Source organism: Camarhynchus parvulus, chromosome 1 (assembly GCF_901933205.1).
Source record: "Camarhynchus parvulus chromosome 1, STF_HiC, whole genome shotgun sequence".
NCBI lineage: Eukaryota > Metazoa > Chordata > Aves > Passeriformes > Thraupidae > Camarhynchus > Camarhynchus parvulus.
In genome coordinates this window covers 1,282,374-1,420,905 of record NC_044571.1, presented here as the reverse complement: position 1 = coordinate 1,420,905, position 138,532 = coordinate 1,282,374, and the positions used below count along the sequence as shown (strand labels likewise).

At 49.1% G+C, this 138,532-nt stretch overlaps 2 protein-coding genes across 2 annotated transcripts; both read left to right on the top strand.

Annotated features, from left to right (window-relative positions):
* Positions 1 to 56,120: 56,120 nt before the first annotated feature.
* Positions 56,121 to 102,714, top strand: MRPS6 (mitochondrial ribosomal protein S6). Its single transcript, XM_030950894.1, has 3 exons — positions 56,121 to 56,332; positions 87,742 to 87,881; positions 102,095 to 102,714. Exons 1-3 carry the CDS (start codon positions 56,288 to 56,290, stop codon positions 102,276 to 102,278), a joined length of 369 nt encoding a protein of 122 aa, XP_030806754.1. The 5' UTR covers positions 56,121 to 56,287; the 3' UTR covers positions 102,279 to 102,714.
* On the top strand, positions 56,198 to 77,944 carry SLC5A3 (solute carrier family 5 member 3). Its single transcript, XM_030950882.1, has 2 exons — positions 56,198 to 56,332; positions 69,508 to 77,944. The coding sequence occupies exon 2, from the start codon at positions 69,802 to 69,804 to the stop codon at positions 71,947 to 71,949; it is 2,148 nt and encodes a 715-aa protein (XP_030806742.1). The 5' UTR covers positions 56,198 to 56,332; positions 69,508 to 69,801; the 3' UTR covers positions 71,950 to 77,944.
* Positions 102,715 to 138,532: the final 35,818 nt, after the last annotated feature.

The window sequence follows — 138,532 nt, the reverse complement described above, 5'->3', positions numbered from 1 at the left end:
AGGGACAGCACCCAGGGAATGGCTGCCCGTGCCAGAGGGCAGGGCTGGATGGGATCTTGGCAATGAGGAATTGTTCCCTGGCAGGGTGGGCAGGGCTGGGATGGAATTCCATCCCTGGATCCCTGGCAGTGCCCAAGGCCAGGCTGGACACTGGGGACAGTGGGAGGTGTCCCTGCCATGGCAGGGGTGGCACTGGGTGGGATTTGAGGTCCCTCCCAACCCAAACCCTGCTGGGATTCCATGAACATCTCCCCCAAGGGCAGGCAGGCAGAATTCAGGGATCTGGTGGAATGATGATGACCATTTTAAGGCTGATCAACCCCAAGGAGCTCTGGATGAGCTGCATTCCAGGCTGCCTCTTGCTTGACAGGGATCTCAGTGACAGATGCTGGGAATTGGTTTGGATAGAGGATAAAGGGCAAAAAATGGCAGAACCATTGAATTATTGAATGATGGAATGGTTTGGGTTGGAACAGACCTTAAAGTCCATCCCATCCCAGCCCTGCCATGGCAGGGACACCTTCCACTGTCCCAGGCTGCTCCATCCTGGCCTTGAACCCTTCCACAGAACCTGGCTGTGCTCACACCACAGTGGGACAACGACCTGTGGAGTTTCCCCCTGGGATGTTTTCCTTCTCCACGGTCAATTTTTCTAAACCAGGGATTTACTTCAGGGCTTCAAGGGGCTGAACTTAAGGTCATTCCCTGAATCTGTGCTCAGACTTTGCTGATATTCACGGGAGAATGGTAGAGGGAACAACAAAACAAAAATCTGGAGCCTTTTGAGAAGCGCTCCTATTTTCCTCACAAACCTGCGCGTTCCCAGACCCCAAATCCTGCTTCTGACCTCACGGGCACCATCATTTTTTTCCTCTAGGGGATATTTGCCTCGCAGGCTGGGTGTTGGGGCTTGATGGACACGCTGCCTCATCCGTTGTGGCAGGGCCAGAATCTTCTCCCAGAAATATTCCCCACATCCAGCGTGGCCAAGCCAGCGGAGCTGCGTCAAGGAGGTGACGCGGGGAGAGACGCACGCAGCGCCCCTGGCTGAGGATGCCTCAGTCACAGCTCCCAAATGCACAGCCACGCACCCAGGACGCATTTGGAGGTCTGTTATCTAAGCCTGCCATGAATAAAGATTTGTTTCCCCTCGCTGAGCATCGTCCTTCCCGTCGGAGGGCAGAGCTTTGGGGCAGTGGAAATTTTTTGGCGGCGCAGTGGAAATTTTCTTCCTCTTTTTCTTAGGCTGCTTCAAACAAATCTGCACTTTGGTCTTTCCACACAGATTACTTCAGCAGTCGCCCTCAGGAACCTTCTTTAAGCAGCAACTTATGTCGTGCTCGTGGTTTTTGCAAATTCCAAGGACTTGTGCTGGTTCTCAGCAGGTCAAGGGAGGTGATTCCACCCTGGTGCCCCCACAGGTGATTTCCCACCTGCAGAGCTGCCCCAGCCCTGGGCCCAGCCCAGGGAGGAGCTGGAGCTGCTGCAGAGAGCCCAGAGGAGGCTCCAGGATGAGCAGAGGGATGGAGCAGCTCTGCTGGCAGGAAAGGCTGGCACAGCTGGCATTGTTCACCTGCACAGGAGAAGCTTTGGCCTGAGCTCAGGGTGGCCTTGCAGGGCCTGCAGGAGCCCCAGGAAAGCTGGAGAGAGACAATTTCCAGGGGATGCAGGGACAGCACACAGGGAATGGCTTCAAACTGAAAAATTACAGGTTTAGATCAGATATTAGGAACAATTTCCTCCCTGGGAGGATGGGGAGACCCTGGAAAAGAATTCCCAGAGCAGCTGGGGCTGCCCCTGGATCCCTGGCAGTGCCCAAGGCCAGGCGGACACTGGGGACAGTGGGAGGTGTCCCTGCCATGGCAGGGGTGGCACTGGGTGATCTATAATGTCCCTCCCATCCCAAACCACTCTGGCATTCCATGATTCCCCACCAAAATCAGGGAAGGAGGGAATGACTTTGTTTTCGTGCCTTTCCCAGAGAACGCCAGGCATTTGTTGGTCCCAGTCTCTGGAATTCCCTCACTTTAATTTGCAGGAATGATAATTTGCAGTGCTCGAATTTCGGTGCAGAACACCATAAAAAGCAGCTGGAGATGGAGGATTTTGGGTGCTTCACCCAGGAGTGAGGATCAAAAATCCCAAGGGAGAGGCTGGGGCAGAGAGAGGAGCCCGTGGAGAGGTTTGGTTGTTGTCCCATGTCCCCAGCACAGGGAGGATTGATGGCTCTCGCTGAGGACGAGTTGCTGTGCCAGTTAATTTCTAACAGGAATGAATGAAGGGGCGAAAGAACAACGCACACAAACGTAAAGAAAGCAATATGGAAGAAATGAAATGTTCCACTTTGTGACTCCCCAAGAGAACCTGGGGGAACTGCAGAAAAGCAGGATTGAAAGGGAAAGGGAGTTTGTAGCAGAGCAAATACAAATTAACATTAAACTACTGTGAAATTCCCAAGGAATTCTATTTTGCATCCACATGAAAACCGTGGTAATTCATCACCTTTAATGATGTTACAAGGAATCCTGGCATGGCTTGAAACACTTCCCTGTTCTAAGAGTGGGAGAAAAATGTTTACCATGAGCACTAAATATGGACATTAATCATTATGTCTTCAATGCCAGGGCAAAGCCACTTTCATGCTGTGAATGTTCAGCTCAGTATTGTAATGTTCAGAGCGAATAGACTGACTGAGACAGGTCGAAAATTCCTAAGGAGCTCGTGCAGCTGAAGGCAGGGAAAACCTCAGTTTGGGCAGTGGCTGCTGCTGCTCAGCTTTCCAATGGTTGGAGGAGCAAGAAATGGAACATGAGGTGAGCTGAGAGTGACTCCCCAAAATCTTTTGGGGCTGAGACAAGGAGTGACAATCCCAGAGTCACATTTGCTCTGTCTGGGAAGGACAACACAGCCTCTGGGTCAATGGATGCAATTTTCCCAGCTGGGAGAGAGCTCAGAGCCCCTGGCAGGGCCTGAAGGGGCTCCAGGAGAGCTGCAGAGGGACTGGGGACAAGGCCTGCAGGGACAGCACCCAGGGAATGGCTGCCAGTGCCAGAGGGCAGGGCTGGATGGGATCTTGGCAATGAGGAATTGTTCCCTGGCAGGGTGGGCAGGGGCTGGAATGGAATTCCATCCCTGGATCACTGGCAGTGCCCAAGGCCAGGCTGGACACTGGGGACATGTCACAGACATTTCTTTCATGAAAAATCCTCTTTCAGGATTTTTCCTGCTGAAGCTGAGAAGTTCAGCAACAAGACATAAACAATAAGTTTGCTGCTGCTGTGGAATGCAACAGGTCCATCTGGATTGGCCCAGCTTGGATGTTTATAATTAATGGCCAATCCAGAACTGAGCTCGCTCGGACACAGTCCTAGAGAGCAGGGTTTGTTATTCATTCTTTACTTTTCTTAGCTCAGCTTAGCAGCTTCTGCAAACTCTCCTTTCTTTTTCCTTTTTAGTATAGTATAGTAGATGTATACATCATAAAATAATAAATCAAGCCTTCTGGAGTGGAGTCAAGGATCTCGTCTCTTCCTTCACCCAAACACCCTTGTGACACCGTCGCAGGGACAGTGGGAGGTGTCCCTGCCATGGCAGGATGAGCTTCAGGCTGCCTCCCAAGGCAGGAATTCCCTGATCCTGAGGTGCCTGTGATCCCCCTGTCCCAGCACGTGGCTGCTCCTCCTGAGCTCAGCTCCCCCCGGGGCTGTTGGAGAGGCTCCTCTCCTGCTGGGGTGGTTTTGCTGCTGAGGGGGAATTGCCCTGCCAGGCACATGCCCAGATCTGCCTGTTTACATTCTGAAGCTTCTGGGGCTGTGTCCGAAGTCCACTGAAATCACTGGGAGCCTTCCCGTTTATTCCAATGAACTCGGATCGAGCTGAGCATCAACAAAAATTGAGATTTACCCAGGCCCTTCCTCCTCCTCCTCCTCCTCCTTCCCTGGCTTCTCCTCTCCCTCCTCCTCCCCTCCTTGTGACACCACATAAACCAGCAAGGCTTAACCAAGATTTGGGATATCAGTGACATTGAAACCTCCAGAAATCAGGAGCCTCTGCTAATGACAGGCTCTGTAATCCCCCTGATTATCCAGGTAATGAGGGGCTGGAGCCAAAGTCATCTCAGCCTGCTCAGGGTGTTCATCCAGGGACTAGAAAATTAACGATCCCTTCACATCAGCACGTTTTCCTGGCTGGAATATCTCAGGGGCTGGAATATTGTGTGTTCTTCCCTGGATTTAGCAGTTTTATTCTGTTTGAGGGGTTTTCTTTTTTTTGGTTGGTTTTTGGTTGGTTGGTTGGTTGGTTGGTTGGTTGGGGTTTTTTTGTTGTTGTTTTGTTTTGGTTTTGTTTTTTTTTGTTTGTTTGTTTTTGTTGTTGTTGTTGTTTGGGGTTTTTTGATTTTTTTTTTGTTTTGGGGTTTTTTTGAGGTTTTTTTGTGGTTTTTTTTGTTTGGTTGGTTGGTTGGTTGGGTTTTTTTTTGTTTTTTTGTTGTTGTTTGGGTTTTTTTGAGTTTTTTGGTTTTGGGGGTTTTTTTTGGTTGTTTTTTTGTGGTGGTTTTTTTTTTTTGTTTGGTTGGGGGTTTTTTTTTTTTTGTTGTTGTTGTTTGGGGTTTTTTGAGTTTTTTGTTTTTGTTTTTGGGGGGGTTTGAGGTTTTTTTTGTTTTTTTTTTTTTTTGGTTGGTTGGGGTTTTTTGTTGTTGTTGTTGTTGTTATTGTTTGGGTTTTTTGAGTTTTTTTGTTTTGGGGGGTTTTTTTGAGGTTTTTTGGTGATTTTTTGTTTGTTGGTGGTTGGTTGGTTTTGTTTTCTGGATTTTTTTTAATGTAAAATTGGTGACTTTTCGCAGCATAATTGGCTGGAGTAAAAATTACCAGGCAAATAAATAGAAGTAGGAAAAGGGCAGGGAGATGAAGCTGCATTTCAACTTTTTTGGATGTTTCAGGTTCCAGGCTCTGAGTTTAACCCAGGCTATAGAAACGTGGAATGGTTTTGGTCAGAAAGGACTTTAAAGACGATGGGCAGGAACACCTTCCACCATCCCAGGCTGCTCCAACCTGGCCTTGGAAACCTCCAGGGATCCAGGGGCAGCCACAACTTCCCTGGGAAATGTGCAGGGGATTTAGGAACCACGGAGAGGCTTTGGAGAAGGGGAACAACGAGGCTGGCAGTGCTTCTCTTGCCTCAGCCTGGGGATTTCTCCCTTTTTCAGCCCTGGGGATCATTTGGAGATCCCATGTGTCCTGTTTGTCCTGGCTGCTGAGGGCTGGGCATGCTTTATGTGCTGGAACAGGAGTTTTATCTGCCCCAAGGGGGGCAGAGCAGCAGAAATGGCCCTGGCACAGGGTGTGACGCACAGCCATGGCTTGGGGCCACCTTTGTCCCTGCCCTGGTGGCCCCTCTGCTGAGCCCAGGGATTTGGGATGGAAGCTGTGAGCGGCCAGGAACCCCTGGAGAAAGGGAGACATTGGGGCAGTGATGGTTCTGATCAGAGCTGGGTGGGTTTGATCAAACCCTGGTGCTGGTCAGAGCTGGGTGGGTTTAAGCCAAGCCTGGTTCTGGTCAGAGCTGGGTGGGTTTAATAAATCCTGGTTCTGATCAGAGCTCTGTGGGTTTGATCCAATCCTGGTTCTGATCAGAGCTGTGTGAGTTTAACCAAACCCTGGTTCTGATCAGAGCTGGGTGGGTTTAACCCAATCCTGGCTCTGATCAGAGCTGGGTTTATCAAATCCTCCTTACAAGGCCTTGCAGGGACCAGTGGCCTGCGTGGTGTGATCCTGGGCAGAGGATTTTGTTTAGCTCAGTGGGGATGCTCGGGGAGCAGGGCTTTGGGAAGTGGATAAAATTCAGCAGATGTGGAGCAGCTCTGTTTATGTGTGTGTGCAAATCCTGGAGCTTGGCCCGAGCCAGCTGAGGGCTGCAAAGGCCTCACAAACTGTAGATTATCCTGACCTTGTTCCAGCACTTTTTATCCTAGCAGTGGCTTATTTCTGAGTCATTTCTAAACATGTGTATTGGTTTGGAAAGACAGGTGCCTGCTAAGGAAGGCAGGAGCCTCCCCTGAAATGGAGAATGTAAACCCTCCTCACCCCTCCGAATTGCTATGATTTTAAATTCAGGGGCTCTCAGGCAAAAATATGGGAGCAGGAAATAACAGTTCTTTAATAGGGAGAAAAAAAAAGGAAAAAAAAATAAACAATGCAGTCCCCTAGAACAACACTGACAGAGTCAGAACCCAACCTGACACCCTGTGGGTCAGGGTGTTGGTGGCAGTCCCATTGAAAATGTGGGTGCAGCCCTCTGAAGTACCAGGTGTGGTTCTGTTGGAGCAAGGAGGATCTGTAGAGAAGGATGTGTTCTTCCTCTGGAGATCCAGGGGAGGAAGAGGCAGCTGCTGTTCCTCTGGGGAATCCCGTGCAGAAAAGCCGTGCTGGAGTTCCAGAATCTCAGAGTGTATCGGGGCAGCAATGCTTGGCTCCTCCCTCTGGGCGGAGCATCTCACAATGGGATGTTACAGTTCTTATCAGCCATGCAGGGACATTCAATAGTCTGTTATCAGCAATGTCCCCTCCCGAGGGAGGTGTGAATGTGGTCACTCAAAGAGAGAGATAAGGCAAACTGCTCACTTGGCAAGGTAATCTGCCATACAGATGGGAATGGAAAACATCTTGCATGCAATCTTCAACAGCATGATCCAAAATGTTGGTACAAATGTATCCAAACGGATTTACTTATTTACAATAATCTTCACCCCATGGTTTCAGGCCTGGCTTTCTGGAATTAGGAACCTGAGCCAAGGCAATGCTCCTGTGCCACCTTTACCTGCTCACATAAAGCTAAGCCGGTTTGCAGGAACAGGCTGGCAGGGCCCATGGGAAGGGTTAATTACATCCTCCCTATCACCAGGATGTACAAACTTGATAACCAGGCTTGAGGATGGAAAAGGGGAGAGGTTTTTCCTAATTTAAAACAAGAACTTGTGATTTAGCACAGTTTATTCCCTAAAAAAGCCTTGGGAAAGGGGGTTTCACTGACAGGGCGCTCCCCCCGGGGCACAGCACCACCTCAAAGGAGCATTTCTGTTTTTCATAAGCAGCTGCCTTCAATTTTTAATCAACCTTTGGCAGCCGCTTTCATGTTGCCAAGCGTTTCATCAATGTTTCAGCAGCGTCACATTTCCCAGGCACTGCTTGGCCACAGGTGGGGCAGCCAGAGCCAGGAGCGGGCCAGGGATGCAGGGAGGGGGCAGGGATGCAGGGAATGCAGGGATTGAGGGATGGGGCAGGGATGGAGTGATGCAGGGATTGAGGGGTGCAGGGATGCAGGGATGGAGTGATGCAGGGGGCAGGGATGCAGGGATGGAGTGATGCAGGGATACAGGGATGCAGGGATGCAGGGATGCAGGGGTGCAGGAATTCAGGCATTCAGGCATGCAGGGATGCAGGGATGCAGGGAGGGGGAGGGATGCAGGGATTATGGGATTATGGGATTAGGGGATGCAAGGATTATGGGATTATGGGATGTAGGGATGCAGGGATACAGGATGCAGGGATTGTGGGATGCAGGGACGTAGGGATTACGGGATGCAGGGATTATGGGATTAGGGGTTTCAGGGATTATGGCATGTAGAGATGCAGGGATACAGGATACAGGGATTATGGGTTGCAGGAATGCAGGGATGTAGGGATTATGGGATGCAGGGATTATGGAATTATGGGATGCAGGGATACAGGATGCAGGAATTTAGGGATGCAGGGATGGGGGAGGGTGGCAGGGATGCAGGGATTGAGGGGTGCAGGGATTATGGGATTGCGGTTGCAGGGATTATGGGATGTAGGGATGCAGGGATACAGGATACAGGATACGGGGTGCAGGGATGCAGAGATGCAGGGATCCAGGCATGCAGGGATGCAGGGATGGGCGAGGGATGCAGGGATTATGGAATTGTGGGATTATGGGATTAGGGGTTTGCAGGGATTATGGGATTATGGGATTATGGGATGTAGGGATGCAGGGATTATGGGTTGCAGGGATGCAGGGATGCAGGGATGTAGGGATGCAGGGATTCAGGGATTATGGGATGCAGGGATTATGGGATTGGGGTTGCAGGGATTATGGGATCATGGAATGTAGGGATGTAGGGATGCAGGGATACAGGATGCGGGAATTTAGGGATGCAGGGATGCAGGGATTGAGGGGTGCAGGAATGCAGGATGCAGGAATGTAGGGATGCAGGGATGCAGGGAAAGCCACCCTGGGGCAGCCTGCTGGAGGAAAAGCCCCTGAGAGCTGCTGCAGTGGGAATTGAGGAGTTTTCCCTGCTGGAGGGTTATAGGAATGTGCTTCTTGTTGATGGAGGGACAAAACTATCTTTTGTCCCTTTAAAAATGAAATAAACCCAGAAGTTGTTTTTTTTCAATGAGGTGAAAAGGCATCTCATAGGCCTGGGGGACTTCACCTCAAACTTAAGGATGGCCAATTGGACAAAGAGCCAAAAAGTCCTGCCTGGGCAATTCACTAGAAAAAGAAGAGAACAAAGAAACCAATTGCTTTTGTGAGGTGTTTTACCAGGGGCAAGAACCTCTTGCACCTGGATCGGTTTTTCTCTGTAAAGAGTTTTGTTATTTTGCCTTTTATAAAAACTTTTTGTTTCCAACAGTGCCACAGAAGCCATCCTGCTGATTTTATGCCTTCTAAGGTAGCTGAGCTGTCTTGAGTGTGATATAAACCTCCAAGAGCTTGTGAGACCTGGCTGGAGGAGCCCCTTATTTCAGAGGGTGACAGTGGCAGGGATTTTGCAGGAGCACAGGTGATGCCCGTGAGGAGCACAAAAAGCACAGATGAGACAACAGCAGGGACTGGAGCAGGATGTCCTGGATGTGCTGGGAGGTGGAGGAGCAGCAGGGCTGCAGTGCAGGCACAGAACATCCCCAAAAACCCCCCAGGGAATGGGGGATCAGCTGCGGGCAGAGGGCAGAGCAGCTCCCGCAGGGCTGCGAGGATGAGGTGGGAGTGAGTGATGAAGGATTGTGCTCGGCAGGAGGGAAGCAGTTTGCTTCCCTCATTGCTCATTCCCAAGCACTCGAGTGTTTGGGTGGTATTTCAGTGGCAGGGTTTTTGTAAGGGAAGTGTGATGTTGTTTTATGGGGTGCCAGCCAGATCCCACTGAGCCGCGCTTTCAATCCTCAGCCTTCTTAGTCACAGCTTTTTCCAACTGGGAATTCAGCTGCTCAGAAAGTTGCCAGTGTTTCAACATTATCACTGCTGAGGACAGGCCTGCATTTCCATTTTTTGTGCCAAAAGGGCTGTCTCAGTCAGAAATGTGGGGTTTTATGGGTTGCTATTGCCGTGATAAAGGAACAGCCCTTCGTGCTGCCCCAAAGCTTTTGTGTTTTACCAGAAGGCACAAATTTTCCAAGCAGTCCGCACATTTCATCTGCACTCATTGCTGAGCACTTCAGGCCAGCCCAGAGAGGCATTTAGAGCACTTTTCCTCCGCTGCACACAAACAGCAGTGCAGGGAGTGGAATTTGAAAGGAACTCTTCATTTCCCCCTCTCCTTGCTGTCCCTCCCCCAGCTCGAGGGAGCAGGAGATTGTTGAGCACCATGTCAGCAAGGTCTTCTGGTGTAAGAGCTGAAATGAGGGATGTGGGACTCCAGGGGCTCTCCAAAATGCAGTTTATTCCATCCAAGAGGTTACAGCAGCCCAGGGTGGTGGGTGACAGAGCTGTGCCTACAGCTGTCAGCTCCAGCTGCAGGCAGGCCTGGACACCCTTTGGTTCTGGTTACAAGGCATTATAGACTTTTCTTTTTGTTACAATGCATGATATACTTTTCTTTTGGTTACAATGCATTATATACTTTTGGTTGCAATGCATTCTATACTTTTCTTTGCTGAGCATCTCAATATAGTAGAACCAATCTATATCTTAACTATTATCTGTAGCCTATCATAACTACTGTAATTACCATATTCATGTTACTGTTCTCCAATCACTAAAAGTCAGTACATTACAGTTTCAGCTAGAAGTTGTTTTTCAGTTTTCTTGCAGTGGAAAAGTCTGAGACCTTTTTTCTACTTGCAACTTTGCTGACTTTTTTGCCTGTGCTCTCTTTCTGCTTGGTAAAAACATCTTCTTGTTTGGGGTGGGTTTATCCTTTGCTCTAAGCCATAAAACCCCTTCTAACCAACACACCCTTTGCCTCCTGGGTTATCCAGTGAGACTGGCTCAGCAATTCTTTTCTTCTGTATCAAAACTTGCTTCCATCTCTATTCCTTCATCAGACTCTACATTCAAAAATCTTTCTGCCAATCGCACACATCTGTGAGACTTTCTTGTCAAACTTTCATCCGTCCCAACATTCTGGTTATTGCTTCCCCATGAGGGAAAAAAAATAGTTCTGAATCCTCAGAAACAGCTTTTCCTCCATGGCCCAGCTTTAAACCATGATTTTGCGCTCCAGTGATCGGCCTGAGCCACAATAAACCACACTTGGAACCACAATAAACCACACTTGGAACCATAATAAACCACACTTGGAACCAGGTGGCTCCAGGTGGAGGTGCCGAAATTGAACCTGTGTGATTTAAAGCCAAAATACTCGCCCAGGACAGAGGCTTTGAGAGCAGCAATAACGACCTGAGAGAGGGAAGGAGCTGAAGGCCAAGGAGGTGCCAGCTCCGGGGCAGGATGGGGTTCCATCCCCTCTCAGGTTGTGGGATGTGCTCTGCACCCCAGTCCTGGCTGCAGAGCACACTCAGGAGTGGTGTTTTCGCCGGGAACATCCCTGCCCAAGGAGTTCTTTTGCATCCACTGCTATTTCTGGCTGCTGGAAAGGAGCAGGTTGGATTTTAGACCCGATTCTGTCCGAGCAGACTTCAGGGCTCTGGAGCAATTGGAATGTGCAGCTCTCCTGTGTGGACACCGTGGCCCTGCCCAGCTGCCCTGCAGCAGCTGCACTCACACTCTGCGCTGGCAAGGTCCAAAATCAGGTCACATTTCAGAGTCTTAATTGTCATTAAATTCTCAGAGGGCCCCATGTGCCAGGGGTCACCTTCCCCAGGCTGCCAGGGATGCCCAGGGAGGGAATGCTGGGGGGTCTGGGCAGAAACAGGGGATGGAATTTCATGGAATTTCATAGAATTTCATGGAATTTCATAGAATTTCATGAAATTTCATTGAATTTAATTTCCTTGTGGGTCCCTTCCAGCTCTGTGATTCCATGAGCAGTCAGATTCTGAGCATGAGGGGGATGAGTTGGGAGAACTGGGAAAGAGCTTTGCAGCATTCTGGAGGCTCTGATCCCTCTGATTCGCTCTGTAGGTAAATTTTAAGGCCAAGATTTTGACAGTTTCTCTGATTTTGCAAGAAATACAGTTTCCAGAAATTCCAGAAATTAAAAAAATGCAAAAATCCAGTTTCTTTGATTTTGCAAGAAATTCAAGAAATTCAGAAATCCAGTTCCTCTGATTTTGCAAGAAATTCAAGAAATTCAAGAAATTCAGAAATCCAGTTTCTCTGATTTTGCAAGAAATTCAGTTTCCAGAAATTCAAGCAATTCAAGAAATTCAAGCAATTCAAGCAATTCAAGCAATTCAAGCAATTCAAGCAATTCAAGAAATTCAGAAATCCAGTTTCTCTGGTTTTGCAAGAAATTCAGTTTCCAGAAATTCAAGAAATTCAAGCAATTCCAGAAATTCAGAAATCCAGTTTCTCTGGTTTTGCAAGAAATTCAGTTTCCAGAAATTCAAGCAATTCAAGCAATTCAAGAAATTCAAGCAATTCAAGCAATTCAAGAAATTCAAGAAATTCAAAAATCCAGTTTCTGTGATTTTGCAAGAAATTAAAGAAATTAAAGAAAGCCTACAACTCCCCTTGGGGAGAGGGGCAAGGCTGAGGTGGGATAGTGCAAGAAATCCAATTTCTCTGATTTTGCAAGAAATTCAGTTTCCAGAAATTCAAGAAATTCAAGAAATTCAGAAATCCAGTTTCTCTGATTTTGCAAGAAATCCAGTATACAGAAATTCAAGAAATTCAGAAATCCAGTTTCTGTGATTTTACAAGAAATTAAAGAAATTAAAGAAAGCCTACAACTCCCCTTTGGGCGAGAGGCAAGGCTGAGGTGGGATAGTGCAAGAAATCCAGGGAGTCCCTGGCAGGAGAGAGGGAACCAGGGTCCCAAAATTATTTAATGCCCACTTTAAATACAGGAGCAAAATATAAAACCAGCAAAAATCCCCAATTCCCTGGGGGATGTGGTGAGCTGGAAACCTGGGCTCTGTACCCTGTGGTAGTCTGGACCCGTGTTACACAGTGAAATAAAAATGATTCAGTGCCAGAATTTATTTTAGAAATGCCATTAAAATGCTCTTTAAAAGCAAAATAAAACCAAGAGACACATGATCAGCATGGAGCAGTTATTAGGGAAACAACAGCAATCCAGCATAAAATACTTTATTAAAGACAAAGCAAATCAATCTTCCTTGTGAGTAAGAATTCAGTCACCAAATGAATTCCAGCTCTAGAAGGCAGAATAGGAAGTTTTGCTCTAAATTTCACCGACATGATTGTAGGTGAGTATTTAAGGATTGGGAACTGCTGGATGTTTAATTCCTGGTTCAAAGGGTTGTTTTGGGTACCCCTTGGCTTTGGCGAAAATTCTGTTTTTCAAATCTGTCATGGTTGTACAGGGGTCAAACAAATGGCTCTGCCTTTCATTCTGTACTTTAAAAACTGAGAAAGATTGGGTTGCCAACACAACAACAGGGTAAAACAAAAGGTCATAGAACCCTGGAATGGTTTGGGTTGCAAGGGATCTTAAAGATAATTCAATTCCAACCCTCCACCATGGCAGGGACACCTCCCACTGTCGCAGTGTCCAGCCTGGCCTTGGGCACTGCCAGGGATCCAGGGGCAGCCCCAGCTCCCTCTTTGCCGGACCAAGGTGAGAGGAGGAGGAGAAGAAGAAGAAGGAGAAGGAGAAGGAGAAGGAGAAGGAGAAGGAGAAGGAGAAGGAGAAGGAGAAGGAGAAGGAGGAGGAGAAGGAGGAGGAGGAGGAGGAGGAGGAGGAGGAGGAGGAGGAGGAGGAGAAGGAGAAGGAGAAGGAGAAGGAGAAGGAGAAGGAGAAGGAGGAGGAGGAGAAGAAGGAGAAGGAGAAGGAGAAGGAGAAGGAGAAGGAGAAGGAGAAGGAGAAGGAGAAGGAGAAGGAGAAGGAGAAGAAGGAGAAGAAGAAGAAGAAGAAGAAGAAGAAGAAGAAGAAGAAGAAGAAGAAGAAGAAGAAGAAGAAGAAGAAGAAGAAGAAGAAGAAGAAGAAGAAGAAAAGAAGAAAAAGAAGAGGGGGGGAGAGAGAGGGAAGGGAAGGAGAGGAGAGGAGAAGGAGAGGAGAGAGAGGAGAAGGAGAGGGGAGAAGAAGGAGAAGGAGAAGGAGGGAGGAGGGAAGGGGGAGAAGGAGAGGAAGGAGAAGGAGAAGGAGAAGGGAAGAGGAAGGGGGGAAGGGAAGGAGAAGGAGAAGGAGGGAGAAGGAGGGAAGGGAGGGAAGGAGGGAGAAGGGAGGGGAGAAGGAGAGGGGAGGGGGGGGGGGGGAGGGGGGGGGGGAAGGGGGGGGAGGGGGAAGAAGGGAAGGGAAGGAGAAGGAGAAGGAGAAGGAGAAGGAGAAGGAGAAGGAGAAGGAGAAGGAGAAGAAGGAGAAGAAGAAGAAGAAGAAGAAGAAGGAGAAGAAGAAGAAAAGAAGAAAAAGAAGAAGGAGGAGGAGGAGGAGGAGAAGAAGAAGAAGAAGAAGAAGAAAGAGGAGGAGGAGAAGAAGAAGAAGAAGAAGAAGAAGAAGAAGAAGAAGAAGAAGGAGAAGAAGAAGAAGAAGAAGAAGAAGAAGAAGAAGGAGAAGAAGAAGAAGAAGAAGGAGAAGAAGAAGGAGAAGAAGAAGGAGAAGAAGGAGGAGAAGAAGGAGGAGAAGGAGGAGAAGAAGGAAGAAGGAAGAGATGAAGGAGGAGAAGAAGGAGGAGAAGGAGAAGAAGGAGAAGCAGCAGCTTTGCTCCCTGTGAGGTTTTACCCCCTTTTTCCCAACCACTGCTTTTCCTCTCTCATTTGCACCCACCTGGCCCTGGGTGTCCCTGGGGATTCTGGATTCTCCTCCCTGCTCCTGTGGGATCACTGGCCCCACAGCTCTCCCTTTTTATTGGAACCCAGGACATCCCTCTGGCTGCCCTGGGTGACTCCAGACCCTGGCAAGGGGCTCAGAGACCTTGGCATGGAGTCACAGACACCTGTGCCTTCAATTTTAGCCCATGGAAAAAATGACCAGCTTTGTGTGAGGAGTTACAAGCCACAAGGGTTTGAGTAGAATGACAGTGAATTTGTCACAGGGTGAAAAAGTAGAATTTTGGGGATTTAGAATGGGGGTTCAAGAGGCAAGATGGAGGAATCTGGGCGTGTCCTGTCCTTCTTCTTCTTGTCCTCCATCTTCTGCTGTGATGGTGACACTTCTGGATTGGTTCAGAGTAGAGACAGACTGTCTAACACAGGTGATAGGTATTGGAAAATGATTGTAAATAAAGTACAGGTAGTTTTTAGTATAAAAAGCCAACACCACGCCAAGGGCAGGGACTGTGCCATGAACCGACCTGCTGGACAGACCTCAGCAGGTCAGAGAAAGAATGGAACAGATAACAGAAAATAAACAACCTTGAAAAGCAGAGCCAAGGAATCCTGACTTCTTCTTCAGTCTTGGGGCTGGGAAAAAGAGACTTTCCGATACCTCGGGGTCATCTGGACACCAGAGACCTCATCACCTGGCCACCAGAAGGAAGCCACAGAAACCTCAACTCTCACCCTTTGAACTTCCCTCCCTGGCCCAGTTCGAGCAGAGCTGGAGCACAGCCTGGCCAGATTTGTGTGGGGCTCACCAGAGCTGGAGCACAGCCTGGCCAGATTTGTGTGGGGATCACTGGAGCACAACCTGGCCAGATTTTTGGGGGATCACCAGAGCTGGAGCACAGCCTGGCCAGATTTGTGTGGGGATCACCAGAACTGGAGCACAGCTTGGCCAGAGTTTTTGGGATCACCAGAACTGGAGCACAGCTTGGCCAGATGTGTGTGGGGATCACTGGAGCACAGCTTGGCAATATTTTTGTGGGGATCACCAGAACTGGAGCACAACTTGGCCAGAGTTTTTGGGGCTCACCAGAACTGGAGCACAGCCTGGCCAGATTTTTGTGGGGATCAGAAGAGCTGAAGCACAGCTTGGCCAGAGTTTTTGGGATCACCAGAATTAGAGCACAGCCTGGCCAGATTTGTGTGGGGATCACCAGAAATGGAGCACAGCCTGGTCAGATTTTTGTGAGGATCACTGGAGCACAGCCTGGCAATATTTTTGTGGGGATCACCACAACTGGAGCACAGCCTGGCCAGATTTTTTGGGGCTCACCAGAGCTTGGTGCTCTCAGGAAAGCAGAGTCAGGAAGAGAAAAAGGACCCTGAAAACGTGATGGGAGTGCAAACACTTCAGTGCTCAGTGCCTTCCCTTCGCCCCTGGAGCAGGGCTGGATCTGCAGAGCACATGGGGCTGTTTTCCTGGCGCTGCTTCCCAGAGTTTTCAGCCCGGAGAAGCAGGTGATGGATTGCTCAGCTACTGAGGCAGCTGTGGCTGCAGCAAGCTGCTCTTCCCCGAGCAGCCCTGGGATCCCAGAGGAGCAGGGTTCCCTCGGGGTGTTTGCTGACCCAAAAGCCTTCCCTGCCTCACCCTTAAATTCGGGGGCTGCTTGGCTCTGTCTCCCTCAGGGCCAGGCATCTTTGGCTTGAATTAGGTCACTCTCAACCAGTGTCAACTTGGAGGAGCCTTGCTGAAGCTGGCAGTCTGAAAAAAACAACATTAAAAAAAAAAAATTGGAAATATTTTCCATGCCACAGAGACTATTGGTCTGTGACCCACCAAAATATCCAAAATCCAGATGCATCAGACCAATTCTGATGAAGTTGGCATGGGCTTATCTGGGTCAATTGTCTTAACAAGACATTATGTCACCCGTTAGGGGAAAATACAATCTAAACCCCCTAAAAATAACTAATGGGAAAAGCCTTGCACAACAAAGCCAGTGGCACATCAGAAAAATAAAAATAAATTCAGACTCATGATATATTTAATCATCTGTATTTATTCCTCTGCTAATCTAAATACAGGCAAATGTTCTTTCTCTTCTTGGAAACGAGGCAATTCTGGAAAATTTCATATTTTAGGCAGCTCTTTGAACAGTTTTCTCCCCAAACTTCAATTTTGCTATTTGTTAGGAGGAAAGCCATTGGAATGAAAGACATTTGCATTGTATATAAGTTATTTTACCATAGCAGCTCTGTCCTCTGGGCTCTCAGAACAGGCACCAGAGGAATCTCATTTTCGTGTTTTGCCACAGAATGAGAATGTGGATTTTAAGCCAATCCCTCTGAAGAAGATGGGAGCAAAGACCAGGAAAGCCCAGGAAGAAGGGAAAGGCAGAGGGATCTCCAGGAGTGTTGTGTCCCTGCAGAGCATCCTGCACGTGGAAATATTTTGCAGTGGTGATGGATGAAGCCTTCAAAACTGGGGAGTTCCCCAGCCTCCAGCTCCCAGGGGTTTTGTGTGAAAAATCCAGTGGTGGAAAAACCTGAGGGGGGAAAGCTCCAAAGCAGCATCCTGCAGGTTCCTCCTGAGGGACAATCTCTGCTCTGGGACAGGGACAGCATCCTGGCTGGGGCTGGGCCAGGAGGGGTTTAGGTTGGATTTGAGGGCAAGGTTCTTGCCCAGAGGGTGCTGGCACTGCCCAGGCTGCCCAGGGAATGGGCACGGCCCCGAGGCTGCCACAGCTCCAGGAGCCTTTGGCCAGTGCTGCCAGGGATGCCCAGGCTGGGCTTGGGGGGGTCTGGGACCGGGGGATCTCCGTGGGTTTATTCCCATCAGGATATTCCATCCTTCCATGAACTAGGTGTTGAATCCAACCATGTGGGGAGTTTTTCCAGCCCAGCCTGAATTTGAGAGTAAAAAAGGCAAAGCAGTGAGAGCTGCACAGAGGGTTCTGTGTCTGGGACACCCCAGAGACCAAAGGGAGCCTGTGGTCCTTCATCCCAGCAGAACTCATAAAAGCCAGGGAGTTTTCCTTGAGGAGATACCTTGGAGCACAGAGATGATGGAATCATGGCATGGGTTGGGTTGGAAGGGACCTTAAATCCCACCCAGAGCCACCCCTGCCATGGCAGGGACACCTCCCAGTGTCCCCAGTGTCCAGCCTGGCCTTGGGCACTGCCAGGGATCCAGGGATGGAATTCCATCCCAGCCCCTGCCCACCCTGCCAGGGAACAATTCCTGCCCCAAATCCCATCTAAAGCTCCCATCAGCTCAAGGCCATTCCCTGTGTCCTATCACTGCAAAGATAAAACATTTCAGTTGTCTTGGACTCCTTGAGACTCTTGAAAATGGTTGTTTGAAGCTTTTTTGTTTTGCTAAATGGATTTGAGATTTAGTTGGATTAGAGCCTTAATAAATACCTGCAGTGTTTGTCTTTCATCTGGGAAATGTTTGCCTGCTTTTAAATAGGCTGCTCTTGTTTGCTCCAGTGTTGTCATGTTGATGGGAGCCTTTGGAAACAGGAATTCTGCCCTTGATTCAATGAAAGGATTTGGAAACCTGAGGCTCCAGCTCGCCTCAAATATAACTGGGAGAAATCCAGAGTAGCAGGACTTTATTTCATTGCTGGGGAAGCAGCAGGGGAGCAGCTCCTTGACAATTTCTGATGTCTGGATGACTTTTTTATGTGCCTCAGGACAGTTTGTGGTAGTGTAGCTATTATTTTTAAAGCTCAGCCCTGGCCAGAGGGCAGCTGTGCTGTTCCACGTGGTGGGAAAACCCAGCAGAGCTTCCCTGGGAGATGGTTCCTCCTGGTGCCCCTCTGCTCCATCCTCCTGGGATCCACCTGGAGAGCAGCTCCCAAACCTGGAACAGCCCAGGGAGGAGCTGGAGCTGCTGCAGAGAGCCCAGAGGAGGCTCCAGGATGAGCAGAGGGATGGAGCAGCTCTGCTGGCAGGAAAGGCTGGCACAGCTGGCATTGTTCACCTGCACAGGAGAAGCTTTGGCCTGAGCTCAGGGTGGCCTTGCAGGGCCTGAAGGAGCTGCAGGAAAGATGGAGAGAGACAATTTCCAGGGGATGCAGGGACAGCACCCAGGGAATGGCCTCAAAGTGAAAAATTACAGGTTTAGATCAGATAGTAGGAACAATTTCCTGCCTGGCAGGGTGGGCAGGGGCAGGGATGGAATTCCACCCCTGGATCCCTGGCAGTGCCCAAGGCCAGGTTGGACACTGGGGCTGGAGCAGCCTGGGACAGTGGGAGGTGTCCCTGCCATGGCAGGGGTGGCTCTGGGTGGGATTTAAGGCATTTCCAACCCAACCCAACCCATTCTCAAGTCCCCACGTGGGTTTGTGGCCTGGCTGTCATGGGGAGGGTTCCTCACAACAAAGCCAAGGTGGAAGCTGCTGGTGGGAATGTCAGGACCTACAGCTGGGAATGCCAAAACTTGCTGGTGGCAATGTCAGGATCTCCTGCTGGGAATGTCAGGAGCTGCTGGTGGCACTGTCAGGAGCTGCTGGTGGCAATGTCAGGATCTCCTGCTGGGAATGTCAGGAGCTGCTGGTGGCAATGTCAGGAGCTGCTGGTGCATGGTGGGCTGGAAGTTGCCCAAGGATGAGCAGAGCTGGGACACTCCAGGCTGGGGAAGGGCCGGGGCTGTGCCAGCCCTGCAGGGAGGTGCCTCTGGCAGGGCCAGTGTTGGCTGTGCCTTGGCAGGGCAGGTGAGCCCAGCGATGAACTCCTGGGGATAAATCCGTGCTGGGAAAGCTCCTGGGCCTGGGATTTTCCATGCTGGGCAGCTCCCAGCTGGTCAGCAGCAGGACACAGGGACACAGGGACAGCAGGATGTCCTTCCTCTCCGCCTTGGAAAATCCTCATGGAGCCAGTTTGGCTCTGCTTCAGTCCAGGGACATTTGGGCAGGTTTTCAGTGTCCTCCAGGCTGGTGGTTGTGCTCCAAGGAGCTGTGAAGGTCACAGGGCAGCTCAGGTGCCACCAGCCTCCCCTCAGCGCTCCTGCCTCCGTCACCTGATCCCTCGGGACGGCGGGATGGGGCTGGCTTGCATCAGGCCCGATGAAAACAGCTGGGAGAGCAGGGCTTGTTTCTGCTCTCAGCGTCTCATCAAAGGCTGTATTGAGCTGTAAAAAAGAGAATCAGTGGGTTGTGACACGATTTTCACGCTGAACTGGGGTGGCTGCAGCAGTTCTGGAGAGGTCAGTGCTGGGAATGAAGGTGAATTTTTGATGCGGAGCGTGCAAACCTCACGGGATAATTAATAGAAATGAATAAGATTTATTGCTTGCTTTTGGAGAACCCCCTCTCTCTGGCTACAAAATAAAAAGAATCCCCTTTGCCCAGCCCTTATCTACTCACATGAGCAAAAACCAGATGGAGAAAGCAAGGACAAAAGAGGGAAACGAACGACATGAAAGGATCTGATCACCCAGCAATCCCTGGTGTTGATGTATTGTCCACCTGCTCCTTCTCAGGTGCTTTGCAGGCACAAGCAATAGTTCAGCTCCTGTTTTTCCACAAAAATCCCTCTGGTTCCAGCCTTCAGTTGCCTTTTTTCCCTCCATTTCCCCCCTAGAGCAGGACAGGTCGGTATCAGACACCCGGAGAAGGATCCAGAAGCTGCATGCCAGAGTGGGAAGCGAGCAGGGATCTGTTCTGTGATCCTGGGAGCTGCCAGGTGCCAGGCTGAGCACTTTGGGCAAAGGGAGGTGTTGTTCTCCGTGTCACTTTAACAGCTGATGATTAAATCAGGAGGAAAAGAGGGCAGGCAAGAGGATTTTATTATTAAAAGGGGCGAGAAGGAAAAAATTGTGTGATCTCCTAGGACAGATCACACACCCAGGGCTAAACTTGTCACAACAGAATCAGGTTGATTCATGAGGCCGTGTGCTGGGTGTAATTAGACCTTAGTTAAAAATGAAACAATAAAAATAAAAAAGAGAGAGAGAATGGTTTTCAGGTTGAGCCACACCAGAGCTCAATCCTGCCCAAATTAGGGAGGAAGGAGCTCAGCTGAAGGGCCCTGAGTCTCGTGGCCAAAGCCAGATTCCTCAGGATGCTCCAGGCAGAACGTTCTGGAAATAAAACACACCCAGAGGCAGCTGTGCTGCTCATGGGGCCCCCAGAGCAGCCACCCACAGCCCCACACCCCCGGGGGCTCTGCAGTGTCCCCGTGAGAGGCAGGGATTGCCCAGGAGCTGGGCAGCGCTGGAAAGGAGGCCCCTGCACCTGCTGAGCAGCGCCGGGCAGGGTGGAGCCCAGGGATGACTTCTCTGCTGTGAAAATAACCCCAGATCTCCCCGAGTGCCTGAGCATCCCCTGGGAGCAGGGCAGGGGAGATGCCCAGGGACCATCCAGGGCTGGGCTCTTCCCTCTGCTCGGGAGCTGCTCAACCTTATTCCCAATCCTGGTAAAATCCTGATCCTGCTCTTCCCTGCGCTCAGGAGCTGCCCTGGGCTGCCAGGTCCTGCTCAGCTTCATTCCCAATCCTGGTAAAATCCTGATCCTGCTCTTCCCTGCGCTCAGGAGCTGCTCAGTTTCATTCCCCATCCCTGCAAAATCCTGATCCTGCTCTTCCCTGCGCTCAGGAGCTGCCATGAGGCTGCCAGGAGCTGCGGAACTTCATTCCCAATCCCTGCAAAATCCATGCTCAGGAGCTGAGAAGAGCTGCTAGGTCCTGCTCAACTTCATTCCCCATCCCCATCCCTGCAAAATCCATGCTCAGGAGGTGCGAATTGTTGCAGGAGCTGCTCAATTTCATTCTCCATCCCTGTAAAATCCTGATCCTGCTCTTCCCTGCACTCAGGAGCTGGGAAGGGCTGCCAGGACCTGCTGAACTTCATTCCCAATCCCTGCAAAATCCTGCTCTTCCCTGTGCTCAGGAAGAGCTTCCAGGCCCTGCTCAACTTCATTCCCCATCCCCATCCCAGCAAAATCCATGCTCAGGAGCTGCCCTGGGCTGCCAGGTCCTGCTCAGCTTCATTCCCAATCCCTGCAAAATCCTGATCCTCCTCTTCCCTGTGCTCAGGAGCTGCCCTGGGCTGCCAGGTCCTGCCCAATTTCATTCCCCATTCCTGCAAAATCCTGATCCTGCTCTTCCCTTTGCTCAGGCAGAGCTGCCCTGGGAAGGGCTGCCAAGTCCTGCTTAGCCTCACTCTCCATCCCTATCCTTGCAAAATCCCTGCTCTTCCCGGTGCTCAGGAGCTGGAAAAGGCTGCCAGGTCCTGCTCAACTTCAGCTCCCCATCCCCATCCCTGAAAGGATCCATCCAAACCCTTCCTGCAGCCCAGGAGCTCCAGCCTGAGCAGAGGATTGATCCCAAATGTAGGGATGGGGATAAAGGGATGGAAACACAGGACTTTGTGAGCTGGGCTCAGGAGGGGGTGGCAAATCCAGCTGGGGGTGCCTCTGTCCCACATCTGGGCATGGAATTCCCGAGTTTTCTCCATGGAACAGCAGAAGTTCAGGCCCTTCCACGCTGCTGAATCCATGGATTTGTCCCCCTGTCTCCTGTCCTGGGTTAAGTGGTGATTACTGATAACGTTCATCCTCCTGTGAGAAATGCTTCTCACTTCCAAATATTTGAAATGCATATTAAAACCTCATCAAAACACAACAGAAGACTGAATAAAATATTATGGGGCAGGGAGCAAAGGATTTTTCCCAACAGGTGCTCACCCACACAATGGAGGTTTCACCTTTTAACCCTTTAATCCCCTCCCAAAGCTCTGCCCACTGACTCCTTCCCTGTCCAGTGGTGGAGATCATTTCCTTAAATCTGGTTTGGAGGGCAGCTCTTGCCATAGCAACAATGCCACCCTCCCGAATGTCCCAAATCCAGGCCACCCCTGATAACAATGCAAGGGGGGTAAAACATAACTATAAATCTATAAAAACATAACTATAAATCTATAAAAACATAACTATAAATCTATGAAAACATAACTATAAATCTATGAAAACATAAGTATAAATCTGTAAAACTTCTCCTAACAAATACACACGATATTTGCATTGGAATGGTGAGAGCCAGCCACGGCATTCCTCATTTATCCCACCCCTCTGCCAGCTCCAGCCACCCCTCTGAGGGAGAATTCCAGCTGGGTCACTCCTGCAAAGCTTCTGCTGTTCCCAATCCCATCTGGGAATGCAGGGAGGGAAGGGACACAGACAGCCCTGGCTGCCAGGAGTGTTGGGAAACATCCTGATCCCTTTCCATGCTCACAGATGCCTGGCACAGCCTGTAAAAATAATAAACTAATTAAAAATTTTAAGTTCTATTTCTTTACATTATCAAGAAACGAACAAACAATTCTAGAGAAGAAAAATATTCTAAGTGTTGTATTCTAATTCTTGTCACTCTTTCTTTTAATTGCTGTTAATAAATTTTTCTTTATACCCTTTGAAAGTTTTAAACCTACTTTACCTTTCTCCTGCCTCAGAACAAAAAATAAACACACTAATGGTTCACCAAAAAAAAAAAAATCTAAAAATTAACAAAAACTCAAATTAACCAAACAAACTGTGTCTTGCTGATGGCACCATTGAGTGTCTGCAATTCTGGAAGTTAGAAATGTGCAAATCAGAGGTGTTTTCTGTGCCCAAATCCCTGGGGCTGGCAAAGCCCTGCCAGCCCATGGAGTGCCAGCTCCACCTGAGCAACCTCCAACTCCACTGTGGGAGAGGGGCAAGGCTGAGGGGGGAGAGTGCAAGAAATCCAGTTTCTCTGCTTTTGCAAGAAATTCAAGAAATGCAGAAATCCAGTTTGTCAGATTTTGCAAGAAATCCAGTTTCCAGAAATTCAGAGAAATTCAAGAAATTCAAGAAATTTAAGAAATTCAAGAAATTCATGAAATTCGAAATCCAGTTTTTCTGATTTTGCAAGAAATTCAAGAAATTCAGAAATCTAGTTTGTCAGACTTTTGCAAGAAATCCAGTTTCCAGAAATTCAAGAAATTCAAGAAATTCAAGAAATTCAAGAAATTCAAGAAATTCAAGAAATTCAAGAAATTCAGAAATCCAGTTTCTCTGATTTTGCAAGAAATTCAAGAAATTCAGAAATCTAGTTTGTCAGATTTTGCAAGAAATCCAGTTTCCAGAAATTCAAGAAATTCAGAAATCCAGTTTCTCTGATTTTGCAAGAAATCAGTTAAATTAAGCAATTCAAGAAATTCAAAAAGAAATTCAAGAAAGGCGAGAAATTCAGAAATCCAGCTTGTCAGATTTTCTCACAAAACAAGAAAAATCATAAATTCCAGTTTCCATTTGCCTTGGCTCAAACGCTTGCCTGTTTGTCTTTGCTGGTGTCACTGTCACAGCCCTGCCTGGGACGCGTTTTTTGCACGAGCGTTGCTGTCCCTCAGCCTGGTGACTTCCCGGGGCTGCTGGGCAGCAGAGCCCTGCTCTGAACAGAAATTGCTGCTAATTCATGCTCTGGTTGTGCCAGTGCCAGCTGATTCTGTACAGCCAGGATGGATAAAGCAGGAAAAACCTGGTGGTTGTGAGCCTGGATGGGATGGAAGGGGAAAGGGGGCTCAGGAGGGGACCTCAGTGCTCTGCACAGCTCCTGACAGGAGGGGCAGGGGAAAGGAGGAGAAGAAATGGCCTCAAATGGCACCAGGGCAGGCTCAGGTTGGAGATTGGCACAGAAAATTTCCCTGGCAGAGTGGTCAGGCCTTGGGCTGAGCTGCCCAGGGAGGTTTGGAGTCCCTGGGATTGTCCCAGAGCAGTCTGGATGTGGCCTTGGGGACAGGGATTGGGGTGATGCTGTGAGGCTGGGGTGGCACTGGGTGATCCTGAAGGGTTTTCCCAGCCTTGATTCTGGGATTCTGGGAAGATCCAGCACTTTTTAAACTCCAGCTTCAGGGAGGTTGGATCAGTCACAGCTCAGTGATGCTGCCCTGGGCCAGGTTTTGCTGCTCTCAGCCCATCAAACTCTCCCTCCACGACCATTGCCTGCTGATGTCCTGCTCTGCCTGGATGTCCTGGTGGTCACACCAGTGACCCTGAGGCCACCCAAGCGCAGGAAAGGTCACCAGGATGTCAGGGTGGAGGGGAACATCAATGGGAATGGCTGTGGGGGGGAAGAGGAGGAGTCAGGAATGTTCACCAGGGGAAAAGCCTGGTGGCAATGTGGCGATCACCGAGCCCCTCACAGGCAGCTGGAGTGGCTGGTGGCATCTTGGAATCCCCAAATCCACGGGACCTGGGCCCAGCCAACTCTGCCTCGTGCCACACCATGGTTTGTGAGGGCAGTAAAGATGTCCTGGGGGTTTGGTGTCAGGGACAGATGAATGTGAATGTGACAGGGATTTCAGCAGAGGGATGGAGCAGCTCTGCTGGCAGGAAAGGCTGGCACAGCTGGCATTGTTCACCTGCACAGGAGAAGCTGCAGGGAGAGCTCAGAGCCCCTGGCAGGGCCTGAAGGGATCCAGGAGAGCTGCAGAGGGACTGGGGACAAGGCCTGCAGGGACAGCACCCAGGGAATGGCTGCCAGTGCCAGAGGGCAGGGCTGGATGGGATCTTGGCAATGAGGAATTGTTCCCTGGCAGGGTGGGCAGGCCCTGGCACAGGGTGCCCAGAGCAGCTGGGGCTGCCCCTGGATCCCTGGCAGTGCCCAAGGCCAGGCTGGACACTGGGGACACTGGGAGGTGTCCCTGCCATGGCACAGGTGGCACTGGGTGGGCTTTGAGGTCCCTTCCCAACCCAAACCAGTCTGGGATTCTGGGATTCCATCATTATGGGGTAGGGGCTGGTTTGGGAGTTTGTGCTCAGCCTTTTTTCCAAGCTTTTCTGGTGCAGTTTTTGCCACAATTCAACTGCTTATGACTGCCAGAGGCCTCGAAGTGGGGGAAACCTTTGGAAGACTCCAGGATGGCTTAAAGCCCTGCATTTGTAGGGTGTCCCATGGATCACCAAATCCATGCAGGGTGTTCCATGGGATCGAGAGCCGTGGGCTTATCAAGCCAAATTTGTTTGTTCCCCTGTGGGGAGGAGCACAGGCTGCACTCTGTCTGTCAGCTGGGCACTGAGGAGCTGTTCTTCCTGCTGGAATTCCCACCACATCCCTGTTCCCTGCATCCCTGGCAGTGCCCAAGGCCAGGCTGGGCACTGGGCACAATGGGAGGTGTCCCTGCCATGGCAGGGGTGGCACTGGGTGGATTTGGGGTCCCTCCCAACCCAGGCCATGCTGTGGCTCCAGGGTCCCTCTGGGGGATTTTCAGTCTTTTTAACCCCATAAATGCAGGGCTGATGCCGAGCTCTGTGTCCCTGCCCAGAGCTGGCTCTTTGGAAAATCGATGTTTACGCTCCACCAGCAGCACGGAACTGAATCCTGCTTTCTCCTCAGCATTGATCCTTAAATAGGAAAAGCACAAACCAGCAGCTCCATATCCATGGAAACATGGTGCTTCAGCTCCTACGAGTCAACAAACACACCAGGAATGATTTTGCTGTCATTCTTACAACTTCATCACTTAATGGTGTTAAGAGACCCTTGGCTGCTCTGGCTGATTGTTATCTGTCATTTCTGGTTAAATCATTCTGTCAGGAGGAGATCACTGCCTCAAATTTCATGTTCTCATTTCCCAAGTAACACCTACCACACGCTGCTGGATTAAGTGTTATTTGAGGTTTAAAATTAGATGGATAGACAGATAAATAGATGGATATTTGGTCTCTTTGTTCCCTCTCAGATATTTTGTCTCTTTTTTTTCCCCCCCTCTCTGTCATTTTTTTAACTGGAGATACAAACGAGTTGTGTGGCTTTATTGTAACCCTGATAAAGCTTTTCACTCTTTTTTTTTGTCAGGTTGGTGCTTCACTCTGAGGTGGAAGCAGCTTTTTGGAAATTACAAACAAAACCGCTTTCCAGAACGGAAAAGGCAGCCAGAATCTGGGTCTGGCAGGGCTGATTTATGCACAAACATGCTTTTTTTACTGGTGGAACTGGTTTGAACAGAGAGCAGAACTGCTCCTGGGAATGGTGGCTCTTCTGGTTATCTCAGACCTTTGGGGGACAAATTTGGAAAGGGGCTTTGGGCAAGGGCATGGGATAGGACCAGGAGAATGGGTTTAAGGTGGGAGAGGGCAGGGTTGGATGGGATTTTGGGGGTAAATTCTTCCCTGGGAGGGTGGGGAGGCCCTGGCAGAGAGAAGCTGTGGCTGCCCCATCCCTGGCAGTGCCCAAGAGCAGCTTGGATGGGGCTGGGAGCAGCCTGGGACAGTGGGAGGTGTCCCTGCCATGGCAGGGGTGGCACTGGCTGGGATTTGAGGTCCCTCCAGCCCAAACCCTTCTGGGATTCCCCCTACGGAACAAACTCGGTTTATCCATCAGCTGATGGCAGCCAGAGAAGTGTTGGAAAACCCAAATCCCAGGGAGAAGGAATGAGACAGTCTGATCTCCTTAGCAGAGAGATTCCTGAGAGCCCCGAGTGGTCCCACAAGTGCCACACAAAGGGCTCATAAACAAGGGAACCTTTATTGCAGAAAAGTTTCCACTGCAGCGAGTCCTCCCCTGGTCCATAAAAGGGCATAAATTGGCTCTTTCATTCCAGAAAAATAAAATGCCTTCCCACTTGATAGCACCAAGGGCATGAGCCAGCTCTGCTTTAAGGTGTTTACAGGATCAGGCACCCGGGGAAGGCAGGGGAGGAGGAGGAGCCCAGGCTGCACTGGGTGCTGCCTCACCTGCCTGGCCCCACATAATCCATTGTTTTTATTTCCAAAGAGCCCAAACAAAACCACCTTCGTGCTTTAAAAACCACTGGCAAAAGAGCCACGCTGAGGAAATGCACTGGGCTTGCAGCAGCCTGACAAGAGGAGAGAAGGTCCTTAATTTTAAGGGTTGTTCTTTTTTTTTTCTCCTCCTTTTTGGTTTTTCGCATGAGAAAATAACTCGGCATTCCAACGGCATCCCTTGGCAGAGGGGGAATGGGAGTGCTCCAGTTGGAGGTTCAATAAATCAGGACAAGAATTGGCTCTGTCACTCCATAAACTCTTGGGCATTTGCTTTTCCTACCCTTTGGAAGTGGCTGGCTGCTCTCTCAGGCACGCCGCCGGTGACGCAGCCACGGTTTCATCACGACCCAGGGAAGAGCAGCAGCACATTCTGTGCCACAGACACCCTGCATTCTGCACAGGTTTCCTCACAGCCTAATGAAAATGGGAGAGTTTGTTTTCCCATTTCCAGGATTCCCCTCGCTTCTCCTTCGGTTTGGTTTTTAATTATTTGGAAAAAGCCGGCGGCAATCTGACACCTCGCTGCTGCGAACATGATCTCCCTGTGCTGGTGTGTGTGGAAAGAATGCACAACAAAGGAGCTGCAAAAGCTTTGTAAATATACATTGCCTGCCCTGGCAGAGAATATTCTGTCTGACCAGCTCCCTGCTCCTGCTGGAAATGATATTCTCCTTTTATTGAACAGTTCAAGCCCTCCTGAACCCAATTAAAAGCTTCTCAGGTGTGCCCGGCGAGCAACATTTGGATGCATGGGTGCATCAGGAATTTCTGTCATTACAGCTCTTAAACCTGAGCATAATTTTGTGTCCACGGAGGGCCTGTGTGTTCTCCCAGGCTCGGAGGCTCTCGCTATATGAAAGCATCATTGTTTCTCCAAATGTTATGGCAAAAGCACGACTGGAATTGCAGCGTTTCTAAATATTTTGCCTAATTAGTCTGTTGGGAAGAATTTGAACTCCACTTGTCCTGGATGTGAATGTGGAGTGTTGACTAAACCCCAAACATGTTTGCTGGCCAGCAGGGTCACTATCCCCAGAGAGCTGCAAATCCCAAGGGATGCTTTTCAGGGATCCTTCCTTCCCAGCCTTTACATCTCGGGGTTTTTGGACTCTGAACCAGGAGTGGCTCCAATCCCAGGCCCAGGTCTTCCCCTCTTGGCTAAGAAACGAAACTGAAGGCATTTCCACAGCCACTAACCCAGGGAAGGGTTATATCCTGAAAATTCAGCTCTTCCCCTCTGCTGGGCCTGTCAGAGGAGCATCCCCTGATGTGTAATTCCTCACCTTACCCAACCCAAAATTTACTTTTTGTGCTAGAAAAAGCAGCTGCTTTCCCATGGAAGGGAAGGGCTTGGAGCAAGGGGCTCTCCCTGCCCTTCCACAGGAATTACTGGGAGGGCTGTGGAGCAAGAGGGGATCAAAGGGGTTTTTGTGGTGGTCTTTAAGGTCCCCTCCAACCCAAGGCATTGCCCCTCTGCCCAGCATTGTCCTGGTCAGCTGAGACAGGGGCTGTGAGACACCCACAGAGCTCTGGACACCAAAACCTTTCCCAGGTGCCCCATCTGGGTGGCCTTGGCTGCACACCTGGATCGTGGGCACCTGCAGGGGAATCTCTGTCAGCTGGGGCAGCTGATCCAGGCACTGATCCCTTCCAGGGGAGGCCCAGAATTCCCCACAATTTCCAGTCCATGGGTTAAATCCCTGTGCAAGCCCAAAGTCCCAGGGCTGAGGTGTGTGGGTGTGCAAGGCTGCAGTGAGCACAGGGTCATGGAATCATGGAGTGCTTTGGGTGGGAAGGGACCCCAAATCCCACCCACTGCCACCCCTGCCATGGCAGGGACACCTCCCAGTGTCCCCAGTGTCCAGCCTGGCCTTGGGCACTGCCAGGGATCCAGGGATGGAATTCCATCCCAGCCCTGCCCACCCTGCCAGGGAACAATTCCCAATTCCCAATATCCCATCCAGCCCTGCCCTCTTTCGGTTTTAAACCATTCCCTGTGTCCTGTCCCTCCATGCCAAACCCATGGTGAATGAATTAACAAATTCCCAATAAATCGAATTCCTGTCAGATTCACTCCTGCCTCCCACTGCTGTTCCCTCCTCCTGTTGCTCCCAGCCTGCCTGACCCCCCTTTGCCCCTCTCTGTTTTAACCCTTTCCCAGCTGAGGAGCAGAAAATGCCCCCCCTCCACCTCCTGCTTCCCATTTTCCTCTCATCCCTCTCCACGAGGATCCCACTGTGCAGAGACAGGGCTGGCTGTGGAAAAGGAGGACAGGGCAGTGTTATCTCACTGATAGTGGGGCCAAGGTCACCTGGAAATCTCAGCTCCAGTGTGCACAGGAAGCCAAAGGACCTCACTGGGCCCACAGGAAGATTTCCAGCTCCAGGGTTGTTTTCTGTTCCCATTCTCACACCTGGACATGGATGGACTTGCAGGGCAGCGGTGATTCAGAGTCACAGACCCACAGAATGACAGGATCACAGAGTCACAGAATCATAGTGACAGAATCACAGAGTCACAGAATCACAAAGTCACGGAGTCACAGAATTCACAGAATCACAGTCACAGAATCACAGAATTCAGAGTCACAGAATTCACTAAATCACAGTGACAGAGCCACATAATCACAGAATTCACCAAATCAGAGTCACAGAATCACAGAATTCATAGAATCACAGAATTGACAGTCACAGAATTCTCTGAATCACAGTCACAGAATCACACAATCACAGAATTCACAGTCACAGAATTCACTAAATCACAGTCACAGAGTCACAGAATCACAGAATTCTCTGAATTCGCTGAATTCACTGAATTCACTGAATTCACCAAATCAGAGTCACAGAATCACAGAATCACATAATCACAGAGTCACGGACTCACAGAGTCACAGAATCACAGAATTCACTGAATTCACCAAATCAGACCGACAGAATCACAGAATTCATAGAATCACAGAAATCACAGTCACAGAATTCACTGAATCACAGTCACAGAATCACAAGATCACAGAGTCACAGAATCACAGAATCATAGAGTCACAGAATTCCCAGAATCCCAGAATGCCCAGGCTGGGAGAGACCTTCAAGCCCATCGAGTCCAGCCCAGCCCCAGCAGCTCAACTGAGCCCTGGCCCCCAGTGCCACATCCAGGCTTTGTTAAACACACCCAGGGATGGGGACTGCACCACCTCCCCGGGCAGCCATTCCAGAACTTTCTCACCCTTGCTGGAAAAACCTTTTCCCTGCTATCCAACCTGTATTTCCCTTGGTGCAGCTTAAGATTGGGTCCCTGGGTGTGTTTAACAAAGCCTGGATGTGGCACTGGGGGCCAGGGTTGAGCTGTTGGGGCTGGGCTGGACTCGATGGGCTTGAAGGTCTCTTCCAACCTGGTCATTCTGGGAATTCTGGAATTCTGTGAAGAATCCTGGGAGGGTCGGGCTGGAAGGGCCCACAGCGCTCACCTGGAGCCACCTCTGGGTCACCCAGAGCAGAGGGCACAGGGTGGGCCCAGGTGGCTCTGGAATGCCCCAGGAGGAGACTCCAGCCCCTCTCTGGGCTCTGCTCCAGCTCGGGCCCTGCCCAGGGCACAAGTTGTGCCTCCTGTGCAGGGGAATTGCTGGGCTCAGGCCCTGCCCGTGGCTCTGGGGCCATTGCTGGGCCTGGAGCAGAGCCTGGGCCTGCTCTGACCTCTGCACACAGGGACAGACACAGGGACAGACACAGGGACAGACACAGGGACAGACACAGGGACAGGCAGGGCTGAGGCCCCTCTCTCTCCCTGGGGCTCCTCTCCAGGCTGAGCAGCCCCAGCTCCCTCAGCCTCTCCTGGGCGTTCCAAGAGCCAAAACTCCTGTAATCCACGCTGGGGGTGTTGAGAATCCTGTGCACTGTGGCAATGGATTGGTCACACACAAATGAATAAATACCTCGGGGATGAGTGTGTGGACAATCCAGCAAAATGAGCGCCAGGCATCAAAATTAGCAAGGAACTAAAACTGGGGGCAATTCTTCCTTAAGGGGAAAAACCAGCCAAGAAATCCTGCATTAGTGCAGCTTGTTAAATCAGCAACCTGTTGTGTCTGATCTTGCAGGGCTGGAGCAGCTCTCCCATTTCCCTGGGGTCCTCTGGGCTCGTTAACACAAGCTCTGCCATTCCCTCAGCAAGGAATTTTAATGCATGGATTTCTTCTTCATTTCCCTGTGGTCAGGGTTAATTCTCTGCAATGAGGGTGCTGCAGGCAAAGCATCCTTTAGCCCCAGCCTCCAGGGAATTTTATCCATCAGACATCCCTGAGCTTTCTGCTTGGAGCAGGGAAAAATCCTGAGATCTCTGGGAGGTGCTGCTTAACAAATGCAGGAGAATTTCTGCCTCCAGAAGCTCTTCTCCCCTGTCACTAAAGCACTGAGCAGTGTTATTCCTGCACGTAACTCACGTTTGTGGTCAATTATTCCTTGGTTATGTTCTCCTGTGCCCCAAGGCTCCTACCCAGGAGCTGCAATGTGCTCTTTTATTTCAGGAAGTTTGCAGGGAGGGCTGCAGCCAATGGCCCATGGCAAACCCTCCTGCTAATCTTTCACACGCTCCAGAACTGCGGGTTCAAGGCAGGACAAATCCCTTCCTCGTGGAATTGATGAGTTCCTCCTTTCACTTCTCCAAATTTGATTCATAAAAAACCAGAATCTGGCCATTCTTTGTGGCAGCTGCTGGTGGCCCTGTCATGGTCTGTGCCACTAGGTGTGTGTGAGTGTCATCCTTCAGGACAGCACTCACCAGCTTCTGTTCCTCGTGTTCCCCAGCCTTCCCCAGCCTGGGATTGCCTTCCCAAGACTGACCTGGGGTTTAGGATGTCTCATTTCTGAGGGGTCCTGTTCAGATAGAGGAAGGAATGGACGGAGGATGGCAAATGGGCAATGTGATGGTGTAGCCATGATATTTTCTGAAAAATCCTTTCCTTAGGATTTTTTCTCCTGAGAAGCTGAGAGGCCTCAGGAACAAAATGTAACCAATGGTTATCTGCTGCTGTGGGATGCAACAGGTGCATCTGTGATTGGTCTCATGTGGTTGTTTCTAATTAATGGCCAATCACAGCCCAGCTGGCTCGGACACAGAATCCAAGCCACAAACCTTTGTTATCGTTCTTTCGGATTCTATTCTTAGCTGGACTTCTGATGAAATCCTTTCTTCTATTCCTTTAGTATAGTTTTAATATAATATCTATCACAAAATAATAAATCAGCCTTCTGAAACATGGAGTCAGATCCTCGTCTCTTCCCTCATCCTGGGACCCCTGTGAACACCACCACATGATGGGAACAATTCATCCATGGATTCCTGAGCAGCTCAAACTCCACCACAAATCCTGAAAGGGACAGCACCCAGGGAATGGCTGCCAGTGCCAGAGGGCAGGGCTGGGTGGGATCTTGGCAATGAGGAATTGTTCCCTGGCAGGGTGGGCAGGGGCTGGGATGGAATTCCATCCCTGGATCCCTGGCAGTGCCCAAGGCCAGGCTGGAGCAGCCTGGGACAGTGGGAGGTGTCCCTGCCATGGCAGGGGTGGCCCTGGGTGGGATTTAAGGCCCCTCCCAGCCCAAACCATTCCATGGCTCTCTGAGATACCTGGGATTTCAATTTTGGAGCAAAGGAGTCCTCAGAGTGTCACCCAGCCAGCAGAAAGCCAGGCTGCAGGGAGCCCTGCTTGAAGGGCTGCAGAGTGGCTGCTGCTCCTGGAACTTCTCCCTTTTCTTCTTGGAAATCACTGCAAATATCAGAAACCCTCATCAGGGAAGTGGCACTTCGGGACAGGCTTTGGGGTGATGCTGGTGGTGCTGGGGTGGGACTGGCTGAGCCTCAAGGGCTCTTCCCACCCTGCTTATTCTGGGGTTGTGTCAGAACATTTGGCTGATCGTGGTTTCAGTCTCTCTGGGATGTCTCTGTTTCATAGGTAGGGTGTCTGGAAGTGACAAGCTCCAGCAAATTTAAATTTTCTTACTTCATACCAGCCTGGCTGTGAGTTCCAAGGGGCTCTTCCAACTCCTTGGGTGCGCACCTGAGCTGTGGAGCACCTGCCCACAGGCAGGGCATAGGGAACACAATGGGCAGCAAGGGGAGGCATCGATTCATCTCAATTTGTAAAACTGTAATTTGTAAAAACTGAGACTTTGATAGCAGAGATTCCTGGGACTGAGTCCATCTGGGATGATGAACTCATAAATAACAGTTGGGGTCTAAATTAAGAGCTGGACTGTGGCTTTGGCTGCCCCCTGAGAAAGAGGGCAGGGCAGCACAGATGGTGGAGATGCTGAGAGAGAAGCGGTGACCCTTCCTGCAGCCTCAGGGCCAGCCAGACTCTGCTCCTTCCTACCAGGTCCTGCTGGGACCAGCCTGGGCTCTGAGGCTGCTCTTGGCACCTAAAAACCAACCAGGGAGGCATTTCTGGGGTCAGATGTGTGTCCTCAGCAGGACAGGGATTGTCCCTCTGTGCTGGGGTCCCTCCAGGGCTGTGTCCAGCTCTGGTCCTGCAGGAGAGCCCTGGAGGGGCTGGAGCGTGTCCAGGGCGGGATGGAGCTGTCCAGGGCAGGGAAAGGAGCTGGGAAGGGGCTGGAGAATCCCTGAGGAGCTGGGAAGGGGCTGAGGCTGGAGCAAAGGAGGCTCAGGGGCCCTTGTGGCTCTGCACAAGTCCCTGCCAGGAGGGCACAGCCGGGGGGGTCGGGCTCTGCTCCCAGGGCACAGGGACAGGAGCAGAGGGAACGGCCTCAGGCTGGGCCAGGGCAGGCTCAGCTGGGACAGCAGCAGCAATTTGCCCATGGAAAGGGAGCTCAGGCCTTGGCAGGGGCTGCCCAGGGAGCTTTGCAGTGCCCATCCCTGCAGGTGTGCCCTGGAGGTGGCACTGAGTGCTCTGGGCTGGGGACAAGGTGCCCATGGACTTCTGAATTTCTGCATTTCTTGAATTTCTTGCAAAGTCAGAGAAACTGGATTTCTGAATTTCTTGAAATTCTTGGACTTCCTGAATTTCTTGGATTTCTGGATTTCTTGCAAAATCTGACAAACTAGATTTCTGCATTTCTTGCATTTCTTGAATTTGGGAAATTGGCTGGGTTTCCACTTCAGCTCCTTCCAGTTTGGAGTCCCCACGGCTGCAGGGACAGTGCAGGTGGCTGAGTGTCCTCTCAGGCCTTCCTCAAACTGGGATTTCAGTTGGGAATGAACTGGGAATGAAAAACTGGGAATGACCACTGGGGAGGAATCCGTGAGCTCCCGTCCTTGTGCTGCTGGGAGGCTGCAGCCAAACCCCTCTGCTCAGGGCTGTGGGTGTCTTTAGGAGCTCTGGGGACAGGATCCAAGGCCAGGCTGGCGCCAAACTCCACATGAACACTTCTCAACAGCAGGAACACCACGGGAAGTGAGCGCCCTGCAGGAGTTCAGTGGGCTGGAAGTGGAGGGATTTGGGATTTGGGATTTGGGGTCACGGTGACATAACCCACACCAGGGAGGGGCAGAGTTTGCAGGGGCTGTGCATGATCCAGCCCTGGGTGTGCCTAAGTGAGGCTTAAAGCAAAGCTCCAGATCCTGTCACTGCTTCCCTGGGAGCAGCAGCAGGAGCAGAGGCAGCTCAGCAGCAGCCTCAGCGTGGCCTGGCAGGACGAGGCTTTGTCCCTGTCCCCTCCTGGCTGCTCCCAGGGCTGGGACAGCAGGGACAGCCTGCTCAGGGCTGCCTTGGCACCCTCCTGCCTGCTGGGGTCCCAGCTGCACCCCAGGACAGCTCCTGGGGGTTCAATCCCTCGTGCTGGGGAAGAGGAAGGTGCATTTGTTGATGGCAGGCCTTGATCCAAGCTGAGAACCCTGGAACCTCCCGAGCTGGAAGGTCCCAGAGGGATCCCTGATCCAAGCCCTGGCCCTGCACAGACACCCCAACAATCCTCCCTGGGAGTGTTGTCCAAACCAGACCCTTCCCCATCGCCTGTCCCTCCTTTGGACACCCCCCAGGAGCTCCATCTGGACCCATTTTATGTCGAGGTGCCCAAACCTCCAGGCAGCTCTGGGCACAAACCCAGCAGGAATCTCTCTGCGGGTGTCACAGCCCAGGTGTTCCAGCCCTGGAGATGGCAGATCCCGAGTGGAAAACCCTTGTGGTGCTCAGCCAGCCTCCCTCCCCTCTCCCAGTGCCCCCATTCCTTTCCATAGACGAGGCTTGTGGAGAAAAAAAAAAAATCAATGTTTTGGGCTGAGCTGCTGAGTCATTAACCATGTGATGGAAACAATTCCTGCAGTTCTCACCAGCCAGCTCCACCTCCAGCCTCCCAGGAGCTGGGGGCTGCTGCAGGGCTGTCCCTCCTCCTCCTCCTCCTCCTCCTCCTCCTCCTCCTCCTGCCAGGCTTTTGTGTTCCAAGGGCTCTGTCCACAGGCAGCAATGGGAATCTGCTCCATGACTCATGCCCTGGGCACTGCAGCCACTCTGATAACGCTCCCTTTCACATCTAACACACTTGGGAGAGCCTGAAATGAGCGTTTGGGGCAGGGGAGAGAGAGATTACCTCCCAATGGCTGCTCTTGGATACATTTAAATCTATCAAAACAGAAATATAAAAGATGGATCGAAATGAGGAGCTGAAGACGAGCTTTGAAAGGGATCTCAGCTTGGCCTCCACAACTGCAAATCTGAATTTTCCATCTCTCCCTGCCCTTGCACCATCCTGGATGGAGGTGTGGGCATCCTGCAGAGGTGGTTTGCATAGAGGAAAGCTGTTTGTGCCCTTCAGGAGGTGCAGGAAGAGCTTTTGTGCATGCAAACCACCGGCTCCATTTGGCAAATGTGTCATTAAGGGGTGGTTTGTCACAGCTTTTTTGCCTTCCTCCCTTCCAAATGCCTCTGCACACAGGATTGAAATGCTCTGCGAGCTGCTGGGTGGAACAGGATTTTCAGATTCTCCAGTAATTTATATTTACTTCCATCTAACAATGAAAATTGCTTACAGTGCACAACTTCCAGCCTACTATGGATTAAAATGCATTTTGGAAACCTCTCCAGATTCCTGGCACATTTATTGCAGCAACTCCAAAGCACAGAGCGTTTGGGATCTTTAATCTTGCCATTCCTGTAATAAGAAAAGTTGTGTAATCCATCTCTGAAGGACAAATCCTTCTGAAAATCCTGGGAGCGTATCCTGAGAGCAGGATTTGTCCCTCTGAAACCTCTCATCCATATCCAGCCAGGACAAGCCTCTCATTTTCTCCCATTATCACATTTGTGTGTTTGCGCAAAAGCCCTCACAGAACTCAGCAGTCTCTTCCATTTCCCCTTCCACAGCCCCTTTCTCCTTCCAGCAGCTGCTTCAGGGTGGGCAGAGATGCTGGGAATGAGGAGCTGGGGCTGCCCCTGGATGGAATTCCACCCCTGGATCCCTGGCAGTGCCCAAGGCCAGGCTGGACCCTGGGGCTGGAGCAGCCTGGGACAGTGGGAGGTGTCCCTGCCATGGCAGGGGTGGGATGGGATGAGCTTTTAGGTCCCTTCCAACCCAAACAGGTTTGGGATTCCATGATTCTATGAAAATGCCATTCAACTTTAGAAGTTTGGGATGGAAATGGCCCCTGAGGGCTCTGCCAGAGAAAGGTTCTTCCTTCCAGAGCCACAATAAGTTCAGCAGACAGGGAAGAGGAGGAGGCTCCATTCTTTAACCCTGCCTTTCCCCCTGCTTGGCCATCGCTGGGCTGCAGCTCTCTGCCCTCTCCCAGGTGGCACAGCACAGAATCCTGGAATGGTTTGGGTGGGAAGGGACCTTAAAATTCACCCCATCCCACCCCTGCCATGGCAGGGACACCTCCCACTGTCCCCAGTGTCCAGCCTGGCCTTGGGCACTGCCAGGGATCCAGGGGCGCCAGCTGGACTGCGCACCCTGTGCCGGCCTGCCCACCCTGCCAGGGAACAATTCCTCATTGCCAAGATCCCATCCAGCCCTGCCCTCTGGCACTGGCAGCCATTCCCTGGGTGCTGTCCCTGCAGGCCTTGTCCCCAGTCCCTCTGCAGCTCTCCTGGAGCCCTTCAGGCCCTGCCAGGGGCTCTGAGCTCTCCCTGCAGCTTCTCCTCTCCAGGTGAGCCCCCCAGCTCTCCCAGCCTGGCTCCAGAGGGGCTCCAGCCCTGCAGCAGCTCCCTGGTCCCCTCTGGGCTCTCTCCAGCATTTCCCTGATTCCCCAGGGCTGGGGCAGCTCTGCAGGTGGGGTCTCACCTGAGCAGGACAAAATCCCCTCCCTTGCCCTGATCCAGCCCAGGATCCCTTGGCCCTGCAGGGCTGTCAGATTTTATTGTCTCTTTCCCAGCTCACCTCCAAGAATTTGGCCCCTGCAGATCCAACAAACACCTGGAGGAAAATTCCACTGGACAAAGGGGTTTTCTCCTCATTCCCAAATGCCGGTCTCAGGGCAGGTGGTGCCAGGTTACATAATTGCAGATATTGGTCCTCCTTCTCCCGTTCCTGGGTCCTGCACAAAAGGGATTCGGGGTGTGGAAGGGCAGCTGGAGAGCAAGAAACTCATGGATCATTCTCCAGGTGGGGGGAACAGCTGGAGCTGGGCTGGGGACAAAGAGAAAACAGAATTTTCTGGAGAAAACAGAATTTTCTGGAGAGGTGCGTTGTTTCAGGATCATCTGTGGAAGGATCTTTGGAAGTGACACAACATAAAAATGTCCAGTTTGGGTTCTGCCAGGCTTCAGCCATTGTGTGTTGCCCACTGAATTTGAGAAATCAAAGGGAATCTGCTGAAACTGGAACAGTTTCCCGTGGGTGAGGTGACATTATGGAAAAAAAAAACCCACAAAAAACCTGGGATTGAGCCTTGCAGGACTTCAAAACTTGGAGTGCCCTTTGCTGTGTGATATTTGTGTTTATAATTTTATCTCGAGATAGAGCCGGAGCTGCTTCTCTCCCTGCCAAGGGAAACGATAGATATAAATCATCCACCAAAAAGTGAGGCCTGGGGCCCTTGTTTATGTGATATGGAACAATTTCATTATTGTTAATTATTTATTTTGGTAGGCCTACAGAGCGGTAAAAGGTTTTTTTTTTAGGAAGACAGGATAGAAAGCAAACTCCAAGCATTCCAGTTTCTTTGGCATTTTCACACTGGTCAGTGTTCAGATTTCATGTGACAAGCCCAGGAATGGAAGCTGGAAAAGGCAAATATTTTATCTTCCCCCTCTGCTAAAGGGCATTTGTTGCTTCCTGAGGGTTTCTAAGGGCAATTTTCCAGCGTGACTGTCAGAACCCATCCCCACACAGGGCAGAGCTGCTGCTTCTTGCAGGAAATGAAATTCTGATTTGTTTTCTTCGTTGCTGTTGCATGGTGTGCTCATCCCCAGCCCACACTCACCTGCAGCATCCTGCCCACACCTTGCAGCAGGTGGAACACGGCTCCACCCCAGTTCCAGCCACCAAAATCCAAAATTCCAGCGGTGTTGCAGGTGATGCTGCCACCAAAGCCGTGGTGGCTCCTGGTCTGTGCTGCTCCTCCACCTGCTGCTCATCCCACCCATCTCTGCTTGCAGTGCCAGCAGTGATTGGTCCTGAAAATTAAACAAGGCCCAGAACTCCTCCAGGAGCACAGGATCATGGAATATCTTGAGGAAATAAGGATGTGAAGATGTCAAGATGGCAAATGCTCTCCGGGCGGTGCCACATGTGACACGGAAACACACGAGGTCTCAACGGTGTTTCCAGGGGAAGCCCATGGCACAAGAGGGACTCCTCTCCTCTTGATGAACTGAGGATTGATTGCCTGAAGGGTGGGGATGGACTGAGAGTTGGTGATCTGAGGGATGGTAATGAATTGAGAATCCAAGGGTTTGCCTTACTGTGATGTATTGGGAATTTGGTGGGGGGAGGAGGAATGTTTGGGAGGTTTTCATCCTGAGTTCTGTGCATTTCTCTGTTGTATTCTAAGTTAATAAATTTTTTTTTCCTTTTATTCCTAAGCTGGAGCCTGCTTTGCTCTATTCCTGGTCACATCTCACAGCAGACACCAGGGAGAATGTATTTTCATGGGGGCACGGACATTGCACCAGCGTCAAACCACGACAGGGAGAGAGATCAGCTCCCGATGGCTTCTGTTTAACACATTTAAATCTATCAAATGGTCCCTCCTGCAAGGGACCCCCAGGATCACCAGTGCCAGCCCTGCCCAGCCCAGATCCCCCCAAGCCCAGCCTGGGCATCCCTGGCAGCGCTGGCCAAAGGCTCCTGCAGCTGTGGCAGCCTCGGGGCCGTGCCCATTCCCTGGGCAGCCTGGGCAGTGCCAGCACCCTCTGGGCAAGAACCTTTCCCTAAAATCCAACCTAAATCCCTCCTGGCCCAGCTGCTGTCATGTCCCAGGGAGCAGAACTGGGTGCTGGCCCTCAAGAGGAGCTGGTGGGGCTCTCTCAGCCCCCTCTGCCCCAGCTGGACACTCCAAGGTCCCTCAGCTGCTCTTGTTTGGCTCTTCCAGACCCTTCCCCCTCTCTGCGGCCTCTCGCTGTGTGTTACACACACGTGTGCCCACACCTGCCTGGGGATGAGGGCACAGATGCCCCCAGGTGTCACAGACATTTCCTTTATGAAAAATCCTCTCTCAGGATTTTTCCTGCTGAAGCTGAGAAGTTCAGAACCAGACATAAACAATAGGTTATCTGCTGCTGTGGAATGCAACAGGTCAGTCTGGATTGGCCCAGCTTGGATGTTTAGAAATAATGGCCAATCCAGAACTGAGATCTCAGACTGTGCCGAGAGAGCGGGGTTTGTTGTCATTCTTTACTTTTCTATTCTTGGGTTAGGTAGCAGGTTCTGGAAACTCTCCTTTCCTTTTCTTTTTAGCACAGTTTAAATAGATGTATATGTCATAAAATAAGAAATCAAGCCTTCTGATCGTGGAGTCCTTTGACTTTATTCTAATAAAGGGAGAGGCCATGGGGCATTCCTCTGGGATATCTCCAATTTTTGGAGGACACAGCCTCCTTTTTATCCCAATTGCCCACATTTCCCTTCTCTCTTTCCCCATTGGTTGAGAGGTTCAGACTTCCCAAAACACCTGATACCAGAGATTTCCCTCTGATGTACAACCCTCCCTTTTCATTTTTAATTCTTATGGAATTTAGGGTGTTTTCCCCATTGGCTGAGGCACTTGAGAGGTTCAGACTTCCCAATACACCTGATACTGAAGATTTCCCAAAAATTCCCCTCTAATGTACAACCCTTCCTTTTTGTTTTTAATTCTTATGGAATTTAGGGCTTTTTTTCCCATTTCTGAGCCACTTCAGAGGTTCAGACTTCCCAGAACACCTGGTGTCAGGGATTTCCCTCTAATGTACAACCCTCCCTTTTCATTTTCAATTCTTATGGAATTTAGGGGGTTTTCCCCATTGGCTGAGGTACTTGAGAGGTTCAGACTTCCCAAAACACCTGATACCAGAGATTCCCTCTAATCTATAACCCTCCCTTTTCATTTTCAATTCTTATGGAATTTAGGAGTTTTTCTTCCCCATTGTTTCTTTCATCTCTCAATGTCTAATTTCATTTATCAGCAAACCTAAAGTTCATTTGTAAAAGCAAATCTCCTTTTCCATTCATCGCTCAGTGGAATCCTTCCCATTGTTTCTTTTCTCTCCCAGAGCTGGTTTTATCCACCAGCAGACCCAGAGCTGGTTTGGAAAGACAAATCTGCTGTTCCTCTCACATATACACATGTATATGTATATATACACATATATATATATATATGGATGTGTATATATACATATATTTTTTATATATAAATACATAAAATATATTTAGCAGACCCACAGCTTGTTTGTAAAGATAAATCTGCTTTTCCTCTCACCAGGAGCCAGGGATGTAGGGATGTGTCACCACCCCAGGCGTGGGCACAGGAACCTGGGCAAGGCTGGGGCAGCAAAGATGGCAAATCCTGAGAGGGGATTGTGGCACTGTGGGGACACCACATTTTAGCTGAATGTCTCTTTGTTGGTCACCCTGAAAGCCCCACAGCAGTGAAATGAGCTGTTCTAGGGAGGAAAAAAAAAGATTAAAAAGCATTCAAGGAATAAAAAGATTTCTCAGTAAATCTATTAAGTAATCTATAGGATAGCTAGTGACAAATGGGAAAATTGCTTTGTTTGGGTTTTTTTTTTTTAAAAACCCTGCACTTTGTTTTCAATACATTCTTGGTCTTTGTGTGTTCTGGGGGAATTCTGAGGAGGAGAAGAAGTGGGATGAATCCTGCTTCCAACATTACCTCAGTTCTCTCAATTTTCAGTGTCAAATATATATATATATATATAAAGTTCAAAATTAATAGAAATTGTACCATCTCTATTTATATATATATATTAATATATATAAAATGTATAGGTATATATAAATATGTATCAAAACAGACACCTTTGCAACGTGAATTCTTCTCTTCTCTTGGCCCCTGATGACTAAAGAAGGAATTTATGTTTAAATGGAAGTCAAATTTCCTTCCAAGGAATCACGCCTGTAGATTCCTGCCTGGGGGTTTGGTGTGGCTAAGAATGGGTGAGGAGACGAGGAGAGGGCTCCCTGTGCCCGTTGTACAGGGCTTGGTGGTGCCAGGGAACAGGTGCCAGCGCTGCCAGCTGCTGCAGCACTGGCAGGGGTTAATGCTGGGCCTGGCTGCCCCGTGTGAAAAACGCCAATCACTCGTTTTTAAAATTGTAAAAGTTTAATAGTAATAACATGGTTATAGAAATAGTAATGTAATTAGAGTAATAATGATTTGGACAATTTGGATTAGGACAATATGAGACAATAGAAACAAAGAGTTATGGACGGTCTGGGTACCTTTTCTGGGCAAACTAAGCCCAAAAAGGCCCCATGTTAACAGAGGATTAACCTTTAAAAACAACAGCCTGTTGCATATTCACACAGCTCATCCATGATGCGTAAATTCCATTCAAACACAGGATTCTGTCTGGGCAGTGCCAGCTTCTTCCTCTGAATCCTGACGGCGTCTCAGGGCTGAGTGAGGCAGGAAGAAGTTCATTTCTTCTGATAATGGAGCAATAAATTCTCTTTCTCTGAAAGATTCAGGTGTCCTGTGGCTGCTGTCTCACTGCGAGTCCTTTCTTTAGCATAGATCCTATGTTAACCTTATGTTATAACCTAAAACTATGTTTAACACACTACTAAAAAATTAATACAGCATAACATTCTAACATAACACATATGATATTCATTTTAATGTTTGCCAAAAGCCAATCATAAAGTACACGTTTTTCACACCCAGGAGTGGGAGGGAGGCCTTGGGGACCTTCTGTTTTCTCTGGGGTTGCCACGAGAGCTTGGGAACGGGGCATGTTGGGGAGGCACCGGCCAAAGAAGTGGTGCTGGGAATTGCTGATTGTGTGGGATCCTCCATCGTGGGACAGGGAGGGAACTGGGCAGATCCCGCTCCCCAACCGCAGTGAAGGAGCTGCTGCTACTCCCCGAGTTCTTCTGCTGAGAAAAGCACGAGTTGTTCTGCCTGCCAGCCTTGGAACCTCTCATTACACAACACGGAGAGTTCCACATCCCATAAAGCAACAGCACAGGTCATTGTTTCACTTTTTGTATCTCATTTTGACGTGGGAATGACTAAAATATTATCTTTTTTTTTGGTGTATCAGCGCTCACACCATCTCTGCAAGGGGATCTCTGACTTCCTGCTGCCCTGCAACTGTTGCTGAAAACACAACTGTGTTGTATTTTCCACTGGTTCTTTTCCAGATGTATTTGCTGCAGGAATGGTTCTGTGCTTTACCTAATGTAAAATTTGGGAGATAAATCCCCACCTTTGGAACACACAGAGTTCTGTTCTGCTTCGCCTCACTTTTCGGTAGCATGGAGACCATAACTGCCCTGCACTCATTGCAAGTGCCAGTGTCAGGTGGATCAGCTTCCACTAAAAAAAAATTGGTTGGATGTTTTCCAGACATTGCAGCCACTGAAACAAGCCAGGAAAAAAAAAAAATCTGTATTTTTAACAGGATGCACTGCACTACTGAAAATCTGTATTTTTAACAGGATGCACTGCACTACTGAAACTCTGTATTTTTAACAGGATGCACTGCACTACTGAAAATCTGTGTTTTTACAGGATGCACTGCACTACTGAAAATCTGTATTTTTACAGGATGCATTGCACTACTGAAAATCTGTATTTTTAACAGGATGCATTGCACTACTGAAAATCTGTATTTTTAACAGGATGATCTGTACTTTAACAGGATCATTGTGGTACCTCATAAAGGGAGTTATAGCAGCAAGAATATCCTGCAAGGGACCCTCAGGATCACCCAGCCCTGCACAGACACCCCAAAACTCCCAGCCTGTGCCTGCTGAGGGACAGCCCTGGCATTGTCCCCTGCTGGGCAGTGCAGTGGGAGTGTTGGGACACAGGGACACACAAGGACACGCCTGGCAGAGCTGGGCTTTGCTGCCAGCCTGGGCCTGCCCTGACTTGCTTGCCTTGCTAAGCCAGGCTCAGCACCCCCTGCTCCTGCTGGGCTGGGAAATTGGGTGTGAAATGGCCCAGCAGGGCCAGCAGGGCTGCAAATGGAAAGGGAATCCTGATTTTCTTGGAAGTTAAGAAGTGAGAGGTTCTGGACGTGGGTTGGTGTCAATAAGAAATGATGTTGGCAGCTGTTTCCATCTGTGGGAATTTTACAGTCATGGAATGGTTTGGGTTGGAAGGCCAGGCTGGACACTGGGGTTGGAGCAGCCTGGGACAGTGGGAGGTGTCCCTGCCATGGCAGGGGTGGCACTGGGTGGGATTTAAGATCCTCCCAACCCAAACTGTTCTGTGATTCCCTAATGTTGATTTTTATCCACTCAGATTTTCCTGCCTGCAGAGTTTTCCTCCAAGGCCTTTCCTTTGTTGCTTCCCAGTGAATAAAAACTCCACGCTGAGCCGGAGCTTCCTCCCTGTTACAGATGAGCCAGAGCTGTTTCCTGCACAGCCCTGAGGAAAATTCCTGCAAATTCCTGGAAAAGCTCAGGTGCCATCAGGGCACTGAGGCTGCTGAGGCCCCTCTGGAGGAGCTGCAGCCCCTGGTGAGCTCTGACCTCAGTCCTGAACCCCAAAACCCCCAAATCTTTCACATCTGGAGGGGGGGACTCAGCAAAATCTCCTGGCTTTTACTATCAGTTTGGAAGCCTGGCTGGGTTGGGGGTTTGAAGCACTCCCAAAAAGATATTTTACTACTGAATTCCCATCCAGGCAGGAGCACAAATTACCAGAAATTTTGGAGTGGTTTGAGAAAAACTGTGATTCAATTCTTCAAGCCTCCTGAATTCCCAGGTGATTTAATGCCCCAGGTCGATGATATCAGTGACATCCAACACCTGTGAGCTCCTGATCTTTGTAAAGCAGAGTAACTTGGCACAAATGCTAATTGGAGGAATTAACACCTGCATTAATCACCAGCACAAACTGAGCTTGAGGCTTCTGATGATATTCTGTGGTGTCTGCTGCAGGTTGAACATGCAGGAATAAGAAGATGATCCAAAATATTTGAAATTATTCACATTGCACCAAACAGTTTCCTTAATATTTTATTGGAAGGATTAAATTCCTTTGGAGTGTGACTCCAGTGAGCTCTGTCCACTGACTTGGGGAAAACCATGGGATCCTGTTTGCCACTGGAAATTTGAAATTTTGAATTGTCACCATGTAATAAAGGAACCAAGAGTAACAGCAAGGCCTTCTGTTGCCCCCAAGATGATTCTTCTCTGCCTGGCAGCAGCAAAGGAGGTGCTTGATGAATCCACTTTGTGTCATCCCAAGAGAGAATTCCTGAATCTTCTGGAATCAGTGATGTGGGATCTGCAGCTCTTCTCCAGGTGGGTGGTGCTGGGTGGGCTGGATGATCCTGAAGGTCCCTTCCAAATTTGTGTTTCCAGGATTTCTCATTGATTATTTCCAACATCTCTACACTGACCTACAGAGGTTTCTTTTGGTTTTGTTTGGTTTTTTGGGTGTTTTTTTTTTTTTTTCTGGGGATTTCTTGGACAAAAGGCCTTGAGCATGTTCTGGATCATGGAATCTTTAAAAGGAATTGTTCTTCAAATGGAAATCCAAACATTTTCTGTTCCATCACTAGTCCTGCACAGGGAATGAACTCCTGGAGCACAGAGGGACCTGCAGGTGGGCAGCAGCTCCAGGAGAGCTGGAGCAAAATCACAACTCCAGATGGATTTTTCAAGACCTGAAGATGCTGCAGAAATGGCTGAAATCTGCATTTTCTGCCCTCACACACTTTTTGAATGTAAAAAGAATTTTTGAATGAAAAAAAAAAGAATTTCCAGGAAAACCTGGTGCAGAAATTGTCTCTGTAAAAGAAAAAGGGGAGACAGAGCCTGGCTGAACATTTACCCCTTCAATAAACTGGAATTTGGGAAGAGCCACCATGATCAGGGAAGCAGAAGACAGGTGAGCACAACTGGAAAGAGGGAGAAAAAACTTTTCTTGATTATGTTTTTGTTTTCTCATGTATTTCCCAGATTCTGAGCATTTCTGCTGGATGTCAGCACTATGAACAGCAAAATGGCTTTGGCATGTGTGATTTCTAAGGGTGAAGGGATCAAACCCCCTCACTTCTCTAATGTAATCAGGGTTAGGGATTCCTCAGTGAAAATGTGGGTTTAAACCTGATTAAATTGGATCAGTTGATTCATGATATTCTATTTGCACAACACAATTTATTAGCAGCAAATTGCTGCCCAGAGAAGAGGACAAACAGCTGGAAAAGCAGAGAGAACCTTCTGGGGGAGGCGTCATTTTAATTGCACAGAATTCCATTATCACATCCCCAGCACGGGGAGGATTGCTCAGCACGACCTCAGAACCTTCTGGAAGGAGCTGAAGTGGCAACTCAGCCAATTTCCCAGAATTAGAGAATCCCTGGAGGGGCTGGCAAAGCCCTGCCAGCCCATGGAGTGCCAGCTGTGCCCCATGGGCACCTTGTCCCCAGCCCAGAGCACTCAGTGCCACCTCCAGGGCACACCTGCAGGGATGGGCACTGCAAAGCTCCCTGGGCAGCCCCTGCCAAGGCCTGAGCTCCCTTTCCATGGGCAAATTGCTGCTGCTGTCCCAGCTGAGCCTGCCCTGGCCCAGCCTGAGGCCGTTCCCTCTGCTCCTGTCCCTGTGCCCTGGGAGCAGAGCCCGACCCCCCCGGCTGTGCCCTCCTGGCAGGGACTTGTGCAGAGCCACAAGGGCCCCTGAGCCTCCTTTGCTCCAGCCCCAGCCCCTTCCCAGCTCCTCAGGGATTCTCCAGCCCCTTCCCAGCTCCTCAGGGATTCTCCAGCCCCTTCCCAGCTCCCTCAGGGATTCTCCAGCCCCTTCCCAGCTCTTGGTACCCCTGCTGCTTCTCATTTCCTTGCCTGGGCTCTGTTGCCTCCCCAGTGTCTGCAGAGGGATCCAAGCAGAGCCGCCCCTCAGGTTCCTGACAAACCCTCTCGTTCCCTGGCACAGCAGCAGTGCCAGTCCCTGGTTGTCTCCCAGGATATGGGACTGCAGGCTGCTCTTGCCAGAAATGCACAGGATGCAGCCTGCCTTGATTTATTCCTTTCTTTCTCTATCTTTATTTATTTATTTTTGCACAAGGCACCAACACAGCCCAACGTCCCCTTTCTCACCTGCAGCAGGAAACCGCTGAAGCAGAAATTCAGCCATTCTGGCACCGTCTGTGTCTGTGTGCAGGGACTGAAGGCACAAAGAGACCTCAAGAAATTATCTGGGACTCAGAAACCTTTCAATGTTTACATCTTAGAGCTGATTTTTCTCTTTTTTTCGTGCTTTGAGGTTGCTGGAAAGGACTTACTGGGAGCTGAGAGATGCTTCACCCATGGACAGCACCCTCGAGATGTTTCCAGCTCCAGATGTCACCTGAGCCCTTCAAATCCATTTCTGCAGCTTTTTAGGTACATTTGCCTCAAAGCTTCTTCCCTCACCACACCAATAATCTGTGGTGCTTTTCCCAGCTGCATTTAATGCCCTCAATGCTCTCCAAGGCTCCCTTAGCTCCCTAACTGGGAAGTTTCCCCTTAAATCCAGCAGGAACTGTAATTCTGGATATTGTTTAAGCTCCCTGCTCCCCTCCAAGCATTGAGAGTTTCCTGCTGCCTTCTACCTGTTACATATCTGAAGACTCTTATCATGTTTCTTCTCTGTCCTATTTTCTCTAGATTAAAACCAACAAACCCAGATCTCTGAGGTTTCCCTTCAGGGTCAGCTTTTTTTACAGACTTTCAGCACCTTTTTTGTGCTCTCAGGACTTTCCCTAATTGGCCTCGTGAGGAAGTTGGAGACCAGGCTGGGGTTTCTGCAGTTCAGTGACCAAAGGGAATCATTCATTTTTCACTTTCAGGCCTCCCCAGGGCTGAGTGGGAGGAATTATTCCACACATCCCAACCAGCCTGTTTAGACATTTCAGGCCAATCCTTGCTTTCCCACACAGTTGTTAATTCTCAAGGGAGCTCAAGCTCTTCCAAAATCCCCACAGGTTTTTGTCCAGGTTTTTTTGCCTTGTTGGCTCCTTCCACTGGGGGGGTTTATTCTTATGTAAAACTGAGTTTACACTTGCCCTGAATCCTGCTGTTTTTACACCATTTCTTCAAGGATCAAGATGTTAATCCTGGTAGAACTTTCCACTCAATCCCTCATCCTCCAAAACACAAGGAAAACTGGGAATGGCACAAACCCCAGGCACGGCATCTGCAAAAATGCTTTCCAGAATTTTTCCACACCAACAACAATCCCTCTTGGAGGGTTTCTGATGTTTCAAACAGCTGAGTCCACCTTACAATGGTTTCATTTTAGTTCCCTCAGCGGAGTCTGTGCTGAAAGCCTCACTCCAGTCAAGATATGCAATATCTATTGTCCATAAGAGCTGCTACTTGTCAGGGGAGGAAATGAGCCTGGCTGGGCAGGATTTGTTCCTGGCAAATCATTCTTGGCCTCCACTTATCATTTCATTATTTCCCATGCACAAAAGAAAAGTTTGTTTCATTATTTGTTTCCAGAAATTTCCAGGAGTTCAAGCTGGGCTGTTTTCTCCTCTGACATTCCCCAAGCTGGGTTTTTTTATTCAGGTGACTGCAGCACCTGTCCCTGCTCTTCCCTTTTCCAGGTGTGGGAAGGGATTCCTTGTGGGTTCCTCTAGGATTCAGCCAGTCCTCCACGTCCTCTCAGCTGCTTTCTGCCAGGTCCGGCTGGCTGGAAAAAGCCCAACTTGCTGAAATGTTCTGCTCTGTTCACTCTGCTCTTCGTGGTTACTCAATGGACCATTGTTCATTCTCCTTGCTGAGGAGTGAGGAGAAAAAGCCATCAATCACTTTGGCATTCCCTGTGTCACCTCTTCCCATCCTGGAGGAAGAGCACATCTGTTTTTCACTGTTTTCTTGCTCTAACTCCTAAAGAACAGCCACACCTACCTGGAATTTTCTTTCCCCTTTGCTAATTACATTGATTTTATTCATTTTCACTCTTACAGGCTTCTGTTTTCATTGCTGTTCCCAGTTTGCTGGAGTGTCTGCTCACACTGGAGGGTTAATGAGCCACTGATTGGGATTTAATTGAGTTGTGGCCTGAAGATGGGACACAGGAACCAAAGGTGTGCCTGTGCTGGCTCTGCAGCTTCTGCCACTCTCCCTGTGCCTGCTGGTGCATTCAGAGCTGTTCCCTCCTCAGGGAACAATGGGATGGTTTGGCTTGCAGGGATCCCCAGGCTCATCCAGCCCCATGTCATGGACAGGGAACCTTCCACGAGGTTCCACACCCAGCCTGGCCTTGGGCACTGCCAGGGACCCAGGGGCAGCCCCAGCTGCTCTGGGCACCCTGTGCCAGGGCCTGCCCACCCTGCCAGGGAACAATTCCTGCCCAAAATCCCATCTAATCTCATTTTGTATCTCTCTAAGCTTACATTGTATTGCACACAAGCTACACTTTGTTACAGGTACTTTTGGACTCCCTCACTTGCCTGCCGCTCTCCCAGTTTAAAGCTTTTCTTGAGCCATTTCTCCCCCGGTTTTCCCCAGGCTCTCCTGGCACTCAGCATTCAGGATAACCCAGCTGAGCCCCGCTGGCGGCTGCACCTCCCAAACCACCCCTGAATCCCCTGGTGCCAGAGCTTTCTCCAGAAGGACTGGGCCCTCCCAGAGCCCCAGAGCCCTCCACAGCCATTCCCAGCACCACCCAGCTGTGTTTTCACAGAATCCCCAAATCCCTGGGCTGGCACAGCCCTGCCAGCCCATGGAGTGCCAGCTGTGCCCCATGGGCACCTTGTCCCCAGCCCAGAGCACTCAGTGCCACCTCCAGGGCACACCTGCAGGGATGGGCACTGCAAAGCTCCCTGGGCAGCCCCTGCCAAGGCCTGAGCTCCCTTTCCATGGGCAAATTGCTGCTGCTGTCCCAGCTGAGCCTGCCCTGGCCCAGCCTGAGGCCGTTCCCTCTGCTCCTGTCCCTGTGCCCTGGGAGCAGAGCCCGACCCCCGGCTGTGCCCTCCTGGCAGGAATTTTGGAGACTCCTGGTCGCACCTGGCAGAGCCATTAACATTCAGAAGAAGAGTGAGAGGGGCAGGGGAGTCACAACAACTTTCCCAGCCATCCTGGCTTTAGGTTTTTTTGGCCAGGACCCTTCTGGGATATCAGGATAAACAGCAGGAAGGTGCCCCTTCCTCCCCTTTCCATGGAAAAGAACCATCAGCCATAAACAGGTTTTGTTTCCTCCTGGGTGTGATGGGTTTGGGATGGGCTGGAATTACCTGCAGTTGAAGGTTCTTTAGGTTCTGGTTACTGAGTTTGAGACAGTGAAGAGTTCAAGTGAATATTTCAAGAATTGCTGCGTTCCTCATTCAGAGCACTTCACATGTGTAGCACCAATTGAATTTATTCCATCTGGGATCATTCAGCACTTCTGCAAATGAGACCACAAAATGTCAATTCAGACACTCAGAAACTGGGAGGGTGAAATTCATGGCCACCTGCAAGAAGTGTGGTTTAACTGACTCGTGCAGCCCCACCCAAGTAAGGAAGGAGGGATTCAATCCCCTCCTAAGGCACATCCCAGCTGGTTTAAACCCAAGAGCTCATCCTTTTCCACACAATCCCCTGCAAATTCATTGCTCATCTTCTGTCTGCTGAAACAAATGTGGAAAAACTTCTGGAGACAGCAGCCTCCTCCACTATGTCATCCTGACACAGCTCCAGAGTGGCTCCACCCTGAAAAATAAATGTGGCATAGAGCCCATGGAAAAGAAAAGTGGGCAATTATCTACTTTGCATATGCAGATGCAAAGGAGAGGAAGGAGAAATAACGCTCCTCATTATGTGGTATTGATTTTGCAACCTAGTCCTCATTTAAAGCAGATTGGCTGTGTGCAATTATGCAGCTTTTTAAAAGTAAACAGCAAAAAGAATCTGAACTCCTTCCATCGTGTGCAAGCATCACATTGTGGCAGATGGACACGGAGCTGCTGGAGCAGTTCCAGAGGAGGCACCAGGGTGAGCAGAGGGATGGAGGAAAGGCTGGGAGAGCTGGGATTGTTCACCTGGAGAGAAACTTTGGGGTGACCAAAGGGAAATGCCTGAAGGGAGGTGACAAGAGAGATCCCAGATCTATGGAATGGTTTGGGTTGGAGGGACCCCAAATCCCACCCAGTGCCACCCCTGCCATGGCAGGGACACCTCCACTGTCCCCAGTGTCCAGCCTGGCCTTGGGCACTGCCAGGGATCCAGGGATGGAATTCCATCCCAGCCCTGCCCACCCTGCCAGGGAACAATTCCTCATTGCCAAGATCCCACCCAGCCCTGCCCTCTGGCACTGGCAGCCATTCCCTGGGTGCTGTCCCTGCATCCCCTGGAAATTGTCTCTCTCCAGCTTTCCTGGGGCTCCTGCAGGCCCTGCAAGGCCACCCTGAGCTCAGGCCAAAGCTTCTCCTGTGCAGGTGAACAATGCCAGCTGTGCCAGCCTTTCCTGCCAGCAGAGCTGCTCCATCCCTCTGCTCATCCTGGAGCCTCCTCTGGGCACACCAATCCATGATTCTTCTGTTCTCTTTTAGCTCATTCATCTTCCCACCTTTCCCTGTCCTCATCTTCCTCAAATCCAGCCTTTCTTCATCCCAGTCTTTCCCCATCTATTCTCCTCCCTTTCCTTGTCCCCTCTCTTTTACATCCTCTCATCAGACCCTAGTCCTAAATCCCAAACCCACCTGAGATGTGTGGTGTTTATGGACAAACCTCCAGGAGAAGTGAGGAAACAGCAGGAGAACAGGTCTGCACCTGCCCTACACCCCTGCCCACAGCCAGGCAAACCAAACCTCTCCCAGCAGGGCAATTCCTCTTTCCACAGGCAATTCCTGTTTCCTACCAGCACCTCCAAACACCTCTCCTGGCCTGGGGCTGGAGGGAAGCAACATCCCCGTCCTAAACCTGTGAACAATTTTGATTTTATTTTGAACCAACATCCCCGTCCTAAACCTGTGATCAATTTTGATTTTATTTTGAACCAACATCCCAGTCCTAAACCTGTGATCAATTTTGATTTTTTTTTTTTTGATATTGAGTGACGTGCCATAGGCGGAAATTTAAGTTTTTAATCAGAGAGTTGGCTTTCTGTGGTGCACAGAGGACGTGGTGCAAAGGGAGGTTTAGTGCAGCCTAGTCAGGAGACTGCTAAAACCAAAAATAGCTGTGGTTAGAGAAGTTCTGAATGGTGATTTTGAGCTTCTAGAAGTGCCAACTTTTGTTTTTCATTTTCACCCTTAACTGCCATGCCAGGCCAGCTTCTTTTTCAGGAGTGTCTGAGCTATTGCAGGACATTTCTTCATGGAATCCCAGGATTACTGAGGTTGGAAAAGCCCTCCCAGATGATCAAATCCAAGCTGTGACCCCCTGCCAAGGCCTGAGCACCCTTTCCATGAGGAAATTTCCCCTGGTGTCCAACCTGAGCCTCCCCTGGCACAGCCTGAGGACATTTCCCCTTGTCCCGTCCCTGTTCCCTTTGCTACAAGCCAAAAACATTCCCAACAGCTTTCCCAGAGAAAACCTTGGCATATGTGTATGGAATGCAGGAGGATATATTTTTATCTGTGCTTTATTACAAAGGGGGATGAATCAAGGGTGGAATTATTCATCCATGCCCTCTGTGCTGCTCTTTGGGATAGACACCAGGATGCAGAGAGGGTGCTTTGTCCAAATTGCAGCATGAAAAAGTCAGACATTTTACATGGCACTTAAATAAAGTAAATAAAATCTCTGTTAGGGGAGTTTTTATTTCCTTACTGAGTATTCAGGGCATGGTCACCACTCGCTGTTCAGATCATCCTCTCTAACCCTGTGCTTTTAAATATTAAATATTACATTTCCTACAGTCTTTGGATGCTTTTGGAGGAAAAACCAAACTTGTGAGATTCAAGGGAGTTTGGACATGGTGGACACATTAGATGGGTGGTGAAAGATCTGGGGATCATCCTGAGCTTCCATAAAGGGATGGGCAGGGCAGGAGAGGGCAGGGCTGGAACGTGTCCAGGGCAGGGAGCAGAGCTGGGAAGGGGCTGGAAAACTCCTGAGGGAGCTGGGGGGGCTCAGCCTAGAGAAAAGGAGGCTCAGGGGGACCTCAGTGCTCTGCACAGCTCCTGACAGGAGGGGCAGGGGAAGGAGGAGAGGAAATGGCCTCAAATGGCACCAGGGCAGGCTCAGGTTGGAGATTGGCACAGAAAATTTCCCTGGCAGAGTGGTCAGGCCTTGGGCTGAGCTGCCCAGGGAGGTTTGGAGTCCCTGGAATTGTCCCAGAGCAGTCTGGATGTGGCCTTGGGGACAGGGATTGGGGTGGTGCTGCTGGGGCTGGGGTGGTACTGGGTGATCCTGGAGGGCTCTTCCCACATTCCTGCTGACTCTGGGATTCTGGGATGCCCCATGAGATGCCCACATATGTGTGACAGACAGGTGTAGTCACTGTCTGTGTTGCTGAGGCACATGAGAGACCCTCAGGCACCCAGATCTCATCCCAGGGATATCAAAATCCACCTGGGAATGGGTTTATGAGGCCTCAGGATCAAATGTTTCTGCTGGGAGCAAATCCCATCACGGGCAAAAATGGACTCAGGCTCAGGCTGATGTCTGGGGAGTGTTGAGACAGCTTTAAATACATCTGGGGGGGATTCCCAAAAAAGGGGGGGAGTTGGCCACAGGTAGATGTGTGTTTAGGGAGATTCCATGTGGAATGGAGTCAGAAGTGAGACTGAACAGAGACTGTAAATTTATATCCCACTGGGAATCTGATACTGGCATTTGAAAGCAGCACTGGGAGAGCAACAGGGACAGGGATTGAAAGTTTCCTTTTCTTCTGCCAGAGGAATGTTTGAAGGAGGTAGAGCATTGGAAGAACTGGGAATTAGAGCTCTCCCCACTCCTTTCTGCCCCTGGCCAAAATGTGACAGCTCCAAATGTGACAAAGAGAACACCATGGGTCACCTGTGGCTGCACAAGGAGCACCTGGAGGGTGGGAATGGCTGATGTGGGAACAGCAGGGATACCTGGGCATTCCCACCTCACCTGGATTTCCTCCTGAGCTTGCCAGGCACATGTCCAGAATAAGGAAGAAGGTCAGGCCAGACAACACTGTATTAGAAAACAAACAGGGAAGCAAAGTAAAGGGAAGCAAACCCAGGGAGAGTTTGCATTGTGAACACCGACAGGCAGTAAATTCTCCCTGTCAGCTGCCTGGCAATTACTGCCTGAGCACGGAGCGGTGGGAGCTTGGGAATACCTGTAAACACTTCTGCACAGGCAATTTGTCTTGTAGCAGTACCCAAAACAGCTCCCAGGACTCGCACAGCCCTCGTGCCTGGAGGGCACAGGATGCCTTGGGAAGCACGGGGAGCTCACACCTGCCTGAGATGAGGAAGGCCCACAGCAGTACCCGGGGCTGGCTGAGCTGCAAGTCCTGCTGAAAAGCGCTGGGAGGAGTTTTCCACTTCCATTCCTGCCCTCAGGATCCGTGGCAGTGACCGTGGCAGCCTCCCTGTGCAGGCAGAGCAGAAGAAAATGTCCCTGGCTATGGAAAGGGCATGGCTGGGACACCCAGGGGAAGTGTTGAGGCCTCTCTGGCTGGGCTGGGGCTGGCATTCCAGTGATATTTCATTAAAGTCTTTTAATCTCAACCTCTGTCGCTTTTTCTGCTTCCCCTCGGGCACGGTGGGGCTGCTCTCTCATCCCTTTCCTGAGGATGGGATCGAGCAATGAGGGCTTCAACAGCTTGGGCAGAAACTTGATTTTTTCTGGCTGTTAGTGGCTCTACCAAAGCCAGCTTGTTGGGCATGGCTGTGAGAGAAAGGAGGGACAAATCTCTGCTGTGGGCAAGACAAAGAGCTCTAACAAACCCCCAGGCCCCTCCAACACCTTCTCTAGTGGGAGCAAGTGGTTCAGCTTCCAGCCCAGCCCAGCTGGACACTGGTGTCAGATGCAGCTGCAGGGATCTGTGTCACTGACCTTGGTGGCTGCACGTGAGCAGCAGCCAGGGGCGCGTGCCAGGCTGGGAAATGCGTGTCCAGAGCCTCCCTCGTGGGGAGGACGTGGCCACCAAGGCCACCACACACGCAGCTTTACCTCCATCCTGCTGCTGCTCGGGCCTCCGCACCCCGCACATCCACGAGAGCTGCTCACACCACGGCTGGGACTGCTGGGACTGAGGACGGGGAAGGACCTGGGGGTGCCTTTGGAATTGGGAATGTCCTGACTGTGCATTGGGGAGTTCTGAGGATAGGGAAGGACATGAGGGTGCCCTGAGGATGAGAAAGGACCTCGGGGTGCTTTCAGAATGGGGAATGTCCTGACTGTGCATTGGGGAGTTCTGACGATGGTGAAGTTCTGAGGATGCCCTGGGGATGCGGAAGGACCTGGGGGTGCTCTGAGAATGGATGGAGAAGGTCCTGAGTGTGTCCTCAGAATGGGGAAGGGACCTGGGGGTGCTCTGAGGATGAGAAAGGACCTTGGGGTGCCTTTGGAATGGGGAATGTCCTGACTGAACACTGGGGAGTTCTGAGGATGGAGAAGTTCTGGGGGTGCCCTGAGGATGGGGAAGGTGCTGGGCCTGCACTGGGGTGCTCTGAGGATGGAGAAGTTCTGGGGGTGCCCTGAAGGACTCTGCAGATGGACAAGGTCCCTGTTGTGCGCTGAGGAGCTCTGACAGTGGCCATGTCCTGGGGGTGCAGAGGTGCCCTGAGCATGAGGAAGGTTCTGGAACATGCCAGCTTGGCTGTGAGTTGAAGCAACCTGGCCCGGTGGAAGGTGTCCATGGCCATGGCAGCGGGTGGAGCGGGACGATTCTGCATGTCCCATCCCACTCGGGCCTTTTGGAGCGCCGGTGACATGGGCAGGGTGTCCCACACAAGTGTGGTGTCCCGGTGTCACACTCGGGGTGTCCCACACGAGCAGGGCGTCCTGGTGTCACACCAGGGTGTACCACACAAGCAGGGTGTCCCACACGAGTGGGGTGTCCCGGTGTCACCCCTCGGGTGTCCCACAGAAGCGGGATGTCCCGGCGTCACACCCGGGTGTCCCACACGAGCACGGTGTCCCAGTGTCACACCCGGGCTGTCCCACAGGAGCACGGTGTCCCAGTGTCACACCCGGGTGTCCCACACGAGCACGGTGTCCCGGTGTCCCACAGGAGCACGGTGTCCCGGTGTCACACCCGGGTGTCCCACAGGAGCACGGTGTCCCGGTGTCCCACAGGAGCACGGTGTCCCGGTGTCACACCCGGGTGTCCCACACGAGCACGGTGTCCCGGTGTCACACAAGAGCACGGTGTCCCGGTGTCACACCCGGGTGTCCCACACGAGCACGGTGTCCCGGTGTCACCCCTCGGCTGCCCCACACGCGCGGCCCGGCCCGCGCCGCCCCCGCCACGCGCGGCCCACACGCGGCGCGGCCGCGAGCCCCGGCCCCCGCGGCGCTCCGTGCGCGGCCCCGGCCGGGAGTGAGCGCGGCCCGGCGGGGGAGCGGAGGGGCGGCGCAGTGGAAATTTCCACCCCTGCAGCAGCGGCGGCCGCGGCGGCTCGGGCGGCTCGGCGGGGCCGGGGGCGGCGCCGGCCGCGGGGGCAGCGTGGGGAGGGCCCGGCCGTGCCCGCGCGGGGGTCCCGGCCCTCAGGCCGCGGTGCGGGGCAGCCCCGGCCCGGCGGGGGCGGCGCTTGGCGCGGGCAGGGCCGGCCCGGTCGAGCGTGCGCAGCTCCTGCGCCCTTTAAGCCGCGCCGCCCCTGCCCGTACGGGCGTCTGAGCCGCGGGAGCCGCGCGGGAAGGAGCCGCCACAGCGCCGGGACGCGCCTTCCTCCACCTCCTCCTCCTCCTCCTGTCCCCCCTGCTCCTCCTCTCCGGCCTCGCCGCAGCCCCCTCCTCCCCACCCCGTGCCCCGCTCCTCCCGCCACTGCCAGCTCTAAGATGCCCCGCTATGAACTGGCTTTGATCCTGAAAGCCATGCAGAGGGTGAGTGAGGGAGAGGAGACGGGAGGAAGGGAGGGAGGGAGGGAGGCAGGTGGGACTGGCAGACCCCCTCCATCCTTGCCCTGTGGTGCCGCCGCGGTGTCCCCTCGGTGCCCGCTGTCCCCGCCGCACCGCGTGGCCCGGCCGGCCCTGTCGCCCGCAGTGTCGCAGCGTGTCCCGGGCTCCGCTGCGCTTCCCCCGCGCTCCGGCCCCTCGTCCCCATCGCCCCTTCCCTGCCCGCTGCCCCCGAGCCGCAGTGCCCTCTCCCCCTCCCCTCCGGCACGCAGGTAAGCAGATCCCACGCTCTCCGAGCGGCAGCGATGCGGCTTTCCCTGCCCATCCCCTCCCTCCGTGCCTGGAGCAGGTGAAGCCGGCCCTTCCCCTGCCCCTGCCGGCGCATCCCCCTCTCCCTCTGCAGCACCAGCGCTTTCCAGCCCCCTCCCGCACCTGCGCTGCCACCGCCGGGCACCTCCTCGCCTCCCCTGGGCTCCGGGAAGCCTCGGGGCGAGGGAAAACGGGCGACAGCGGAGGATTCGCTCCGGCCAGCTCCCACCCGCGGGGTGCCACCTTCCCCCCCGTGTGCCAGGGAAGTGCCAGGGCTGGGGTTTTGCCCGCAGCGGTTGAGCGGGGCCGATAGGCCGGGCCGTATCGCCCCCGGGAAGGGGCGCTGGGGGTGGCAGCAGCCGTTGCCGCTGTTTTTTGGCAGCGCGGTGATAACAGAGCTCGGTTAAATGATGCTCTTCCCATTCGGCAGGAGCTGAGTCAATACGTGGGGGAAGGGAGGGGGGTGGGAATGGGGGATGTGTGTGCGTAAAAATAATAATAATAAAATAAGGCTATCTCCGTGTGGATGGGAGGTTTATGTGGTAAATAACAGCTGATACCGGCCCTTCTCTAGTACCTTCTATAGCCTTTGTTTATCTGCTACTTTCCGGCTTAATATGCGGTGCTGGTGGTGGAATGTAGCGGCACTTGCGCTGGGCTGGAGCCCTCGGATCCAGCCCGGCGTGGATACTCTGGGATTTACCCTTCCTTCCCACCAGCACCTTTTCCCACCGAGCAGCAGCAGCTCAGCAGCGTGGCCGTGGTTTTTGGGAATTACGGGAGCACGTCTGGTGTGCCGCATGCACTAGTACATTTCCATTCATTTTACATGGACCATCCACATGTCGGGGCTGGCTTTTTTTTTTTTTTTTCTCTCTCTAATATATTTTTCCCCGTGGTTTAGCTGCAGAAGCTGTAGTAGAGACATCTCACCTGGGTCCTCTAGTGGAGAAATGCAGCAGCAGGGAGAAAGCCGGGTGACATTGCTGCACCAGCTCACCCGGGCAAAAATTCGCTGCTTTTCCACTTGCTTGTCAACACAGAATTTTTGTCCGATTTTTTTTTGGTTCCTTTCCACACCTCTCCCGTTGGGTGGATGAGGCAGAGGTGCTTTTTGTAGCCGTGCTGTGGATGTGGGAGATGCTTTAAGCCGGGCGGGCACTCGGCATGCAGGGCAGGACAGCAAGCGTAGCAAATCTGCCATAATACTGAGGCAGGAATAAACTGACTTCTCTGAAAGGATGCCAGGGAGGGCTCTCTGCTGGAAAGGCTCTCTGGTTTCTAGGATCTGACCACGGAGATGCAGGGATAAGCTTTTAGCTGTAAGATGCTTCTAATGAACATCAGTGCGCTCAGGATTTAACATCTGCAACCTTTGCCTCTTTGAAGTTGGACTCTCCAGCATGTTCTTTCCACATGGATGTACCTTGAAGGGGTTTTTTAGCTCTGTGATTATGTCCAAACATTTCAGTTTGTGCTGGTGTTTTTAACCCACCCTTGTTGTAAGTCTAAAATTTAAAGTCTGTCTGTAGGTGCTGCTGTTTTCATCCTGTTTTCAGCACACCACATCTGGGTGCTTTTTTGTTTCCCAATATTTTGCTGCTCCTGCCTCTCTTGTGCCATGAGAACACTTGGAAATATTTTCTCGAGTGGTTTTGTGCTCCGTGGTGCTGCTGGATCTTGGCTGGGGGGATTGCTCTAATGACCCCTGTAAGCTGTGCATAATCCTGGCTGTAATACCGAATTAAATGATGCAAAAGATGGGCATAATAAGCCAGTCTGAAACAGTGGAATGATTCCAGAGCTCCTTCCTGGAGAAGAATAAATAACATCGCTTTTCCACACTGGTGACAGCACCTGGGCAGTTGTTCCCTGTCCTGTCCTGTCAGTCCCTCTGTGGTGTCTGTGTGTCCTGGTGCTGTCTGGGCAAGTGCTGACTCTTCTTTTGGTGTCTGTGATATCCTTCCTCCCCCATGGCAGCTCCCCTGTCCCCTTGTCACTCGGCTTTCCTGTGCTTATGGGTTTGTCCTGAACTTCTCGGAGCTCTCTGGCAGCTTGGTGCAGACCTCAGCCTGCTGGAGACTTTGCTGCCTCTCTTCAGAGGCAAACTTGGTGCTTCTGTGGGGTTTTCCCCACCCACAACTTTCCTTTAATAGTTCCCTTGGCATTCTCAGGGATCCAGGCAGAATTAAGTCCCTCCAGTTCATTTTTGTTACTTCAAGCCCTGTTGCTGCCCAGCCCTGCTCGTGTCCGGAGTCAGGAATCCTTTCCTGATCTTTCCCTGCATGTGGCTTCTGTTGGGAGGCTCCCAGCACACCCCATCCCTCCTGCCTGATGCTCTCCTCAGGCTTGGCAGGCTCCAGAGCCTCCTCAGCTCTCCTTTTGTGCCTTAAAAATGCAACACCCAAGAGTTTTGGGAATGGGAAAACTTTCACTTTGCACTGGTGCCACTTGTCAGCCTTTGTCTCTGGCTGTCTGCGTGTACTTCCCACAAAAAGTCAGGATTTTATTCTGGAGTCAAAGCTGAGCAGCTCTTCTCTGTCCTGATTTGTGAGAGGTAGTGGACTTGGACTAAAACCACTGTGTTTTTATACACTAAAACACAGAATATTTTATATACTCTGTATATAGAGAGAGTTTTTCATCAGCAGAGCCTCCAGTTAGTGACTCTTAGGAAAACAATAATAAAAGTACCCCCAAAATTAATAGCCCCCCAGTACTCTGTGGTGTATCTGGAGGGTGAGAGGTGTGTGTAGCTGAGTGTGAGTTTATGGAGGAGGTGCTTTGGGCAGAGCAAGGTGTGAGAATGGAGGTGAAATGATTCATTTTGCCCATTGTGTTGCTTTTTACACTGCAGCATGGAAAGAACAAATCCTGGGGGGGGCTTGGGGGCAGATTTGTTACCAGCAATGTCCAGGTGTTTGCAAACCAAACCTTACCTGCCCACAGCAGCCCCAGGCAGGCCCTGCAGCTCTGCTGGAGGGAAAGGTGCAAAATGAAGACGCAGCTGCCCATGGCCTGAATTCCCTGCTCATAACAAAAGCTGAGCTTCTAAGAATTCCTGATTTTTGTCCCATCTTTGGCTCTGCGTGGGGGGACTGTGATGGAGCAGCACCTTCAGCAGGGAAGGGCAGTGAATCTTCAGGAGTGAATCTGCAGGAATTCTCACTGCCTGGGAGAGCAGGGAGCTCTGAAACTCCCTGGGAAGAGCTGGCAGTGGTTTCCTGCTCTGAGGCTGTTTGTCAGAGTGACTGGGGGGTGTCAGTGCCAGACCTGCAAGGGACACAGATGGGAATCCCACAACCCTTGAGCTTAAAGAAGAGCTCCAGGATGGAGCCCAGCTTCTGCCTGATCCCCACCTTGTCACTCAGAGCAGGGCACAGGGACACCCACCCCCACCAGCAACCGATGGGCACTTGGTGAATAACTCAGAGTATTTCACTACAAAGGAGGAAATTCGTCAATATTTTATTAGCAGTGTGCTCATCCTCACCTGTGACCAAGTTCAAACACACAGTGCCATAATCTGAAACCTAACCACCTTTTTTTCAGCAAAAATACCTGGACTAGGAGGCCCATCCACCCACTTCTGGAATCCCAAAGTGGTTTGGGTTGGAAGGGGTCTTAAAAATCACCTTGTTCCACATGGCAGGGACACCTCCCCTATCCCAGGTTGCTGCAAGCCCTGTCCAAGCTGGCCTTGGACACTTCCTAATAATAATAATAATAATAATAATAATAATAATAATAATAATAATAATAATAAATAGTCCTGCAGTGAATGCATGCTCTCATTTCCCCAGCCATGTTCTCACAACACAACTTGTCTTCAGCAGCTGTTTGTTGCTTTTGGAGTGGGTTGCTGTGTTTCCAAAATTCCCTACCTGCCGTGTGGGGATTGTTGGCTATTTTGGGAAAGCCAAAGTAAATGGGCAGTAGTGTTGCTTGACATCTTGACTATTCCACTTAATTGCTGTGTAGGCAGCTGCAGCAACTGGGCTTTTGATGTCTCAGTTGCCAGGAAGGAGGGGGAGAGAACGAAGCAGGAAGATACTGAGTTTATTTTATTTTATTTTATTTCCTTTCCGGTGAACCACCTGCTCTTCCAATGGAATTGTGCATCTTCCCCACCCCTCTTGCCAGCTGAGCAGGTTAAAATGACACAAAAGTTTTTTCCTCTGTTCCCAGTGGCATTTTCAGTAGGCTGGAACAGGCTCTTGAGCCTGGCAGGGAGGGGTCCTGGAGCTGGGGGTGGTGCTGGCATGGAGACCAAAGCCTTGGAACTAAAGGCAGGATCAGAAAACAGCAAGATCCAGGCCTGACTCTGCTGGGGGGATCACCTTTTTGTTTTCTGCCTTGAGCATTCCATAAGAAGAACTGGATTTTGGGGAGTGTGGTGCACACAGCATTTGGGAACGATACCCTCTTGCCTGATATTTGACATTTCCAGTCTTGGAAGAGCTGGAATTTTTGCCAAGTGTGGCATAGTGCCTGGCTCTAGGGGACACAGAGGATTATTCTCTACTGCAGAACAGTTTCATTTCAGTTTCTTGCAGGCCCCTGGTGGGATTTCAGTGGGGTTTGAGCAGTCCCTCTTCAGGGGACAGCAGTGGGGGTTAAACCTTGGAGTTCAGACTTCTCTGGGCTGCCCCTGGTTCCTCCTCAGCAATGAGCTCTCTGCTCCTGCTTGGGTTTTGTTCCTGCTGTCTTTGGCTGTGGACAGGGAGGTGTTGGTAACTTCAGCATGGAGCAGATTCTGTCCCTGAACTCTTGGGAGAGCCCTTTGTGCATTAATGTCTGATTGTTGGGAAGCCTTGAAATGTGGCTGATTCCTGTAAAAGTTCTCCATTGTAACCATGAGGAGAAGCTGCTCCTTCAGCTCATGTGTGTCTGTATTTTCTGTCTCCTAATCTTCATCAGTTCCATACTTTGGAATGATGGAAGCTCTGCTTTTCTCTGGGTGTTCTTTCAGGAGCTGATTTCTCCAGTTCCCTTGTCCCAGAACCATCGTTGCCACACAAAAATTGCTTTGGCAGTTGTTAAGTTGTTGTCAAGTAATTTATCTTCCCTTTTTTTTTTTTCTTTGCCCAGAGAAGCTGGGGCTGCCTCTGGATCCCTGGAAGTGTCCAAGGCCAGGCTGGAGCAGCCTGGGACAGTGGAAGGTGTCCCTGCCCATGGCAGAGGTGACACTGGGTGGGATTTAAATTCTTTCCAACCCAAACCATTGCAGGATTTTATGATTTGTCAGGCTCCATCCATGGCAGGCTGATAATTCCTGGAGCCACAGGCACCCTCACCTCCCTGGCTGCAGATCTGGGATGAGGGAAGAGCTGTTTATGTGGAAGCAGTTGCTTGGTAGAGCTTTGTGTCCCACCCTCTGTGTCCCTTACCTGAGGGCACCAGGTGATTCCCTGGAAAAATCCCTGCTCTATGGAGCAGCTGGGATATCCCCAGTGTGCATTGAGGAGCTGATAAAGAGCTGAAAGCAGGGAAAAATAAAAACACAGAAAGAGATGCAAACCATAACTAATTATGGAGAAGTAGAACGGGAAAAATTGGAATTAAATATGTGGAAAGTAAGGCAAGATGTGAAGACCTGTCCTGGGGAGCACTGGTGTAAACATTGGTGCTAAAAATGAGATTCTAGAGAAAATTCATCACCCCTGGTGAGGAGAAGGGCAGGAAGGAAGTGGATGGTGTAAAGAGAGGTTTATGAACCCAAGAAACAGCATGGAGGAACTGCAGAAGAACTGTTGTTCTGCTATTTTTTAATCCTGCTTTGTCCACTTGCAAGCCAGTCCTTGTGTTCAGTGCTGCAAATATCTAAGGAATAATAAAAAGCCAGGTCCATGCAGAGGAGGGAATGTGTTCAGTGGAGTTGGTGTTTTAGAAAAAGAAATCAATGTTCAGTAGCTTTTAATAGAGATATTCTGTATCAAGCTTTGTAATTAACATTAATTGTTTTAGAACCAATAGCATTTTATTGAACTCTGGTTTTGGTGTCTTGAAATCTCCAAGAAGGATCACAAGTCTTGAAGCAGCACCCAGCTGACTGGGAAGCTTGGAGAGCCTCAAATTCTTGGATTATGTATGATCCTGAACTTCTGTCTCACCCATCAATAATCCTGGGGGTGCTTTATATTCTTCCAAAGATTGTGGGCAGCCAGAAATGTGATGGGAATTTGGGGAAGTCCTAAAGAAACTTAATGAGTCTGGTTGTTTTTTTTTTTTTTGTTCTTCCTAGAAATTTGAAGAAGAATTTCCTCCTGGTGTCTTGCCCGGTTTCATGGGGACTGACACTTCTCCTTTCTCATTTCCCAAGTAATTTTTGCACTCTCACAGCCAAAAGCCTCCTCAAATGAGATGAACCAGCACATTTTTTAGGCTGGGATTATCCAGTTCCTGCTGAGTGCTGATCACCACCAGCTGCATCACAGCACTGAACCTCCAGCTGAAGGAAAGGGCATCCTCAGCAGTGGCAGAGATTTTGCAGCATTTCTGATATTTGCTGCTAAAAAGCTGATGACCTTGTCCAGAGAACTGAGGTGCTCCCAAATCCACTCCAAAATTAAATTCTTGGCTGCTGAGGCTTGTTTGACCCCTTCTCTTGCTGCTGCTCTGGTGACCAAGTCTTCATCTCCTCCATCTCCTCCACCCCTGCCGTGGCACTGCAGTGTTGGTGCTGCTGCATTTTGGGTTCCACAAGAAGGGATTTGGGCCCTGGGACTGACTCAGTGTCTGGTTGCACCTTCCAGTGCAGGGGGACCTGGCAGGGAGATCTTGCCTGGTGCTGTGAGATGCCAGAACCTTCCAGTTTTTGCCAGCCCCTTGGCAGTGTCTGGCTTTTTGCCCTCTGGTGCCCTTGGGTTTGCTGTTGAGCACGTGGCTTCTGGGTTGTCTCTGCCTCTTTTTCTTTCAGTTCCTGTGGAAAAGAACTGTGTCCTGTGGAGAGGGCAATGTCACCTCACTGTGGTTTCCTTGCTGGGTTGGGCTTTGTGGTGACAAAGTGAGCTCAGGAGGGCCCTGCTGGGGCTGCAGCCGAGGCAGGGAATGTTCTGAAAGGTTCTGCAAGGCCCAATTCCTTGGCAGCTTCTGCTCCCTCCACAGAATTCCAGCACTTGGAAAAGCCTTGCCAGCCCATGGAGTGCCAGCTGTGCCCCATGGGCACCTTGTCCCCAACCCAGAGCACTCAGTGCCACCTCCAGGCCTTCCTTGGGGACTCCAGACCTCCCTGGGCAGCCCCTTCCAGGTCCTTTCCATGAAGAAATTCCTCCAGATAACATTTGTCACCCATGGAGACATAAACCAATTCTTTGGGCTGACAAGGGGAAATGGAACGTATTAACTCCTTATTTTCTTTAATTTGATAATTGATGGATTAATCTCCTGGGTATGATAGGTATCCTGTCTAGGTAGGCCTGGAGAAGACAGAATTTCTTTCTGGTATCTCTGTATTTAACAGATAAAAAGAGAATTTCTGTCTCCTTCCCTCTGTCCCCAGCTTACCCCCCTTGCCCTGGAGGTGTTTGGAGTTTTGGGAAGAACAGTGGAAGCAAATCAGTTCCTTATTCCTTCTGGAGTGCTGGGGACTGGCTCTTGGCAAAGGGAACCAGCCAAGTGTGAATGTCACAGGCAGTGGCATGAAGTGCTCGGGGAGGGTGATGCAGATCCTGAAAAAGCCCATCTTTTCTTGCTTTGCAAGGCTGGAGCTTCTCTTGTGCCCACTGACTGCTGGAGTGTCCTTCCTGTGCCTTCTGCCCTTCATTTGTGACTTGGTGGGACGCTGGAGTATAGATGTATTTGCTTGGGATGAGGGGGGGAAATGGTTAAAAACCCCCAAAAATGACAACTAAATGAGGTCCTGCTCTAACAGTGTCAGTGCCAGTGCCCTTGAGCTCCAGTTGGCCTCACATCACTCCAGTTCCTGCTCTGTAATTGTCCACTGCCCATCCCATTTCTGACTGGCACGGAGTTCTGTGTCTCTTGCTTTGGGGTTACTTATTTCTCTCATGTCTCCCTCAGCAGTTGTGTAGAAAAGAATCCAGAAGAATTTGTGCTCGAACAAGCTGCTTTTTTGTGCTGCTGCAGTAAAATGAAGACCAGAGCTGGAGTGATTCCTGACCAAAACAAAAGTTCCTTACGTGTTCATAACAACTCCTTTGAGTGAGTGACCTGTTCCTTGCACCTCAAATTGGATGTTTTGTTTGGTAGTGCTGGTTTATAGAGCTGGCTCCTGGGTTCTCCAGACCAGCAGGAGCTCGATGTGGTGATGATGCAGAGTGTGACCAGCAGGTTCAGCCAGATAACCTGGAAATGTGGCCCTTTCCTGTGCAGCCTCTGGAGCTCAGGGCTGGCCTGGCATCCCCAGCAGCTCCAGTTATTTATTGGCTGCTCCAGGTCAACTTCTGCCTTCCCTGGGTGTCCCAGGGGGGTTCCTGGCACATTCCTCTGCCCCAGCTCCTGGTTTTCAGGGAAAAGCCTGGAACTGCTGCCCTGGATGCTGAGGGCTCTGTTGAGCAGCTGCCAAGGATAGCCCCTGCTTCCTCAAGGGCATGTGCTACATAATTTATGTATCACTTACTCCATGAAGAGCTTCAGTGCTCCTTTTCTGTGTTCTGGAGTGCTGCAGTAAATGGAACAAAGTTTTTCCTTTTTTTTTTTTTCCTCTAAGAGGTTTTTTTCCTTGTGTTTTTACTGTGGAGCAGTGGACAGGTAGGAATTCCCTGGTGTATCCATGGCCAGGAGTGTGAGGGGTCTGGAAAACACACTCAGGGGGTGGCACATGGCACAGACCCCACTCAAGGCACAGGACTTCTGGTATTGATTAATCTTTCTGTGGCAGAGTTAATATTTTCCATGATCCTGGCAATCTGGACAGATTTCTTCCACACAGCAGAGCTGTTCAGTAGGTGAAGTGCTGCAGATCTGATTTCCAATACTCCTGCTTGAAGGTGGAGAGGGAAAATGTTGTTCCCGAGAAATAATCTGAAAACTGCTTGGACATCTGGGAGCAGAGCACTTAATTTGCTAACAGTGGACACTGCTGTGGCATAGGTGGGCATCTACATCCCCAAATTAACCCTGAAAACATCAGGATTGGTGAGGAGGAAAGGAGAGTCAGCTCAGACACTTCATCTGCCAAAAAGCCAATGGAGCTGAGAACAAATGGTGGCTTCAGAGCTGGAGCAGTTGGACTCTGGCATGGTTCAAACACCCATTTTATTAGAAAAGCACTGTGGAGAAAGTTTTCCTTTAGAACAATCCTACAAATTTCTCCTCAAAATCCCACCCTGGGTCTGCTTCACATTATGAAATCTCTCTTCAGGGACTTGCTTGGGATTTTTTTTTTCCCTTAAGGAACAGGCTGGGTGTTGGAGAGACATATGCATTGTTTCACCAGAGCTGCAGCCTCTATTTCCAGACAAGAGGGAAGCACATTGTTTTGTGTCTTTGATATGATCCAGCCAGAAAACAGCCTCAGGGAAGAAAATTCCCAGTCCTTGACAGCAGCACTGTCTTTCTGCCTTTTTTTTTTCTTTCCCTCTGTCAGTGCCACAATGTTCACTGTTCTAATAACTCAGGACTAAACTCACATGGGGCATCTCAAAAGTCCTTTGTAAGACTTGAGGTCAGAACTTGCTGAAAGTTCAGAGGGACGAGTCTCATTTTCCTAATGAAGAAAAGTTCCAGGGTTATTTTGGAATTAGGTCTAGGAAACTGGTACAAGAAGCTACTTCAGTGCTGTAATTTAGTGACAGTGCAGCAAATTTGTGGTGGCTGCCGAAAACTTTCCACCTTCCAGCTCAGGCAGCCTGAGCCTTGCAAAAAAACCCCTCAGGTGTTGGTGACAGAGGGCAGGGTTCAGCTCTCTGAAATGTGGCTATTTCAGGTGCATGGTCTGGCTGTATCTTCCTATGGAAGACACTGCAGGAACTTCATTTGTTGTTTATTTTGGTTGGAATGAGCCCCCGGAGCTGAAGTGACTGAACTGAGGAATGTCACAATTTATTTGAGGGCAGCTGCATCTAATAGTGACACATTCTGTCAGAGAGTCTGATCCTGGAATTCCAGGAGGTTTGGATTCCCAGGGACCTCAGAGCCCATCCAGTCCCACCCCCAGGGCAGGGACACCTTTTATCCCATCCAGCCTGGCCTTGGACATTCCCAGGGATCCAGGGCAGCCACAGCTTCCCTGTTAATGTCCTTTTTGTAGAAACACTCTGGATACTTCTGATATCAAATTGAATTGATTTTAACAGAGATTTTTGTGATTTTTCCATATTGCTCTATAGGATATTTGTGACAGGTCACTGATGAACCTACAGGGAAGATGGTGTGGGGTGAACTCAAGTTAAAATCAAATATTTTTTAGTAATGAGAAGGACAAGAGAACATTAAAAATATTAATTATTAGCATTTCCTTATCCGGCTGTTCTCCTGGTTTTCTGTATAGCAGATTTTCTTTTTGTCATATCTCAGTAAAATCTCTTCTTCCCTTTCTCTTCAAATATTTATAGTTTTGGTATAAACATAACGTAGTTGAAAAATTAGCTGAATATAGCAAAAGACACAACACTATTAAAGTGTTGCTCCAAAGTGCTTAAAACTAAGAATAGTCCATTAAACTTGGCTCTGATTGCGTCATCTGATGTGAAGTGTTTATAATTTTGGGTTGGATTAAGCTATTAGACCGTTTAACTACTCCTGTATTTGCGGGTGGGGAGAAATGTGAATTCTTCTGTGGAAGAATTGAAAATACATCTGTGGTTTGAGGCTTCTGAGGAATGATAAATTTAGCCCAGTGCTGTAATCAGTCCGTTTTGTGCCATTCTCCTTAGTCTCTCATTATTGGCTGTAATTCCAGCAGAAGGAATATCTCTATTCTCAAGTGGGTTTGTGGTACTGGGGGGGAACCCTTATTATTTTTATTTTTATTTTTTAATTTTTTCTCCTGAAAAACAGCTGGACCATACAAATGACACAGTGGTGGATTTCTCCTTAAGGTTGAAGTTGTGGCTTGCTGGGAGCTATTTTTAAAATCTATGAGGAGTTGCACGTTTTTACCTCAGTACCATTGCTGCCTTTAACACAACGTGTGCATTTTCAACCTTAACTCTCTTGGAATTTCAAATGGTTTTATTGACCCTTTAAACAAACCCAATATATGGCAGGGATGCTAAACAAGAAACCAACCAAATATTAGAATATGCTATCAGGCTGTTTGTATTAATGATTAATTAATGGGGAAATCAGAGCTTCAGCGTCTTGCCAGAGAATGAACTGGAAGGGGATGCCTGGAGCTGATGCTTGTAGGACTTGTGAGATTTTATGGCCAGAAAAAAGAGCCAGTGTTGGTTTTCTTGTGCTTTTACCAGTGGGTGGGGAAGAGGAGTGGAGTCAGACCCTGTTCTTCACCTTCTGTAATAATCTCATTATTGCTACTAAAGGTTTGTGTTCTGACCTTTAGACTAAACCTGTTCTTTGCTTTGGTCTTCCCTTCCCATGGCCATTGGGTGTAGGAGATGGAAGAATCCTGTGTCCAGCTCTCTTCAAACCCGTTGGAAGCCTTTGGGTTGGTAGAGGGTGCCCAGAGCAGCTGGGGCTGCCCCTGGATCCCTGGCAGTGCCCAAGGCCAGGTTAGAGCAGCCTGGGACACTGGGAGGTGTCCCTGTCCATGGTAGGGGTGGCACTGGGTGGGCTCTGAGGTCTCTCCATCCCAAACCATTCCATGATTCTGTGGTACCTCCCAAGGCATAAACAGGAGATGGGAGCACATCCCAAATCCATGAAGGAGCCACCGTGCAGCTCCTCAGGGCCCCTTCCTCTGCCACCAAGTCTTCATTGTCCCTTCCCTCCACTGCAAACGGGTTTTGTGTCCTGACGAGGTTGGGAGCTGTCAGGTGGGATTGGGAATTTGGAAAGAGTGGGACAGGGAAAGCTTTGCCTCCATACCTTCCATCCTCTCCGTGCTGGGATGGGAATGGATGCTGGAAGGACATTTCCTGGCATCCTTGCCGCTGTGACTGCTGCCAGAACCCACCCAGTGTTCCCTCCTGTGCCTCTGGTGCTCCCACAGGACCCCAGGTGTGCGTGTCCAAAGGGACTGGCCCTAAAGTGAGATGTCAGGTGGAGTTTTGTTTCTGCCACTTGCTGGAATGGGATGTTTTCTCCCCTTGGATCATATGGATGTGTATGGAGAGCTTTCCAAGTGAAAAATAACCCTGTGATTATCTGTACCCTAGACAGGAGCAAACTCACCTCAAAACCTGTGGAATAACCTTGATTCTCCAGCTGATTTGAAACGGATGTTGATATTTGACAGTGCTGTGACCTGACTTTGATTTTTCTAACAGCCAGCTGGTGTCTCTGGTGCTGTCCTGTGGTGCCAGGATCTCCCAGGATTTGGGAGGTGCAGTGCAGGAAATGCTGAGCCAGGTTTGGGCTCCATAGCCATTGTTATCTGTTGGGCTATTTTCATTTTATTTTCCTAAGATTGCTTGGAAGAGGAAGATCTGGTTAGTGGCTTGAGAAGGAGACTTGTGAGATACCAGAGTAATGAAAAAGGAAATGTATTTTTGTTGTTTGCTGTGTTCTGGGGAATTTGGGTCACTCAATCCTCCCGAATCGCTGCGTCTCTGAAGGTACCTGTAACCATTGAAGTTGACTTGTGAAAGGCTTTTACCACTTGGCCCTACAAATATTGAATGATGTCTGTTATGGATTGCAGGAAATATAAAGGGGGAAAAATCTGTGGTGTTCAGTGATTTGTTTTACTACACTTCAAATTTTTTCTCATTACTTCATGAAATTCCTCTCTAATTCAATCTTTGTCTTTTGTCTTTGCTGCCTTGCAGGGTTGGTACAGTAGGCCTCACTAAACTTAGCTGCAACTAAGAATTTCTCCTACATCAACTGAGTTAAGGCTGATGCTCTTGTGGAATGTGGATTAAAAGTGCGTGCTAAGTTCCCAAATTTGAGAAGCGGAGAAAAGTAAATGTACCACTGCCACCAGCATCAGGACAGCAAACCAAGGGACAAAGAATTTGACCCGCTGTGTTGATTTTGGTTAAAACTGGTTCACGTGGTGCTTAAGAGACGTTGGCTGGGGGGCGAGAAGTGGACGTCAGCGAAGGCTTTTTGGTTACAAAATGAGGGCTTCTTTGGAGCCAGCAGACATTGCCATTGTGGCCCTGTACTTCGTGCTTGTAATGTGCATAGGTTTCTTTGCCATGTGGAAAAACAATCGGAGCACCGTGAGTGGCTACTTTTTGGCAGGGCGTTCTATGACCTGGGTAGCTATCGGGGCCTCGTTGTTTGTGAGCAATATTGGAAGTGAACATTTCATTGGGCTCGCAGGATCTGGAGCGGCGAGCGGATTCGCTGTAGGCGCGTGGGAGTTCAACGCCTTAATGCTTTTGCAGCTTTTGGGATGGGTCTTCGTGCCAGTCTACATCCGCTCGGGAGTGTACACCATGCCCGAATACTTGTCCAAGCGGTTCGGAGGGCATAGGATTCAAATCTATTTTGCAGCGTTGTCTCTGCTTCTTTATATCTTCACCAAACTCTCGGTTGACTTGTATTCAGGGGCGCTTTTTATCCAAGAGTCCCTAGGGTGGAACCTCTACCTGTCGGTGATCCTGCTGATCGGAATGACGGCGCTGCTGACCGTGACCGGAGGGCTGGTGGCCGTCATCTACACGGACACCCTCCAGGCGCTGCTTATGATCATCGGGGCCCTCACACTCATGATCATAAGCCTCATGGAGGTCGGTGGGTTTGAAGAAGTGAAAAGGAGGTACATGTTGGCGTCACCAAACATCACCTCCATCCTCCTCACCTACAACATCTCCAACACCAACTCGTGCAACGTCAGCCCGAAGCCCGACTCTCTCAAAATGCTGCGCGAGCCGACGGACGAAGACATTCCCTGGCCCGGGTTTCTGCTGGGACAGACCCCGGCCTCGGTGTGGTACTGGTGTGCCGACCAAGTCATAGTGCAGAGAGTTCTGGCCGCCAAAAACATCGCTCACGCCAAAGGCTCCACCCTCATGGCCGGCTTCTTGAAGCTGCTGCCCATGTTCATCATCGTGGTGCCGGGGATGATCTCCCGCATCCTGTTTGTGGATGACATCGCCTGCATCAACCCCGAGCACTGCTTCCAGGTGTGCGGGAGCAGGGCCGGCTGCTCCAACATCGCCTACCCGCGCCTGGTGATGAACCTGGTGCCCGTGGGGCTGCGCGGGCTCATGATGGCCGTGATGATCGCCGCCCTGATGAGCGACCTGGACTCCATCTTCAACAGCGCCAGCACCATCTTCACGCTCGACGTCTACAAGCTCATCCGGAAGAGCGCGACCTCCCGGGAGCTCATGATCGTGGGCAGGGTGTTCGTGGCCTTCATGGTGGTGATCAGCATCGCCTGGGTGCCCATCATCGTGGAGATGCAGGGCGGGCAGATGTACCTGTACATCCAGGAGGTGGCGGATTACCTGACCCCGCCGGTGGCCGCCCTGTTCCTCATGGCCATCTTCTGGAAGCGCTGCAACGAGCAGGGGGCTTTCTACGGCGGCATGGCCGGGTTCGTCCTGGGCGCCATCCGCCTGATCCTGGCCTTCTTCTACCGCGCTCCCGAGTGCGACCAGCCGGACACCAGGCCCGGCTTCATCAAGAACATCCACTACATGTACGTGGCCACGGCCCTGTTCTGGATCACTGGGGCCGTGACGGTTGTGGTGAGCCTGCTGACGCCGCCGCCCACCAAGGAGCAGGTCCGGACCACTACGTTCTGGGCCCTGTGGAAGCGCGGCGCGCCGGAGAGCGCCGGCAAGGGGGAGCTGTACCAGGGGCAGGAGAAGAGCATCCTCAAGTGCAACGAGAACGCCAACCACATCATTCCCAACGGGAAGTCGGAGGAGAACATTAAAAGCGTGAAGCCGGAGGACATCAACCTCCTGGTGACGTGCAGGGATGACAGCAACCCGGTGATCTCGGTGAGCCACTCCGAGGTGGAGACGCCCGTGGATTGTTACTCCAACGGACAGGCCGCCCTGATGGGGGAGAAAAAGCACGAGGAGGAGGAAGGGACTGACAACAGGGCGAGACATTTGAAATTCATAGATTGGTTCTGTGGCTTTAAAAGTAAAAACGTAAACAAGAGAGTGGTTCGGGAGGTCGAGGAGGAGACTGTTTGTTTACAAATGCTGGAAGAGACTCCGAAAGTTAAACTATTACTAAATACTGGACTGGTCTGTGTCTGTTCCCTTGGAATCTTCATGTTTGTCTACTTCTCTTTGTGAGTGAATAGTGAACTTTTAAGGGTATGGCTTAAACATACAGAAGTTGATACAGGTCTCTGGAGATTTTTGGTTTTTCCTTTCTTTTCTTTTCAAACAACATAACCACAACCCAGGCATTGTTTACGCTATAATTGTAAGGTCAACTCAGCTTTAGCCTATTTCGAGACCATTTGAGATGTGTTGTCCTCCCTCTGCTGAAAGCAGAACCTGTCCTGTGGTGGCTTTTTCTTTTTTCCCTTTTGTGTTGGTTTTATTATTTTTTTTTCCATTTGCAGCACTAACCTTTTGTTTTTCTGTGTATAAATATACCAAAGGCAGGCAGGTGGCTGTGTTTGAAGTCAGGCAGTTACAGCTCAGTCAGCATTAAGTGAAGATAACAGGTAATCAGTTACCAGTGTGTGCAATCTGAGTGATTAAAGCTGTGTCAAAAGATTTTTAAATGCAGAGCTGTGATGCACATTTATAAAATAACTGTATTACCTTGGCCAACTTAGCACTTTTTAATTGCACTCACTGCTTTTTTTCTTTTTTCAGTTTCTCGTTTTTCTTTTGGCAACAACAGGAAGCTGTTTTGTCTCATTTTATAGCACTTAAAACATGATGGCTCTTAGCAGGTTTCTGCCTTTTTTTTTTACTCTTTGTAAGGAAATTTTTGTGTTTTGATTTTTATCCACTGTAAATTCCATTACTGAAAAGTGTCTGTATTAAAAAAAAAAGAAAAAAGGAAAAAAACTGAAACAAAAATAAGCCTGGAGATGACAAACTGTCAATGGAGGAGGACGAAAAAGAAATATTCTTTCTGTGGGGTTTTGTAGTATATTGAAGTAAATTGAAGAATCACAGAATTCTTGGGGTGGGTTTGGGATGTCCCTGGGCAGCTGTTCCAGGGCTCTGCCACCTCCATAGAAAGAAATTTTTCCTCAGGTTTGGGTGGAATTTCTTGAATTTCAGTAAAGGGCCAAAAGATTCATTCAGCCTCTCCACCCTCTGAACCTTTAGGACATTGTAAGGATTAGCTTCTTTTTAGGGAAAAATCTGTTTGTAGGTTCTGCCATATGGGAAGAAGAGAACCATGAAGCTTTGCATGTCTTGAAAAACTATTTTGCACCCTGCAGAAAGGTTTTCCTCTGCTGTGTCTGGGAGGAATCCCAGAGGAGGAAGAGGAGGAAGCTCCAATGCTGCAGAGGGAGAACAACTGGGAAGGCGAGGAAGGGGAAATGGGAGGGAGAGGTGAAAAGTGCTCCTTGTTTTCCAGAGTCCTTTTGCCCCACGTCTTCTCCCGCTTCCCCTTTCACCCTGTCAAACCTCCTTTTTGTATTTGGAGGAATCCCAGAGTCCCTGAGCTTGGAAAAGCCTTCCCTGGTCATTGAGTTCCAGCTGTGCCCCATCCCCACCTCGTCACCCAGCCCAGCGTGCCACATTCCTTGGACACATCCAGGGCTGGGCACTCCACCAGCTCCCTGAGCAGCCCCTTCCCATGAGTGACCTTTGTGTGAAGAAATTCCCTCCTTCCCTCCCTCCTCAGAAGGATCCTGAGGGATTCAGTGTCAGGAGACGGGGAGTGCGCGCAGCCACAAATCTGTGTCGGCAATTGAGGTCTGTCCTGTCCTCAGGATTTTTCCAAAAACCTGAATTCCTCCCAGGCAGTCACAGCTATTTGTAGGTCTCCAGATCCAGAGGATGTTTCCTCCTGATGGATGGATGGATGATGGATGGATGGATGGATGGATGGATGGATGGATGGATGGATGGATGGATGGATGGATGGATGGGTGGATGATGGATGGATGGATGGATGGATGGATGGATGCCCAGGCAGGGATGAGCAGTTCCAGGTGTGGAGGATGTGTGTGCAGCAGGTTGGTGCTCTCATCCTTCCCCAAGCCAAGCTGGGTCCTGGTTTTGGGAGCAGAGCCCACCAGTGTTAAAACTCCTCTCTCCAGGACAGAGTGGTCATATCCAGGCTTTCCATGGAAATAATTCCTCCAGTTGTCTTTGCTCCTGAGCTCGTTCAGGAGAGCACAAACTGGCTGGGCCAAAATCGGGCTGAGGGACCATTGTGAGCATTCACCAAAACCACTTCAGGGGTCCAGCACCATTTCTTTGGCACACAAACAAGAACCAGTTCCTGTGGGGGAAACCTTTTTGTAGAGATAAGATTTGGGTCAGTCCTGCCTTTGCCTGCTGGAGAAAGTTTGCTTTTCCAGTGGTGCCATCCACACGGCTTCTAGCAGATAATTCCCAATACATCTTTTCAGAGAAAATGATTCACTTCTATTTTTGGGGTGGTTTTGTTTGTTTTGATGGTGTTTTAATATCAATTGAATCTCATTCATTCCAAAACTTTGACCAGAGGCTGAGCTGCCCCACTTTTCTCCACTTGGTTTAGTTGTTGCTGCTGGGAAGTAGAACTACTCCAAAGTGGAAAACTTGGAGTGTTGTTGCAATATTTGTATAGAGGAGCTACCATACGTGGTGCTGATGTTGCTACCAATGGGACAAGACACATTTTGTTATGATTTGTGTGTCCACAGCTTGGTTTGGGAAAACATTTTAAATCCTATTTAAGGCTGAAATCCTGGTGTGTGGAATTAATGGCATCTCAGGTTGCTTCATTAGTGGGCTGAGCTGTGAAGGACGGTTTGGAGCAAAGATGTAGGGAATTGTTTCCATACAGAATAAAATCATTTAGGGCAATGTTTTGATTGTAGTGGGATGAAAAATAAATTTTAGAAGGTAAAGATAATTCTCAGTCCAACAATATCCTCCTGAGAAGGCTGGGATGTGGCTCCGACACCCGGTTTGGCCCAGGGAAGGAGACTCGTGTCCGTTCGGAGCTCAATTGCTCCGAACAATTTTGGAGCACGATTTTGGAGCAGCTCCTGGCACTGGGATTTTCCAGGCTGCTCCTCGATGTGCAGCGCTCTGCCACCGCCTGGGAAGCCAGGTTAGCTCAGGGACCCTTTGGCTCGGCTCCATCCCCCTGTGCTGTCCCCAGGGTGCCTTACACGGGCGGGCGGGCGGCCCAAGGCGCGGCTGGAGGAGGCGCTGCCCGCGCTCCTTTCGACGCTTCTCCCTGCTGCTTCCATCCCTCCCCAGCCATTTGCTCCTCCAGGAGGACACCTGGAAGAGCCAACAGGCACAATTCCAGTCTCCTGCTTGGTCACATCTGTGGGGAGCTCTCCTTGGCCATGGGAGGGAGTCGAGTCCTTCAGGACTGCACTGAGGTGCTCCATCTCCCACTTCCTTTATTCTCCCTTTTGCTACACTAACGAGCTGCCACATTAATCACACTGCTAATTTTCAGGCAGGATCATCATGGATTATTAATCTGCCTCCCCACCCCATCTTCAGACCTGGTATTGTGAAGCTTTTAAGCGAATTCTTTCTCCAGTGCTTTTTCTCTTCAGATGTTTTGTGTGCTCCTCTTCAGCCTCATTGTGTCGTAGAGATCCTGGAAGTTGCTGATGCTCTTTGCTGCATAAAACCACTTAATAAAAGGCCTTTATTAATAAACAAAGATATTCCTGAGGTTCCAAGCAAGCTGCCTGCTGGTGAGAAGGACCTTGTGTAGGAGAAGGGATTTTTTATAGCGTAAACAAGCCTTTGCTGAAGGGGGAAGTTGGTAAATTTGGGGTTAAACACCCATTTTTTGGTTCAGCAGAACCACAGAGTGTTCCCCACGATGGAATTTTGTTGCCTGGCCCCCTTCCCCTGGGTGGGGCTGGTTGTGCTTCTGTCTTGCAGCAATGGGTTTATTTATTATTGCCTTGAGCTTAGGATGACAAGTCTTGGAAAACTGAGTTTGGAATGACAGCTTTTTTTTCTTCTTGTCATTTACCTTAACTTATTTTTTCTGGTAAGATATTTGAATTTTGCTCCTGGAAATGGTAGAAGCCTTTTATTTAAAAAAAAAATAATTAAAAAAATAAAAAAGAAGAGGCTTCTTGAGAGTTTAATAGAACACTTTGGGAGACTGTTTTTATTTAAGTTTTTTTTAAAATGGCTGATTTGATGCTATTCTCTGCCAAAGTTTAGAGGCTTTTTTTGTTGTTTGATTTTTTTTTTTTTTTTCTAATAATTTTTCCTGTTTAGCTTTTAGGGAAAGGAAACCGTGCGAGATTGTAAGAAATAAAAATGGCCTTCAGTATATTCCTTATATTGTGTATTTTTTACTTCTCCACTTGTGTGTTCCCTGATCCCAGAAGGGCCAGGATGAGACTTCTGATGAGAGTCATGAGCCCTGTAACCCAGGAGAGAAAAGGATTTATTCCATGAGGTTACAGTGGAGGGGGCAGAGCCACCAGGGAGCTCTGCCAGCACTTAAAAAGATGCTTACAACTTTAAAACAGCTTTATTTTTTTTATATATCTATTTTTTTAAATCCTGAGATAGAGGAGGTGTTGGGAATTGCTCCCTTTCAGAGAACAGAGACATGGAAGGAGCTGGAGTTGCCAAGCTCCAGCTTTCTCAAGGAAATCTTTGGATTTAGCATGTACAGAGAAGCAAAATTACTCATCTGTTAATTTGGTATTCTGTATGTTCTGTGCCCTTAAATGTAATTGTTTTGAAAATAAAACTAACCTTGTTATGTGATGTTAAAAGCAGACTTCTGTGCAATGTTTTAATTTTTTTTTTGTTTTTTTTAAGAAAATGTTTGTACATAATTAAATGGTTTAATGTGCTTTAATTGGCCTAAGGTAAAGAGTAGTCCTAGAATGTAAAACATATATAATTAGAATTTCTGATTTCACTGTGAGATCTCTGAACTCTTGGTTTTTTGGTTTTGTTTTTTGGTTTTTTGGTTTTTTTGTTTTCTTTCTTGCAAAGTGGTTTTGTTTCGTTTACAAACCACTTTCTCTTTGATTTCTTTCCTGGTGTTGGTTTCAAGGCATTTGCTTCACTTCTGTTCCAATCTTGAACTCATGGTATAGTGACATCTGGTGACACTTGGCATTCTCAGTTCCACTGTGTAAAGTCAGACACTTTGAGCAAAACTGGCGGTGAAATGACAATTCTGTGTCTAGGGATTCACGCTTTTCAAATGAGGTGGTTATAAAAATAGTTGCTGTGCAAAATGTTAGTAGTCTTCTTCAAGAAGAAAGCAAAATTTTCTAATCTCACTCGAGCAGTCTCTTCATTCATCATCTTCTTTTTTAAAGCACAGTGTCAAAGTGATGCTGCTTTACCTTGTATCTCTGAGAAAAAATGTTTTTTTAGATATCTGTGAAGTATTTTTGGGTTTTGTTGCTGTTGTATTTTTCTGCAGATTTTATATAAAATACCAGTTAATGAACTGCCTTTTTTCTGTTGGTTTTTTTTAACTCTCTAAAATACATTTCAGACCAAAACCAAATGATATCATATAGCATTTGAAACCTGCCTTTTTCCTTGTCCCTTGGTTGTTTTTTTGGAAATAAGCCAAATGGGCATGTAGATAAGATCACTATAATGGATCCAGGTCTCTTTTGGTAAAGTGTTATTTAAAGGTCTGTTAAGATCTTATAAGACAATATAATGAAAACAAAAAAACCTTTACTGTAGTAGGAATATAGATTTAGAAGTGTTAATGAGATTAATACAGCTTAATTATATTGTAAGTTGCTACTGTCCTTAATGACAAGCTTTTTGTCATAGAAACGATGTATGATAAATTAATTTTGGTCTAGTGTATAGAATTATCATATTGCTATCAATCTTTGAAGTAAATCTGATGCAAAATTTTCATAGTTAGCATTGCTGGCCCTGTGTATACTGTTCTTTGTATACTGTATGCATTTTATTTTGCCTCCTGCATTAGTCTTCAAACTAAAACTCTTATTAGAGAGTATTTGGATACTTTCAGACTGTGTTTCTTGCAGTTTACATTCCTTTACCATGGCATTTTGTCCTGTCTCAAAGTATTGTATGGAAATGTTTCAAACTTCTGTACAAAGTTTCAATAAAAATAGAGAAAAAAAAACCCAAAAAAAACCCCAAACGGACCAACCCACCAGAACAGAGAGTTTTGGAGTATTTTACTCTCAGTAAACCCTTGTCCCTGTAGCTGAAGATGATTCCTGCTTCTATTCCTGCTTATTCCAAAGGCAAAGCCAAACTGGGTTCTTTGAGGCTGCAAAGAGAACTCCAGGATCCCAAATCCTGAGTTTGGGCTCTGGTTTTGGGAGGTGGGGCTGGGCTGGGCTGGGCTCAGGGCACAAAACAGGAGTGAACCCCCCTTTGGCAGAGGAATCTGCTTGGGTACCATGCAAAATTCCTTTTTTTGTTGTTTTATCTTTAAATATCCTGTTCAGTTGCTGCTTAGGCAGTTCTTGGGTGGGACCAGCACCTCTGGGGTTAAAACATCAGCACATTCTGTGAGCAGAGCCCTGAATCCCCCACTTCCTTCTCCTCTTCCCTGTCCCCCCATAAGGACATGATGAACTTGGGAATCATGGTGGGAATCATGAATTCCTTGTCCAGTGTTGGTGGTTCAGCAAGGGGAGGGGCAGGCCTGGTGTTAAATTAGGGATTCACCTTCCTTTGCAGATGGGAGCTTGGCAAAAACTGTGGCAAGGCTGTTAAACCCAGAATTTCAGCTGCAGACAAAAGCAAATTAACCCAAATTTTTCATTTATTCTCTTCTTTTGCTGCTGTGATGTAAAAGAAAAATGGAAATTTTGCTGTTGTTTGTTTCAAGGGGTGGATAAGAAACATTTTTTGAGAGGAAACTTTGGATTTGGGATGGAAAAATAAGCATTTTCCTGCCTTACAAACTTGTTTTGGATTTGTGTGTTCCAGGAGGGAGCGTTTTCATGAGTTAACTATTAATTAACCAGTTCCATAATTAGTTTATTAGGTGTTTACCCAGTGAGCAGCTTTCCAGGTCAGTGATTCTCAAAAGAGGTTCAAGCAGCCTCTTTGTCAGCAGCTGGTTCTGTTTGTGTTGGCCAAGCCTCACTCCCCAGTTTGCTGCTCTTTCTTTGGGGTTTTGGGTTCCCCTGGGCATGGGGTTCTGGGCAGGATTTGTGTGGAAAATCCCACAGAGGTGGTGGCAACGAGGCCTTTTCCTGCAGGGAATTCCCTTCCTGGGATGGGGCTGCCTCAGTTTCCCTGTGGATGTTCTGGTTTCACCTCTGGCCCTTTCTCACTTTAATCAGGTTGGACTCGGGGATTTGCTTTTTGGGTGTTTTGGGCTTCATTCTTGAGGTGTTGGTGGAGTGATAAAAGATAATCGAGTTTATGATGTCTACAACCCTTTGTCAGCAGTGATTTTGAATATTTACCTGACTCCTGTTGTGAGATAGTTTTGTGTATCCCAGGATTTATCTGGGATAAATTCTGAATTTGAGCAAGGGATTGGCAAGATTCCCTCTTCACTTGGTGAAAACATTGGGACTTCCACCTTAAACCTTCTTCTGCTCCAGAGCCAAGGATGCTTGTGTTCTGCAAAAGCAGGGGAGGATTTAAAAATTACAGCTGTGGTCCTCAAAAAGTGCTGTGGAGGGTTTTTTACTCACCATGTTCAGCTTTATCTTTGTCCTGGGGCAGCAGTGAGGATGTGCAGGGTGGGTGGAAGAGCTGCACATCCAGAGCCAGCTCTGATCCCCAAAAATGCCTCTCCTGGAGGGGACAGATGGCTTAGACCTGTCTGGGTGGGGCAGGAGGCTCCTGGCAGCTGGGCTGGGTGAGGAATTGTGTGTGCAGCAGGAGCAGGGCAGGGATTGTCCCTCGAGAGCTGTGTCCAGTCCTGGTCCTGCAGGAGAGCCCTGGAGGGGCTGGAGCGTGTCCAGGGCAGGGAACGGAGCTGGGAAGGGGCTGGAGAATCCCTGAGGGAGCTGGGAAGGGGCTGGAGAATCCCTGAGGAGCTGGGAAGGGGCTGGAGAATCCCTGAGGGAGCTGGGAAGGGGCTGGAGAATCCCTGAGGAGCTGGGAAGGGGCTGGAGAATCCCTGAGGAGCTGGGAAGGGGCTGAGGCTGGAGCAAAGGAGGCTCAGGGGCCCTTGTGGCTCTGCACAAGTCCCTGCCAGGAGGGCACAGCCGGGGGGGTCGGGCTCTGCTCCCAGGGCACAGGGACAGGAGCAGAGGGAACGGCCTCAGGCTGGGCCAGGGCAGGCTCAGCTGGGACAGCAGCAGCAATTTGCCCATGGAAAGGGAGCTCAGGCCTTGGCAGGGGCTGCCCAGGGAGCTTTGCAGTGCCCATCCCTGCAGGTGTGCCCTGGAGGTGGCACTGAGTGCTCTGGGCTGGGGACAAGGTGCCCATGGGGCACAGCTGGCACTCCATGGGCTGGGAGAGCTTTTCCAACCCCAGGGATTTGAGGAGTCTCTAATTCTGGGAATTTGGCTGATTTTCCGCTCCAGCTCTTTCCAGAGCTGGGACAGGGACCCCAACTGACCATGGGGACATCCCAGCCCCTGTGTTCTGCCCAGTCTGTAAAACTGGGGAAGAATGAGGAGGAAGGGGGATATTCCCTCCATGTCTTTTTTCTTTGGATTTTGTTATTTTTCCTTTCCACTCTTAATTAAGCTTAACGAGCATACAGAGTAAATTGATGAAATATATTCACATCAGAAAGTCACAGCAGAAACACAGCTTGGAGTTCCTGGGGAGCTCTTCCTCAGCAACTTCCCGATAAGGACAATTTTGCAGCGTTGCCTTGAAGCCCTTACTAGAATTTGTTGTGGTTGGAAGAAGAGTTGAACTTTCTGGAGTTTCAGGGAAAGTGTTTAATTAATTCTGAGGTTTAACTGATTCTGAATAGATTCTGCCTGGAAGGTTGAGGACTCTCCATCCCTGGCAGTGCCCAAGGCCAGGTTGGACATTGGGCTTGGAGCAGCCTGGGACAGTGGGAGGTGTCCCTGCCATGGCACTGGATGATCCCTAAATCCCTTCCAACCCTTCTGTGCATTGTGGCCAATTGTTACTTTAACTGTTTCTAGCAATAGACCATTGAAATGATCCTGAATCGTGGAGGATTTGGTTGCTGTTTATTTCAGATTTAAAAGGCACCTTTTTAGGCTTCTTTTTAGAAATTCTCAAGGCTTTCAGCTCTCTAAAATGAATTAAATTCAGTGTTGGGATTGGTGTTTTAATTTAACTGTGGGATGGTATTTATAGAATACTTGTATTCCTTAGATTTTAGTTTAATTTCTTCTATAATCTCCTTTGATCTTAAAAGATTTGTTAAAAATTAAAAAAAATCCATCATAGAATTTCGATTCTTTGAAGAAGAAAGGTGGATTTGGGAACAGAAGAGTTCAGGCATCACTTTGAGTTTAAAAGTTGCTGCTTCCTCTGCATCCAGGCCCGTGGGCTTTGTATTCACATCTGGTTCTTTGCCTTAAACACCAGCCAATGCTAATTAAAATCTGGTTTGAGGATGGGGTGCTCATTTGAATTCAGAAGTCATTTTGATCACTTCCCCCAGGTTATTTTTAGTGATGTGCCTGCTGTAACTTTCTATTTTCCATTTCTGGGATGGTCTCTCCTGCTTCTGTGTTCACTCTCTGTGGGCTGGGAACATGGGAAGGTTGTCATGGTCAGGAGCACCTGGGCTTTCCCATTTCTCTTTTATTCTGTCTTGGGGAAATGGTTCTGTTGTAGATACAGAAACCTCTGTCCCTGCATCCTGCTGGCCCTAAAATCATCCAGGGCTGGGGCTCCAAGAAAGGTCTGGGAATGTTGGGATGAGTCCAGAGGGGCTGGAGCTGAGCTGGGGGGGCTCACTTGGAGAGGAGAAGCTGCAGGGAGAGCTCAGAGCCCCTGGCAGGGCCTGAAGGGATCCAGGAGAGCTGCAGAGGGACTGGGGACAAGGCCTGCAGGGACAGCACCCAGGGAATGGCTGCCAGTGCCAGAGGGCAGGGCTGGATGGGATCTTGGCAATGAGGAATTGTTCCCTGGCAGGGTGGGCAGGCCCTGGCACAGGGTGCCCAGAGCAGCTGGGGCTGCCCCTGGATCCCTGGCAGTGCCCAAGGCCAGGCTGGACACTGGGACACTGGGAGGTGTCCCTGCCATGGCAGGGGTGGCACTGGGTGGGCTCTGAGGTCCCTCCAACCCAACCCAGTGTGGGATCCCTCCCCAGCCCTGAACTTCCAGGCAGGTTTGGAGGTTTTCCCCATTCCCACTGCTCCATTTCCAGCTCCAGCCCATTTTCCCCAGGGGTTCAGCCCAGCTCCCACATCTGCTGTTTCCTTGGAATGCTGTTTCCTTGGGATGCTGCATTTATCTGGATTTTGACCTTTCCTGACTGCCCTGAGTGGTTGTCCCCAACCTGGGGCTGCTGCTCTGGGTTGTTGATGCTTTTACAGTAATTGCAGAGTATTTAATCATTTTCACTAATAATTTCTAATGTTTTATTAAGTAGTAAATTGACAGCAAGGAAATGGTTTTTCCCCTTAGTTTTGCTGCTTGGAATTGCAGCTTCCTTCTAAACATGGAGTTTGCCTTCTTTGATTTCCACCTCAGTAAATAATCCCAGACCAACCTTTTGTAACTGCTGAGCAACCAAAAAAAGACATAATTTTATCCTGCTGTTACTACATTGAAGGGATAATCAAGTAATTGGGATGGAGTTATTCCTGTTTATAACTTGGGATGTGCCCACTGACTTTAAATGTTTCCTGTTGGACTGAGCAAGTGGCCAGAAGAACTTGAGAACTGTCCTAGCCCTAAAGCTGCTGAGGATTTGGTGTTTGCTTCCTTTTCTCCCTCCAAAGACTCTCCTTGGAGGAGGTTTTGGTGGTTGACAAAGCTTTTTTTTTTTTTTGTAGCCAGGGCTGGATTTTCTATCCCCTTGGACTTTTCTGGGGGAAATGAGATGGAAAAAGGAGCAGTGGAGCCGAGTCCTTTCACACAGCTCTGCTTCCAGGGGGCTGGCTCCTCATTTTTTAGGAGGCATCAGCATTCCAAAGGCTTTATTTCCACGTTTGGTTTGTCTCCGGGCTGCTCTCTGAGCTTCATGGCTGATGGTCATGCCTGAAGCCACTTTGCCAGAGAAATCCAATTTTTTCCCCAGTTCCCTTTCATTTATACCTTTCCTGGTTGCCAGGTGAGTCCTGTGGGACTGATAGAACCCATGGGAGCATTTTTGTTTCCTCTGATGCACAACATCCCCTCAGGATGAGATGCTTGGTGCTGCTTTGGTTCTTTGGGGGCATTTGTGGCTTTAATCCTGAGGGGAATGGATGGGGCACCCCCAGGTGTGCATGGAACAGCTCCTGCTCTTGGCTGGGATTGTGCTGAGCTGACAGACTGTGAGGAGAGAGGGAGAGGCCAGGATCACAGAATTGCTGAGGTTGGAGAAGACCTTTAAGCAGATCCAGTCCAACCATGGAGCAGCACCAGTGGTGTGCTCACCTTTAAACCTTTTTCAGTTTCTTTGCTGTAGTTTTCAATTTTCCATTTAATTCCTCCCAGTTTCAAGGTTGATCCCCAAATCCCTGGGGCTGGCACAGCCCTGCCAGCCCATGCAGTGCCAGCTGTGCCCCATGGGCACCTTGTCCCCAGCCCAGAGCACTCAGTGCCACCTCCAGGGCACACCTGCAGGGATGGGCACTGCAAAGCTCCCTGGGCAGCCCCTGCCAAGGCCTGAGCTCCCTTTCCATGGGCAAATTGCTGCTGCTGGCCCAGCTGAGCCTGCCCTGGCCCAGCCTGAGGCCGTTCCCTCTGCTCCTGTCCCTGTGCCCTGGGAGCAGAGCCCGACCCCCCCGGCTGTGCCCTCCTGGCAGGGACTTGTGCAGAGCCACAAGGGCCCCTGAGCCTCCTTTGCTCCAGCCTCAGCCCCTTCCCAGCTCCTCAGGGATTCTCCAGCCCCTTCCCAGCTCCCTCAAGGATTCTCCAGCCCCTTCCCAGCTCCCTCAGGGGATTCTCCAGCCCCTTCCCAGCTCCTCAGGGATTCTCCAGCCCCTTCCCAGTTCCCTCAGGGATTCTCCAGCCCCTTCCCAGCTCCCTCAGGGATTCTCCAGCCCCTTCCCAGCTCCGTTCTCTGCCCTGGACACGCTCCAGCCCCTCCAGGGCTCTCCTGCAGGACCAGGACTGGACACAGGTTTTGAGATGGGGCCAACTGAGGACAAAGTGCTCAGGTTGTCCCCTCACCTGTGGCTGGTGTGACACCTGGGGCTATGTTTGCCTTGGTGGGACCTGTGGAGTTAACAGGTTTCTTCTGGGGAGCTCTGAAACATGTGGGGGAAGAGGAGTGGGGAATTTGGATCTATAGACAAAAATCCTTTGGTTCCGTCTTCCAGGAGCCCTCAGCCCTGGCTGTCCCTGTGTCTGTCCCTGTGTCTGTCCCTGTGTCTGTCCCTGTTTGTCCCTGGCTGTGCCTGTGTCTGTCCCTGTGTCTGTCCCTGTGTCTGTCGCTGTGTCTGTCCCTGTGTCTGTCCCTGTGTCTGTCCCTGTGTGCAGAGGTCAGAGCAGGCCCAGGCTCTGCTCCAGGCCCAGCAATGGCCCCAGAGCCACGGGCAGGGCCTGAGCCCAGCAATTCCCCTGCACAGGAGGCACAACTTGTGCCCTGGGCAGGGTCTGAGCTGGAGCAGAGCCCAGAGAGGGGCTGGAGTCTCCTCCCTGGGACATTCCAGAGCCACCTGGGCCCACCCTGTGCCCTCTGCTCTGGGTGACCCAGAGGTGGCTCCAGGTGAGCACTGTGGGCCCTTCCAGCCCGACCCTCCCAGGATTCTTCACAGAATTCTCAGAATTCCAGAATGACCAGGTTGGAAGAGACCTTCAAGCCCATCGAGTCCAGCCCAGCCCCAACCCCTCAACTGAGCCCTGGCCCCCAGTGCCACATCCAGGCTTTGTTAAACACACCCAGGGATGGGGACTGCACCACCTCCCCGGGCAGCCATTCCAGAACTTTCTCACCCTTGCTGCAAAAACCTTTTCCCTGCTGTCCAACCTGTATTTCCCTTGGTGCAGCTTGGGACTGCACCTTTCCAGAGCAAGGTGACAACTTGTGAGCCACTGCTGTGGCCCCAGGTCACTGCCAAGGCTGCCCAGGGTGAGAGCAGTTGGGAATGGCTCTGGTTTGCCCTGGGGGCAGGAGGGGTGTCCAGAGCTGCAATTCCAAACCAGCTGTGCTGCTCCTGAGAGCTCTTCCTCATCCCTCTGGGACGGAGCAGCTCCATGGGGTAGTCTCTCTGGAAAGTGCGCGGGGACTGGAATAGTGCTGGGCTGTGGGACTGGAATTAGTGCTGGGCTCTGGGACTGGAATTAGTGCTGGGCCTGGGACTGAGGACTGGGGACTGGAATTAGTGCTGGGCTCTGGGACTGGAATTAGTGCTGGGCTGGGGACTGGAATTAGTGCTGGGCTCTGGGACTGGAATTAGTGCTGGGCTCTGGGACTGGAATTAGTGCTGGGCTGTGGGACTGGAATTAGTGCTGGGCTTGGGACTGGAATTAGTGCTGGGCTGGGGACTGGAATTAGTGCTGGGCTGTGGGACTGGAATTAGTGTTGGGCTGGGGACTGGAATTAGTGCTGGGCTGTGGGACTGGAATTAGTGCTGGGCTGTGGGACTGGAATTAGTGCTGGGCTGTGGGACTGGAATTAGTGTTGGGCTGTGGGACTGGAATTAGTGTTGGGTTCTGGGACTGGAATGAGAACTGGGCTGTTCAGGAAAAAATGTTGTGGCTCCTGAGCTGGGAGCCAGGCAGGCCCATTTCCTCTGTCCCCAAGTGCTCTGGCTCTGAGGCAAACCAAGGAACCTGTGTCTGTGGATCTCTTGGTTAGCAGAGTTCAGCTTATTTTTAGTTTGGGTGATGGCTTTAGGCAAGCCAGGGTAAACCATGGCAATTTTGGGAGAGGGAGAATGAGAGGGGTTATAGTGACAAGCTTTCCAACCCAACAATTAGTTGATGTTTTCAGAGCATGGCCACAAGTGGGGAAGGTTGCAAATTTTACAATCCTGAATGTAGAAATCTGTGGCTTTCTTTTCTTGTTCTTTCTTTCTGGTTTTGTTTTTAAATACACGGGGCTCAAATCTTTGGCTTGGTTGTGTTCAGCAACTGCACCTCACGTTGGCCTTGCAGCACTCAGGGAATGTGCTGATCCCTGGGCATGTGGAAAAGAGACAAAAACCTCTGTGTCACTTGGGGGTGAGGCATGGAGGGCAGGGAGTTTTCCCAACAATATTTTATTGGATTTCATTTAAATCTGCATGGAGGTTAGGAAGGGTTTGTCATTGCTCTCCACAGCTCCCTGAAATGAGGTTGTGGAAGGGCTGCCAGAGCTGCAGGAGCCTTTGGACAGCCCTGCAGGGACAGAGTGGGATTGTTGGGGTGTGTGCAGGGCCAGGAGCTGGATCAGAGATCCCTGTGGGTCCCTTCCAGCCCAGGATATCCCCAGGTTCCCTAATGTTGCACACGTGCAGTGTACATAAGGATATAAATGACATATGTAATTTGTAGATAATGGTGCTAATTGCTGTCTCCATATCAAGCCATGGATTTGTGTTTTCCCCACACTGATCACCTGAAATATTAATGAACAACAACAGTGCAAGGACCCCAAATCTGTTCCCAATCCATCATTTTCCTTTGCTAGGAATATTGCCTTGTGCAAGGCTCAGACCAAGTGATTGCAGGTGAGTCAAATCCATGAACTCGTCTTCTTTTTGCTGGGGCCTGACTTGGAAATGGCAGGAAATGTTCCTGGGGAATTGCCTGCTGTCACTGATAGATTTTTTGAAAAATCCTTTTGCTAAGATTTTTTTCTTGAGAAGCTGGGAAGCTTCAGCTTCTCCCTGTTTTGTTACTTTAGAATGTGATTTAAAGAATTGTGTACTTAGTATTAGAGTGGTTTTTACTTAATGATTAATCACAGGTCAAGCTGTGTCCAGACTTTAGTTAATCACAAGATTTTATTATTCATTCTTTTCTTTGCTAGCTTTTTGATGTTTCTTTGCTTTTTCTTTAGCATAGTTTTAGTATATCATTATAATATAATATAGTATAATATAGTATAATATAGTATAATATAGTATAATATAGTATAATATAGTATAATATAGTATAATATAGTATAATATAATATAGTATAATATAATATAATATAATATAATATAATATAATATAATATAATATAATATAATATAATATAATATAATATAATATAATATAATATAATATAATATAATATAATATAATATTATTATATTATATTATATTATATTATATATAATTATATTATTATATGTAATTATATATAATTATATTAAAGATATATAATAAATATTATATTTTATATTTATATATTATATATATTTAATATATAATTAATATATAGTTATATACCAAATATATAATTATACATATTATAATCATATTATTATATTATTATATATTATACATAATATTACATATATAATAATGTATATAATGTATAAATATACTATATTAATATTTTGTATGTGAATATTAATGTATATTATATATTATTATGTAATGATTAATATAATATAATATAATATAATATAATATAATATAATATAATATAATATAATATAATATAATATAATGTAATATAATGTAATATAATATGATAATAAATCAGCCTTCTGAAACATAGAGTCAAGATTCTCATCTCTTCCCTGGAGACCCTCAAACATATAATATAAAATGCTTCTTCCCTGGTCCTGGAGACCCTCAAACACCACCACAGCCTGCTCCTAAAAGTTCTCTCCCTCAGCGCTTCCACTTTGTCTTCTTGGGTTGCAGCCCCCCCTGTGCAAGTGCTGAGCTGTGCAAGTGCAGCTCTCCTTCCCACCACACAAACCACCCAGATTTCCAGCAATTCCTGACTTTGTTTGTTTTCTTTTCCAGCCTGAGACGGCAGCCGTGCTCAAGCGCACCGTGGAGGCTCTGATGGAGAGAGGAGCCATCGTGAGGAGCCTGGAGAACCTGGGGGAGAGGTCCCTGCCCTACAAGATCACCAAGCACAAGGAGCGCCACAAGAGAGGGGGGTACGTGGTGACACCTCCTCCTGCAGTCCTGTCACTGCTGCTCCTGGAGCAGGGACACCAGGACCAGCCCTTGGCTCTTCTGGGGATTTTTGGGTTGCAGGTGGGACCTGGGAGGGCTCTCAGCAAGGAGCTGGGTGGTTGTTGGGGGATGTGTGTGTTCTGTGTGCTTTATTCTGAGTGCTGTCAGTTTTGTGGTGGTTTTCAGTGGTGTTTGCACTGCAGAACTTTCCCCAACATAAGCAATATTTTTATTTTTTAAATGACTATTTTTAGGCTGTTTTCTGATAAAGCTCAGCCTAATCTCCTAGTTGGCAGGATGGGATCCTTTCCTCCAATGTTAATAATTAACATTAAAGTGCCCTGTAAGACTTGGTTGTGTTTCTGATACAGTTTTGGGGTTTGATAAAGTCCAGAATCATGGAATGGTTTGGGTTGGGAGGGATTTTAGGGATCATCCTATCCCAGCCCTGCCATGGCAGGGACACCTTCCAGTGCTCCCCCAGTGTCCAGCCTGGCCTTGGGCACTGCCAGGGATGCAGGGGCAGCCCCAGCTGCTCTGGGCACCCTGTGCCAGGGCCTGCCCACCCTCAAAAGGGAGAATGTCTTCCCCATATCTCACCTAAATTTCTCCCATTTTAGTGGGAAGCCATGCCCTGGGTGCTGTCCCTGCAGGCCTTGTCCCCAGTCCCTGTGCAGCTCTCCTGGAGCCCTTCAGGCCCTGCCAGGGGCTCTGAGCTCTCCCTGCAGCTTCTCCTCTCCAGGTGAGCACCCCCAGCCCCTCAGTTTAGGGTGTTGAAGGTAATCCTGGGTTTTATGGAAACACAAGAAATGGAAATGACCCCACAGCGCAGAGGGAGCTGCTGCAGCTCCCATCCCCTGCCCAGGGTGGTTTTGCTCCTTGAGGCCACCTCTGAAATGGCTGCTGCCTCTCCAAGGCCTGGGAGATGTTGCTAAGCAACCCCCACTGCTGGGGCTGCCTAATCCTAATAACAATTAACAATTAACGAGCTGCTCCCGATCCTGCAGCATCCAACAGGAGCTCAGCCGGCCCTGCTCTTCCTTGAGGGGCTCTGGGGAAGCTCAGGGCACTCCAGAGCTGCAAATTCCTCCTTGGATCAGCTCTCATGGGGTCACTCCTGGTTTCATTCCCTCTTCTGAGCTCCTTGTGGTGCTCCTGCCAAGTGGCAATGGTGAGAGCTGCCAGGGGAAGGGGGGATCTCCAGTACGCTCCTGTTCCATCAGCCTGGGGAAGAGGAACTTCAGGGATGCCTCAGAGCCCTTCCAGAACCTTGAGGGATGCTGTAAAAAGGAGGAAAGGGGATTTTCTCCAAGGACATGTAGTGACAGAGAGGAGGAATGGCTTCCCAGTGCCAGAGGGCAGGGTTGGGTGGGGTACTGGGGAGGATCCCTCCTTGTGGAGGTGATGAGGCCCTGGCACAGCTCCCCTGGAGAAATGGCTTCTCTTCATCTCTTCTCCAAAGTTCTGGAGATGTTCCTGTCTTCTGTTGAAGATTCCAAAACCTGGCCTGTAGAAGTGTTGCCACCCAAGCCAAAAACTGTCATCTAACCTCTCCCAAAATCACTGGAATTTCATCCCTGTGCCTTAGCTCCCCCCTGGCACAAGGAGAGGGACACCAGCTCCTTGTTCTGCCCTTGGAAAAGGCTTTCATGTTTATGAAATGCTTCTGCTCTGACAGCAGGATGAGGTAATCACTAATTCTGTCCTGAGACAGGAATTTCTCATCTCCCATGGGCATGCAGCAGGATTTCATCCTACATTGCAAAACTGGCAGGGTCAAGGCATGGTTTGGAAAAAAACCCACATGGAGCAGGAGAGCAAAACAGGCACAAAGGCAGTGCCTGAGGTGGAGTCAGGGATGGGTGGGATGGGAGGGACCTCAAGTCCCACCCAGGGCCACCCCTGTCATGGCAGGGACACCTCCCACTGTCCCCAGTGTCCAGCCTGGCCTTGGGCACTGCCAGGGATCCAGGGACACCCTGTGCCAGGGCCTGCCCACCCTGCCAGGGAGGAAATTGTTCCTAATATCTGACCTAAACCTGTAATTTTTCACTTTGAGGCCATTCCCTGGGTGCTGTCCCTGCATCCCCTGGAAATTGTCTCTCTCCAGCTTTCCTGGGGCTCCTGCAGGCCCTGCAAGGCCACCCTGAGCTCAGGCCAAAGCTTCTCCTGTGCAGGTGAACAATGCCAGCTGTGCCAGCCTTTCCTGCCAGCAGAGCTGCTCCATCCCTCTGCTCATCCTGGAGCCTCCTCTGGGCTCTCTGCAGCAGCTCCAGCTCCTCCCTGGGCTGGGCCCAGGGCTGGGGCAGCTCTGCAGCTGGGAAATCACCTGAGCAGGGCACAATCCCAATCCCAATCCCAATCCCTCTCCTGATTCCAATTCCAATCCTAACCCCAATCCCAGCCCCAACCCTAATCCCAGCCCCAACCCCAACCCCAACCCCAATCCCTCTCCTGATCCCCACTGGCCTCAGGGGGCTCTGGAATGGAGCAGATCCATCTCTCCTCACTCCCCAGCACTCCCAACTCCTCCCAGAGAGCTTTGAGCAAACCCCTCCTGCCTGCAGAGCCCCCAGAGCAGGTGGATTTTATGTGCTGAGTAAAACAAGGCTTTAGTAACCAGGAATTGCAACCTGCAGGCAGGAAACCATCAGATCAAAGCCTCCTCCTCCTCCCAGGGCAGATGTCCCCAGATATTTCTCAGTCCCTGTTCCTGCCCTCCCTGGATGTGGCAGGATCCAGATCTCTGTTTGCTGGGAGGAGCAGCATGGAGGGAGGTGCTGCAGGACGTGCTTTGGGTGCCTCTCTTTGGGATCTCCCATCCAGAGCTGGCGCTGGCAGCGCTGGGAATTCCTGAGGATTGCATTCCTGGAGCTTTTCCTGTGGAATTTGCAGCTCCATGGACAAGGCAGGGTGGGTTCCTGCTGGACCATCCAGTATTTTATACTGGAAAATAAAACATTCAGGAAATCAAACATTACCCATCAATGGGAAGTGATAAATCAGTTTTGGAGCCACCTTTTAAAATGAGCCAGTTCTACTTTACAGCAGCTGTAAAAATATATATATATATTTCTTTTTTTCAATAGGACAAAGTTAAAAAGAAAATAAACAACTTTTCCAGACACCTCCCTAAGGTCCTGGACTTTCCATAAAATCCTGGAATTTTTTCTCCTCCCCAGCCAATTTCCAATTCTCCTGTGTCCCTTCTGGAGCAGGTTGGTGTGGAGTGGGACATTGGATAATCCAGAATATCCCACTTTTCCTTAGTCTTGGCTTATTCTGAATTATCTTAAGAGGCTTCTGTGAGAATTCTGATGAATGTCTGGGGGGATCATCTTGAATCTTCCAAAGCTTTTAATTTTTTGCTTGTTTTAGGATTTTAATATTTTTAAGTTTATGGTTTTTTAATTTTCCTGACTTTTATTTAACTAATTTATTTTAACTGATTTATTTAACTGATTTATTTTTCTCCAGCATGTAGTTAGTTGGAGATTTATTTTCCTATAGCATGATAAACTGATTTATTTTCCTATAGCATGTTGGAGATTTGGGATGGACACTCAATCCAATATTTCCTTGGACCTCCTGGCTGGTGAATTATATGCAAATGAACCTAATAGAATGATATAAAAATGAATGGAATGGGGCTTGGACTCAGCTGGGCTGCTGGAAGGTTCCCTGCCCATGGAATGATCTTTAACTTCCCTCCCAACCCAAACCATTCCCTGATTTTCAGGGCAAAGCCTGTGCAGGTTTTGGTGGGGATTTTAGAGATAAGGAGAGAGCTGAAGTAGAAAATACAAATTGATAAATCAGCAGGAGGGATTGTCCTTAAAAAAGGACTTTTTCCCCCCTTTTTTCACCTTTTTTTTTTTTTTCCCAGGGCACTCTGGAGTGCTCCAGCATATCTGGGATTTTGGGGATATAAAGTCAATACAGGCTTGTTATAAACTGAACAATATCCAGGAGACTTCACAGAGAAAAGGAATGTTCTGGCAATTGCTGTGTAAAGCAGATTTCTCCAAGCCTGCCAAGGGGGATTGTGGCCCTCAGCTGTCACTGGCAGGAGCAGTTTGACTCTCCTGAAACCCTCAGATCCTACAAACAATGGGATCATCCTACAAACAATGGGATTATCCTACAAACATTGGGATCGTCCTACAAACAATGGGGTTATTCCCTCTCAGAAGATCCTGCTCATTGAGGATGAGGTGTTAAAATTTAGGTTTTTCTCTGAAATGCATCTCTTTGGGCATCCTCCTCCTTTTGTTTTATTTATTTTTTTGGAAGACCTAATATGGACAGGTTTTGCCTGTAGGTCATTATGAAAATTTGGTCATTTTGAAATGATGAAATGAGTTTTGGGAATTGCGTGGATTCATTAAAGAATCAAACTTTTCAATCCCTGATTTACTGATCTTTAAACTGAATTAGCCACTCATTCACATTCATTCTATTCATAGTGGAACATGAATATTTTGGTTTTTAAGTATTTCAGAGAATGATTTGAAATTGTAACAGTTCATCTTGTGGCTGGATAAAATGTGCCAAGGACCAGGTTCCAGGTGTGGAAATTCAGGTGAGACTTTGAGCCTGACTTGCCCAGAATGTGAAAAAACCAGGGCAAGAATTTATTTCAATAAAGATTCCCAACCTTTCTCTCCTGCTGGGCCACAGATTTGTGCCAAGCATTTCTTTTACTTGCCACTCCTTGTTATTAATGAGCTGCATTTTCATTGCTTTTAAGGTGCTTGGTGGGTTTTTTTTGTCCCAGAAGTGTTTCTGGCGGGCACAAACAAAACCAAACTGGTTTAAATGAGGTGTGTGGCAGCCTTTTGAATGGAAGGAATGTTGAAGCCAGGCTCTGTTTGCTGTTTGAGATGCTCCAGGAGCTCTGAATCCCTCTGAGCACGGCAGAGCAGATTCCAACAGGTTGTAAAGTGATAGTAGCACACTGGGGGTGGCACTTTGTGGTTCTCTGTTTGCTCTGGCCCTGCCCCAACCCTTCCCTTGTGCCTCTCCAGGGCTCAGGGGGTGTTTGGGGTCAGCCTTGGCCTGGGGGAGTTTGACTTTGGTCAGGATCCAAAGGCAGCTCCAAAACAACCAGGAAAAACCCAAAACAGGATCCACACATTCCTTGGGGGAGGTGGTGGCTCCAAGGATTTGCAGGTCAGGGATCTCTGAAGCTGCAGGAGCTGGGATGGGGATTGAGGTGGAACTTGGAATTCTGGGGGTTGGAATTTCAGAGTTTTTGGTGGTTTTTAGCCCCACTCCAGTGTTTCCATTCTTAGCTCTGGAGCAAAGGGATGCAGCTCAGCCTGCTCAGGGTTTGGGAGCTGATGGAGCACCAGGGCCTTCCCTTCTCCTGGTTTTGGGATGTGTGGGATTCCCTCTGTTCAATCCACAGGGACCCAGGAATGTTTCACACCTTTCTCACCACATTTTCATCATTTCATTCACTTTATTTTATTCAGTTGCACGTTTATTTCTGTGGCAGTGCCCAAGGCCAGGCTGGACACTGGGGCTGGAGCAGCCTGGGACAGTGGGAGGTGTCCCTGCCATGGCAGGGGTGGCACTGGGTGGCTTTCAATTCCCTTCCAACCCAACCATTCCATCCCTTATGACTTCTCCAGCAAAACTCTGATTATTCATAACAATTTCCATGTTCTATTTGCCAGTTTTTCGTTGCCTTGTTGTTTCTTTTTTCCTCGCTTTCAAATTTGATTTTGAGAAGACGGCAATTTTCTTTTGTTATTTGCTTGCTTTGCCTCTCGATCTCTTTGTTTTGCTCTTCACTCACAGTTGTCTCCTCAGCCCCCGTGCTCTCTGAAATAGCAAACCCAGGGCTTGCTTTCTTCTTGCTCAGCTGCATTTTGGGAATTGATCAGGAATTATCACCCAGGAACTGCACTTTGTGGAGTTGATCAGGAATTATCACCCAGGAACTGCATTTTGTGGAGTTGATCAGGAATTATCACCCAAGAATTACATTCTGGGGAGTTTATTAGGAATTATCACCCAGGAACTGCATTTTGGGGAGCTTTTTATCAGGAATTGCATTTTGGGAGTTGATCAGGAATTATCATCCAAAAAAAAGCATTTTGTGGAGTTCATCAGGAATTATTATCCAAAATTTGCATTTTGGGGAGTTCATCAGGAATTCTCATCCAATTTGGGGAGTTCATCAGAAATTATCATGCAGGATTTGCATTCTGGGGATTTCATCAGTAATTATCATCCAAAAATTTCATTTTGTGGAGTTGATCAGGAATTCTCACCCAGGAATTGCCTTTTGGGGAGTTTATCAGGAATTGTATTTGAAGAGTTTATCAAGAATTATCATCCAGTTTGGGGAGCTGATCAGGAATTATCATGCAGGAATTACATCTGGGGAGTTTATTAGGAATTATCATCCAGGAATTACATTTGTGGAGTTTATCATGAATTCTCATGCTGGAATTGCATTTTGGGGGTTCATAATGAATTGCATTTTGGGGAGTTTATCAGGAATTGTATTTGAAGAGTTTATCAAGAATTATCATCCAGTTTGGGGAACTGATCAGGAATTATCATGCAGGAATTGCATTTTGGGAGTTGATCAGGATTTATCACCCAGGAATTACATTTGGGGAGTTGATCAGGATTTATCACCCAGGTATTGCATTTTGGGGAGTTAATCAGGAATTCTCATCCAATTTGGGGTGTTCATCCTGAATTATTACCCAGGAATTGCATTTGGAGAATTGATCAGGAATTATCATCCAAAACTTGCATTCTGGGGAGTTCATCAGTAATTATCATCCAAAAATTTCATTTTGTGGAGTTGATCAGGAATTATCATCCAGGAATTGCATTTTGGGGAGCTGATCAGGAATTATCATGCAGGAATTGCATTTTGGGGGGTTCATAATGAATTGCATTTGTGGAGTTCATCAGGAATTATCATCCAGGAGTTGCATTTTGGGGAGTTTAGCAGGAATTATCACGCTGGAATTGCATTTAGGGGAGTTCATTAGGAATTATCATGCAGGAATTACATTTTGGGGATTGATCAGGAATTCTCATCCAATTTGGGAGTTAATCAGGAATTATCATCCAAAAATTGCATTTTGGGGAGTTCATCAGGAATTCTCACTCAGGAATTGCTCACCCAGGAATTGCATTTTGGGGAGCTGATCAGTAATTCTTATCCAGGAATTACATTTTGGGGAATTGATCAGTAATTATCATCCAAAAATTGCAATTTGGGGAGTTCATCAGTAATTATCATCCAAAATTTGCATTTTAGGGAGTTAATCAGGAATTCTCACCCAGGAATTGCATTTAGGGGAGTTGATCAGGAATTCTTATCCAGAAATTTCATTTTGGGGAGTTGATCAGGAATTGCATTTGGGGAGTTCATCAGGAATTCTCATCCAGGAATTTCTGAGTTGATCAGGAATTCTCAGCCAGGAATTGCATTCTGGGGACTTGATCAGGAATTATCATCCAAAAATTTCATTTTGTGGAGTTTATCAGGGATTATCATGCAGGAATTGCATTTTAGGGGTTCAGATTGCATTTTGGGGAGTTCATTAGGAATTATCATGCAGGAATTACATTTTGGGGATTGATCAGGAATTCTCATCCAATTTGGGAGTTAATCAGGAATTATCAGCCAAAAATTGCATTTTGGGGGAGTTCATCAGGATTTATCACCCAAAATTACATTTTGGGAGTTTATCAGGGATTATCACGCAGGAATTGCATTTTGGGGAGCTTATCAGGAATTCTTATCCAGGAATTACATTTTGGGGAATTGATCAGGAATTGCATTTGGGGAGCTGATCAGGAATTCTCAGCCAGGAATTTCTGAGTTGATCAGGAATTCTCAGCCAGGAATCTTATGCAAAATTCTTTGGGGAGTTGATGTGCAGGAGTTATCATCCGGAAAAATTTCAGCGGTTTTGCTTTGGGGAGTTGATCAGGGATTATCATGCAAAAATTTCATTTTGTGGGTTATCAGATTATATGCGGAATTGCATTTTGGGGAGTTCATTAGGAATTATCATGCAGGAATTACATTTTGGGAATTGATCAGGAATTCTCATCCAATTTGGGTGTTAATCAGGAATTATCATCCAAAAATTGCAGTTTGGGGAGTTGATCAGGATTTATCACCCAGGAATTACATTTGGGGAGTTTATCAGGAATTATCACCCAGGAATTGCATTTTGGGGAGCTGATCAGTAATTCTTATCCAGAAATTACATTTTGGGGAATTGATCAGGAATTGCATTTGGGGAGCTGATCAGGAATTCTCAGCCAGGAATTGCATTCTGGGGAGTTGATCAGGAGTTATCATCCAAAAATTTCATTTTGTGGAGTTTATCAGGGATTATCATGCAGGAATTGCATTTTAGGGGGTTCATAATGAATTGCATTTTGGGGAGTTATTAGGAATTATCATGCAGGAATTACATTTTGGGAATTGATCAGGAATTCTCATCCAATTTGGGGTGTTCATCAGGAATTATCATCCAAAAATTGCATTTTGGGGAGTTGATCAGGATTTATCATCCAGGAATTGCATTTTAGGGAGTTGATCAGTAATTCTTATCCAGAAATTTCATTTTGGGGAGCTGATCAGGAATTGCATTTTGGGGAGCTGATCAGGAATTCTCAGCCAGGAATTGCATTTTGTGGAGTTCACCTTCACACATGCCTGGAGGTTTTTCTGCAGGAGGAGAATTCCAGGGTCCCTGAGGATCAAGGGATACACAACAGCATCCAAGGGGTCAAGAGGCAGAAATTCCAAAATTTGCCAAGGCACCTGCCCAGGAAAGGCTCTTGTTTCCAGAGCCTAAAGCAGCAGGAAAGGTTATTAAGAGGAATAATTCAATAATTGACCATGGAACCATGGAATGGGTGGGGCTGGAAGGGATCCTGAAGATCGTTCTGTTCAAGCCCCATCCAACCTCACATTTCCAGGCATGAGGAACCCACAGCCTCTCTGGACACCCCCTTTTTTTGACTCCTGTGGAAGCATTTCCACGTAAATGTTGTTACACGTTCAGGCTTTGCCTCTCCCCACAGAGCAGCTGAGCTTTGGGAGTTGCACAATTCATTTTCAAACCTCCTGCTTGTGGCAGGATGAAATTTTCCGCGTGGATGGAGAGGTTGAAGTGCCCTCTGATCATCCCCACCACCTGGGTACAATTTGATTGCCTCGATTTGCGAGAGTGAAATAATGGTTACCTGTCAGAAATGTTCTCTGGAGCCTTCACAGGTTTGAACAGCCCTCTCCCCACCCTTTGTTGAACCCAAATTATGCAGAGTTCATGTTTTTTCTTTATTCTCCAAACGTGTTTGGCCTCGCTCGAGTCGAACCTCTTGATGCTTTTCATGGCTCTTGAAGACCAAAGAGGGCAAAACAAAAACACATGAAAGGAGCTTAATTAATCTTAAAAAGGAGCTTTTTTCCTTACTTAACCCCCCCCCAAAATAAATTTAAACTTAATGCCCAACCCAGCTTGTTGTTGCTGTTTGGATTTTAGAACACCTTGAGCTGTTTGGGCAAAAAAGGTGTTCTGGCTGTGCAGTGCACTTGGAGGAGAACAAAGGCAGCTGGAATATTTGGGGATTTAGGCACATTTGGAGTATTTTCTGCTCAGCTGATTGTCTTCTTCCACTAGGTGGGGCTTTCTTCATTGATGAGTTGAACCATTCCTTTTCCTCTTGTAAACATGGATGTGCCTCAAGGATCACAGCCCTGAAATGTTTGGGGTGTTTTCTCCTGTCCACCTGAGCTGTGGAGGTGCCCTTTGGAATTTTGGTGCTTTTTAGAGGCCCTGAGCAGAGCTGGTGATGTGGAGGCACCAGAATCCCCCAAATCCTGTGGCACCCTTGTGCAAGCTCCTTGGCTGAGTGTGGTGGCCACTGGGCTTGGTGGGGTGGCAACCAGCCACCATTTGGGGGGGGGGTTGACTTTCATTTTAATTTCTTTTTGTTCTTAATGATCTTTAAATTAATGAAACATCTTTCCATGACTCAATCAGCTGAACACCAGGTGCCTGTGGATGGAATTTGGGAGGTGCCGTTGCTGGGGCTGGGGATGTATCTCCCCCCCAAGCTCTCTGTGGATCATTCCCATCATTGCTGTGGCTCAGTTTTGCTCACTAAAGTCCAACTTTTGGGTTGGATCTGGTCCTTCCCAGATTTTCAAGGAACTTCCACTGCCATATTTGTAAAAGCTGAAGGCAACACTGGTCCTGGTCCTTCTGACAATCCTGATCATGAGCTTGCCCTGCTGAGGAGGGGCAAAGCAAATTCCCCCATTTCCATGGTCCTAAAAATGAACATTCAGGTAGCAAAAAAAAAAAATAATTTATTTTTGTGGAATTACCTTGATGAGGACAACGTGGAGCTCCTCCTGCTCCTGCTGTGGTTTCCTCCAGGTGTTTTCTGCTCCTTTCACCTCTGCTGTTCCTCAGGACATTCCCTTTCCCTTGGATCTTCCACCTCCACACAAGGGAGATGTTTTGGGGTCAAAACCTTGGGACCCCACAGCCTCTTCCAAGGCCACCACATCTTCACTGCTCCCCTTGGCCCAGAGTTGTATTCCAGGAGGATTTCAAAGGGAATTTTCATCCAGGATCCTTGAAGTCCTACCCTGGCCATCTGAAAGCAACAGATTTGAGCATCCTCAGGACTCAAGGTTCAAACAATTTCTGGCTTGAATTTGGTAAATTTGAGAAATGCAACCTGGCTCTGTTTTTTGGTCCTCTTTTTTTTTTATTTCCCTCACATACAAAGGCACGTCCTCCTCTATTTGAGACCATCTTACATTTTATTTTTTTTGGAGTTAATGCATTGTTTTAATGTGTTCCAGTCTGCTCCCCTGCATTTAAATCATCCTTGTGTTTGCAGTCAAGCAGGAGGACAAAAATAACCGTGGGCTCATGGTGAATCAGTGGAATTTTCCTGCATTTCTCCCCTGGTGACTCCTAGAGAGCACAAATGCTTTTTGCATTTCTCTTTGCAAGAACGAGGTGCTTTCCCTGCTGCATTCCTGTATTTTTCCCTGGCTTTGTCTCGCTGGGATTTGGGGTTGTTTACTCCACAAACAGCACAGTGTGGGGTCACAGATCACTGCCTGCAACGAAGGTTTGAGGCTTTCAAAACCCCCCTGGCCTCCTGGCAGCTGATTTCAGTGTGGAGGTTTGAGGGGAAGGGGTTCAGATCTCCTCGGGGATGTCATTGTCCATTGTGCTGCTCATTGTTTTTCCAGCCCTTCTTTCTTTTCCTGAAGAAATCCAATTTTTTTTTTTTTTAATGCTGCTTCTCTCTCCCTTGTCTCTCTCTCTCTCCCTTTGTTTTGTTGTGGCAGAGGGAAGCAATCTCGCTCACATTGGAGAGAGGTGGTTGTTTTTGAAACCCCACGTTTTTCCCAGCGCCTGCAATTTTGATAAAATACCTTTTCCTGAGAGGAGTCAGAAAGATCTGCTGGAACAGCTCATCCTCCCTTCCCCCCCTGCTCTCCTTGGCTTATCAACAGTGCGTCAGTGGAAATTTCCACCCTTTGCTAATGGCAGAGAAAGCACAAAGTTGCAAAGCAGCCTTTGGAGGGGAAAAAAAAACAACAAAAAAAACCCCCAAAACCAACAAAACAAACCAAAAAACAACCCTCTTGCCGTTTTAGGAGCACAATGAAAAGCAGCAGATGAGAGCTGGGCAGGAATGGAATGAATCCAGGATGCAGGGCGGGGATGGCAGTGGGATCAGGGGAGAGGGGCAGGAATCAGCAGCTGGAATTGCTGCCCCCACCCTCCCTGTGCCAGGTGAGAGAATTTGGAAGGCTCCTTCCCAAGGAGCAGAGCTCGTTCATCGTTCAGCATCTGCTGAATTCACCGGTGCCTCTAGCAGAGAATCAATGCCACATTCCCACATTTTGGGAGGGAGCACGAAATTGGCCAGGCTGGGCAATGGTTCCTGTGCCTGAACTCCAGCCCTGCTGGCATCTCTGCTCTCTGGAGCCCACAGAGCAGCGGGCAGCCGAGCTGCCCAAAAGCCAAATTTTGTTGCTGTGGGGATTTGTGAGGAGGAGGAGGAGGAGGGAGCCCAGCAGAATTCCCCCAGATCCCTGGGCCGACCCCTGGGCCCATTCCTGCAGCTCAGGCCCCCTCAAGGCTGGGCTGGCATGGGCTGGCACTGCTGCCTTGGCTCCAGGGACAGCCAGGCACGGCCCATTCCAGCTGGGCACCTCTCCTGCCTCAGGACTGGGGGTTTCCTGTGGGATTTTTACCATCCTACCCCTCCCACAGAGAATTCTGGACTTTCTGGGAAGGGTTTGGGGATGAGTTGAGGCTGTGACGTGGCTGCTCTGTGAGATCAGGGTGGTGGCTGAGGAAAAGCGTTGTTCCCATGTTTTCCAGGGGTGGATTCTGCAATCCTGAGTCACTCCTGGCCCCATGGGCCTCTTGGGGTGCAATATTTGGGATGTGATGCAAAAAAAATGAGCCCAGTGCAGCCTGAAGGGCACGAGCAGGGCTTGTTCACAGCCCCAGCTCCTTCAGATTCCCAGCTCCCTTCTGGTCCTGGGGACTTCCCCTCCAGGATCACCTCTGGGAACATGGGATGCTCCTGCTGTGGCTGACTTAGGAAGAATCCAAAATTCCTGCAGAGCAAAGTCCTCTGTGTCAGGGGCAGTTTTGGGATGAAACTGGGGTGTCTGGTCCTGCTCGGACAACGTGTCTGCATTTAAGGGACGTCAGTTTTGGGTTCTGTGCTGCTCCATGGGGAGGTGGGCTGGGAGAATTGGGGGATTCTGGAATGGTTTGGGTTGGAAGGGACCTCAAAACCCATCCATGGAATGGTTTGGGTTGGAATGGACCTCAAAACTCATCCATGGAATGGTTTGGGTTGGAAGGAACCTCAAAACTCATCCATGTCCCATCTCTAACTTATTCAAAACTCCTTCAAAAATCCCCATAAATCTCCTTGGGTCAGCAGGGCTGGACAGAGCTCCAGGAGTGTTGGGACAACATTCCCAGGGAAAAACTGGGAATTTGGGGGGGTCTGGGCAGGGCCTGGATGATGCTGTGGGACATCTTCCAGCTCAGGATATTCCATGATTCCACCAGAGCTCAATTGAACTTCTCATCATTGAAATCAAGCTAACCCTGAGCTTTTGTTTCAAACAATCCAGGTACCAAAATGTGAGGGGAAAAAAAGGGGAATTCTCATTTTAAAAAAAACCCACAGGAGCAGGAAAAACTTGGGAATTCCCATTTAAAAAAAACCCCACAGGAGCAGAAAAACTTAGGAATCCCCATTAAAAACAAACAAACAAACAAACAAACAAACAAACAAACAAACAAAGAACTCCACAGGAGCAGGAAAAACTTAGGAATTCTCATTTAAGAAACCCCTCAGAAGAATTCCTTGAATTGTAGCCCAGGTATTTTGGTTGATTTTGTTCTAGCCCAGGTGTTTTGGTGGATTTAACTCAGATACTTTGGTTAATCTTGCTCCAGCCCAGGCATTTTGGTTAATTTTGTCCAGCCCAGGTATTTTGGCTGATTTTATTCCAGCCCAGGTATTTTGGTGGGGTTTGTCCCAGCCCAGTATTTTGGTGGATTTGACTCAGGTATTTTGGTGAATCTTATTCCAGCCCAGGTATTTTGGTTAATTTTGTACAGCCCAGGTATTTTGGTGATTTTGTCCAGCCCAGGTATTTTGGTTAATTTTGTACAGCCCAGGTATTTTGGTTAATTTTCTTCCAGCCCAGGTATTTTGGTGGATTTGGCTCAGGTATTTTTGCTGATTTTGTCTAGCCCGGGTATTTTGGTTAATTTGGTTTCAGCCCAGGTATTTTGGTGGATTTGACTCAGGTATTTTAGTTAATTTTGTCCTAGCTCAGGTATTTTGGTGGATTTCGTCCCAACCCAGGTATTTTGGTTAATTTTGTCCAGCCCAGGTATTTTGGTGGATTTGGCCCAGGTATTTTGGTTAATTTTGTCCCAGTCCAGGTATTTTGGTTAATTTTGTCCAGCCCAGGTATTTTGGTTAATTTGGTTCCAGCCCAGGTATTTTGGTTAATTTGGTTCCAGCCCAGGTATTTTGGCTGATTTCGTCCCAACCCAGGTATTTTGGTTAATTTTGTCCCAGCCCAGTATCTTGGTGGATTTATTTGCTGTGTTTCTCATTGCAGGTATTTCCTGATAGACCTGGAGGCCCCCCCTTCCCTGGTGTCCCCCATGATGGATCACCTGGGGCGGGACATCGATGTCATCAGAAGAGCTTTTATCAAACACCCCCTGGCCAAGGCAGACGAGTGCAGTGGCATCCTCCCAGTCAGCCCTGAGCAGAAACTCCTCTCTGCCAAGAAAAACTGAAAATCCCAAACGTTTGAAACCTTTTTTAACCCATTTTTTATTGCTGCTGTGGAAAAGATTTGTGAGAACTCCATCACCAAAAAAAATTTTAAAAATCCCTTTTGCCCATGGGATGTGTGTGGTCTGTCACAGGATCTTCATTATTGTAACAACTGAGGTTTCTTTTTGTTTAGAATAATTGGAATAGTTTGAGTCTGGGTGCTTATCTTGCTGTTTGACAACTCTGCAAATTGATTTGCTGTTCTCTCGGAGCATTACATTGATAATGGAGATTTCTCCAGCAGCAGGATGCTATAAATAGCAATTTTTTTTTCCAGAATATGGATATTTACATGAGAGATTAAGAAATCTGCAGTGGCAATACAGAAATCTAGGATGTGATTTGGTGGGGGTTTGTTTCAAGGTATGAAAAAGCCAATAAAAGTGTGGTTAAAAGTAAAACCTGACTCTTTTTTTTAAATTAAGTATTAAAAAATTCCCAAAACTTTCACTGCCAAAAGCCATCTCATGGTCCTCAAGGTAAACAATGCTCAGAGCACAGGTAAAAATTCCTTTTTAGATAAGGCCAGAAAATTCCAGGTGGGAATTAGAGAATCCCCAAGGAGCAGAAGAATCAAAGATGCTTCATTTTGCCATCAAGTGGACATTTCAAACTGGGACAAAACATCAGAATAAAGTGTTCATGTGTGCTTTTTGCCTTTCTTTTGTTAAAAACAGGAGGAAAATCAGTTGTATGATTGTTCTATATACAGACCTCCTGCTCTCTGATGTAAATCCAGTGGTTGGATCATTCCTAGGGGGGTTTTGTGCTCTTTTTTTTCCCCTTAGATGTGGAATTTTTGGAAAGGAAAAGAAACCAGTTCTTCTGAGCATCTTAATTTTTTAAAAATGCATCAGGAAAAAGAACTTTTTTTTTTCCCCTACATCTTCCTTTAAGAGTTATGAATGTCTGGATTTGTGGGTTTTGGTTGTTTGGGGGTATTTTCATAATTTTTTTAAATTTAAATTTGATTTTCTTTTTTCTTTTAATTCTCTTTTTTTTTTCTATTTGATTTTTTTCTTTCTTTTTTTTTTTTTTTTTTTTTTTTCTGGAAAAATCTTTGGAAGAACAGAGGGAATACACTCCACACTCCCTGAAGCTGAATCTGTATGAGAGGTGCTTTCATTGCTGCCTGCTCCAGGCACAGCTTTCCTCTTCCAGGATTTTTCCTTGCAGGACTGGCCTGGCTCCCAGCCAGGGATGAGCTCAGCCAGGAGGAGCCCTGGATTTGGGAATCTGTGCCCCAGGTTTGGCTCCCTGAGCTGCCCTCCCCGCTGAAAATTCACATTTTGGGTGTAGGAAGTGCCAGCTGCAAGAATGTGGCTTACTCAGGGGTTTCTCTGAAGGTTTTCTTAATCACAAAGTGGACAGAAAGTTTGGGGTTTAAAGGGATTTTGCCTCAGACCTGGAATTTGGGATTTGGATTGAGCAGGAGGGGGAATAAATTAAGATTTCAACTCCACTCCATGAAAATCAGCAGAGGCTGCGAATGTCAAAGTGTTGCTTATTTGTCCTTTTTCAGTTTCTTTGCTGTAGTTTTCAATTTTCCATTTAATTCCTCCCAGTTTCAAGGTTGATCCCCAAATCCCCAGGGCTGGCACAGCCCTGCCAGCCCATGCAGTGCCAGCTGTGCCCCATGGGCACCTTGTCCCCAGCCCAGAGCACTCAGTGCCACCTCCAGGGCACACCTGCAGGGATGGGCACTGCAAAGCTCCCTGGGCAGCCCCTGCCAAGGCCTGAGCTCCCTTTCCATGGGCAAATTGCTGCTGCTGTCCCAGCTGAGCCTGCCCTGGCCCAGCCTGAGGCCGTTCCCTCTGCTCCTGTCCCTGTGCCCTGGGAGCAGAGCCCGACCCCCCCGGCTGTGCCCTCCTGGCAGGGACTTGTGCAGAGCCACAAGGGCCCCTGAGCCTCCTTTGCTCCAGCCCCAGCCCCTTATGCTGGAAGTCAAATATTACACAGAATTTGTATATTCCTGTTCTATTCAGTAATTGAACTTGTCAGATAGCAAGGAATTCTCCTGCCAGATTGTCTGGGTTTTTCTTTTTAAATTTACCACAAGAACTTCTTGTTGGAGCTATTGGACACCAAAGCAGAATTAATAAGGAGTACTCAATTTCCTCCCAACAAAAGATTCTGTCACATTCTACATTAACATGGGGCTAGTTTTCAGTGGAGGACTGCACATTTTTAATATCTTTTTAAAATTCAACTCTGGAACGCAACATCATTCTCAATGATTATACAAGTAAAAGTCTTACCAAGTCCACAGTACCCTTCAATATGATAAGGCTTAAAAATTGCTACATTCCAATAATTGTTTATGGTGATCTGCCTGTCTGAAATGATTTCTCTGTATGGGAACACTGGTGGTTCAGACTCCTCAATTCAATGGTGTGTATCTGCATGCTCTTAAATTTGAAATGTGCACAGCAGCCAGCCAGACTTCACACATGTTTAATGCTCCATTTGTAGACAAGAGTCCTGACATTACTGATCATGTTCCATACATTTCCTATAAATGACTCTCTCTAGGATTTTTGTCCCATTTTTGGGGGTGGCAGGAGTGGGACTGCAGTGGGGTTGTCCCAGCAGCACCCAGATTTATTTATAAACCTCTCAACTGCAGGTACAACTTTCCTCATAATTAATAGTTTCTAATAGAGACTTTTAAATTTTTTGTTGTTGTTTTTATAGGAGGTGGAGTGGGGGTTGCAATTTATTGAGCCCAGTCAGCTCCCAGACCAAGAGTTGGATATTTTGGGAAGTGAATAACAGCAAACACCAGAATGGAGGTGAGGGGATTAAACTGGGGCAGTCCTGGGACTGAGCAAACAGTTGTGCCAGAGGAAAAAAAAGGGATATTTGTGCCCTGAGGGACCATAAATCCCTGTGGAAGAAGGGAAATATTGAGATGTGTTCCAGCCTTTTTGGTTGTCCATAGCCCAATTTGTCCCATGGGCTCTGAGAGGTCCTGGATGTCCAAGAGTAAAATTTTGGGACAGTGGAGAGCCAGAGGAGCTGTGCAGCCCCAGCATGGCCTGAAATGTCCCATCCCATGGCCATGGCCAGAGGCCTGGGCAGTTGGAATGCCAGGACTTGGATTTTGCTTCCCAAAGAATCCAATAGTGAAGCTCCTCAGCCCTTCCTCGGGTTTTCTGAGGGGAGGAAATGAGGAAATTCTGCTCCCAAATCCTTCCCAAATTTCTGCTCTGGGTTTCTTGTTTGTGGATTTTGGGGATGGACAGCCTTGGGAAGAGGATTCAAATAACAACTGGCTTGGAAAGGTTTGCTCAGGCAACAAATGGGGGAGACCTTGGGAATGTCTCCATCCCTCCCTTTTCCTGAGCTTTTCTCTCCCATGGGGGAATGCTGAACCCTGGAGGTTTCTCCAACAGACTGAGAGCACTGCACCATCAAAGAATTCCACAGCCCTGATCCCAGGAAGTTTGAGCACACTGGGATTTTCTCCCTGAATCCAGAGTGCACCACAATCCCCTTTGTGGGGAGTGTGAGCAGAAAGAATTCCAGGATCTTGTGTTTCAGGGTCCCTCTGGAAATCCTCTCCAGCCTGGGAGCTGCAGGAGGAGCTGGGAATCAGCAGCCAGGGGTGGGAAATCATCCAGGGAGGGATTGGGGTGGCAAAAATCAGCCTGGCTCATGGAGATGGGGTCTGATCCCTGAAAAATGCTGGGGGAAAAAGGAAGGAAAGGAAAGAGGAAAGGAAAGGGGAAAGGGAAAGGAAATTTCAAGGGAAGGGAAGGGAAGGGAAGGGAAGGGAAGGGAAGGGAAGGGAAGGGAAGGGAAGGGAAGGGAAGGGAAGGGAAGGGAAGGGAAGGGAAGGGAAGGGAAGGGAAGGGAAGGGAAGGAAAAAGAAGAAAGGCTGGGACTGTGGGATATAAGCCAGGGCTGTTGGAGCCAGGAACTTCTCTTAGAATGTGCCCTGGTTATTTCTGCCCAAAAAGTCACCCAGGATGGGTCCAGCACTGTCAAGATCTCCATTCTCTCATGGAATCACAAACTGGTTTGGGTGGGGAGAGATTTTAGGGATCACCCCATCCCATCCCATCCCATCCCATCCCATCCCATCCCATCCCATCCCATCCCATCCCATCCTATCCCTGACACCTCCCACTGTCCCAGGCTGCTCCCAGCCCCAGTGCCCAACCTGGCCTTGGGCACTGCCAGGGATCCAGGGGCACCCTCAGGATAAAGAATTCCTCATTCCCAAGATCCCATCTAAATCTCCTCCCTGTCAGTTTGAATCCATCCCATTTCCAGGCTCCTTTCAGGCTCTGGAAAGCTGCAATTTTAAGCAAACCCCCCCCCCAGCTATTTTCAACTTCCAGCCTGGAAGCACAAGCCTAAAACTCATCAGCATTGTTTAAAAGATGAGAGGTTTTAATGTGAGGTTTTATGATTCACTTCTCTCCAGCTTGGGTGCTGGCAGGATTTTCCTGGAACATCCCGCTGAGGAGCCCTTGGAAAAACAAAACTCCAGCAAAGGAGATGCTTGATAAGGAGGCAGCAGGGCTGGAAGAGGGGGAGCTTGGCTCTGCCAGATCCCACTCGTGCAGCATTCCAGGTGGAAGGATGTGTTCCTGGGAGGGCTTTAATCCCTGCTGGGGCTGGGCTGTGCTGGGGCTGCCAAGCTGGGTGTGTGTGGAGGGTGCTGCTGGCTCAGGAAAATCCTGGGGGCAGTTTTGTGGGATGGTGAGATTCCACTGAATCTGTAAGAGGCCCCTGGCTGAGCTTTGTAGGAACAGAGGAGCTGTGGATGCCCAGGGAAGCTGCGGATGCTCAGGGAAACTGTGGATGCCCAGAGAAGCTGTGGCTGCCCAGGGAAGCTGTGGATGCTCAGAGAAGCTGTGGCTGCTCCCTGGAAGCTGTGGATGCTCAGGGAAGCTGTGGATGCCCAGGGAAGTTGTGGATGCCCAGAGAAGCTGTGGATGCTCAGGGAAGTTGTGGATGCCCAGAGAAGCTGTGGATGCCCAGAGAAGCTGTGGATGCCCAGGGAAGTTGTGGATGCCCAGGGAAGCTGTGGCTGCTCCCTGGAAGCTGTGGCTGCTCCCTGGAAGTGTCCAAGGTTGGGTTGGACACCGGGGCCTGGAGCAGCCTGGGATGGTGGAAGGTGTCAGGGATGGGGTGGGATGATTTAAATTCCCTCCCTGCCCAAACCAGTCCATAATTCCATGTATCCTGACACTTTATGCCAGGAGGAATCCCCCAGCCACCTCAGCAGGAGTTCAGAGTTGGGAATTCTGCTGGTCAATGTCACTGTGATATTTTCTGAAAAAATCCCTTCGCCAGGATTTCTTCTCCTGGTAAGTTGAGAAGCCTCAGAGAAAAATGTAAATAATAATAATTATCTGATTGCTTCTCCTTGTGTTTTGCTGCTTTGGAATGTGGTAGGTGATTCTTTCATTGGTGCCATGTGAATTGTGTTTTCTTAATGACCAATCTCAGCCAGCTGTGTTGGACTCTCTGAGGAGTCACAGGTTTTTATTATTCATTCTCGTTAAGCCTTCTGATACATCCTTGTTCTTTAGTAGCGTTTTAGTATACAATGTAATATAATGTAATGTAATGTAATGTAATATTATATAATATAATGTAATATTACATTACATTACATTATATCATATTACATTACATTACATTACATTACATTACATTACATTACATTACATTATATCATATTACATTACATTACATTACATTACATTATATCATATTACATTACATTACATTACATTATATCATATTACATTACATTACATTACATTATATTATATTACATTACATTACATTATATTATATTACATTACATTACATTACATTATATTATATTACATTACATTACATTATATCATATTACATTATATTATATTACATTACATTACATTATATTATATTATATTACATTACATTACATTATATTACATTATATTACATTATATTATATTATATTACATTATATTACATTATATTATATTATATTACATTACATTACATTACATTACATTACATTATAATAAATCAGCCTTCTGAGAACTTGGAGTCCAATTCCCATCTCTCACCTCACGCTGGGGACCTCACAACACCACAGGTGAAGACACAGGAAGCTTCCCTTGATGGGGACATCCAGCATTCCTTGGGGAATGCCCGGGTCCTGCAGGGCTCTGCAGAGCTGCTGCCTGTGCTGCTGAGCTGACCTCAGCTCAGTTTGGTGCTGGGGGCAGATGTGGAGGTCACAGGGAGGGAGGAGAAGGGTTTCAGCGGGGTTTTCCCTCCCCAGTTCCCTTTGGAAGCAGCGGAGGAGGCTCAGGGTTCCTTGGAGCCTGGTGATGCCTTGTGCAGGCTGCCCCAGAGCAGAGGCTGGCCAGAGCTAAAGAATAAAGCAGGGATTTATTCAAAGCATCTCCTCCATGGATGCACCTTGGGCAGCACCAGAGCCCAGCCAGGGCTGCACCCAAGATGAACCAAAATGGCCCCAAAATGCACGGCCGGGCACGGGGTCTGTCCCTGGGATCAGTTCTGCTCCATTTGCACCTTGCAGTTCATTGTCCCATTCCAGCTTTAGCCCAGGCAGTCCCACCCCTGCTGTTTTTCTCTCTCCAGCCCACGGTGTTTGTGCTCCTGGGCTGAGATTTGGATCATTTGTCCTTGGTGCCCAGCTGGAGCAGGAATTGTTTTGTCTCCCTGCTCTGTGCACAGAGCTCACCATCCCATAATGTGAAGCCCAGACTCACACACTAAAGCAGCACAGAACCTGAAAAATAGAAAAGCCAAACCTGAGGCATGATGGCTGCTCCCTGGTTTTGGGGGACAAGCAGGGTGACAATGTCACAGGCTCTGTTCCCTCTGTGGGCACTGCCAGAGACAGGAGGGAGCCAGGAGCAGGATGCTCGTTATTTAGGATAAATAATGATGCACAGGCAGCATTCCCACTCTTCTGCTCAGGGAATGCCAGGAATGAAATATTCTCATTCCTTAAATATTAAGGATGAAGAGACTGCAGGAGTGCTCCTGGCATGGGAATGAAGGATCCTCCAAGCTGCTCACTCTGAGGGGAGGATCTTCCCAACTGTCCCAGCCACTGGAAAGAGCAGAGAGTTTGCTTTGATAATCCCTGCAATCCCCTATAAATAATTCCCTGCCCTCAACTGAGAGAAAACAATTCCAGAAGAGCTGCACCCAGCCCCAAGGGGAAGAGAAACAAACCCAAAGTGACCTGGGGCACCTGGTGCTGCTCAGATCAGCTTGGGATTGCCGCCAGGGGAAGCAGGACAATCATCAGGAAGGCAAAGCTGCAGAATCTTGGGCTGGAAAAGGAGTTTTCAAAGAAGTTTTCCAAGCAAATCCAGAGCCAAAGGCTTTGTTGGCTGTGCATGCCATGGGCAGGGCTGGGTGTGCTGGGTCATGCTCAGCTCCTCATCCCTGGAGGTGTCCCAGGCCAGGCTGGACACTGGAGCAGCCTGGCACAGTGGGAGGTGTCCCTGCCATGGCAGGGGTGGAACAAGATGGGTTTGAGGTTCCTCCCAGCCCAAACCATTCCGTGATTCCATGACTTTCCCTTCTTTTTGTGTCCTATTGTGACGGCGGTCACAAGGGTGTTTGGGTGAAGGAAGAGACGAGGTGGTTGACTCCATTATCAGAAGGCTTGATTTATTATTTTATGATATATACATCTATTATAACTATACTACAAAGAAAAAGCAGGAGAGCTCTTCAGAAGCTTGCTAAGCTAAGAATAGAAAAAGAAAGAATGAATAACAAGCCCTGCTCTCCCAGACTGCGTCCGAGAGATCTCAGTTCTGGATTGGCCATTATTTCTAAACATCCAAATCTGGGCCAATCCAGACAGACCTGTTGCATTCCACAGCAGCAGATAACCTATTGTTTACATCTTGTTGCTGAACTTCTCAGCTTCAGCAGGAAAAATCCTGAGAGAGGGTTTTTCATAAAAGAAATGTCTGTGACATCCTATCATCTGTCTTCATCTCAGCCCGCGAGTTTTCCTTTTTTCCAGTTCTCTCCCCATCCCCTGGCGGTGTCCCTGTGCCTGGCCGGGCTTTGGCTGCCAGGTTTAAACCACCAGGTCCCTTTTGGTGCCCCAAGGGTTGAGATCCCAGAATCCCAGAAGGATCAGGTTTGGAAAGACCCTCTGGAGACCCCCCAGTCCAACCCCTTGCACCTGAGCAGGGACACAGGGACACATCCAGGTGGGTTTGGGATGGCTCCAGAGAGGGAGAATCCATCACCTCCCTGGGCAGCTCTTCCAGGGCTCCACGGAAAGAGGTTCCTCCTCTGTTTGGGGTGGAATTTGTTGTGTTTTAGTTTCATGGCCGCTGCTCCTTGTCCTGTCACTGGCACCACTGGAAAGACAACAAAATTCTGACTGGAATGTGTTAAAACAGATTTATTAAGAGCATTTTTTGCATCACTTTTCACAACGGTGATTTATTTGCTCAGAGCTGTGGTGTTTATTGGTTGTTGTTTATTTCTCTGCTCTCAGAGCTGTGGTGTTCCAGACCTGCTCCAGGTGACACCTCCCTGGCTGTGGTTGTCCCCAGTTTGTCCCCTCTGAGGGCTGGGCGCAGGTTCTCCCTTCTCTGGGCTGTGGAACACGGGTTTGTGAGCTGAGAAAATTCCTGGTGGTGGGAACAACCCAGAGCTCTGCCCTGATCTCTGGGTGCTGGGAGCCACCACGAGGGATTAGAGAATCGCAGAATCCCAGATTGGTTTGGGTTGGGTTGGGTTTTAGGGATCATCTCATCCCTGACACCTCCCACTGTCCCAGGCTGCTCCAGCCCCAGTGTCCAGCCTGGCCTTGGGCACTGCCAGGGATGCAGGGGCAGCCCCAGCTGCTCTGGGCACCCTGTGCCAGGCCCTGCCCACCCTGCCAGGGAACAATTCCTCATTGCCAAGATCCCACCCAGCCCTGCCCTCTGGCACTGGCAGCCATTCCCTGGGTGCTGTCCCTGCAGGCCTTGTCCCCAGTCCCTCTCAGCTCTCCTGGAGCCCCTTAGGTGCTGATTTCCCTGATCTCCCTGTGCTGGGAGGGTCAATCACTGCAGATAATTCCAGAATTTCTCCCTGTGTAGGATTTTCTGCTCCTCAGCCTCTGCTGACTCTGAGTTATCAGTGACTAGGAGAGGGCTGTAAATCCCAGCATCCCAATCCCACTGCCCAGGACATTCCTGCCGACCTCAGGGAGCTCTAAAAACAGCTGTGGTCCAAAACCCCTCCTTAATTGCACTGTGAGGAGCACGAGCCCCCTCCCAGGGTTATTCTGGTGGGAATTGCACAGTCCCTAATGCTGGCATTTGGGGAAGGACAATAGTGGTGTTCCTATGTGAGAATCCACAGAAATGTGCTGGGTTCCTTCAGGGAGAGCTGTGGCCAAACCACAGAGCCCAGCTGGAGTCCCGTGGCGGGGGGAGGTGACCAGAAGTATTTGCTGAGGGATTTTTGGGAGGATGAAACCCAGTCCAGGGGTTCACCAAGGTGCCTCTCTCCTGCAGACACGTGCAGGGCTTTGTTCTCACAGAACCCCCAAATCCCCGGGGCTGGCACAGCCCTGCCAGCCCATGCAGTGCCAGCTGTGCCCCATGGGCACCTTGTCCCCAGCCCAGAGCACTCAGTGCCACCTCCAGGGCACACCTGCAGGGATGGGCACTGCAAAGCTCCCTGGGCAGCCCCTGCCAAGGCCTGAGCTCCCTTTCCATGGGCAAATTGCTGCTGCTGTCCCAGCTGAGCCTGCCCTGGCCCAGCCTGAGGCCGTTCCCTCTGCTCCTGTCCCTGTGCCCTGGGAGCAGAGCCCGACCCCCCCGGCTGTGCCCTCCTGGCAGGGACTTGTGCAGAGCCACAAGGGCCCCTGAGCCTCCTTTGCTCCAGCCTCAGCCCCTTCCCAGCTCCCTCAGGGATTCTCCAGCCCCTTCCCAGCTCCTCAGGGATTCTCCAGCCCCTTCCCAGCTCCCTCAGGGATTCTCCAGCCCCTTCCCAGCTCCTCAGGGATTCTCCAGCCCCTTCCCAGCTCCCTCAGGGATTCTCCAGCCCCTTCCCAGCTCCGTTCCCTGCCCTGGACACGCTCCAGCCCCTCCAGGGCTCCCCTCCAGGAGCAGAGCTGGACCCTCCTGTCAGAGAGTTGAAGTTTTATTTCCATGTCGTTGATTTTTCCGTGGATGAGGGGGTGAATCTGTGCTCACTCTGCTTTCCCTGATTTTCCCTGTTGATTTCACTCCAACTCAGCACCTCACTCGATTCCATCCAGCTCCAACAATCAGAGCTTTCTGCAGAGTTCTCTTGAAAGATTCCAAGCGAACATTCCTTGGAAAATAATAATAAAAAAAAAAGCAACCCTTGGCAGAGAGAAGGCTTTCCAGGTGGCCAATTCACTTTAATGAGTTTTCTGCTCTTTTTGTGTCCTTTATTTGCAAATACCTGGTGGGGTTGTTTGAGAGTCCTCTGGAGTTTTGGGAAGGCTGCTGGCTTCTCCAGGCTGCCGTGGCTTAGGGAAGCTCAGGGAGAGATGAAGGCTTTCTCTGGGTTCAGATAAACAGATTGCATCTGTTTGTGACATCTCCCAGCGTGCTGGCCCTGCCTGGGAGCTCAGACAGGACTGAGAAGGAAATGCCTGGATCCTCTTTTGTCCTTTGGCCAGTTCAGGTTTTTCTCTGGTGCTTTCTTTTCTTTTCTCTTCTTTTCTCTTCTTTTCTCTTCTTTTCTTTTCTTTTCTTTTCTTTTCTTTTCTTTTCTTTTCTTTTCTTTTCTTTTCTTTTCTTTTCTTTTCTTTTCTTTTCTTTTCCTTTTCTTTTCTTCTTTCTTTTCTTTCCTTTCCTTTCCTTTCCTTTCCTTTCCTTTCCTTTCCTTTCCTTTCCTTTCCTTTCCTTCCTTCCCTTCCCTTCCCTTCCCTTCCCTTCCCTTCCCTTCCTTCCCTTCCCTTCCTTCCCTTCCTTCCCTTCCCTTCCCTTCCCTTCCTTCCCTTCCCTTCCCTTCCCTTCCCTTCCCTTCCCTTCCCTTCCCTTCCCTTCCCTTCCCTTCCCTTCCCTTTCCTTCCCTTTCCTTTCCTTCCCTTTCCTTTTTTTTCTTCCTCTTTTCTATTATTTTTCCTTTTTTTTTTTATTGGCACAAAGAACTCCAATTTTAGCTTTTCATTTGAGCCTCATTGTCAGGAACCAAACCAATCCTCTCCCTCTGGTAGCAAGCTGCACTTTGGAGGCTTTTTCACTTTGTTTGATTTCAAGCTGCATCAGGTGTCTCCTATAATTAAATTAATTTCCCCCTATTCTTCTTCTCTCATCTCTCCTTCAGTGCTTTCCTGAGGCAATTGCAGCTCTTTGGGATTCTCCTCATGGAGTGTTCCTGTCATTGGCAATGGCCAGGGAGCTGCCTGGGGAATGTTCTGTCCCTGGATGGCAGGGGATGAGCCCAGGGGTGCCCAGGTGGCCAAGAAGGCCAAGAACATCCTGGGCTGGGTGAGGAATTGTGTGTGCAGCAGGAGCAGGGCAGGGATTGTCCCTCTGTGCTGGGGTCCCTCGAGGGCTGTGCCCAGTTCTGGTCCTGCAGGAGAGCCCTGGAGGGGCTGGAGCGTGTCCAGGGCAGGGAACGGAGCTGGGAAGGGGCTGGAGAATCCCTGAGGAGCTGGGAAGGGGCTGGAGAATCCCTGAGGAGCTGGGAAGGGGCTGGAGAATCCCTGAGGGAGCTGGGAAGGGGCTGGAGAATCCCTGAGGAGCTGGGAAGGGGCTGAGGCTGGAGCAAAGGAGGCTCAGGGGCCCTTGTGGCTCTGCACAAGTCCCTGCCAGGAGGGCACAGCCGGGGGGGTCGGGCTGTGCTGCCTGTCCCAAGGGAAAGGAGGAGAGGAAATGGCCTCAAATGGCACCAGGGCAGGCTCAGGTTGGAGATTGGCACAGAAAATTTCCCTGGCAGAGTGGTCAGGCCTTGGGCTGAGCTGCCCAGGGAGGTTTGGAGTCCCTGGAATTGTCCCAGAGCAGTCTGGATGTGGCCTTGGGGACAGGGACAGGGTTTGGGGTGGTGCTGGTGGTTTTTGAGTGATCCTAAAGGGCTCTCCCACCTCAGTCTTTCAGGGATTCTGGGATTTCCCTGCAGAGGTTATGGAGCTGATCAGGTGCCCCTCAGTTCCCAGTAACCACCATTTTTATTGGAATGTTTTCCTGTGAAATCAGGGCAATATTGAGGTACAAATTGGCATCCTGCAGCCTCCAATGTTTGTTTCCCTCCTGAGACTCTGTGGGGTTCTGCTGTCACTGTCCCTGATCCCATCCCACCCTGGAATCTGCCGGGAGCATGTTCTCCAAATCCAGCCTTGACCATGGAGCTGCTCCTGGAGTTTGGAGCTTCTCTTCTCCTTCTCTTCTCTTCTCTTCTCTTCTCCTTCTCCTTCTCCTTCTCCTTCTCCTTCTCCTTCTCCTTCTCCTTCTCCTTCTCCTTCTCCTTCTCCTTCTCCTTCTCCTTCTCCTTCTCCTTCTCCTTCTCCTTCTCCTTCTCCTTCTCCTTCTCCTCCTCCTCCTCCTCCTCCTCCTCTCCTCCTCCTCCCTCCTTCTCCTCCTCCTCTCCCCTCTCCTCTTCCTCCTCTCCTCTCCTCCTCCTCCTCCCCTCCTTCTCCTTCTCCTTCTCCTTCTCTTCTCTCCTCTCCTTCTCCTTCTTCTTCTTTCTCTTTCTTTCTCCTTCTTTCTCCTTCTTCTTTCTCTTCTTTCTCTTCTCCTTCCTCTTCTCCTTCTCTTCTTCTTCCTCTTCCTCTCCTCTTCCCTTTATCCCTACAGACCCTTCCCCTTCCAGGTGGGACAAGTGAGAACCATGGAGCAGTTTGGGTTGGAAGGGACCTTGAAGATCATCCCACTCCAACCCCTGGCCATGGGCAGGGCCACCTTCCACCATCCCAGATTTCTTTATTTTTAATTTCACCTCTTTTATTCTCTTTTAATTGCCGAGGACAATCAGCAATTGATCAAAAACCAGTTTGGAAAGTCCTGGTGGCTGCTGGGGAGGTGATGGTGGCCCCACATCCCTGCCCACATCCCAAAGGATGTTTCAGTGCCTGGAAATCTGCATTTTTATTTCATTTTATCATTTTTTACAGCCTCATTAAAAGAGCTCCAGGAGCACTGGGATAGGGTGGGATTTTGGGAATGCCTGGAGTGGCACTGGATGATCCCTGCGGGTCCCAGGAAATTCTGGGATTCCATGAAACCTCTCCCTACAAATAAAGAGTCCTGGTGAGGCTGCATATTGATTCCAGTTCCCCTGGAATTTTAAATTATTTTTAAAATGATTCCAGGAATTCTCCTGGAATTTTAAATTATTCCAGAGTATCCCAGGTCACCTGAAGGAAAACCTTGGAGCTAAGGGGTGCTTGCAGAAATTAGGAGAATTTGGAATAATGGATTTTTTATCACTTCCTTCCCTTTGAGGGACACAATTCCCCGGCCAATTCCCATTTTATTGCTGCTCTCCCAGAAGTGGCTGCTCCATCTTCAAAGGGAGAGGTTTTTACCACCCAGGTGGAGCCAAATCTGGGATCAAAAATTGCTGCAGAATCCAACAGATCGCAGCTCTTTCCCTCCTGCTGCACCTTTTGTGTGAGAAACAACCTCATTTTCCACAATTGTCCTGGGGGTTTTGATTTTAAAATTATTTTTATTCTGTTTTAGTTTGTATTTTTTATGGCTTTCAGTTATTTCTGGGAATTGTTGGGGAAATAAACTTATTTTATATAACTGTAGTGGGGGGGGTTGATTTTAAAACATTTTTAATGTGTTTTATTTTGTATTTTTCACAGTTTTCAGCTATTGCTGGGAATTGTTGGGGAAATAACCTTATTTCATATAACTGTAGTGGGGGGTTGATTTTAAAATTAGTTTTTTATTCTGTTTTAGTTTGTATTTTTTATGGTTTTCAGTTATTTCTGGGAATTGTTGGGGAAATAAACTTCTTTTATATAATTGTAGTGGGGGTTTTGATTTTAAAATTATTTTTATTCTGTTTTAGTTTGTATTTTTTAGGGTTTTCAGCTATCTCTGAGAATTGTTGGGGAAATAACCTTTATATAATTGTAGTGGGGGTTTTGATTTAAAATATTTTTAATATGTTTTATTTTGTATTTTTCAGGGTTTTCAACTATTTCTAGGAAATGTTGGGGAAATAACCTCTATATCATTGTAGCAGGAGATTTTGATTTCAAAATATTTATCATGTTTTATTTTGTATTTTTCACAGTTTTCAGCTATTTCTGGGAATTGTTGGAGAAATAACCTTATTTTATATAATTGTAGTGGGGGTTTTTGATTTTAAAATATTTTTTATTGTGTTTTATTTTGTATTTTTCAGGGTTTTCAGCTATGTCTGGGTATTGTACGTGGTGTTGTACACACAGAGTGACACCCAGATCAAACATCCCATCACTTCCATTGGATTTTTTGATTTGATTCTCAAATAATTGAGAGTAACTTCTGCTGAGAGCTGACTGAAATATTTCATCTTCCTTTCTTTTCTGTGTCAAAGCACCAAACTACCCTATGAGGGGAAAAAAAGAATGTTTTGATCAGTGCCAGGCAGCAACTGCCCTTAATGCTGTTAAAAATGGCATTTTTGGGTGAAAGAGGAGGAGATTGAAATGATGCTGTGTCATGTTATGACATGCTGGTATTAGTCAGTGCATAATTCCATTGATTAGTCATGGAATGGCAGGAAAATAGGAAGAAAGAGAATTTCTATAAGATGGGATATAGTCTAAAATGAAGATGGAAAGGTTTAAAATGGACTCTGGCTACAATTGAAGCAATTAAAAAACCAGGTTTGATTCTTGTTTTCTTCCAGATTGGCCATTTCTTGGGAAATTGCTGAAAAACTTTGATGGAATAATGGAATATCCTGAGTGGGAATAAACCCCCAGGGACCCCCCAGACCCCCCAAGCCCAGCCTGGGCATCCCTGGCAGCGCTGGCCAAAGGCTCCTGGAGCTGTGGCAGCCTCGGGGCCGTGCCCGTGCCCTGGGCAGCCTGGGCAGTGCCAGCACCCTCTGGGCAAGAACCTTTCCCTCAAATCCAACCTAAATCCCTCCAGCCTCTCCTGCTTTCACACTTGGATTGATCCCAAAATTAAAAGTGTCAGAACTTGGATGAGAAAAGAAGTTCGGAGTTTTGGTCGGCTCTGAAATGAAGGGTCATGGTTGGAACTTCAGAGATCAAAAGATGACCTCAGGCAATTTTCTATTTCTTGTCCATATTTTATGATTTCATCATGCCCCAAAAAGCTGGGGCTGCCCCTGGATCCCTGGCAGTGCCCAAGGCCAGGCTGGAGCAGCCTGGGACAGTGGGAGGTGTCCCTGCCATGGCAGGGGTGGCTCTGGGTGGGATTTAGGGTCCCTCCCAACCCAAACCAGGCTGGGATTGTCTGAAGTCTGAGCCTGCAGATGAGCAGAGGGTGCTGCTGCGAAGGTCCCACCTTGCCCTGGCCTCTCCTTGCCCCTGGAATGCTCATGGCATCCCGGGCACTGCAGCTGGGCCTGAGGGATCCTCTGGGAACCAACCAAGGTGGGAATGAATCTGTCTGCAGCTGGATTAGAGAAATGGGGAATTGTGGATGGGGTGGGATGGAAAGGACCTCAAATCCCACCCAGGGCCACCCCTGACGTGGCAGGGACACCTCCCACTGTCCCCAGTGTCCAGCCTGGGGCACTGCCAGGGATCCAGGGGCAGCCCCAGCTGCTCTGGGAATTCCATCCCAGCCCCCTTTTACCCTCACAGAAAGGATTTTTGCAGGACTCCATTTGAGTGAAGTTCTGGGAAGATCTTGTTCTCTTTTTCAAACTGGTTTAACTCTGAGCTCTGGTGGTGTTTGACTTGGTTCAGCTTCCTGAAAAAGATCCAGAACTGTGCAACCTCCCAGGAATTGAAACAGGGCCTGGGTTTAATGGATTTATTTATTTCTGTAAGGACCTGATGTGATTTCACCCAGGCTCAGCAAGGTAAACCTGCAAAGTGTTTTAAACTCAGCGCTGGGCCGGAGCCTAAGCACGGAGTCCTGGGATGGGTGAGGCTGGAAGGGCCCACAGTGCTCACCTGGGGTCACCCAGAGCCCAGGGATTGTGGGGTTCCATTCTGGAATGTCCCAGGAGGAGACTCCAGCCCCTCTCTGGGCTCTGCTCCAGCTCAGACCCTGCCCAGGGCACAAGTTGTGCCTCCTGTGCAGGGGAATTGCTGGGCTCAGGCCCTGCCCGTGGCTCTGGGGCCATTGCTGGGCCTGGAGCAGAGCCTGGGCCTGCTCTGACCTCTGCACACAGGGACAGACACAGGGACAGACACAGGGACAGACACAGGGCCAGCCAGGGACAGACACAGGGACAGACACAGGGCCAGACACAGGGACAGACACAGGGATAGCCAGGGACAGACACAGAGACAGCCAGGGACAGACACAGGGACAGACACAGGGACAAACAGGGACAGACACAGGGCCAGACACAGGGACAGACACAGGGACAGACACAGGGACAAACAGGGACAGACACAGGGACAGCCAGGGACAGACATAGGGACAGACACAGGGACAAACAGGGACAGACACAGGGACAGACACAGGGACAGACACAGGGCCAGCCAGGGACAGACACAGGGACAGACACAGGGACAGCCACAGGGACAGACACAGGGCCAGACACAGGGACAGCCAGGGACAGACACAGGGACAGACACAGGGACAAACAGGGACAGACACAGGGACAGACACAGGGACAGACACAGGGACAAACAGGGACAGACACAGGGACAGCCAGGGACAGACATAGGGACAGTCAGGGACAAACAGGGACAGACACAGGGACAGCCAGGGGCAGACACAGGGCCAGACACAGGGACAGCCAGGGACAGACATAGGGACAGTCAGGGACAAACAGGGACAGACACAGGGACAAACAGGGACAGCCACAGGGACAGCCAGGGGCAGACACAGGGACAGTCAGGGACAAACAGGGACAGACACAGGGACAGACACAGGGACAGACACAGGGACAGCCAGGGACAGACACAGGGACAGACACAGGGACAGGCAGGGGTTGGAGCTGGCCAGGGTTCCCATCGTTGCTCCAAGGCAGGAGCAGAGCACACCAAGTGAAGATGCAGAAGAAGTGAACTTGCTCCAAACCCTTGTGCTGAGCTGAGCAGAGGCACAAATGGAGACAAGCCCTGCCCAGAGCTCGAGCCGATTTGTTTGAGTACTTTGGGCTATTTCATTGTCAAGCTCCAGTTCGGCTCCTCTGATCTCCCTCCTCTCTCTTGCTCCCAGTCATTCATCATTCCCTTCATCAGGAGTGCTCTTCCAAACATGCTGGGGCAGCCTGAATCCCTCCTGGAGCTGCCCATGGAGCCATCTGCTCTCTCCTCAGGCCTTTCATTCATGAACTCCCCTCAGTGATGATGGGCTGGCCCCAGGTGCTGTTTCTGCTCCCCAGTTCCTCTGATTTGTCAGTCTGAGTACAGAGCCCCTGAGCAGCTCCCCTCCCTCCCCCTGGGACAGCTGGACATGTGGGGATGTCTTTGTCACAGTTGATTATTCCAGCCTTGTTCCACAAGTGTCATTTCTCCTCTGTTGTTTCCCTGCTCCTCATTCTCCTCGGCTGGAAGAAAAGCAGGACAAGCAATTCCTGTCAGCTGCTCCCTGGCTGCAGTGAGGGTGATAATGGGGGAAAATGTTAAAAGTAGACTCTGAAAATGTTCGGCTTTGTGTTTTGCCAGATCACTGCACCTGCGTAAGCAGTATGATAAATGATATAATTGTTAGATGTGATGATTGTTTAGTAATTAAATATAATTATTGTATAACCATAAGAAGAATCATGAGAAACTATGTTAGAAATCTAAGGGGGAACCACAAGGGGCCATGCTTGACTGAACTCTATGTATACAATAGAACAATATAAGTTTAATAATTAACATGAGAGTTATATAACGATAGAATATAAAAACATGTTCATTTTGAATGTATGGCTGGAGTCAGATTTGGGTTGAAAATACCCCTGATAGCCAGAGCTCTTAATAAAATCACTGACATATGATCTATTTCATGGTTATAGGTTTCCGAACACTAACAAGGGCATGGAGGGGCTCCTGAGGTGTCCCAGGAGTGGACACTTCACCTGCAGGGACAACCTTGCTCAGGTTGATTTATTAAAAATATGGATATTGATCCAGTACCGATATCCAACTGTGATGGACAAAGACTCTCTAACAGTTTAAAGTTACAAAGTGTGTGTTTATTGTGGGATAATTCCCAAATACACACACCAAATTTACAGGTGATTACAGAGCCCTTTTATCTGTACAGGTATTGAATACCCAAAATGCAAATCCATATTCATGACTTTGGTACATCCCATTCCCAATACGGATATTGATCTAGTGCCGATATCGAAAAACTCTCTAACAGTTTAAAGTTAGAAAGTGAATGTTTATTGTGGGATAACTCCCAGATACACACTGTGATTTACAGGTGATTACAGAGTCCTTTTATCTGTACAGGTATTGAATACCCAAAATACAAACACATATTGATAACTCTGGTACATCCCATTCCCAATATGGATATTGATCTAGTACCAATATCCAACTGTGATGGACAAAGACTCTCTGACAGTTTAAAGTTACAAAGTGTGTGTTTATTGTGGGATAGCTTCCAAATACACACCAAATTTACAGGTGATTACAGAGCCCTTTTATTTGTACAAGTATTGAATACCCAAAATACAAATACATGTTCATAACTTTGGTACATCCCATTCCCAATATGGATATTGATCTAGTACCAATATCCAACAACTCTCTGACAGTTTAAAGTTACAAAGTGTGTGTTTAGTGTGGGATAGCTCCCAAATACACACCCCAATTTACAGGTGATTCCAGATCCCTTTTATTTGTACAAGTATTGAATACCCAAACTGCAAATGCATATTGATAACTTTGGTACATCCCATTCCTGCTTTGTATGGTAATTAGTCCAAAAGCCATTAAGCATGCCTGGTTTGTTCCTCAAAATGAGTCAGTGCTGCCTTTCATGGGGAGGGGTCCCAAAATGAGGAAGTAAATGAAGTCTTCCTCGTTCTGACCTTTCTACCTTTTCAATGCAAATCTGACAAATGGACCCTTGTTAGAACTCCCATTCCCCATCTTCAATTGGTTTCAGAGCAGAGGAGGCCACAATTGTCTCATGTTCCTAAAAGCTACTTTTCAGTTTCTATATTCTTCATTATAAACCCAGCTAACCAAACATTGTGCTGACAAACAATCAGTTATTAGTTAACTACTAATTCTTAACTTCATCAAGGCCTACTCATTTATTTTGATTAACTCCAATAAAGCTTACCTCTAACTAAAACCTCAGCTCCTCTAAAATCCCTAAATTCTTTGAAGTTTATGTCTCCAGGTTCCTCCCAGGGCAGGAGCAGTGTGGGGAAGGCAGCTCAGCAGCCAGGAAAAGCCCCCTCAGAGGGAATCCCAGAATGGATTGGGTTGGGAGGGATTTTAAGGGTCACCCAGTGCCATGGGCAGGGACACCTTCCACTGTCCCAGGTGTCTCCAGGTCCCGTCCAACCTGGCCTGGGAAAGGAGAACTTATCCCAGCGCCTTTATTTTTAATCTAAGGTTGTAGGAGACGTTTGGGATTTGCCCTCCTTGGCCACCCCTCAGCTCAGACCTTGTCGAGTTCCCTTTGCAGGGGGCACAGATCCCTTTGGAGGTGGATTTGTGCATCCCAGCCTGGCACTTGCACTGCACAACCCCATGGATGGTTACCTGGGAGCAGCTCCCTGAGCTGTGGCCTCGCTGGTGCTCAGCAGCTGGGAGCCCTGGGAGGGAAGGGCTGGATTCCTTCTGGAAAATTCTGCTTGTTCTGGCACCTTCCTGCTCACCCTGTGCAGCCTCGTATCCAGAATGTGGCAGGTGGATAAAGCTGCAATCCCAAATTCTAAGATCAAATCAAAACTTTGTTCCAAGAGCTCAACAGGAAAGATGTGGAGCTCTTGGAACAAGTCCAGAGGAGCCACAGAGCTGCTCCAGGGCTGGAGCCAGGCTGGGAGAGCTGGGGGGGCTCACCTGGAGAGGAGAAGCTGCAGGGAGAGCTCAGAGCCCCTGGCAGGGCCTGAAGGGATCCAGGAGAGCTGCAGAGGGACTGGGGACAAGGCCTGCAGGGACAGCACCCAGGGAATGGCTGCCAGTGCCAGAGGGCAGGGCTGGATGGGATCTTGGCAATGAGGAATTGTTCCCTGGCAGGGTGGGCAGGGCTGGGATGGAATTCCATCCCTGGATCCCTGGCAGTGCCCAAGGCCAGGCTGGACACTGGGGACAGTGGCAGGTGTCCCTGCCATGGATCTGGATGAGCTTTAAGGTCCCTCCCAACCCAAACCATTCCATGGTTCCACAAGTTTAGGCCTACCTACAACAGCAGCTTAACCAAAGCCCTGGTTGTGCTCATGGCTGGGAGCACCTTTGGGCTGGGGCTTATGGCTGGAAGGCACCAAAAAGACATTCCATGGAATTCTGGGGTTTGCCTGGCTTTAATTCCATTAAAAAACCCCCTTTGGCTGGGAACAAAAATGTCCTGGCATCTCATGGTCCTGGTGAGTGTGCCTGGGGTGGGACTTCAGAAGGAGACAATTCCTCAGGTGTTTTCCCTGACTGCAGGGTGAAGGGTTTGGGATTTTGGGAGCTCTGAGGCAGAGGGGAACTCTGCTCCTGGGGGATTCTTTGGGGCTCCCAGCAGGCCAAGGTGGGGATTTTGGCTCCTGCTCTCCCTGCTTGGCCCTCTAAAGGTGCCAGTGTGTGTTTGGTCCAATTCCTGGGAATGCTGACACAATCCATCCCAGTTTTCTTGAGCTGGGCTCTAACTAAGGCTGGGCAGGCAGAGGTGGAGCAGACAAGGGGTGTTTGTCTGCTCCTTACCCAGCTGGGCATTCCAAAGGGAATTGCTGCTGCTCCAGGTGCTGCCAGCTCCTCCTCTGATCCCGGGCATTCCACATCTTCCATCTTGGCTGGATTTTCCCTGTTGTTCAGCTGGAAAACTGTAACAAGCTCAGGTTTCCCTTCCAGCTGAGCCTTTACTGAGGCAAAATTGAATTGTTGTGTTCATTGCTCCTGTATGGGCTGATAAAGAGCTGTCACAGTGCATGCATTAGGCCTTGCACTGCTGCAATTTTCCCTTTTTAATTTTTTTTTTTAATTTCCTGAGGAATCTCAAGCCTCACATCCCCTCTTGGGTTCTTTTTTTCCCTTAAATGAATGAGGTATCACTTGAGGTTGAAACCTAAACTGCTGCTCCCCTCCCTTGCCCCCGAGGAGAGGTTGGATCCAGCTCATCCTCTTGCCTCCAAACCTCAGTGCCTTGGATATTCAATGACATTCCAGCCTGGACCACACCAGGAGCTCTGTGCTCGGCATCTCAATTCCAGAGCTGGCCACTTCTCCTCCCGCCCCAGTTCCTCCTGTCATGTGGGCTCTGCGGTGCTGGAGGGCAATGCTTGACCTAAAAAAATGAAGGAATTATTTTCAGATGTCCCCCAAGAGTGGCACTTCCAGCCCTGGAGAAGTGGTGGCATCTCAGAACAATTGATTGGAAGAAGTGGTGGCAGCTTTCCCAGAAACTGCGCTCCCTGGCACGGAGCTGGGGGAGGTTTCCTTGCTGAGGAGGAGACTCCATGTGGGAACTGCCAGGGGACAGTGGGAAGTGGGGCTTGGATGGGTTTCAACCCCCTGATCCCAGGAAATGAGAATCCCAGGAACTTTCTGGCTCAGGCAGGGAGGAGGCATCAATGGAGGAGAACTGGGAGCTTCCTGAGCTTCCATCATTTGGGGTTGGAGACCTTTTCTGAGCTCTCCTCACCGTGTGCTCCACCAGCCAGGGGTCCTCCTTACCCAAGGGCCTTTTATTTCCATTTTAAGGTGGTAGAAGATAACTGGGACTTGCCCTCCTTGGCTGCCGAGCAGCTCAGGACTCTCCAAGCTCTCTTTCCAGAGTGATTTGGAGGTGGATTTGAAAATTCCAGCCTGCACAATTTGACAGCTGATTGTCTGGGAACAGTAGTAGTAGTAGTAGTAGTAGTAGTCGTTATTATTATATTATTATTATTATTATTATTATTATTATTATTATTATTATTATTATTATTATCATCATCATCATCATCATCATCATCATCATCATCATCATTATTGTCTTTATCGTTATTTTTCTTTATTATTCTCTTTATCTTTGTTATTATTTTTCTTTATTATTCTCTTTATTCTCTTTGTTTTTGTTATTATTGTTATTGTGATTATTTTGAGCTATTATTGAGTTTCTGAGTTGTTAAGAAGGAGGAGAAGGAGGAGAAGAAAAAGGAGGAGAAGAAGAAGAAGAAGGAGAAGAAGATGGAGAAGAAAGAGAAGGAGAAGATGGAGAAGAAGGAGAAGGAGAAGGAGAAGGAGAAGGAGAAGGAGAAGGAGAAGGAGAAGGAGAAGGAGAAGGAGAAGGAGAAGGAGAAGGAGAAGGAGAAGGAGAAGGAGAAGGAGAAGGAGAAGGAGAAAGAAGGAGAAGAAGGAGAAGAAGGAGAAGAAGGAGAAGAAGGAGAAGAAGGAGAAGAAGGAGAAGAAGGAGAAGGAGAAGGAGAAGTTGTTTTTATTTCACTGGTGCTCAACAACTGGGAGCCTGCAGGCATTCCTGGTAAGACCTGGAAAGGACTGGGAAGGTTTCAGCTCAGGAGTTTGGGCTTTTCCCTGTAGCCTGGGCCCAACTCCACAGGAATATGAGGCAGGAAAAGTGCTCTGGGCAGGGATGGACATCTGGAGCTCCTGGGGTTGAAATTGGGGTTGTGCTGCCTCACAATGGGAATTTGCTGAATCCCAAAGTTCTCTCTGGGTTCCTGGTGGCTGGGGAATGATGCAGGTAAGGCTGGGAATGGTGGAAAATTGTGCAGAGCCACAAGGGCCCCCGAGCCTCCTTTGCTCCAGCCTCAGCCCCTTCCCAGTTCCCACAGGAACTTTCCAGGTCCTTCCCAGCTCCCTCAGGAACTCTCCAGCCCCTTCCCAGCTCCCTCAGGGATTCTCCAGCCCCTTCCCAGCTCCCTCAGGGATTCTCCAGCCCCTTCCCAGCTCCCTCAGGGATTCTCCAGCCCCTTCCCAGCTCCCTCAGGGATTCTCCAGCCCCTTCCCAGCTCCTCAGGGATTCTCCAGCTCCTTCCCAGCTCCCTCAGGGATTCTCCAGCCCCTTCCCAGCTCCTCAGGGATTCTCCAGCCCCTTCCCAGCTCCCTCAGGGATTCTCCAGCCCCTTCCCAGCTCCGTTCCCTGCCCTGGACACGCTCCAGCCCCTCCAGGGCTCTCCTGCAGGACCAGGACTGGGCACAACCACAATGGGAATTGCTGCCAGTGGATCTGCTGGGCAGGAGGCTGCTCCTGGCTGGGACAATGCAGGTGTGGAATCTCCCTTTAGGATTTGCTCTGCCAAACGTTGACATTCCCTCACTGGGACAATGAGGAAAACAGAAATTTCACCTCCAGGGAAGCAGCATTCCCCACCTTTTCTGAGTTGTTGTTTCTGTTCTGTCTCTTCCCTTGTCTGTGCCAAAACCCCAGCCTGGGAGGGGGAGTGGGGCTGTCAGTGCATGGAAATGGGGATTCAGGCTGGGAATGAGCCTGGTGCTGCTGAGGAAGGTGTGGACATCTCCCTGTGATGGGACAGAAACCTTGCCTGAGGTGGCAATGGAGCCACCAGGGCTGTCCCTCCCTGGCCCTGGCTGCTGGATTACACCAGGTCAGGAAATGCAGGGCTGGAGGGAGGGTGTCCAGGCTGGAGGTGCTGGGAGCTTGCAGGGCTTGGGAAGGGCCTTTCTGGGAGTTTGGCTCTGCCCCCACATGTGGGAAACCTCCAAACCCCCACCCTGGGAATCCTGTTGGATTTATCCTGAGCAGTGGGGTGGTGGGGAGGGAGGAGGATGGAGATGATGATCCTGGATGTGTCCTGGAGCGCAGGAGGACAAATCTCCAGGGCTCCAGACACAGAGGGTGTTGCTGGAATTGTTTGGAGGTGAATGGGGGCAAATGGCCAAGTGCTGGGTCCTGCCCTTGGGTCACAAGAACCCCGGGGAGCTCCAGGCTGGGCAGAGGGGCTGGAGAGCTGGAAAAGGCCCTGGGGGTGCTGCTGACAGGGGCTGGACACGAGCCCAGGGGTGCCCAGGGGGGCAGGAGGCCCCTGGCAGCTGGGCTGGGTGAGGAATTGTGTGTCCAGCAGGAGCAGGGCAGGCATTGTCCCTCTGTGCTGGGGTCCCTCGAGGGCTGTGCCCAGTCCTGGTCCTGCAGGAGAGCCCTGGAGGGGCTGGAGCGTGTCCAGGGCAGAGAACTGAGCTGGGAAGGGGCTGGAGAGTTCCTGAGGGAGCTGGGAAGGGGCTGGAGAATCCCTGAGGAGCTGGGAAGGGGCTGGAGAATCCCTGAGGAGCTGGGAAGGGGCTGAGGCTGGAGCAAAGGAGGCTCAGGGGCCCTTGTGGCTCTGCACAAGTCCCCTGCCAGGAGGGCACAGCCGGGGGGTCGGGCTCTGCTCCCAGGGCACAGGGACAGGAGCAGAGGGAACGGCCTCAGGCTGGGCCAGGGCAGGCTCAGCTGGGACAGCAGCAGCAATTTGCCCATGGAAAGGGAGCTCAGGCCTTGGCAGGGGCTGCCCAGGGAGCTTTGCAGTGCCCATCCCTGCAGGTGTGCCCTGGAGGTGGCACTGAGTGCTCTGGGCTGGGGACAAGGTGCCCATGGGGCACAGCTGGCACTCCATGGGCTGGCAGGGCTGTGCCAGCCCCGGGGATTTGGGGGTTCTGTGGAATTTCACATTTTTAACCTCTCTTCTCTGTGTGGGCAGAGAGGGGCCCTGGCCTTGCCTGGCAGCAGAGCTGGCTCAGCCTGGTCCCCCTGTCCCTGTTTGTCATCAGCTCATTATCAATTCTCTTGCTGATTACAGCTCCTACACCAGCCTTGGCTCTTTGGGCTTTGGGGTGTGCCAGAAATCTTCTGTTAAAGAGTTTTTCACATGCCATGAGAGCCCTAGAGGGCACAAAGTTCCTAAGCCAGATTGTCCCACAAGATTGAACATTTCCATGAACTCTCCTCTGCTGCTTCTGGGGTTTGGAGTCCTTGAACTCCACAAACATTTTACCTCCAGGTCATGCTTGACCTGGAACTTCTCCAAGGCTGAATCCTGCCCTGGGCTGACTCTGCCAGGCTCAGTGGAAATTTTAAAGTAGGTTATTGCAGATGTGCACTTAGACTTCACCAAGTGCTCGATTTCTGGAGCTGCCTCATCTCATGGAAGGCCCCAACAGGACTGGAAAAAATGTGTGTGCGCTTCCCTCTTCCTTATCTCCAGGAATATCCACAAAATCATCCTGGTTTTTACAAAGTATGGTTGTGCTCTTTGCCCCAGCGAGTTTCTGTGGCAGAAAATTCCCCAGGCTGGTTCTGGACCTCTTTGGGAAGGATTTCCTTTCACTAGGCCCAAATGGATGGAGCTGGAATCTCCTCCAGGGGGTGCCTGTGGCTCTTCAGGGGCAACATATATGGGGTGTTTCATATATATATTTTTTTAATTTATATATATATTTATATATATAATTTTTATATATTTATATATATTTATATATATATTTATATGTATTTATATATATTTATATTTATATTATATATAATATATATTATTAATATATACTATATATATTACATAATATTATATATTTTATATGTAAAACATTATATATAATATATAGGATATGTATATATATTATACATTATATATATTATATACATTATATATATAATATATATTATATATTATATACATAATATTATATATTTTATATGTATAATATTATATATATAATATATAGGATATGTATTACATATAATACCTCAGGGGTATATATTATATTATATTATATTATATTATATTATATTATATTATATTATATTATATTATATTATATTATATTATATTATATTATATTATATTATATTATATTATATTATATTATATTATATTATATTATATTATATTATATTATATTATATTATATTATATTAGCGTATTAATGTGGGTATTCTCATCTGAGCAGCAGCAAAGCACAAATCCGGTGAGGAGGGAGTGATTTTCTCCAACAGAATGGGGTTTTTCAATCTTGCTGGAATCCTGCTCTTAATCTCATCAGCTAGGATGACTTTTTAATATCATTTGTGTCCAGAAAATTGAAATCTAGAAAATAGCAGGTTTGGTTGTTTTTTTTTCTCGGGGAGAGGAATGAGTTAGAGAAAAGCCTTTAGTCTGCAACCTGAATTGTGGCCCTCTCATCCCACACACTTGTGCACAGTCATGCTGCAGCTGGAAAACCAAATATCAGGATGGGAGGCATTGACTAAATCACTCATTGGGTTTAAACTTGGAATTAAATCCATTTCTGGCCAGTCTGTGACAATGTGACACCAAGGGAACTTCAGGGGCTGCACTTCAAGTGCAGATCTCAATTTGCGCTGCATTTGGCCACAAAGTTTGCTGCAGTTCAGGCCCCGTTCCAGTGTCACTTGGATGGCTCAGGGATCTTGTTCTTTTCCCTTTGTGCCCCAGAACTGTTGGCTCAGGTGGGGAAGAGCTGTGTTGGCATCCAGGTGAGCTGTGCACAGATTCCCTGCTGGCTGTGGGCAAATCCCAGGGGAATTTCAGTGGTGGGGAAATGTGAGAATGGAGAATCCCAGAATGGAGTCATGGAGGGTTTGGGATGGAAGGGTCTGGAAAGGGCATCCAACCCCATCTGCCATAGCTGGGGATGCCACTCACTATCCCAGGTTGCCTTGGGCACTGCCAGGGATCCAGGGGTGGAATTCCATCCCAGCCCTGCCCGCCCTGCCAGGGAACAATTCCTCATTGCCAAGATCCCACCCAGCCCTGCCCTCTGGCACTGGCAGCCATTCCCTGGGTGCTGTCCCTGCATCCCCTGGAAATTGTCTCTCTCCAGCTTTCCTGGGGCTCCTGCAGGCCCTGCAAGGCCACCCTGAGCTCAGGCCAAAGCTTCTCCTGTGCAGGTGAACAATGCCAGCTGTGCCAGCCTTTCCTGCCAGCAGAGCTGCTCCATCCCTCTGCTCATCCTGGAGCCTCCTGTGGGCTCTCTGCAGCAGCTCCAGCTCCTCCCTGCGCTGGGCCCAGGGCTGGGGCAGCTCTGCAGCTGGGAAATCACCTGTGGGGCACAGGGACACAATCCCAATCCCTCTCCTGATCCCAGCTGGGGGCTCAGCCCAGGGCAGGTCCAGCTCTCCCAAGGCTGCTCCATCTGCTCATCCCAGCCTGGATTTCTGCCAAGCTGTCCCAATCCACGTTCAGCACCAGCATTTTGGCTTTTCCCAAAGGATTCACAGGCCAGGAGCTCCTTTGGGACACAGGAGGAGCTGCTGCCAGGGCATGGCCACAGGGAGCCATCCCTGCCCCTCTCCAGCTCTGCCCTGACACTTTCATCTCTCCCATTTCCCAACCAGGCAACGACATTGCCTGCCCTGCCCTGAGGGAAGTGTTGTGAAAATAAAGGGATGGGAATTGTGAAAATAAAGGAATTGGAGTTGTGCAAGGCCAGAGAAGCAGCTTTTCAGAGGTGTTTATTCAAATACAGACAAATATGTAGGGCAGTAGAAGCAAACACTCCCAGCAATGCTGGGCCTCATTATTCCAAACTCCGTTTAAGCTCTGGCTGCATTTCTGGGCTCCTGAAGAAACTGTGGAGTCTTTAGGCCTTGGGAAAGCCTTGGAATGACACCCAAAGAGGAACCAGTAAGGAAGTGACCAAGTGTACATTTAAGGGTATAAGGAAGTTTATTGTGGGAGATAAGGGCTTTGTTTGGAGGCAGTTGGAATTGCGTGCTGTAAATAATGTTTGCTAACACGGGATGGCTGTGGGAAAACGAACTGTGGAAAAGTTGTGGGGAGAGTCTGGCTGGTGCCACGTGTGGAGGGAGCATGGGCTGGAGGAAAAACCTCCCAGGGTTGTGCCATTTAAAACTCTTATCTGAGGGTGTTGATAGGAGAGAGGGAAATGAGGCTTCTGCAGCCCTGCTGTGGGTTTGGAGGGAGCCATTCCCTGTGCAGATTCCTGGGGTTTTTGGGAAATAACAGGAACGGGATTTTGTGGCAAGATGGAGCCAGGTGGGAGCTGGGATCTGTCCCAGGGCACAGGGACAGGAGCAGAGGGAACGGCCTCAGGCTGGGCCAGGGCAGGCTCAGCTGGGACAGCAGCAGCAATTTGCCCATGGAAAGGGAGCTCAGGCCTTGGCAGGGGCTGCCCAGGGAGCTTTGCAGTGCCCATCCCTGCAGGTGTGCCCTGGAGGTGGCACTGAGTGCTCTGGGCTGGGGACAAGGTGCCCATGGGGCACAGCTGGCACTCCGTGACCTTGGAAATCTTTTCCAACCCCAGGACTTGGGGATTCCATGAACATTTCACTGCTGAAATTGAGGAAATCTCTCCTAAGGATGTGTGTTTTCCCTGAGATTTATAACGAAATTCACTTGGACTTTGATGGCAGAAGATAAAACCATGACACAGATACATCAAATTTCAGGCTTCTGCTAAATTTTAGGATCCTGGGAATAGCAAAGCTCTCCAGAGGGAAATTCCTTCCAGCAATACAACAATTCACCAGCTCCAACTCTCCTCCTGGGAAACAGCACAATGCAATCAGAATTTTACCTGAGTTCAGTGACTGTCACGCCAAATTTCATCCCAAATTGTTGAAGTTTGTTGAGGTGACAGGTCCAGAAAATCACGTTGTGCTGTTTCACTCCTTGGCAGCTCCTCCTGGCAGTCCCAGCTGGACTTGGTGGATGTTGGTTTCTTTTCCAGCTCCCCCCTCTGCAGAACCCTTGGGATTTGAGATGCATTTCAGACTTTGGCCTTCCAAACTCAGGGCACCAAGTGGGCCTGGCTGCCTCCCAGGCCATGTCTGTGAGAATTGCTTTTTTATTCCTCTTTGGAATGTGGTCAATTTATAAGCTGTCCCCACACCCTTTCTCTGCAGGAGTCGCTTCATTTCTTTGTGAGCTTTGCTGTTAAACTGTGCATAATTTGGGGTTTTTACTGTTCTCCCCCTGCTTTTGAGGCCGCTTTGTGAGTTTTGAAAAGACGTTAATTTTCCTTTTGTTGTTTTCTGTCGACCACTTAATCCTTTTCCCATTCCAATTGTTTTTCTTATTGCTCTCCTCCAACTTTTCTGTTGTTTGAAATGTCTGTCATCCCAAACTCGCCTTTGTTCTCCCAACAATGATTTTGGGAGCCTCCCTGCTGAGGAACATTCCAAATGTGTGTGTGGCTGTGGATGGGGGATTTTGGCCTTCCCTGTTCTCCTTCCTCCATCTGAGCCATCAGCAGATCCCAGCAGCTCCAGGCCTTCCCTTGGAATCTGATTGCCAGGCAGAGTCACCAGCAGCTGGATGTCCCTCAGACTCCACCAGGATGGATTTATTTTATCAATTTTGGGCTGACCACGACCCCACTTCAGCTCAGAAAAATGAATTGAAGTCTCCCAAACCTCCCAGCAGCTCTGCAAGCATTCAGGAGCTGTGTCCTTATCCTTCCTACCCAAGTGGAAGCAATCCAAAATCGTGACTCATTCCCTCAAAAAGAATGGAGAATGGGCTGAAATCCCTGGGGGTATTTTCTGATCAGAGGGGAAGTCCAGATATTTATCAGGTACTAAAATATTTTCGTTTCAGCTCAAAGAAATTCACCTCAAAAGACCTTGGTCCCTCATAACCATCTCCAAAGGTGGAGGAATCACAGCTGGGGGAAATTCTGAGAATTTTGGGGTGCCAAGGGCTGGATCTTTAAGATATTTGGGTGCCCAGGGTTAGATAGCAGCAATATTATTATCTCTCTGAGCCTAGAGTGGAGATCCTTAACTCAATTCCAACCCAGATCCTGCAGGAATTCGGTAACTAAAGAGGCACTGGATGGAAATGGGACAGGGATGCACCATTATTGTCTCCATTTGGAAGAGTGGAAGTGCCAAGAGGAGGAGAGGATTTAGGACTGTGGCTTCTGCAGGCACAGAGAAACCTCTGCAAACAGACAGGGTTTTTGGGATGGGTGGAATTCAAGGAACCTGCTTGGAACTTCTTGAAACCTTCTGGAAAACTTCTTGGATTCATTTCCATGGATATTGAAGCAGTGGGGTTTGAAAGTCTTGGTACCCACATTAAAATTACAGCTTCTGTTCACTGCTGTAACAGCTCAGCATTTCCAGGTGGATTTATCCTGGGTGGATGTGGCTTAGGAATGGGAATCACTGAGCTGCTCCAAAAAATGGCCTCCTTTAGGAGAATCCATCACCCATATTTGCCATTCCCACCCAAAATGGTTTCATTCCTTTTCAAAGCAAATTTGGGATTGGCTATGAGGCTTTTAAATGTGTGACCTTCCACCAAACCACCCTGAACAAGAATTCCTGAGGGAATGCTGCAGGACACCGACCATTCCATCCAGGATCTGTCCCTGGAGGATTGAAACTGGATTGCAGAGGGCAGATTCTCACTCTCACCACGGAAAACTGGAAATCCTGGGAGAAATCCAATTTTTCCAGGGCATTTAAGTCAACAGCTGGGCTTGGAGCAGCTGAAGTTGGGTGGTTGTGGTGACATCTCCTCACTGGCCCAGTGCAAGGCTGCAGTGTCACAGAATCATGGAATGGTTTGGAAGGACCTTAAGGATCATCATGGGCATCATCATGGCAGGGACACCTTCCACTGTCCCAGGCTGCTCCAAGCCTCAATGTCCAACCTGGCCTTGGGCACCTCCAGCTTGTCCTGCTTCACCACCCAACCCTCTACACAACTGAAGACCTCCTATTGACAGGGAAAGCTTTTTCTCCTTCCCAGAAATTGTGCCAATTCCTTAAGGATCGTTCCAGCCCTGATTTGGACAATTCTGAGTCCCAGGCAAGGAACAACAGCTTTGCCTGGAGGAAACTTCTAACCTTGGGGATGTCTCTGGGCTGGTGACAATCTGAGCTTTCAGGAGAACTGAGCAGCAATTTCTCTGGGATTCTGGCTCCATGGGAGGTGCTTTGCTCAGGACAGGGTCACAGAATCATGGAATGGTTTGGGAGGATCTTAAGGATCATCATGGGCATCATCATGGACAGGGACACCTTCCACTGTCCCAGGCTGCTCCAAGCCTCAATGTCCAACCTGGCCTTGGACACCTCCAGCTTCTCCTACCCCACTGCCACACCCTCTACACAACTGGAGACCTCCTATTGGCAGGGAAAGCTTTTTCTCCTTCCCAGAAATTGTGCCAATTCCTTAAAGAACATCCAAATCCTGGTTTGGAGAACTCTGAGTCCCAGGCAAGGAACAACAGCTTTGCCTGGAGGAAACTTTTAACCTTGGGGATGTCTCTGGGCTGGTGACAATCTGAGCTTTCAGGAGAACTGAGCAGCAATTTCTCTGGGATTCTGGCTCCATGGAAGGGATTTTTCCAGGACACCAGCTTGGGAATCACTCCCTGCTGCAGCTCAGGAGTTGTCCCATGCCAGATACGATCTTCCCTCAGTAAATTCATTAAGTGCACAAACACAAAGACTCCCTTTGGACAATTAGGACCATGAGGGAGGGGTTGGGAAGATGATTGCTCCCTCCTGGGAGGAGATGAAAGCCTCCAGTGTGAAAGAGAAGAGATTTTTCCTGATAGATCTTCAGATTAAACCCAAGGGGCTGCTTGAGCTGGAAGTCTGCCTTCTGTTTTGTATCAATAACTGAATTTCAAATGCTTGGCTCCCACTCCTGTTTGTAGGTAATGGTTCTCTGCTGAGCTCCCTCTGCTTTCTTGGAGGTGGATTAGGACATAATTAAATATGAGGAACTCTAACGAAAACCATGGGTCTATCAAAGCAAATTAACTGCTGGGTCTGGTGTGGAGCTTGGGAGAATCACTGCAAACAATGGATTTGTTCCATCTTCCCTGGGCACTTCACTTCTGCCCTGCCTATTTGCAGCAGAATCCTGGGGTTTACTGCAAGCAAACAGAAAATCATAATTTTCTTGAGCAAACACAAAGGAGAGGGAGCTCCTCATGTTTATTCATGCCTCTGTGGCAGCTACTTGGTGTAAAATCTACTTAAGCCCCTCTTTCAGTACTAGAGATGGGAAAAGGAGCCTTTTTGGAAATGAAACCAGGGAATTTCTCTCTTGTTGCAGCTGCAGCAGAGTTTGTTAAACGGCAAAGCATTCGTGCCTGGCTAGTGGGGCATCACTAAAGATTCCCTGAGTTCATGCAGAGACAGAAATTCAGGAGGAATCAGAGCCAGGGCTGGGTTTGGTCCATGGCCCCATGGGCAAGTCCAGCTTCCCTAGGCTGCCCAGGGAAGGGCAGAGCTGCTCTGTGGGACAGGGCAGGGAGAAGTTTCTGCCAAGGACAAACGTTTAAATGTAAGAAATGCTGAAAATTCAGGCCATGTTAGGAAAGGCCTTCGTGTTTTGGGATGAATTTGAAGGTGAATGAGTTTCCATCTGTCCCAGCTTTGCCTGTCCTCAGGCTCAGCCCATCCTTTGGTGGTTCCTGCATCTGGAGAGGCTGAAGGGCAGCTGGAACAGAGCCAAAGGAGGGTTTGGCTGCCCAAAAATCCAATTCCCTCCCTTCCTGTGGTTGCTGGAGTTGGGGATGTGCTTCTTGCACTCAGAGGTGTGTGTGCTAATGAAGGGCTTTGGAGCTGCTCTCATTCCCTTTTTGGCTCTTTCATTGTTGGAAATGTTTGCTCCCAGCACCAGGAGCCCTGGGCAGACCAGCTGGATCCTGTGGTGGGAGGAGGAGGAGCAGGGCAGCATCCACCTGGATTTCTGCTGCTCTTGGACAGCTCCTGGCATGCCAGGCTTTCCCAGAGGAGCTGCAGCCCAAATGTCCACGCTGGGCTTGGCTCTCCAGAGATTTGAGGAGATCTCCCACCCTTGGGCTGCTGACAGGGATAGGGCAGTGGGACAACCAGCCCTGGAGCTTTTCACCCTGCAGCTGGAAATCCTCTGGGAATTCTCTGGCCTTCCCATGTGAAAATGAGGGCAAAAATTTCCACTCCAATCCCGAATGTGGTTTTCCTTTCCTCGGTTTGTTTGCTGAGTCCACTTCCCTGGCTGAGTGCACACTGAACACAGCATTGTGGACAGAAATATCATGAGCAGAATTCTGAGCAGAAACCTCTCTGAGTTCTCCAGTTTCCCTCTCACTTTCTGCAAACAGGGAGAGATTTGCCAACAGGGAATTCTGTGGGAGGAGAATCGGCCTTGAACACTGAATTATCAGCTGTTTATAAAGGCCGATTCCAGTCATTATTCCCCCTTTGGCAGGACCATGGTTTGTGCTGAAGGCACTCCCAGTTTAACCCAGCTTCCATGGTGGGATGTGAGATCCAGCATGGAAAGCCTGGTTAATGGTGAATTACCAAATATTCTGGGAGAAGATTCCTCCTGGCAGGGTGGGCAGAGGCTGGGATGGAATTCCATCCCTGGATCCCTGGCAGTGCCCAAGGCCAGGTTGGACACTGGGGACAGTGGGAGGTGTCCCTGCCATGGCAGGGGTGGCCCTGGGTGGGATTTGAGGTCCTTTCCATCCCACCCCATCCACAATTCCCCATTTCTCTAATCCAGCTGCAGACAGATTCATTCCCACCTTGGTTGGTTCCCAGAGGATCCCTCAGGCCCAGCTGCAGTGCCCGGGATGCCATGAGCATTCCAGGGGCAAGGAGAGGCCAGGGCAAGGTGGGACCTTCGCAGCAGCACCCTCTGCTCATCTGCAGGCTCAGACTTCAGACAATCCCAGACTGGTTTGGGTTGGGAGGGACCTGAAATCCCACCCAGAGCCACCCCTGCCATGGCAGGGACACCTCCCACTGTCCCAAGCCGCTCCAGCCTGGCCTTGGGCACTGCATTGCACTGCAAAAAGCATTGATCAGTGCCCGGTGAGATTTTGTGATTAAAAGAAAGAAATAAAAAAAAAAAACCCAACCAAAATACGTTGTGTCAACTTTCTTCCTGATGTTTGTTTTACTCATTTCCAGAAAACAGCTCTGGAGCTGCGCTGTAAAATCACCAACAAGCTGATGGATGCATTGGTGAGGTGATAAAATGATAACAAACGAGCAGAGGGGGAAAGTGGCCTCTTTCTGCTCCCAGTGAGGGCAGAGGAAAGTTCTGGAACAGCCAGCAGGAATAACAGGAACAGAAATTCAAACCAACCAATTGTTTCCTCTTGCACTTCTGTAGCTGACCCATAGAAATGAGCACTTCAATATTTTCTTCCAGGGATGCAGGGGCAGCCCCAGCTGCTCTGGGAATTCCATTCCAGCCCCTGCCCACCCTGCCAGGGAACAATTCCTCGTTGCCAAGATCCCATCCAGCCCTGCCCTCTGGCACTGGCAGCCATTCCCTGGGTGCTGTCCCTGCAGGCCTTGTCCCCAGTCCCTCTGCAGCTCTCCTGGATCCCTTCAGGCCCTGCCAGGGGCTCTGAGCTCTCCCTGCAGCTTCTCCTCTCCAGGTGAGCAGAATAGGGACAATCCAACAATATAAAAGTGCATTTTTATGGAAGGCTCCTCATTCCTGGAATTTGAAAGTCAAAGTGGCTTTTTCAATGAAGTCCTTGAATTTCCTTGGTAAAAAATGTCAGGCTTTGATTCCATTTTCTTGTCTTCCATGGGGAAAACAGAGCTAAAAAGTCTTGACTGTGCCTGGCAGCCTAATTTTACAGAAACTGTTTGCTGTGAAGCTTGTTGTCATCTGCCTGCCTGAATTTTTGGGATTATATTTTATTTTTATGGTGGAAAACTGGAAAAGAATTCATGGAGAGCATTGAAAAATTCACTGGGAGACTGAAAATTAATTAAATTCAAATGAATTAAAATATATGTGTTTAGCAAACGTGTCTTTTTTAACATAAAAACCAACTTGGAATTCCGAGTGTGTCCTGAAAATAATCCCTGGCTTAGTTTCTACTGGAACACATTCGTGCAGACTAATTTTAGGCTGGCTCCTGGGCTGGTTCTGGGATCCAGAGTGAAAACCTGCTGCCCAGCACGATCCTGGACACAGGAATCAGGCTCCTGCTCCCAACTTCCTTTTGGAGGAACCTCTCCCTGCCCCTTTCCCATCTGGTGTGCCCAGGGAGAAAACTTGGATGCTCTGAGACATCCTGTGTTGGTTTCGCTGCCTGAGAAAAATGGGATTAGGGAAGGAATAGAATGAAGATATTTTCTGGGATTTGCTGCAGGGATTTGTTGATTGAAGCAGGTTGGATAAAATTCCACGTGTTTTTCTCTGTGTGAGAGAAATAAAGGGAAAGGTGTAGTCAAAAGCCAATATTCCCAAAAATACTCCTGCCCAGGATTCTGTGGTGGCTTTCACTGGAATTCTCTGGCATTTCTGGCATTTTTGTTCTCTCACAGCATCATCATTCCTCCCCTACACTGAATGTTGGGAAGAAATTCCTCCCTGGAAGGTGCTGAGGGGCTGGGATGGGATTGGGGCTTGGAGCAGCCTGGGACAGGGGAAGGTGTCCCTGCCATGGGAATGGGATGATCCTTAGAATCCCTTCCACCCCAAACTATTCCATGACTCCACATCCAAACAACACCTTGTGCCATAATGTCCCTGGTTCCTCACATCTGTTCCCGTTTTTAAGGCTGGAATTTCAATAATTTGGCCCAATTTGCTCTTGCCAAGCCCAGTAAAGCTGCTCAGGATCATCTTCTAGGAAATGGAAAAAGGGGAGTTTTATTTAAAAGGAATTTCTGCTTGCTATTTATTTAATAGGAATTTCTGCTTCCTGTCTTGCTGACAGCTCTGTAATTCCCTGTTTTTTCCATTTTTCCAGGGAAGTGCTGTGCTTTCTATCCCCCAGCCACTCAAGCCTCTCAGATTCCTGGTGCTGGCTCCTCCTCATGCCAGGGATTTCCTCAGATCCTGGTGATTTGGAAATCCTTAATTTGCCAGAAATCCTTAATTTGTTCGAAATCAATAATGCGTTAGAAATTCACCATTTGTCAGAAGCCCCTAATTCATCAGAAATCCATAATTTGTCAGAAATCTTAACCTGTGTTTCCCACCTTGGCTTTTCCTTGGGACCATTAAATCCAAGTTAACTCTCTTTCTGTCTCGTCCCTTTTTTATTTTTCACGGAATCATGGATCTC

Bases quoted from the DNA above. Each gene is read 5' to 3' on its own strand.
- MRPS6 (XM_030950894.1), top strand. From the start codon at position 56,288: ATGCCCCGCTATGAACTGGCTTTGATCCTGAAAGCCATGCAGAGG. The intron at 56,333-87,741 runs GTGAGTGAGGGA...TTTCTTTTCCAG, and splicing joins TCCTGAAAGCCATGCAGAGG to CCTGAGACGGCAGCCGTGCT. The intron at 87,882-102,094 runs GTACGTGGTGAC...TTCTCATTGCAG, and splicing joins GAGCGCCACAAGAGAGGGGG to GTATTTCCTGATAGACCTGG.
- SLC5A3 (XM_030950882.1), top strand. From the start codon at position 69,802: ATGAGGGCTTCTTTGGAGCCAGCAGACATTGCCATTGTGGCCCTGTAC.